Source organism: Mirounga leonina, unplaced genomic scaffold (assembly GCF_011800145.1).
Source record: "Mirounga leonina isolate KUSES-001 unplaced genomic scaffold, KU_Mleo_1.0 Mir_173, whole genome shotgun sequence".
NCBI classification, from domain to species: Eukaryota; Metazoa; Chordata; class Mammalia; order Carnivora; family Phocidae; genus Mirounga; species Mirounga leonina.
The window spans coordinates 32,083,780-32,206,034 of NW_023270447.1; the positions used below are offsets into that span (position 1 = coordinate 32,083,780).

At 36.3% G+C, this 122,255-nt stretch overlaps 4 protein-coding genes, 3 non-coding genes and 1 pseudogene across 8 annotated transcripts in view; 3 read left to right on the top strand and 5 right to left on the bottom strand.

The window, feature by feature from the left end:
- The window catches only part of ASB17 (ankyrin repeat and SOCS box containing 17), an 18,376-nt gene extending 13,645 nt beyond the window's left edge, over positions 1-4,731 (top strand). The window contains exons 2-3 of the mRNA XM_035018245.1: positions 2,848-3,127; positions 4,444-4,731. Of these exons, the coding sequence (XP_034874136.1) occupies positions 2,848-3,127; positions 4,444-4,650 (487 nt within the window). The 3' untranslated portion in view covers positions 4,651-4,731. The remainder of the gene's footprint in view (positions 1-2,847; positions 3,128-4,443) is intronic.
- A 5,937-nt stretch (positions 4,732-10,668) lies between these two features.
- Positions 10,669-103,054, bottom strand: MSH4 (mutS homolog 4). The gene is made up of 20 exons (XM_035018246.1): positions 102,122-103,054; positions 92,373-92,555; positions 88,793-88,953; positions 87,167-87,277; positions 85,302-85,417; positions 84,079-84,252; positions 79,591-79,763; positions 73,431-73,498; positions 49,173-49,247; positions 43,230-43,294; positions 42,409-42,578; positions 39,974-40,110; positions 38,887-38,990; positions 37,407-37,531; positions 35,337-35,537; positions 27,291-27,409; positions 25,821-25,949; positions 18,361-18,535; positions 16,907-16,995; positions 10,669-10,939 (listed from the first exon to the last, which is right to left on the bottom strand). The coding sequence occupies exons 1-20, from the start codon at positions 102,528-102,530 to the stop codon at positions 10,748-10,750; spliced, it is 2,976 nt and encodes a 991-aa protein (XP_034874137.1). The 5' UTR covers positions 102,531-103,054; the 3' UTR covers positions 10,669-10,747.
- Positions 19,484-19,935, top strand: LOC118020321 (reactive oxygen species modulator 1-like). The gene has a single exon (XM_035020232.1). It carries the CDS (start codon positions 19,543-19,545, stop codon positions 19,933-19,935), a length of 393 nt encoding a protein of 130 aa, XP_034876123.1. The 5' UTR covers positions 19,484-19,542.
- LOC118019256 lies at positions 20,961-24,504 on the top strand (annotated as a pseudogene).
- Positions 103,055-104,597: 1,543 nt separating the features above from the next.
- RABGGTB (Rab geranylgeranyltransferase subunit beta) lies at positions 104,598-113,096 on the bottom strand. Of its 2 annotated transcripts, XM_035018247.1 has the most exons (9): positions 113,013-113,096; positions 111,876-111,983; positions 110,532-110,729; positions 109,825-109,930; positions 108,946-108,998; positions 108,752-108,862; positions 107,689-107,814; positions 105,580-105,729; positions 104,598-105,195 (listed from the first exon to the last, which is right to left on the bottom strand). In XM_035018247.1, exons 1-9 carry the CDS (start codon positions 113,079-113,081, stop codon positions 105,055-105,057), a joined length of 1,062 nt encoding a protein of 353 aa, XP_034874138.1. In that variant the 5' UTR covers positions 113,082-113,096; the 3' UTR covers positions 104,598-105,054. The 2 variants fall into 2 exon arrangements, with proteins under 2 accessions (XP_034874138.1, XP_034874139.1); XM_035018248.1 differs by lacking the exons at positions 104,598-105,195; positions 105,580-105,729 and adding an exon at positions 106,634-107,583.
- LOC118020485 lies at positions 110,312-110,383 on the bottom strand. Its single transcript, XR_004681918.1, has one exon. It is a non-coding gene; the product is annotated as a small nucleolar RNA SNORD45 (small nucleolar RNA).
- LOC118020484 lies at positions 111,463-111,546 on the bottom strand. Its single transcript, XR_004681917.1, has one exon. It is a non-coding gene; the product is annotated as a small nucleolar RNA SNORD45 (small nucleolar RNA).
- LOC118020486 lies at positions 112,181-112,259 on the bottom strand. Its single transcript, XR_004681919.1, has one exon. It is a non-coding gene; the product is annotated as a small nucleolar RNA SNORD45 (small nucleolar RNA).
- Positions 113,097-122,255: the final 9,159 nt, after the last annotated feature.

Genomic DNA, 122,255 nt, shown 5'->3' on the forward strand with positions numbered 1-122,255 from the left:
AGTGACTGCCTTCGGCTCAGGTCATGATCCTGGAGTTCCTGGATCAAGTCCCGCATCAGGCTTCCTGCTCGGCAGGGAGTCTGCTTCCTCCTCTGACCCTATCCCCTCTCAGGTGTTCTCTCTCTCTCATTCTCTCTCTCAAATAAATAAATAAAATCTTAAAAAAAAAAATAAAGACATATCTGAAAAAAAAAGAACAACCAAGATTAATAAATTAGATTGCCTTTGAAAAATTTAAATGATTGCACTTCACTAACAGTCTTGTTAGGTCCAAAAACCACAAAATAAATTTAATTACATATATATATTTTTCTGGATAATAGTAAAAAAAATCAACAAATATTGAGGGTTTACTCTGAGCTAAGCATTATTCTAGGCATTTAGGGATATTAATAGCAGGTTAAACAGACAAAAATGTTGCCCTTGTGGAGCTTAAATTTTTTTTTTTTTTTGGAGCTTAAATTTTTATTGCACATTTTGCTCACCCATTTATTTTGAAGATGAGAAAATAAAGATTAGAGATGTTAAGTTGTCCAAAATGATATGGGCTTAATAAAGGAATGTACAAAGTGTCATGAGAAGAGAAAGGTCAGGTCATCAAAGAAGTCTTTACAAAAGAGTTTATTAGAGTCTTACATGATGAGCAAGACTTGCCAGAATGAAAAGGGAGGAGAAGGACATATACAAATCAAAGAACTGTGAAAAAGCTGGATGCAATGTGGTTTGGGAAAGTGAATACCTATAAGCAGGACAGGGAATGAAGAAGGAGAAGCAGTTTAGGAGTTCAATTTGGGATATACATTGGAAGTATGTATGAAAAAGATGAGATGTCTGGGGCAATACTGATTTGGAGATTATTCCAACAGAGAATGTATATATTTATATACAGAACTTAGAAGGATATATATAGTAACACTGGCAGAGTTACAACAGAAACTCAACTCCTTAATTTCTAAGATGCTAGTTTGCACTACACCACACTTTCTTTGTGTGTGTGTGTGTGTGTGTGTGTGAATCACAAAATCTTGGCATTTCAACACTCAATAAAGCTTTGGAGATAAACTAGTTGGTCTAGTGATTTTGAAACTGTTCTCTTTGGAGCTTCTGGTAAGGGAATCACTACAGGGAAAGTTTTTAGGACTTCTAAATACACTTCAACAGAGAACATATCTAATACAAAACATTCTTTTTATATGGGTAGTTCAGGTAAAACAATCCTCCACTGTTGCTTTATACTTGTAAATGAAACATTTACTTCTAATCTTTTTATTGATAAATACCTACTAATCCTTCAAATCTTAGCTCCAGGATAACCTAAAAACAATGGTTATTTCAGGTAGAGTTAAGTGCCTCTCCTCATTGCTTCTATAGTACACCAAACATGTTTCTATCATAGCAATTATCATTTTGTATTGTATTATTGAATTATTTGTCCATTTCCTTTACTAGACTATAATAAGCATCTTGATATAAAGGACTGTATCCTTCATCTCTCTGTATCTAGTACTCAGTACACTCAGGGAAAGCATGTGTTCAATTAATTAATTAATTAATGAGCAAATGAATATATAAATGCATAAAGACACTAAAACTCAAAGAGGCTGACTAACCCAACATCATAAACCTAGTTAGGAAAAACCAAACCTTGGATCTAGAACCCTTAAATCTCCATTGTTTATAGCATTATACTGTGTTGCCTCCCTCATTAATTAAATATATATAATCTTAAAATTCCTCTTTTTGAATAATGCTCTCCTTGCTCTGCACAGTTTTCCAAAACCAGTATTTATAGTTTGTATGCTGTTCTACAAAACATATTAGTATTTTATTAGACCAATCAAGAGAATTCCAGAGACAAAGGATCATGAATAAAATTTCCCTTTCTTTAGTCCTAAAAGCCATTTTTATTTGGCCAAATCAAGGTTTGATAATGTAAAATCCCCTGTGGTTGGTAATACCATGTCCTATCTACATATAGACACCAATTCATTAGCAAACACAAACATCTATTTCCATTGCAAGGACTACATAAAATTAGAAAAAAATATAATTTTCATTGCTTAAATATACAAACACCAATTCTAATTTTATTAAAATGAAAAAAAAATTAAGGTAGTTGAACTTACTCCTTTTTCATCTAATCTCCAAACTCAATTCATAACTGACAAGAAGAAAACAAACAAAAAGGTATCAAAATGGTCACATACTTTTATTCTATTAATAAAGTGAAATTTTTAAAAAGCCTTTTTACTTTTTGTTTTAAATTTTCCAGAGCTACCTCAGTTTTATAATACTGGTTCTGATAACAATAGGATTTCTCCAGTGAGAAATATAATTGCTATTACTAAAAGTAAACTTCCCATACATTTAAATCGTTTTTGGTTTGTTTCTACAAGTGCAAAATTTAAATGTGTAATAAGAATTTTCTTATTTTTTAACTTTCAGTTTGGTCTAGATTCATAGAATAGAAAACTCTTTTTAAGACATACATAAAGATAGGGGTGCCTGGGTGGTTCAGTTAATTAAGTGTCTGCCTTTGGCTCAGGTCATGATCCAGGGTCCTGGGATGGAGCCCCATGTCAGGCTCCCTGTTCGGCGGGAAGCCTGCTTCTCCCTCTCCCATTCCCCCTGCTTGTGTTTCTGCTCTCCTGTCTCTCTGTCAAATAAATAAATAAAATCTTTAAAAAAAAAAAAAAGACATACATAAAGATAAAGCTACATTAAAAGCCATTTAAGACATTTAATATTTAAGATAATACTATTATTTTCCCATTACTATTAAGACAAAGTGTTTACCACAATTCTTAATTCTGTATTCAGTGAAGCTTCTGTTTGTTTGATTCACAGAACTTTCACACCAGTATACTGTCCAAGCCCACTAAGTGGCATCACACCTCTACTCTATGTTGCTCAGACAAGACAATCTAATATCTTGAAAATACTCCTGCAATATGGAATCTTAGAAAGAGAAAAAAACCCCATCAACATTGTGATAACAATATTGCTCTACCCTTCAAGAGTGAGAATAATGGTTGATCATGAATTGGTAGACATCCAGGAAGATGCCAAAACATGTTTAGAGCTATGTTCCAGAGTGCTTTCTGCCATTTCAATCAGGGAAATAGAGGTAAGCAAAATATTGTTCTTTGGGTTTAGGCTTAAATATTGATCAATTTTAAGATAAAATTGTGAGAAAGAATGAATTTTATTTCTAATCTATGAATTATATCCAGTGAAAAATTAATAATTGAGTGTAGGCTTATAAATTAAAAATAGGTAAAATCTAAATTATCTAAATTAAAGAAAATTAGTCCTTTATTAGTCCTTTATTTCATGATTTTGTCTTCTAAATAAATCATTTTAAAAGTTATAGTTTATTTTAGTAGTTGCTAAGTAGATGTATGTTATTATTATAGTCTAATTACACAATAACCAGTGTTTAATAGGATTTCTAGGTCTTAAGGACACAATAAACTAAAAATTTAACAGAATTCTTCACAGTAGAATATTTAAAATGAGTTACATTTCTCCTCACAAATATAATCACATGCCAAGAAATAAAAATATAAAGGCTTAAAATATTTGTGCAATTGAAAATATCTATGCCTCAGTTCTATGAGCAGAGACTATTTCACATACCCTAGCAATGATCCCAAGCAATGAATTAAATGCTTGTGCTAAGTTGCTAAAGCATATACTAGATATTTTTTGAATAGCTGAGTATTGACTAAATAATAATATATATCATTTAAGCAAAAGTATCAAAAGTACCATATAGTCTACAGATTATAGGTTCTACTAGAGAAATATCTCAGCAATGTCTTTTATTCTTAAATCAACTTAACATTTAGCTTCTAGAATTAAATCTTTAAAAGGGGTACCCTAACTAAAACTTAAAAATTTATCTTTTCATATAGATGGGTCTCCTATCAAGATTTCTCATGGTTTAGCGTTTGAAATTTTATTCTACAATGTTTGCAATCACCTGGGGGAACTTTTAAGATTTATGTTGTCTGTGTCCAACCTCAGACGAATTAAATCAAAATTCCTGGAGTAAAACCTCAGCATTTGTATATTTTAAAATCCCCTGGATAATTCTGGTGTATAGCCAAGTTGACAATACTACTCTGGAAGGAGAAGCTGATAAAACATCAGTGTGTGATCTGTCTAAAATGAAAAACATATACAGATTCATAGTTGTAAGAAATAATGTTTTGTGTCCTTAGACATATTATTTAAACTTTATATATCATTGTGAGAATAGAAGGGGAATAAAAATACTAGCCTCGGGTAAAAAAAAAAAAAAAACTGTGTAAAAAGTACTATAAGGGTTATATAAATTTAAGACCTATTTTCTGAATTTAAATACAAAATAAAAATGCTAATAATTTGGACTAACCAGTGATTAATATTACAAAACTGAAATGTTTCCCCTTTCTTCAGACGCAGCTAAGTTTAGGAAGGCGTCCAATTATTTCTAATTGGCTCGACTACATTCCTTCAACAAGATACAAAGATCCATGTGAACTATTACATCTTTGCAGAATAACCATCAGGGCTCAACTACTGACCAACAATATGCTCCCAAATGGAATATTTTCACTTTTAATACCGGTTCGTCTACAGAACTACCTGAATTTAGAAAGTTAATACACATCTCTGTCCTGAGTTCTTTAAGGATACTCACCATTATATGGTTTCGAAGTTAATAAACTATTAACTTTATGCAAATTTTTATTGCATTGAACATTTCATTAGAAAATAAAATTTTAGGGGCGCCTGGGTGGCACAGTCAGTTAAGTGTCCAACTCTTGGTTTCAGCTCAGGTTGTGATCTCAAGGTCATGAGATTGAGCCCCACATCAGGCTCCATGCTCAGCGGGAGTCTGCTTGAGATTCTCTCTCCCTCTCCCTCTGGCCCTCCCACTCATGTTCTCTCTTTCTCTTAAATAAAAAAAAAAAGAAAATATAATTTCAATGACACCGTAAATGAATCAATTTTAAATCAATATATGACTCTGCCCATTACCTTTCTATACAATGGAACAAATTATATGATTTTTGTTATATTTTAGATTTACCCTTTTAATCTGCTCTTAAAAGTTTTGTGGGGGCGCCTGGGTGGCTCAGTTGGTTGAGTGACTGCCTTCGGCTCGGGTCATGATCTCAGGGTCCTGGGATCGAGCCCCACATCGGGCTCCCTGCTCGGCGGGAGGCCTGCTTCTCCCTCTCCCACTCCCCCTGCTTGTGTTCCCTCTCTCACTGTCTCTCTCTGTCAAATAAATAAAATCTTTAAAAAAAAAAAAAAGTTTTGTGTTAGAGCATTATTGTCACCTGTGGAAATTTTGGTCATATTAATGTTCTGAAGCTCCTATTATTTATATGTTCTAAGCTAGTTAAATATTATTTTATATTGTATATTCCTGTTAACAAGTATTTATTGAGTTCTTTTGCAAATAAAATATTGTGCTTGGTGTTAAGGAATAGTCAAGGAAATTAAGATGTGATCCCTTCCTTGAGAAGCCAAAGTCACAAATAATACAAGGTGAAGAATTAGTTGACTAAAGGGTGGGAGTCAGTAATAAGAGGACAGAAATGAATAATATTTGGAAATAATTAGCCCTCAAAAACAATATGGAGCTTTAGTGTTTTGGTGTGTGATACTTCTAAATACTAGATCAGTACTACTATTTAAATTGAGATATAATTGACATATAACATTATGTATTTTCTGGTGTATAACATGATTCAATATATGTATATATATCGCAAGATGATCACCACAATAAGTCTAATTAGCATCTATCATCATAGTTATAATTTTTTTTCTTGTGATGAGAACACTTAAAATCTCATTTCAGCCACTTTCAAATATGCAACACAGAATTATAACTATAGTCACCATGCTGTACATTATATCCCCAGAACTTATTTTATAACTGGAAATTTGTACCTGTTTATTGCCTTTACCCATTTCACCCACCCCCAAACTATATGGATTTTGATACAAAGAAAGCAAAGAATAGTTTTGATCCAATATAACATCAAAATGAAAATTAAATTTGTATATTTAGTTGCAAAGAAATTTATTATCTTAAAAAAATAAAATTTATTCTACTACAATTTTTTAGCTCTTTTCTTTTTGAGTATGTAGTGTACTAGACTTTTCTCCATATAACAAGGTGGTCAAACTGCTGTAATACACAGAAGAGAACTGGGAGACAATTTTCCACAGGTAATCACATTTCTGCCTGTCTTTTGAGCAGAGGCACCAACTGTTTATATATTTGACTACCTTTTTAAGGATGTTTGTATAATGAACAGCCTTGGAAGACAGAGATAGTGTACCCCTCTGAGCAGAGGCAGGTTTGTTCAGGGTCTAGTATAATAAAGGTAATGTCTTCCTCTGGAAAAAAAGGTCAAGCAGGTTTGCTAGAAGCTCATTATAATAAAAGGGTTTCCCTAGCTCGGGGTTCCTCAGCTATAGTATAAATCCACTGTGTACATATCTAACTGGACCACTCCATATCTTAGAGGATGGGGATACCTGAAACCAACACAAACATGAAGCTCATGCTGCATGATGTGCCATTAGCAATAAAGTCTTGTTTCTGACCCAAGAATCCTTTGTCTTCTGACAGCACACATGAAACTATGGTAAGCTAAACTGCTAGTTTGCAAGTAAGGTAAAAATCTCAGGCCCTTCACAATTTTTTTTTTTTAAATTGAGGTATAATTGACATACAACATTATATTAGTTTCAGGAATACAACATAGTTATTCAACATTTGTATATATTGCAAAATGATCACAGTAAGTCTGGTTAACATCCATCACCATACATAGTTCCACCGTCACAGTTCTTTTTTTTTTTATTATGTTATGTTAATCACCATACATCATTAGTTTTTGATGTAGTGTTCCATGATTCATTTTTTGCGTATAACACCCAGTGCTCCATTCAATACATGCCCTCTTTAATACCCATCACCAGGCTAACCCATTCCCCCAGCCCCCTCTCTCACTGATTTGAGGAATTCTTTTTTTTTTAAAGATTTTATTTATTTATTTGACAGTGATAGCGAGAGCAGGAACACAAGCAGGGGGAGTGGGAGAGGGAGAAGCAGGCTTCCTGCCGAGCAGGGAGCCCGATGTGGGACTCGATCCCAGGACCCTGGGATCATGACCTGAGCCGAAGGCAGACGCTTAACGACTGAGCCACCCAGGTGCCCTGATTTGAGGAATTCTTAATCTCAGGAAACAAACTGAGGGTTGTTGGAGTGGTGGGGGGTGGGAGAGATGGGGTGGCTGGGTGATAGACACTGGGGAGGGTATGTGCTATGGTGAGCGCTGTGAATTGTGTAAGACTGTTGAATCACAGACCTGTACCTCTGAAACAATACATCGTCACAGTTCTTGACAATGAAAATCTGTTTCTCACCTCAATACTATCTATTTTAGGATCCATTTTAGTAGATTATGGCACTTAGTAGCCTTTTTCACTGTCTACTTGCAATCTGGGGACTATCAAAATTTGGACAATTTATAGGAAAAGGGTATTCATTCTGGTCCTATAGTAAGATAAACAACTGTGTGATTTAAATTTCTAAATAGAATGGAAATAGCAAAGTAGCAATATAACTAGATCATTTGCTTTTCCTTTCCTTCCATTTTCATTCCTGTGAGGTACAAATGCATTATAGAATTGAATTTATATACTTAACTAAAGTATATTTAATTACAATTGAGCATATTTTAAGCTCATAAATAAGCATGCAGGAAGTTCATACTACACACAATTTATTAACATTTGAATATTTTTTAACACTAGCATATAAGATAGAGATATAATTTGTTTAAAAAAGTCAGAGTAGCTTTTGCTTGCTAAAAAGTTAGCAGAATAGCTTTAAAATTTAAAAATGCATTACTCACTACATACCTATTAGAATGGCTAAAATTTAAAAAAAAATCTGATAATACCAAATGCTAGAGAACATGTGGAACATTCTCATCCATGGCTGCTAGGAATGCAAAATGTAAGAACCACTTTAGAAAAGAGTTTGGCAAATTCTTATGAAGTTAAACACATACTTACAAGATGACAGATCCATTCCACTCCTATTTAGCCTAGGTAAATTAAAACTTAATACAAAAATCTATACAAGAATGTTTAAACAGCTTCATTCATAATCACCAAAAACTGGAAACCCAATTGTCTTTCAATGAGTGTATGGGTAAACTATGGTACATACAAACAATGAAATACTAGTCAGCAATAAAAGGACATAACAACATGGACAAATTCTACAAAGTAGTATGCTGAGTAAAAGAAACCAGTTTCAAAAGATTCCATGCTATATATTCCATTTGTTGGACATTATGGAAAAAACAAAACTATAGGGATGAAATGCTTGATTTCCAGTGATTGCTGGGTTAAAGTTAGGGGTCGGGGGAAGGATTTGACAACAAAGGGACAGTACTAAGGGAATGATGTGAAGGTGAAGGAACTGTTTGGTATTTGGTGAAGAAACTGATCGTCATAGTGGTTCCATGAATCCATAAATGTGCTAAATTCATAAAATTTTACATCAAAAAAGAGTTAATTTTACTGTATGCAAATTTTAAAACAAACAAATGCACTACTTCCTAAGCATGAGTATAAGCTGCCTTTTTCTTCGACTCCCACATACCTTAATCCTAGACTTAAAGAAGACTACTTTATGTGAGGAGAAAGGTGGAAGAGACTAAAAGAATGGCTTTGAGGTGGAAATTAAAGGAGTTTGCTACAACATTGTGAACATTTATCTTAAAAGGCTGGATTATGAGATAATGATCTATAATTTTAGAGAAAGGCAAAGCAAAAAGGTACTGAAGAGAAGAGCAAATAGACCTTAAAATTAAAGAATGAATTGTCTCACTAGTATTCACTTCTATTCTATAGTGCCACAACATAATAATTATATCTTCATTTAATTTGCTTTTTTGTATGTTTCAGCTACACACAAAACGATTGAAGAAAAAGTAATTTAATTTTAAGAAGATATAAATTTATTTTTATTTCAGTATTCTAAACCTAAAATAAAAGGGATTAATCAGTTGGCTACAGTTTCTGCATTGAAAGATCTAAATCATGAAAAATTTCTTAAAAGTCTGGTGGAATCTAATATTAGGATTAAACCTAGAGGGAAATTAATATATTTAAGGAAATGATATTCTGCATATTTAATACTTTGCACTTATCTCTGCTTGCCTGTTTTTTTTCCCACTGCATACTCCCCTTCTGCCTTTTATAGCTCCTTCCCTTTTCTTCCCAAACAATCTGCCATGCCCTTTACATCCTCAGTTCCTTTTAGAAATTTCCTGCAAACCTGAATTATCTAACTGCTCTTAGGAATGCCTACATAAATATAATTCATTTCAAAGACTGTGAATTAAAAAATGGCTAATGGTCAAATTCAAATATTGTGGTGCTCTCTTTCTAAAACATGACAATAGGGAATATAAGTAGTCTAATGGGATGTTTAACATGTATCAAACTAAAATATGAACACTAATTTACATTTACATTTCAAAAAGTATGTATGTCATTCAAATTATAACTTTTTCAATATATCTATTAAGAATTTAATACAGTAAAAAAGATTAGATTTTATAAAATATGCATACATTAACAAAAAATAGGGCCCTAACCAGTCTGTGAATATATTTTTTTGGCCAAATTACTATGAATTCTACAGTTTTTGAATGTATACCCTGAGTTCCAGATACTTAATTGTCCAAGAAAAGAATAACTTCCCATCTTAGGCCTTTGTGCTGAGATTATGTAAGAAGGAATTGTAGAAAAACGGTTTTGAGAAGACAACAGCCCTGCTCTTTACAGGTAATGACCAAATGATTGTCTTCCTTTTTTTTGTGTCCATTTATGAAACAAGAATGACCTCAGGTAAACTCTGAAATGATGGTGTAAGCCACATGCCTACGGAAAAGAGTTCTATAAAATGCTCCCTGAGGCAAATCAATCAGTATTACCTTTCTGCTGCTTTGGTTACTCACCTAAAAAAGATGGCCAAAAATGAAACTTGGAAAAGAGGTTGGTGAGTAGAAAATGGAATGCCTGGTATTTGGAAAACTGAAAGGGTAGGTGATGGCAACTCTCCTTCCAAAAACATTCTTTGCATTACAAAATATCTATTTATTTATTTTCACCCTTTAGAACTATATTCAATGTCAAAAATATACTTCAAAATTTCCAGTATCATTCTCACAAACTCCGTAAGTATCCAGTGTTGGAATTTGGGGGTACTAATTAAGCAATTGTTAAGCCATAGGGTCTTATTGCTTCAGAAGAGAGTGTAAAAGAACTCACATAAGTTTCCAGACTGGAAAAAAAAAAAGGCTTTTCTCCCCAAAATTAAGGTATTTACAATAACATCTTAAACCATAACTTGTAAGTATAAATACACTTAAGACTTAAAAACATGAATTTTCATAAATGAGAAAAAACTGTAATGTTATATTAACATTTTTCTAACATAAAAAACAGTCCTTTCAAGGGTTTTCATATGTTAAGTTATAACAAATATTTTCTTATAGACAATATATAGATGATAATTCTGAGGTTAGTATAATGCAATTTTCCATTAAGACATAAAATTTAGCAAATATTTTCTTTTGCTCTTAGGAAAAATGAATTCTAGTTTCCCCATATTAAGATACATTATTTTATTAGTACATGATGTGAATTGTTATTATTCTTTGGTCTTTCCTGAAACTTGTTCAGCCCTGGAAAAATCTGTTTCATACTTCTTTTTGAGATTACTTAAATACATTCGTAAACTGTCTGGATCCAATTTAGAGTTTCGAGCAGTTTGAACAAGCCTAGTAGCTAGACGGTACACAGCTCTCTGTCTTTCCATCTCAGGGGTACTCCTTTGGTTTTGCTGTTATTGAAAAAATATAGATAAAAATTAAAATACGATTACTATGAATTTGTTTTAAAATTCTGGCAATTTTCTCTTTCCTCTCATAGAAATACAGAACCCAAAGGTAACTAATTCCTTTGGATAAGTCAATTCCATTCAACTAGCAAAGAATGTACTAGAAAAAATAAAGAAATATGGATTTGAAAGAATAAAACTTTTCATGAGTATTTACTACTTTATGACAGATTCTTATATTCTTGAAAATCACTTTTGAATGAAAAAAAATCTGCTAAATAGGTAAAATTTCTCACTCAACATAATTGATCATTGCTATGCAGTATTCACTTTAAATGTCACCCAGAGTAGTACTCTGCTATCTCCTACTTTAATTCCCCAATAGATAAACTGGTAGACAGAATGGGTCAACAGTAAATTGCTTGTCTCTCAAGAGATTTCATATATAGAATCTGCTAGAGTCTAAGACATACATTGCTTGAGGAGTAAATTACATTTTGAAAATAAGTGCCATAAATAGCTACTTGAAATTATGCCAATTCTTAACAATCTATAGTTAGGATGCCCAAGAAACAATGTTTAAAACAGGAATTTTCTAATATTTTAGAAGGCCTTTAGATATTCAGTCTTTGAGTAGTATTTCAGGGATGGGAGTACAGCTGGAATATTCTTCATCTACCTCGTTTCCTGAGCTAGATAGAAGAATTAGCATTTTCAATCTTAACTGTTAATGTAAAGTCAGTGAGTTTCCCTTTACTAAGGGAAATAAAATCCCTCTCTTTCTCAATAGAAAGCAATTCAAGGTATTTTTCTTCTTTCACTGTAAGAAAAGTGAATCCAACTCCATGAGGTAAAATAAGATTATTATGTATTCACCCATCTATCTGATACATTGAATGATCAACTATCAGTTTATTATCTAAATAATAAATACTGAATATCTATTATCATCTATATTCCAGGCCCCAGACCTTGTGTTTATGTCTATGGGGGATACGAAAATGTCTACCTGACATGACAATGGAACTCAAGAGGCTCAATGAAAGAGACATATTATTATAGTGAAAGAAACATATTCATAAGCAACTGATTTAGGTAATTATGATAAGTCTCATGAGAGAGATTCAAAATTCAGAGGAAGGAGAACTCATTTCCAGCTCAGGTCAAGAAAAGCTTAAGTAGGATAGAATATTTGGAATGACTCTTGATAGAAGAACACAGAAGTAAAAGCATTCTGGATGGAGGAAACAGCTAGAGCAGATACATTAGAAATCCTGGTACACAGGTCAAAATGATGAAATGACTAGTAACTCAATGTGGCAAAAATGTAGGTTTTAGTTAAACTGAAAAATGTTATCTAAGGTTGGGGTAATAAACAAAGGGAGACCATAAGGCGGCAGTTAACAAACTTTAGTGTGTTTAAGAATCATCAGAAGACTGGTTAAAAATGTAAATTCCTAAGCCATAGGAAATCTTCAAAAATCTAGGATGGTCCCTGATATCACAGGTGATTCTAATGTAGGTAATTCTAAGACTATATTTTGAGAAATAATCATAGAAAATGTTTAACAGTAGGGTAAGGAGTTTCACTTTAATTTGGTAAGAAACAACCAAAAGTTTCTGAACAGGGAAACATGATAAAAGTTATGCTTAAGAGACAATCTGGTGAGCGCTGTGAATTGTGTAAGACTGTTGAATCACAGACCTGTACCTCTAAAACAAATAATATATGTTAAAAAAAAAAAAGAGAGAAGAAGATAGTAGGAAGGGAGAAATGAAGGGGGGGAAATCGGAGGGGGAGACGAACCATGAGAGACTATGGACTCTGAGAAACAAACTGAGGGTTCTAGAGGGGAAGGGGGTGGGGGGATGGGTTAACCTGGTGATGGGTATTAAAGAGGGCACGTACTGAATGGAGCACTGGGTGTTATACGCAAACAGTAAATCATGGAACACTACATCAAAAACTAATGATGTAATGTATGGTGATTAACATAACATAATAAAAAAAAAGTAAACAATACAAAAAAAAAAGAGACAATCTGGTAGAAGTATGTAGGATGGATTGAAAAAGAGAGAGAATCCACTGCATAGTCCTAATAAGAGGTGATTAAGAAGGATTCAAAGATTATTCTAATGGGTCACTGGGAAATTTGGGAGCAAAGAAATGAGAAGATTTTTCATATGATAAATTTAATTTTGGTCCTATTAAAGAGTGAAAATGTAAGTTGAGATTTCAAGAAGAAATATGGAGAAAAATATATAGATTCAAGGTCAAAAAGAAGTGAAAATGGAAGCTAAGGAAAGGATGAGCTCACCAAGAATATAGTTTTAAACACAGAAGGAAGGGCAAAATCTTAGGAAAACTTTCATTTAATAAGCAGAACGATAAAAAGCACTGGTGAAATACACAAAAATAAATTCAAAATGGATGAAACACCTAAATGTGAGACAGGAAACCATCAAAATCCTAGAGGAGAACACAGGCAGCAGTCTTTTTGACCTCGGCTGCAGCAACTTCTTGCTAGACATGTCTTCAAAGGCAAGGGAAACAAAGGCAAAAATGAGCTATTGGGACTTCATTAAGATAAAAAGCTTCTGCACAGCCAAGGAAACAATCAACAAAAGGCAGCCTACAGAATGGGAGAAGATATTTGCCAATGACATATCTGATAATGTCAATATCCAAAATCTATAAAGAACTTATTAAACTCAACAGCTAAAAAAACAAATAATCCAGTTAAGAAATGGGTAGAAGACATGAATAGACATTTCTCCAGAGAAGACATCCGGACGGCTAACAGACACATGAAAAGATGCTCAACATCACTCATCATCAGGGAAATACAAATCAAAACCACAATGAGATACCACCTCACACCAGTCAGAATGGCTAAAATTAACAACACAGGAAACAACAGATGTTGGCAAGGATGCAGAGAAAGGGGAATCCTCTTGCACTGTTGGTGGAAATGCAAACTGGTACAGCCACTCTAGAAAACAGTATGGAGGTTCCTCAAAAAGTTAAAAATAGAAATACCCTATGACCCAGCAATTACACTACTAGGTATTTACCCAAAGGATACAAAAATACAGATTCGAAGGGCTACATGCATTATCAACAATAGCCAACTATGGAAAGAGCCCGTATATCCATCAACAGATGAATGGATAAAGAAGAACTGGTATATATATACAATGGAATATTACTCAGCCAAGAATGAAATCTTGCCATTTGCAAGATGGATGGATGGATGGAGTTAGAGTGTATTATGCTAAAGCAAAATAAATCAGAGAAAGACAAATACCATATGATTTCACCCATATGTGGAATTAAAGAAACAAAACAAATGAATATATGGGAGGGAGGGGAAAAAAAGAGAAGGAAACAAACCGTAAGAGACGAGTCACAATAGAGTACAAACTGACAGTTGATTGAGGGAGGTGGGGGTGGTGGGCTAGATGGGTGATGGGTATTAGGAGGGTGCTTGTTATCATGAGCACTGGGTATTGTATCTAAGTGATGACTCACTGAATTCTACCCCTGAAACCAATATTAAACTACATAATTAACTAGAATTTAAATACAAATTTGAAAAGAAAAAAAAAGCACTGAAGAAAGAAAAAAAGGGGTATTCAGAGGTAGGAAAATGAAGACATCCAGGAGAGGACAATTTCATAGTAGCCAAGACAGGGAAGAATTATGAAAAGGGAAAGAAGGGTAGTATCAAATACCACGGAGAGACCAGGGAAGATGAGAAGTGAAAAAGAGGCCATAAGAGTTCATCATTAGTTGGTATTTTACAAAGAAAGTTTCAGTGGCATGATGACAAGATCTAGTTTGCAAGTGAAAAATGGAAGAAGTAAGTAGTTATTACTCTTAAGAAGTTGGCAGTAAAAAAAAAAAATATCTTTTGAGAAGTAAGGTAATAAAGAAGGATTTCTTAGGATAAACCTAAGCATATTCATAGGAAAAAGAAAAGCCAGTGAATAAACACTAAGGATGCAAAGAGAAGAATGGGAACAAGGGGTGCCTGGCTGGCTCAGTTGGTAGAGCATATGACTCTTGATCTCAGGGTTGTAAGCTCAAGCCCCATGTTCAGTACAGAAATTACTTTTGGGCGCCTGGGTGGCTCAGTTGGTTAAGCGACTGCCTTCGGCTCAGGTCATGATCCTGGAGTCCCTGGATTGAGTCTCGCATCGGGCTCCCTGCTCGGCGGGGAGTCTGCTTCTCCCTCTGACACTCTCCCCTCTCATGTGCTTGCTCTCTCTCATTCTCTCTCTCTCAAATAAATACATAAAATCTTAAAAAAAAAAAAAGAAGAAATTACTTTTAAAAAAATCTTTAAAAAAATGGAGCACCTGACCAGCTCAGTCAGTAGAACATGTGACTCTTGCTCTCAGGGTTGTGAGTTCGAGCCCCATGTTGGGTATATTATTTAAAAAATAAAATCTTTAAAAAAGAGAGAGAAAAAAAAGAGAGAGAAGAAAGGAAACTTATGAAGTTATATCTTAGTGGAGATGGAAAGAAGGAAGAAAAGTTAACCTCAAATAAGTTGAAAGGTAATCTCTTCCTCTGCGATAGAAAGGAAGAGAACTGGGTGAAAAACAGAAATCCCAAAATAGAGTTTTTAAGGAGAAAAAGTTCAAGGATTCATCATGATAACTTCAAGTCTCTCAAAAAATATAGGAAGTGAATTTTCTGTACAGTGAGGACATTGAGGGTTTAGGAAGAGTAGAAATGTTTTGAAAGAGTTAAAGAAACTATACAGATCAATAAAAGGGGAAAAAACTATCCAGTAAAATATTTGACTAAAGGTAGAATATATGAATTGACAGTAGATAAGATTAGCTTGTCTTGAATATATTTTGAGAATCATTATTAGGAAAGCCAAAGCCTAGAAGGCAACTGGAGAAGGCTTGCCATAATTGGAATTTGGCAAGATGAAGTCTGAGGAACTAGGTAATGAGAGAATCTTCAGAAGCACGACACTGCCAAAATTGTTGAAGAGATTCAAATGGAGGATTAGGCAAGTAAGGTCATATAGTCTGGAAACTCAAGAGACTGAAGGGATACAATAAAAATTAAAAGTAGGTTAAGAAAGAGGGAAAGACAAAGGAAACCACTACTACTGAAGAAAATTTCATAATGCACCTAGCTTAGTTTACTGAACACACTGCATTCTTAAAACATAAAGCAACCTGATATTATAAAAAAAAAAGATTTCCAAATTTTGAATCAACATGAGTTCAGAGATAAATCTACTGCTTCCTAGCAAAACACTTAACCTCTGCGAACCTCAGTTGTAAAAACATGAGTAAAAATAACAGCTTTATTATTAATCTTATATTAGAAAGACCTAACTACTTCATGAAGAGTCATGAGGCTTATATATGATAATGGATAAGAGTTTTAAAAACTATTTTAAAGGATATGAAAGTGTGGTGCATAGTAATTTTTATTTTTATTTATTTTTTAGAGAGAACAAGCATGAGTGGGGGTGGGGGGAGAGGGAGAGAGAGAATCTTAAACAGGCTCTATACCCAGCACAGAGCCCAACTCGGGGCTTGATCTCACGACCCTGAAATCACAACCTAAGCCAAAATCAAGAGTCAGACACTTAACTGACTGAGCCACCTAGGGAATATGTGATTTTTATTTGTAATGCTTACTTTATATAGACTTATTTTCTCATCATAAAGTTAGTGTAGCAATAAGTATTATAGGAACTGAACTGTTTAACCTTTGTCTACTATCTTATTAGTTGACTTGTTGGGAAAGGTTGAAATAGACCAAACCAAAAAAATTGTGAGAAGTAAAAAAAGATTTGCCTTATTTAGAATTAGGTTTTTATTTAAATGTTTAATTATTAATATTATTATATACTTAGATACACCATTATAAAAATGTACACTAAAAGTATTTTCTTGAATTGGAAAACCAATTCTTATTGCTAAGAAGTTTCTTACCAAAACTTGTCTGGTAATTTGAGTTGTGATTTCTTTGGCATCCAAGACAATTGATGGTGGGAGTGATGACACTTCTGCAGCTTTTAATCCTAAAATTAATACAATGGGGCTTAAATGTTGTTATAGCAAGTATTATGTTTATTTTAAGCAGTAATAATCTTTTCTTCACAGATTTAGACTTCTATTCTACAGGCATTTCTGAACAACTTAGCAATTCTCAAAATTAAGTTTTCCAAAGTTCTGGATGACAATTTACCGATTATATTTAATTAGTTGTCCAAGACATAAGACAAATTAGAATATCAATTACCTCTCAATACATCTGAGACAGTCAGGAAAACATGATAGGGAAAAGAAAAGGGGTAACTAGAAAACTTAATAATAACAATGAAATTCCAACTACAAATGCAGTTGGTTAATAGAAGGTCAAAGAATTATGAGCTTTGCAAGGGAGGAGAGATAACCCTAGTCACAGAGATAACCGTACAGCTGAATGTTCATTTGTCTAGTAGATCACCAAGAGAGGTATTTCTCACAAGATATAACTATAGATGACTATTCTTCATGCAAATTCAAAGTACTCTCTAGTATTCTCCCCTGAGCCTAATTTTATTGTATAAATGCCACATAGGCTTTCTACTGTGTGCTAATAGTTTATTGTATGTACTATTTTAGAGGCAATAGAAACAACACTAACACATTTATTGAGAAGTTACTAATTGCTAGGTACTATATTAAACAGTTCATATTTGATAATTCATTTAATCTTCATAAGCCCTACATATATGGAAAATTATCCCCATTTACTAGATGAAATTAAGGTTTATAAAAATTAAATATCTTATACAAATTAAGTTATGCAGTTGATTTCTCATTTCAAATAGCAAAACAAAGATGCTTTCCCCTCCTCAAAGGGTCACATTCATAGCTAAAATAATTTTAGAAACTTATATGTATAGATCAATTAAAAATTTTCTGAATTCATGAGATTTTATAATGTTACATAATGATTTAGATAGAAAATATCTAATCAAGTTTACAAGTATCATATGGTTTGATAATACATTCCCTTTTAAGACTTTAGATTATGAAGTTCCCTGCATCTGAAGAAAATAGATGTTACTGAAAAAGTGTGAAATATACAATTTTCAATTCATTTATAACTTGCAAATATAAGCTAAATTACATTTTTCTAAGAATAGAAACTAATACTTCTGGCACTTTCATGTGTTGTAATTCTACATAAGTACTGATTGATATAAGTTTAAATATAAGCTTAATATACATAAAATGTGAGCTTGACATAGAAAATACAGTCTTAGAGCATAAGCACTCAAAAGAATTCTTTGACAGGAAAAGCTGCTTAGATTGACAGCCAAGTAAAGGGAGAAGAATTATGAGAATATGTAGTGTTTCAATAGATATTATATAGATATAATTTCTATATGCAATACCATAATTTTTTTCTTCTGTGAGTCCCTTACAAATTTTGTAGGTATACAAGATTGCTTCTTTATTTCTTGAAGTGTTCTTTACATGCTGAACTTCAAAATGCATATTTTCTACATTAGGATACAGGACCTCTATATGACATAGTTCCAGGAAATGTGTAGCAAACAGTGTAAATGCCTAGAATATATAATAATGAATGTCAGTATTTTTAAAATGAACCAGAAAAAAATTTTAGTTTGATTTTCCAAGTAGCTTGGCAGAGGTGTAGGAATGAAACTAATAATGGTCAATTCATTTCAAAATGTTTTGCAAATTTATATTCAACAAAAGAAACATGTTTATTATGTTTACACATCACATGTACGTTACATTATAGGAAAGAGAACAAATTTAAAAATAAAATCCTAAAAAAATCTGAAGATATTCAAAAGATGAGGTTTACCAGAAATAAAGCTGTTAAATGAGGTAATCATTTATTAGAAAAGTAATCTACAAACAAAATCATAACATTTCCCTCAACTTTTAAAAAAATTTTACTTTAAAAGTAGCTTCCCTCCATATAACTATTTTTTGGAAAGTGGAATCAATGGTTTGTCTTAGGTATTCAAAATCGCAAAGGGTTTAGTTTTTAGATTTGCCTTGTGTTTGGGTTAGGTACTTAAAGGGAAGAAAGAAAAGATGGAGAATAATGCTTAGGACAATGATTCTCAAACTTTAGTAATCCCCTGGGGAGTTTGTTAAAGATGCAAATTCTTGGTACTTATACCCCCAAAATTCTAAATCAGTAGTTGTAATGTGGAATGCCAGAAAACTCCATTTTCCAAAAGTATTTTAGGTGATATTGATGCAGATGGTTCAAGTGACTTATGACCAGCATGTGGTTTCCAGTTGTGAGTTACTAAACTAGACAGAGATTTGAATAATTGTTTATGTTCTTAAGATATTACTAGGAAAAACTATAAATATGTGATTAATGGAAAAATAAAATGTTAAGACATTAAAAAGAAAATATTTGGGCTGGCAAATGGCATCAGCCATGTAAGGGGGATGGCAAGAGGTATAGGACAGAAAAATGAAAAAAACTCCACTACTTACTCAATAAATCAAAAGGGGTATAAAACCAAATTTATAAAGCAACAGAAAAATACTTAGAAGTCAAGTAAACTATTTAGAAGTTGAGGACCATGTTCATAATAACATTAATGTCCTCAAAATTTATGTATCAAACCAACCTATTACTCTTTACTACTAGAAATAGAATTGTTAGTATCTTTAAATCTAATCAGATTAGAGGTGAGATGGGGGCACCATGGCGCAGGGACTTGAATGCTGAGAGGATGCCAGTGGCTGTGGGGCCACACAGACAGTCCCAGCCAAGCTACTTCAACCACGTGAAGATGGGCTTCATGATGGGCTATGCAGTAGGCATGGCAGCTGGGATGTTCTTGGGTACTTTTTCCTGTCTCAGGATTGGAATGTGGGGTTGGGAGCTGATGGATGGCATCAGGAAAACCATGATGCAGAGTGGTGGCATCTTTAACATATTCGTGGCCATGAGGATGGGCATCCAACACTAGTCAGGGCCACAGCTGCCCACTACATCTACCCTTCCCATCAGTCCCCGCCCATTTACTATAATAAAACAAGTCTTTGAGTTAAATAATAAAAATAAAATAAAATAAATCTAATCAGATTAAAGAGTCAATTCCAGAAACCCCAGAACCGATTCAGAAAACTCATCCTTAAAATTCTGTTGCTCTAGAACCACTCTCAATACCAAAATCTGTAATAGTGAGGCTTCTCCAGGGAAATAGAATCGGGTGTGTGTATGTGTGTGTAGAGAAAGAGAGAGAGAGAGCTTGATTTATTATAAGGAATTGGCTCATATGATTATGGAGATTGAAGAATCCCCACATCTGCAATCAGCAAACTGGAGACCCAGGAGAGCTGATGCTGTAGTTCCAGTCTGAGTTTAAAGGCCTGAGAACCAGGAGAGCAAATGGTGTCATTCCAGTCCAAATGCTGGCAGGCTCAAGATCCAAAAAGAGCTGATGTTTCAATTCTAGTCCAAAGGCAGGAAAAATGATTCTAGGTTGAAAGCAGTCAGACAGGAAGTAACCCTCTCACTCCCAGGAGGGCAGCCTTTTTGTTCTATTCAGGTATTCAACTGGGCCCCACTCAAAACTGATTGGATGGGAGGAGCTGGAAGTCATGGAGGTAGAGCAGATGGGAGCCAGGGTGCCTGTGCACAGTGAGCACATTCCTGGTGTGCTCAGGCCCACTACAGTAAGAGCTGGAGGAGGTGCAGCATTGGCCACACCCTTCTGGCAGCCTGGCGGTGTGCTGGAAGGCATGCCCTGATGTGGGCTCTAGGACACCACTCCTGAGCCTCCACTGTGACTGCAGAAGCAGGTCAGCCTTACCAGACCCTAGTGAGCAACTAGAGAAGATGGGCACCTGACCCTGACCCCAAAGACGCACCCCTTGCCCTCCCTCTCCTTGGGGCTGTATTTACCCCCAGATTGTTCCAGGGGCCAGTTCCCTTACCTCCCAGGTCCCAGGCTGAAATTCCCAAATACATAGTATACTAACAGAGGATCCTATTACCACTAGTCTTTCTCCCTGAGTCCTATAATATGATCTGTAAACTCAGGTTTGAAGTCAGAGAAAACTGTGATATCAATGGCACTATAACTCAGAGGGGTGAAGTATGCTGGAAGACAATCACAGACTGTGTGACTGATACAGAATCAGCCCAGAATCTGGATTACGGGGGGAAGCATGAGGCTGCTGCGCCCTGTGTGTGAGGCTGTCCACTCACATTTGTTATCTCTGACCAAGGGGCAGTTTGAAATTCAATATACACCATGGCTGCAGTGGACAGCTTTTGCAGAGTTATTTCCTGAAATATCTGATGTTTTGGAAAGTCTTCAATCTCCTGCTATTTCTTTTAGCTTAATGAAACTGACAGCGTGTCTAGAACAGGCTTCGGGCAATATATTTTTACTGAATGGGAAGGAATGCCCCTTTTATTTTTTTTTTAAGAGAGAGAGGGCTTGCAACAGGGCATGTGGGGGAGGGGAGCAGGGGCAGAGGGAGAGGGAAAGAATCCCAAGCAGACTCTGCCCTGAGTTCAGAGTCCCATGCGGGGCTCTATCCCAGGACCTTAAGATCATGACCTGAGCCAAAATCAAGTCAGATGCTCAATGACCCAGGTACCCCAGGAAAGCCCCTTTCTTTTGAGATCTGCTTGCATCTAAGAAGCTTGCTAGTACATGGTAGACATACTAGAAGTCTTCACTGGATCTCCATGTGGACTCAGTCTACATAACATCTTATGGCATGGGTTTGTGTCCCCTCAAGAAATCCCTCCAAACTACTGTTCAGTGATGATACTGTTGACAGCAGGATTGGGTCAGCTGCTGAAGAGTTATTTGCAACAAACTAAATTTGCATTGGCATGCCGACCTTTCAGAGTTCTTACAAACCTTGAGGATTTGGCTCTTTTCCCTGCTGTTACTTCTGAGGTACTTACAGTATTAGAAGTAATGAAGAAATACACTGTTATATTAAAAGTCATGTTCCTATGCTGAGAAGTTGCATTAATCAAGTTCAAGTCACACAGGTTTGCCAACTGTGCCATGTTGTTATTGACACAGCTAGAGACAGGACTTAGGAGAGTTTTGCCATTAACAAATGTCCACAAAGACTTTTGACTGCTGAGTCAACAGCTCTTTATACCACCTGTGAGGAAATATTGGCAAAACACTTGAATGATGGTAAAAATCAATCAAATTCCTCTTTTCCTTGGAGAGCCTGCAATACAATTTCTTTGGGATTTCCTGAACCATCAGGAGAGTCCCCATATAAGAGATCATTTAAGCCATGGGGAAATCAGCTTATCTAAATTTCCAAAAGAAGCAACAAATCAGTAATTTGCATTTTCCATTGTACTTTTACTCAGATTCACTGATGAAGATCGGTTATCAATGCTTAAGGAAAAAGCAGTAATAAAATCACTGGTTGGTCTTGCAGAAGGCTACAGTGTTCCCTTCCATCCAGTTTCTCAACTTAAAAAAAACTTGCTGAGCTGTGAGAAGAGCATCATAAGTGTTTGGCCCCTCCTGCCTTTGCCTGAAGAAGCTGAGGAAGCAGCCAGATTAGAAGTAATTCTGAACAAATGCTTGCAGCTCTTTAAAATCATGTATGATGGGGTGCCTGGGTGGCTTAGTCATTAAGCATCTGCCTTCAGCTTGGGTCATGGTCCCACGGTCCTGGGATTGAGCCCCGTGTCAGGCTCCCTGCTCAGCGGGAGGCCTGCTTGTCCCTCTCCCACTCCCCCTGCTTGTGTTCCCTCTCTCACTGTCTCTCTCTGTCAAATAAATAAATAACATCTTTTAAAAAAAATCATGTATGAGCGGCATTACCACCTGCCTGAGAATCACTGTGTTGTTAGTGACTTGGGACAACCCTCCTGCTGAGAAGTGGCCCCAGGTAATCTGTGAACTCTGTGGCACCCCCATCCTAACTCTGTTCTGTCCCAGAACCATTCTGGAAGTGCTCATCATGCTTCGAAACATCAGCACACACTGCACCCGCATGTCCAGCCAGGTTGCTGCCTCCACGGAGTTGAGACGCTAGCAGTGGGTAGACAGAATGTTGTGTTCCAGGCAAAGGAAGTAGTATTAAGTTTCTGTCTCTTGTGCTTTACCCAATTTTATCACTGATTGTACTGGAATTGGTCAACATTCATGTGGTTCATGGAAAAAAATCTTATGAGTATCTAAAGTTCTTAAAGATGTTCTTGCAGTATGCAGAGAACCTGGTGGCTTACACCAGCCAACAGAAGAACAAATGGAACAAAACTATCAATCTTACATGGACAGCCATGTTGAAAATTTGACTTTTAGGAAGAAGAAACAAATGTTAATACATTTAGCCAAGAAGTCCACAAGTAAAGGAGTCTTATGAAAACAGTAAGTCAAGATGCTTTTGGCTACATCCAAAAACCTAGCCCGAATAGGCTTTACCAACATGGAAATTGAAAATCCAAAGGTAGGGTGGATTCCAAGGTCTGTTTGACCAAGGATCAAGTTCCATTTCTCTGTAGCCTTCTCATTTGCTGTTCCTGAGTTTGTGTGAACCTCAGGCTGGGTCCCCAAGTGGCCACAGCAGTTTGGTCCCTCCACGACGACATAGTGTCCAGAGGAAGGAGAACTTTTCACCTAGATGACACCCAGAAAGTTTTTGAAAACTGTCACTGTGGCCAGGACCCTCCTCCTGTACTCACTGACCAGCCTGGGTAGGCATACACTCCTGAGCCACCACTGGGGCACAGAGAGAGCTTGGATCAGTCTGGCCTCAACCCTGGAACTGAGAATAAGATTGGATGATCCAGATCCCATGGGACAGAGTTGAAGAGGAACAGCTCCTAGAAGGTATGGGCAGACATGGTGCCAGGCAGCAGGTTTGCTGGTCTGTGTGTAGCCAGGAAAGCAGGAGCCCTGGCACGTATCTGGGTATGGAGGGTTTTGTACAGGAGCAGGGAGAGCTAGAGGAGTGAGGGTCAGGGGTGCAGCTGCCCCAGTCCAGCTCGGAGAGCCAAAGTGTGTGATTCTCAAGAGCTCACTGGGCCACTGCAATTGTCTAGAACATCTGGGAAGGCCCTGACATCTGTCTCAGGTGGCAGCAACAAAGCCAGCAGCTCTCAGGAATCCCTCTGAGGCTGTCCTGGACCCCAGGTCTGTGTATGTGCTAGGCTGCACACAGTGAATTATGGCCCCTTCTCCACCTTCCAAACCTCCCTGGCAGGTTCTAGCCCACAGCCCTCCAAGGAAGGACATTCACCATGTGTGTTTCTGGCTTCTCTGCTGTCAGAGAACAGTGCCAAGGAGACCTCAAAGAGAAGGTGTGGTGCTGTGGGATGACAGACATTCTAGCACACTCCATCCATCCCTTTGCCAACTCAACACCCACCACCCCCTATTAAACTAAACTCTTGGGTAAAAACAGAGCACCAAGCTTCTGCCCCTGTGATGTAGCCTTCTCTCGTGCAAGTGTAGACCCCAATTCTCACATGTCATGTTTCTGCTCCTGGGACATGTTATTTTGCAGTGTCTCCCTTGGACTCTAATTTATATGATGATTTATAGGATTAACTACTCTTAACCCTTCTTATGTTGGAGCTGGAATGGAACAGAGGAAATAGAAGAACTGATATTTACCAAGCCCATGAAAACAAACAAACAAAAAAACTGATTGGATGGGACCCACCCCCACTAGGGAGGGCAATCTGCTTTACTTAGTCTACCAGTTCAAATACAAATCTCATTCAGAAACCCTTATAGATGCACCCAAAATACTGCTTGACCAAATGTCCAGTACTCTGTAGTCCAGTCAGGCTGACATACAAAATTAACCATCACAGACACTAATTAGCTTTTAATCCTAACAAGTAATATATATATATATATATATATATATATATATATCTTATTTTTATGAGAAATTCTGATCAACTGACATAGATTCAGTATTACAAAGACTAATGTTATCTCTTAACATTACTTTTATCACATACCTACCTCAAAAATAAGATTTTTCTTTCTTTATAGTAAATTATGGACTGTCATTTAAGGTAAAGGACATCATCTTAGGGATATTTCAAGGTACTTTAAATATGGAAAAATATTTTTAAGTTTTTTCATACCTGTATATATTCTGAGTGATCATCTAAAGAGATATTTTACAAATTAGCTTAATAATAGAGCAAAAATCATAGCCTGTTTTACTTGATTTGTGAAAACCTGTTTTCTTTAAAGGAATGAAATCTTAGTTGGGTAAGTAAAATAATTTTCCATAAAGTGACCTCAGATGCCTAGTTTTTCATTTCATGTTGTGACATCACAGTCAATGTTATTATCCATGGAGACAATTATTGAAATGCTTTCATGTTTTGCCTTTTAATTTGATTAAATTAAAGCCAAGTGACTAGTTTTGATATTTGTATTTCTTGATTTCCTTCTTTCCTTGTCTACATCATGACTATCATACTAGCTGTTCCTGTTTCTATCAGAAATGAACTAAGAAAAATATAAATGCTATGGTACACTTTTATTACCTAAAATTGTTTAAAGAGCTATTTGTAGGTGCCTGTAAAATCCAATCATGATAAATATACAAAGGATACATAAGGGGCACCTGGGTGGCTCAGTTAGTTGAGCATTGGACTTTTGGTTTCCACTAAGGTCATGATCTCACAGCTGTGAGATCAAGCCCCATATATCAGTTCTGTGCTCAGCGGGGCGTCTGCAGGAGATTTCTCTCTCCTTCCTCCCTTTCCCTCTGCCCCTCCTCCGCTCACGAGTGTGTGAGCTCTCTCTTGCCCTCTCTCTCTCAAATAAATAAATCTTTAAGAAAAAAAAGGACTCAATATTAATACACTTAAAAGAATAGAGAATACCTTTAAGCTCAGCAGATATTCACAAACAGCATAACAAATGCCAATACCTTCTTCTGTATTAGTACCTCTGCCAAGTTCATCAATTAGTATGAGTGATTTGTTATTAGCATTATGTAGAATGTAAGCTATCTGAAAAATATAATTTTAATATTATTTATTGTAACCAAACAGCTGTCACTACCATTTTAAAAAATGAGGAAAAATCCAGTCTCTTTATTAGTTCATCCGAAATGTATTTTTATAAAGTTATCCAGCTGAGTAGAAACTAACACATTGCTTTTCTTCTAAAAATTCTCATGACTAATAATTCCAGTAGAACAGCTGATATGTATATAAACAGACACATGCATATGTGTATGAGACAACAAACAGTAAATAACCATTATCTAAAATATTAATGTTTTAGAAACAGTGAAATAAAACTAAGCAATGAATTAAATGTTTAAATAATACAAAAAGATGGTCATTTTCTTCTCCACAAATGACTAATTAATTGTCATAAAATACTCAAAACTATTTCTCAAGTTTATTTTAACATCTCAATAGCCAGTAAAGATAGAAAAAAAATGAGGGAAAAGTATCCAAGTCCACTGATTCCTATTTAAACAAATAAATGTAAATCCATGCAACAAAGACCAAGACTTTAATTGACAGAAATTCTCCTTCCCCACTGAAGAGTATTAGCCTCTTTCCCAAAAATTATAATTACACCCACATTATGTACTGACACAATAGTAAATTTTATGGCCTTTTACCTTTCTATAGGACTAAGCTTCTTGAGAGCTGGGACCATTTAAAAATACACCTCGAGCACCTAGTACATTGCTATATTCTCCCATAGATACTCAATACATACTAAATAATTATGTAAAAGTCATATACAGTAGCACAGATAATAACTATTCTCCCCCATTTATAAAAAGTTATCCAAATCTACAGTGATCCATTAATTCCTACCTACTGAAGATACCTCAAGAGCTATACTGAATACCTTTAGCCCTTCAAGTCTATTTGGTATTTGCTCAGATCAGAAAAAGGTGATGACACGTACTTTGTTAGAGAAAGTGAAAATTCTAAAGGGGCACATGAGAGGATGATTTTTAAAAGCATTCTAACACAGTGATCTATTATTTTAAAATCAAACCTAATAAGAACAATAGATACAAAATGGTCCTGAACAGATCATTGTTTTCTGACAGTCTTTTATATATCCCATAAAAAACATGAAAGCATGTTTTTTGTTCAATAATACTAGCTTTTTATTTAAAACTGTATTTTTCAATAAAACCTTCTCTTCCATTTCCACATAAGACAGAAATTAGAAGCTGTCTTTGACTGCCCTCTGGCTCTTGTAGAGGAATATAAGCACATCTACATGTTTTAGAATAAGGATATTTTCGTACATAATAATTGACCACTAGTGGAAAAATTTAACATATGTTTAACATAAGGAAAGGTTAGTTTGGGTACCTCTTTCATTTCCTTCATGAATGTTGATGAATTTGTTTCAATATCATCGTCAGTACTGATTCTTGTAAATATCTGTTCAGCAATTCTAAAGGAAGAATATTCTGCTGGAACATATGATCCTGTAAAATATAAAGTAAACGTAAATTGAAATGCTTTTATAAAATATAAGTACTAATATTTTGCACTTTTCACCAACTCAGATTATTTATTAACCTAGCTAAGGATTATGTAGTGGAAAGATCACTGGATATACAGTTAGACAACATGGCCCCAGCTCTGTCACTTACCATATATCCTTGGGCAGCAATTAGACTCTCCCAGTCTCATCTTTCTCACATATAAATAGAAGACAGCATAAATTCAAGTACATTAGAAAGATTTATTATAAACTTCACAAAAATGTTAAATAATATAGTTATATAAAAAAATTCAAAATAGGAAAATTTGGAGTAAATGCTTATGAAGCTCAAGTTGATAAAGGTGTTACAGAAAAATGTATTAGGAAATATCTGTTATTAGAAATGTATAGAAATACCCAGAATTAGAATGAAAGCAAGACATTTAATTTTTTTTAAAGGTGAGTTTTCATACCTGAGACTTTTTCTGCCTGAGAAGTTATCATGCTAAATAATCTAAAATATTCACCTTTTGAAAGCAAATCAATCTGATTAATGCAACTACCTCTATACGGAATGGGACATAAAAGGCATTCTAAAATCATAAGAGGATAAAAATATACAAATAGTTGAATGGGAAAAGTATCAAGCATATAGAACAAAATGGTGAAATAAAGGGAGTCAAGAAACAAACTCCTGATTATTCCAGGATTTAAAACCAAGATAAGGATGAAGAATAGCATCAATCTCTAAGGAAAAAGGACTAGCAGGAAAAGAAGGCAAAAGTCAGGATAATACTAATAAAAATAAAAGTAACAATAATAACAATAGAGACAGAGAGACAAACCAAGAAACAGACTTTTAACTATAGAGAATAAACTGGTGGTTGCCAGAGGGGAGGTGGGTGAAGGGATGGGTAAAATCGGTTAAGGGGATTAAGACTACACTTATCATGATGAGCTCTGAGCAGTGTATAGAATTGTTGAATAACTATACTATACACCCGAAACTTATAGAGCACTGTATGTCATCTATACTGGAATTAAAACTGAAACAAAAATAAATAAATAAATAACAATAGTAATTATAGAGGAGGGGGAAAGATGGCGGAGGAGTAGGGGACCCTATTTCAACTGGTTCCCGGAATTGAGCTGGATATCTACCAGACCACGCTGAGCACCCACGAAACCAGCCTGAGATGTAAGAAGATCTGGATCTCTACAAACAGAATATCGCAGGCGGTTGGTTGTGAGGTACAAAGCGGAGAGCCATGATTCTGCGGGCAGATATCGGAGGATAAACAGCAGCGGGAGGGTGCCTGGACGTGGGGAACCTACACCGCCGGTGAGTGACAGCCTCGCGCATTGCGGATAGGCACAGACTCGCAGACCGGTAGTGTTGGGAAGGACTTTAGGGCAGCCCCCGGGGTGGAGGAGGAGACCGGCGGGGTCGCGCGCACGCGAACTGCAGTCGCCCAGACTGAAACCCGGAGCGACGGTAGCGCGCACGAGAACTGCAACCTCCGAGACAGAAACCCGGTACACCGGGGTCCCGCTGGTGAACTGCAACCTCTGGGGTGGAAACCCCAAGCAGCGGAGTCGCGCACACGCGAAATGCAGTCCCCAGGACAGGACCCTAAGCAGTGGAGTCGCGTGCAGGTCGCGAATTGGGAGCGGCTGGCGGTTTTAGAAGCACAAAGGGCAGAGACGAACCCCGACCTGGAGGCAGGACTGGGAGCGCTGCGGAGGGGCGCACAACCCAGGACGCTGCAGTTTATAGCAGCACAGACAGAAACGGAGACAGTGTGGCCTGGAGAGCTCACTGAAGAACAGACTGCAGTCTCTCTGCTCTGAGGCAGAGGGTTGGAAACGGTCTCTTCTGCTCTGACCCGCGGAAGAGACATGGAAAGCCACCAGGGAAAGGTGCCAGAGAACAAAAGCCCCAAAGACTGATTCCCACTGAGCCCATCCCCCGCCACAGGGGCGCAGGGCAACTCTGCCCAAACAGGGTTGCCTGAGTAACAGCGCGGCAGGCCCCGGAAGACAGGCTTGGAAAACAAGAGGCCAGCAACCCTAAGGTCCCAAGAAAACAGCTGCATCTTGCTTGGGTTCTGGTCAATAATTTCGACTCTATACATTCCCTCAAACACCCATCAACAGAATGACTAGGAGGAGGAGCCCCCAAAACAGAAAAGACTCAGAGATTATGACTTATGCTGCAGATTTACAAATGGATGCAGATATAACCAAGATGTCGGAGATGGAATTCAGGCTAGCAATTGTGAAGACAATAGCTAGAATGGAGAAATCAATTAATGGCAACATAGAGTCTCTAAGGGCAGAAATAAAAGGTGAACTGGCAGAACTTAAAAATGCTATCAATGAGATCCAATCCAATCTAGATAATCTAACAGCTAGGGTAACTGAGACAGAAGAGAGAATAAGCGATCTGGAAGACAGTATAATAGATAAAAAGGGAAAAGAGGAGGCCAGGGAAATCAATGACAACCTGAATAGGCCAATAACCAGTAACGAGATTGAAGCCAGGGAAAAACAACTCACAATCCATGAAAATAGAATCAGGGAAATAAGTGACACCATGAGGCATTCCAATGGAATCCTGGAGGGAGTAGAGAGAGAGAGAGGGCTAGAAGATGTATTTGAGCAAATCGTAGCTGAGAACTTCCCTAATCTGGGGAATGAAACAAACATTCGAGTCCTAGAGGCAGAGAGGACCCCTCCTGAAATCAAGGAAAACAGGCCAACACCCCGGCATGTAATAGTAAAACTTGCAAATCTTAGAACCAAGGAAACCATCTTAAGGGCAGTTAGGGGGAAGAGATTCCTTACTCGACCATTCTCTAACACTGTTCACAAAGATAAACTCAAAGTGGATGAAAGACCTGGAGATCACGACTACCACCAAGGAAATAGAAACAATTATTAGAAATTATTATCAACAACCATATGCCAATAAACTGAGCAATCTGGATGAAATGGAGGCCTTCCTGGAAACCTATAAGCTGCCAAGACTGAAACAGGAAGAAATTAACAACCTGAATAGGCCAATAACCAGTAACGAGATTGAAGCAGTGATCAAAAACCTCCCAAAACACAAGAGTCCAGGGCCTGATGGATTCCCTGGGGAATTCTACCAAACATTCAAAGAAGAAATTATACCTATTCTCCTGAAGCTGTTTCAAAAAATAGAAACAGAAGGAAAGCTTCCAGACTTATTCTATGAGGCCAGCATTTGCCTTAATCCCCAAACCAGGCAAAGACCCCATCAAAAAGGAGAATTTCAGACCGATATCCCTGATGAATATGGATTCCAAAATCCTCAACAAAATCCTAGCTAATAGGACCCAACAATACATTAAAAGGATCATCCACCACAACCAATTGGGATTTATCCCTGGGATGCAAGGGTGGTTCAACATTTGCAAATCAATCAGTGTGATAGAACACATTAATAAGAGGAGGGAGAAGAACCATATGGTCCTCTCAATTGATGCAGAAAAAGCATTTGACAAAATACAACATCCTTTCCTGATTAAAACTCTCCAGAGTATAGGGATAGAGGGAACATTCCTCAAGTTCATAAAATCCATCTATGAAAAACCCACAGCGAATATCATCCTCAATGGGGAAAAGCTCAGAGCCTTTCCCTTAAGATCAGGAACACGCCAAGGGTGCCCACTCTCACCACTGTTGTTCAACATAGTACTAGAAGTCCTAACAACAGCAATCAGACAACAAAAAGAAATAAAAGGTATTCAAATTGGCAAAGAAGAAGTCAAACTCTCTCTTTTCGCAGATGACATGATACTTTATGTGGAAAACCCAAAAGACTCCACCCCCAAGTTACTAGAACTCATCCAGCAATTCAGTAATGTGGCAGGATACAAAATCAATGCACAGAAATCAACTGCTTTCTTATACACTAACAATGCAACTGTAGAAAGAGAAATTAGAGAAACGATTGCATTTACAATAGCACCGAAAACCATAAGATACCTCGGAATAAACCTAACCAAAGAGGTAAAGGATCTATACTCTAGGAACTACAAAACACTCATGAAAGAAATTGAAGAAGACACAAAAAGATGGAAAAATATTCCATGCTCATGGATCGGAAGAATAAACATTGTTAAAATGTCTATGCTACCCAGAGCAGTCTATACCTTCAATACCATCCCGATCAAAATTCCAATGACATTTTTCAAAGTGCTGGAACAAACAATCCTAAAATTTGTATGGAATCAGAAAAGACCCTGAATCGCCAAGGAGATGTTGAAAAAGAAAAACAAAGCTGGGGGCATCACGTTGCCTGATCTCAAGCTATATTACAAAGCAGTGATCACCAAGACAGCATAGTACTGGCACAAAAACAGACATAGAGACCAATGGAACAGAATAGAGAACCCAGATATGGACCCTCAACTCTATGGTCAAATAATCTTCGACAAAGCAGGAAAAAACATGCAATGGAAAAAAGACAGTCTCTTCAATAAATGGTGCTGGGAAAATTGGACAGCCACATGCAGAAGAATGAAACTCGACCATTCTCTAACACCGTTCACAAAGATAAACTCAAAGTGGATGAAAGACCTCAATGTGAGACAGGAATCCACCAAAATCCTAGAGGAGAACATAGGCAGTAACCTCTTTGACATCGGCCACAGCTACTTCTTTCAAGATACATCTCCAAAAGCTAGTGAAACAAAAGCAAAAATGAACTTTTGGGACTTCATCAAGATAAAAAGCTTCTGCACAGCAAAGGAAACAGTCAACAAAACAAAGAGGCAACCTACAGAATGGGAGAAGATATTTGCAAATGACACTACAGATAAAGGGCTGGTATCCAAAATCTATAAAGAACTTCTCAAACTCAACACCCAAAAAACAAATAATCAAGTCAAAAAGTGGGCAGAAGAGATGAACAGACACTTCTCTGAAGAAGACATACAAATGGCTAACAGACACATGAAAAAATGTTCATCATCATTAGCCATCAGGGAAATCCAAATCAAAAGCACACTGAGATACCACCTTACACCAGTTAGAATGGCAAAAATGGACAGGGAAAGAAACAACAAATGTTGGAGAGGTTGTGGAGAAAGGGGAACCCTCTTACACTGTTGGTGGGAATGCAAGTTGGTACAGCCACTTTGGAAAACAGTGTGGAGGTTCCTCAAAAATTTAAAAATAGAGCTACCCTATGACCCAGCAATTGCACTACTGGGCATTTATCCCAAAGACACATGTAGTGAAAAGAAGGGCCATATGCACCCCAATGTTCACAGCAGCAATGTCCGCAATAGCCAAACAGTGGAAAGAGCCGAGATGCCCTTCAACAGATGAATGAATAAAGAAGATGTTGTCCATATATATAATGGAATATTACTCAGCCATCAGAAAGGATGAATACCCAACTTTCACATCAACATGGATTGAACTGGAGGAGATTATGCTAAGTGAAAGAAGTCAAGCAGAGAAAGTCAATTATCATATGGTTTCACTTATTTGTGGAACATAAGGAATAACATGGAGGACATTAAGAGAAGGAAGGGAAAAATGGGCGGGGGGAATTGGAGGGAGAGATGAACCATGAGAGACTATGGACCTGAGAAACAAACAGGGTTTTAGGGTGGGGGGGACTGGTTAGCCCGGTGATGGGTATTAAGGAGGGCACGTACTGCATGGAGCACTGGGTGTTATACGAAAACAATAGATCGTGGAACACTACATCAAAAACTAATGATGTATTGTATGGTGACTAACATAACAATAAAATTAAAAAAAAAAAAACAATAGTAATTATAATGATTGCACCTCAAAAGCAGATCTCTTAAATACAACTTTCTCACAGGATTTCTGAAAGGATTAAATGGGAAAATAAATGTGAAAGTACCAAGGAGAGGATATAGCATACATGGTATATGTTCATACTTTCTCCTTAGCCCATTTGTATTTACCTCCACCACAAGGGCTCTCCAACATCCTTAAGTCTAAAAATTACTACAGAAGCTCCCCACTGATACTTGCTTCTGGTCTGGCTCTCCTCTGACAATACATCAGCCAGAATGATCTATGTGAAAAGCAAATCCTTTCACATCACACATCATGTGATTCTCTTACTTAAATTTCAATAGCTCCCTACAGATTTCTGGATGAAGTTTAATCTCTTCAGTGAAGTACATAAGACCGTTCATGATCTGGCTCTTGCCCAGTCTCTGGCTTTATATCCTACACTCCTCACAGTACTGTTTGCTCTACAAAGGAATCTGGACTTCTTGTCCTTCCTTGGGCACATCATACTGGTTTTTGTTTTTTTGTTTTTTTGCTTTAGAATATGTTCTTACCTCTGCCTGGAAAGTCTCTTTCTTTCTCATACCTTTCCCTACATCCATAGTATTTTACATACATTATTCTCACTTAATCTTTACAACAATTCTTAGAATTAGGTACTATTAGAATTTTCATTTACAGATAAGAAAACCAAGGAAGTTAAGTGATTTGCCTTAGATCACAGAGCTAGTAACTAGACAAGCTAGGTCTAGCCTATGTTCTTAATTTCCATGCCTTTCAAATTTGACTGTTTCCTTTATGATCAAATTATATGAGATACTGTATATACTTTTAGGTATTTTAGAGGTTTAAAATAAGTGATGAAAAGTAGAATAATTTTCTTCAATATTTGAGGGGCTATCATCAAAAGAGATTAATATAAGATAAGAATTAGGACTAATGAGTAGAAGTTATAGAAAATCAGATTTCAAGTCAGTATAATGAATGCTCTAACAATTACAGATGTCCAATTGCATAGCCTGTTTTTTTTAAAGGACAGAGCTCCTCATAGCTATTCAAATAGAAATAAGATTATTATCACATATGAATCACTTTATAAAAGGAGGGAAATTAGCTAAGATAGTCCTTTTCATTCCAATACAACTATAAACCCAATAAAATATTTACTCTTCACTATTCACCTCTGATTTTCTTTCCCAGTAGTAAGGATAAATCTGTATTGTATCATCAATATTATTATTGCTGTATTCCCCTTACAATTTATTACATTAGGCCAGGGTTTCTCAACCACCACACTAACGTCTTGGGCTGGATAATCTTTCTTACATGTGTCAGGGGGAGGGAAGAATGTCTTGTGCATTGTAGGATGTTCAGCAACATCTCTGGACTCTACACTCCCTTCAGTTGTGACAACCAAAAATGTCTCCAGATATTGTCAAATTTGGGGGCCAGGAGTGCATTGGCGGAGGGACCAAAATCATCCCTGGTTGAGAACCACTGTATTAGGACAAATCATCTCATTTCTGATTCATAGAGTCCTCAAGGAAACCTAGTTGTCAGAGCTAAGTTGTGCCTCTACACTGAGAAATACATGACATTGTTGAGCCAATGACGGCCATTTATATGTGTATGTATGCACACATAATGTGTTACTGTATCAAGTGCTGTGTCCGAGTTACTGGTAACTCTTAAATTAAGTAAAAGATGTTTCTTTCCCCAATGTTATAATTTGGGAAAAATCTTACATGAGTTACTAAAGGCAGCAGCTTATCCTACTTACTTTACTTTTTCTCACAACAAAGTTTGTTTTTGAATCAGAAATAATATGATTCAGTTTAGTAATAATTGATACAACATTAATAGTTATAGTAAGGTAGTTTTTACTTCTGTTACATCGTACAAAATTTTTAGTACAATGCAATCCAAATTGGATGGAGCTTAATCAATACCAAATAGTAAAAGTTATGGTCTACATAATAGACACTATTATATTTTTAGGTAAGAAAACATACTCCAAATTCTTTTGGGTAAATTAGGCACCTGGATCTAAAATATTAGGCACAAAACATTTTAAATGGGGGCAGAAGAATCATTATGTATGAAATAAAGCCATAACTTACCAATCTGGGCCATAATCTGACAAAGAGCAATCTGTTTTAAATACGTGGATTTCCCACTCATATTAGGTCCAGTTATGATCAAAAAATTACTTCCTTCTGTAATATAGGTATTGTTGGCAATAGGTTTTTCCACAGATATTTTTTCAAGAATGGGATGCCATCCCTGTTTGATTGCTAAAGTATCAGTAAATTCTGGCCGAACTAAAAAAAAGAAAGAAAGAAAGGTTTTGTAAGATTAATATATTTATGTTTAATGGTCTGTGTGGTACATATGTGTGATTTTACTAGGGTCAATTTGGGACAAAGTATTAAGGTATTATTTTATCTTAAATCCCTACCAAAATCCCTCTAGATTGTAACTGATGCATTCTAATCACCATCACAACTTTTATTCACTTCCAGGGAACCCTAGGATTTAATTCTTTGTCATTGTCCTGAGCTCCAAAACAGTTTGTAACATTTTCAGATTTATACAGATTAAAAAGAGTCAACTAGCCATTGATAATACTTTTTTTTTTTTGAGATAAAGAAAAAGAGTGTGAGGTGGGGGGAGGGGGAGAGGGAGAGAGAATCTCAAGCAGACTCCCCACTGACTGTGGAGCCCAACATGGGGCTCAATCTCATGACCCTAAGATTATGGTCTGAGCCAAAATCAAGAGTTGGACGCTTAACAACTGAGCCACCCAGGCACCCCGATAATACTTTTAAAATAACAATTAATTACCAGTACTACAAATTGTACATCTACTTAATTCCCACCTTAAGCTTTATTTTAAATTTGGCATACTTAGCTTTTCAAGTGACATATGTATATAAAGTAGAACCAAATACAATTTTATGTCCAGGAACTTACAGAAATTTTGTCTAAAAAGAATACCCAGATGATAGACAAAACAGACACAAAATATATTGTTAATTTATAGAAACAAATAATGATCAGGTCTCTATGAATACCTTCCAAGGTAAAGGGAGGAAGACAGGGCATGGGACAAGTAAACACTAAACTCCTACATGCCTCCAGAGTAAACGCATTCAAAAGCATTCATTATAAAAGAGAGGTTGGTTAGAAAATAATTTTTAAACTACTTTCAAAGTATTTTTAACACCAAAAGTCATTATTTATAGGTTTGGAGTTTCAGGATGATCTCTCTCAAATTAAAATGGAGCAACATCAAATATCTTAATAGCTAAGAAAACTATTAAAATAGTTGATCCCTAAGGTATGGTTTTGACCCCAGAGGAGATCTAAAAGATTGAAAACTTTTGGCTTATAAAATACCAATTGAAAGAGTTAACGTTTCCATAAGAAATATAAAAATAAGAAAAAAAATCTTCATAAAATACTTATTTCGCATCAAAAAAATAAATTTACATAGTATTTGGGAAATTCTAGTGATTTTAACTAGAAATTTCAATGTTATTAATGATATTAAGTCCACAATTATTCAAACTTAATTATCACATACTAGTTCCATAAATTTGTGTATGAGAGTGTGGTTATTACTGATAAGTTAGATAAGAAATTTCAAGGGATTAATCTGAAGTATTCACTTCACTTAATATTAGAAAATTACTTAATATTTATATTCAAGACCTTGGGTTACAAAAGACTTGTGATACAAAAATATATGATATAATCCCTGATTTTGAAGTGTTTATACCTAAGGAGCTAGTTTAGAAAATGTTCACTTTGGAGATTTCATTTCTCTCATCTGTTTCTGTCACACTGTTTCGAATGAGTCTTCAGATTTGAACTCTATCAATTTGGATCATTGTCTTTTCCACCAAGGAGGAAGCTTTTCAGTCTTTCCTATTTGGGGAATCTTTAAAGTTTCTTGGCAGTATTTTCTTTCTCATTTGTCAATTTCTCAGTAAACAATTTTCTGACTTTTAAAACAAATTTTAAGAGTAATTTTACTTTTTCTATTTTAAGTCTTAGTCTAAGACCATAGGCAAGAGACCATATTTCAGGTAAAAAAATATAAAACATTCATAATTGTTATATAAAATTGCTTGGATGGAAGACAAATTTCAGTATGCAACATATTTATTCCAAAGAAAGTAACTTACCATAGTCAGAAAGAGTGCAGGCATGAGCAAATGACAGGAGCATATCCAGCATTGAGACAGTGTCAGATAGTTTATATAAGCAATGAATATGTTCATAAATCTCACTAAGCAGTTTGCACACTATCCTGAAAGCACATGTTTGGAAGTCAGGTAATGCTTTTAAAGAGGGACATACAATATAATTGTAAAATAATATCAAATTCATTGCCTAAGGTAAAATAACATTCACAGTTCAGTTGTATTCTACAGGTAAAGTCTATTGTTCTTTTGCCTCATTTTAAAGATTAGGAAATTGAAGTTCTTTGAGTTCAAGGAACTTGTAGCAAGAACGCATCTTCTGGTATGTTAACACCATGTTTTTGAAATGATTGTTGTTATTAAATACTAATAAAATTAATTTTCATTAATAAAATTATTTTTATAGGTCAAACAAGACCTCACTATGCTTCAATAGATCCCATCTGCTAATAATTTTGTGTTTTTTGCAAATGTTAAATTCAACACAAAAGTTAGTATGTTCTTTCTTTCACACACACACCTTAACAACATAATTATTGAAGCTTTTTACATAGCAGAGGTATTACACTGTGACATAATAAAAAAGGTTTTCCTTGGAGCACCTGGCTGGCTCAGTTGGTAGAACATGTGACTCTTGGTCTCTGGGTTGTGAGTTCATGCCCCACATTGGGTATAGAGATTACTTAAAAATAAAATCTTAAGGGGTGCCTGGGTGGCTCAGCTGGTTAAGCACCTGACTCTTGATCCTAGCTCAAGGTCTTGGTTTTTTCCCTTATGAGGAGAAATATGTTCCCCAAACCTATTATATCTCATAATCTCTGTGGTCTATGCCCTGAAATTGTTTTGAAAGTCCAACATTTGTCTTTATCATCTTAGCTCATCGATTATGAATGATTTTTTTTTTTTTGCCGGGCCCCCCTCACCCCGCCCGTGAATGATCTATTTCTTATTTCCAGCTGTACTGCTACTGTTTCATGACCAGCAAAAGACTTGCATTATTGTAATGATATGCTCATATATATATATGTGATATGACATACACATATCACATACACACATAATGATATATGAGCATATCATTACAATAAATATATGCCATGAGAAGTTGAGGGCTTACATACCATAAGAAAAGAATAAACTGAATGAAGCCCAAGATGTGCCAAATTCTACATCATGGTGGAATGCATACTACAGAAGTATCAGGTATAATGATGTTTTTTTGTTTTTGTTTCTGTTTTTGTTTTTGTAATTAGATTTGCCCTGAATCTTCTGTGAGGCTGAGCAATTCCAATCACAATGACAGACTTTAAAAGTTTTCATTGTTCTTCCATGAAATGTTCTTTCTTTGCTAACATTCATAATTTTATAATTTTCTGCAATCAGACAAAAAGCCAGTTAATGAAATTTATTATAATGCTTCAAATTGAACCAATTTAATATTCAAAATTTCAAACGTGCTTACATATAAGTCATGTGATAGATTTCTCTCAAAGATTCTTGACATCTTTCATTCATTTTAATTAAGTCTGCTGATGTAAAGGTGTACGAACTTTTCACTTTAGATATCTGTTAGGAAATTAAACAAAATTAACAAAATGTCAAGATGGGTGTATACTCCTATAAAATCAAACATAAAGATTTTAAACAGCATAGATATTTAGGTTAATTAATTTTGGAGATAAAGCATCACAAATAAAGTCTCAAATAATGTCTGCAAAAAAGAAAAGATCACTTCTAAAATTAAAGCACTTAAAGTTAACCTACAGTATTCTGGCACAACTATTTTGAACAGGTCTTAAAATAGCTCTGTAGAAATGTCAGACAGTACATCTTATTACCCAGTAATATGCATGACAGATATCAGTAATTTCTGACCCATCTTAGCCCTTGTCCCATATCTGAACCTCACTCAATTTCTAATCCCATTACTGTGTCTCAACCGATTCTTTTCTTTTTCCATCCCCCATCACCTCGGATTACAGTGTGTATTTAAAAACCCTAAAAGTTAAATGTGTTTTTTTGTTGTTGTTGAAAGCTACCCACTGAAAGCAGAGAAAGCAAAATTAGATTGGGTTAGACTTTCCCAAACTGGTATATCATGGAAATGTTAATATGTATTTAGGAAAAAACATTTCCCTGGTCCAAGGTTTGGCAACATTGGATTTTAAAAAGTTAACAGATTTCTTTATTTCAGGATTTTTAAACCTTTAATAGGCAAATGTACATAGAGAACTACCTAAAACAGGAGATGGTACAGTATTTTCCAAATTCCTTGGATCAAAAATACCTTTTGGACTTTTTTTTTTCATTTCCTTTTTTTTTTTTTTTACACATACCAAGCTTCCAGAACAATGGGATGCACTGTTTGGCGTTTCTCCAAAATTCTACCTCACTCTTAGATTATTATAACTGTTAGGTAGGTTGACAGGAGTAGGAAAGCAATATACAGAACATTCAGAAATTTGGCATGTAAAATTCAAGGAATGTCTGAAAAAATGTAAAATGTAATTCAGAAATAATAATTTCTGAACCAGAACTCTAAAATGAACCTTAATAAATTCTGAAGGAAGTTGATTATTGGGTAAGGCTGTACAATCAGTAGTCATCTGGATGAAAAATCCTCGAGCAGAGCTAAAACTTGTCCTTAAAGGAAGACTGTATTTTTCTGCGAGCTGCGATATCATTCCTAGCGACCAGAAATAAGAAAAACAAAAATAATTTTAATGAGAAAATTACTCTTTCTGTTTAAAAAAAAATCACAGTTTTTTTGTTGTTGTTATTTTATATATAAATAGGAAGGTCTTTCTACTCTTTTAAACTGTAAAGATTTTTAATGTCTAACACATATGATGGTCAAGTATCCTTTTAAGAAAAGAACTGGTAGGGGCATCTGGGTGGCTCAGTCTTTAAGCTTCTGCCTTGGGCTCAGGTCATGATCCCAGGGTCCTGGGATCAAGCCCTGCTGGAATCAATCCCCGCTGGAATCAAGCCCTGCATCAGATTAGGTTCCCTGCTCCGCAGGAAGCCTGCTTCTCCTTCTCCCACTCCCCCTGCTTGTGTTCCCTCTCTTGCTGTGTCTATCTCTGTCAAATAGATAAATAAAATCTTTAAAAAAAAAAAATTGGTAGTACAAGGATAGTCACTTTGATAGGTAGTTTGAAAGTTAAAAAAACTGTAAAAATTAAACTAAATTAAGACTATTTTATGCTCTATTAGAATATTAGTTTTCCTTTGTTATTCATTCAACTTTTTTGAAATCATAAAAATTATTATAATCATTAGTTCAGAATAAGAAATTCTCTCTACAAGACATATATTTTGCAAAACAAAATATTCCAAAAAGAAAATGGGCATACAACAAATACCTAAAAAATTCAAATTTTCCTATCAACTTCAAACTTACCACAGAGTTCTAAATTTTTATTTTTAACTTGATGATCATTAATGCTTTGAACATTACTTGTGAAAATTAACATCTTTATTCCTCAAAATAGTTCCTCCCAACAATTTTCCTGCTTCTCAGTGATACCACCACTCTCAGACTAGAAATTTCAATTAGCACCAATAGCTACGTTTCCCTTTACCATGGCCATAACTACTCTATTATTAACTCATCATTTCTTCCTTCAACCTTTGCTTTCTCTCTTCTCATATACATTGCTATCACTCAAATGCTTTAACTTGTAATAGTTTAAAATGGTTTCCTTGTCTCCATTGCTCTACTCAAATTCATTCAACCAATGTTCTTGATCAATTTCACTCCACACAGAAAAATATCTCAGTGCCTCTGCATTCTCTTAGGGAAAAAAAATCCAAACTCCCAGCCTTCAAAGACTAAATTCTGGTCCCTAGTCTACATTTCCAATCTTACCTCTTACAAGTTCTGTCAGGGAATGCCCTATTCTACCCTAACCAATTTCCTTCCTCACCCACTGAGGTTTCCTTAGCCTTTGTGCTTCAGTTTGTACCACTGCCAGTATGTGGAATTCCTTTCTAGGCTATTCTATCTACTAAAAACATCCCCATCCTCTATGCTTCCACACCCAGTCACTCTCTGACCCCTATAACCTGCTATATTTTTCATCATATATCTTATACCCATGTGATATTATATGATCTATGTGATCGATATATACATCTATCTACCTCTCTATACCTATAAACACACACACACGCATTTCTTTTTTGTCTGTCTTCCCTACTATAACATAAGCTCCATGAGGACAGGGACTTTGTCTTGTTCACATATATATATTACCCAAAACAGTGTCTATATTTACAAGAAACTCCATAAATTTGTTAAATCAATTACTGTACTTGCTCAAATGCTACCTCCTCTAGACAAACATATTTCTTCCTCTGAAATCACTTAGTACTGATACCTGCATTTTTCATCTAATTTATATACAATATTATATAAAGGTAAACAAACATCTCCGAATCTTCAGGTAACTCTAAGTTTGAAGAAACTCTATATTTAAGTTGGGAGAAAAAAATAGACACATTATAACATTTAGAGATACTTATTTTTAAAATCATATTTTAATATATTTTTATTATGTTAATTACCATACATTATTACATCATTAGTTTTTGATATTTAATCTATTTTAAATGACAGTATGTGTTAACCTTATCTCTTTTGGTAACAAAAATTTAATTAAAAATATGTATGGCTAGTTATCACCAGCAGAAAAGCACATGTTCTAAAAAGGTTTAATTTGGGGGCACCTGGGTGGCTCAGTCATTAAGCGTCTGCCTTCGGCTCAGGCCTCGATCCCAGGGTCCTAGGATCGAGCCCCACATCGGGCTCCCTGCTCAGTGGGAAGCCTGCTTCTCCTCTCCCTCTCCCCCTGTTTGTGTTCCCTCTCTCACTGTGTCTCTCTCTGTCAAATAAATAAATAAAATCTTTTAATAAATAAACAAATAAAAAGTTTTAATTTAAAACAAAAAACAGAAAAATACACTGAAGTAATTAAATTACCCGCTATGTCATCTACAATCTCTGTATATGTTCTTCTAGCTATGTCAAGAAATTCATTTATGTTGGATCTCACTGCATAGCACTTCTGAGTCCTCATGTTCAGGCATCCTTTCATGTATCTTGCATCATCATTAATTATGGTTTTAATCTTTTCAAGTATGATTCCAAACCTAAAAAAGAACATTATAGGCAATAAGTCAACAATTATTTTAATTTGTAATCTGAGTCACAGTCTGGTAACACCTATTTTCATAACCTTCTGTTTTATTCTGTTCTGTATTTTATTTGTAATTCTGTTTTATTATTAACCTCAATTTGTGGCTTACAAAAGATGTGAATCCTGAATCAATAAACTAACAGTTCTTAAGCATCACAAGTCTTCTTGGTTAAAAATCAAGGTGCCATTGCTAAAAACAATATTAAAATTAAACTGTATTTAGATCTCTTATTCAATATTTATACCTACTATTTTTTGGTTACTTTAGGCCCTTTATGATTCACAAAAGAGAAATATGTACTTTTATATTTGCAAGTCTTTCCATAGGGAATGGCTAAAAAAAGAAATATTAAAATTGTGTATGATTTCAATTTTTAATACTATTCTAATTGCCTATTAACACAAAAACTCAATGTGCTGTTACCCTATTTATGGGTATTTGTAAGATGTATAATTAGGACTTTGATGAATAGTTTAAACGTTGTTAACCAGAGTTCAAGTAATTGTTCTATTGATTACTGTTAAGAGTACTTAAAATCATTTATGATCAGGAAGAAAGGAATAATTAGCAGGGTTATTTTATTCACAGTTGAGTGACAAAGACCTCTTATCTTCCAATGAACCACAGTAAGCTCTTAATAAAGGTGTGCTACAGTTCCTCAAAGCAATCTGTTAAAAAATAAAATAAAGTTAGTTAAAAATAATAAATTATAACACTATTCAAATATAGCATTTTACATTTGTTTAATACTTTACAGTTTACCAAGGGTTTTCTTGCTTCATCTTCTCATTTGTATACTCATAAAAGATATTTTAGGTATATAGGTGAGGACAGATGGTACCTTTCCCATTTTCCAGATAAAGAGCACCTGGCTAATAAAGGACATCCACTGCTTTACTATTATGACTTTAATTTTTCTTGTCTCTCAAATAATTGTTAGCATTCAACTACTTATTAGAGGTAGGTACTTAAATAGCTATCATTGTACATTTAGAGTACTCTACATATAATTCCAAAATTTGGGTTTTAAATATGCATTAAACTAAGAAAGTGCTTTGCATATTTATAAATAGAGCAATTTCTCCATTCTTATATGCAAAAATAGAGGTTTAATTTTGCTTAATGGAAACTATGAGTGGTCACTATTTCAATAAATAGAAACAAGAGGAAAACACAGTTTACCTAACTTTTTTTAACTTAAACTTTTTTCATTTATTTAAAATCAATTAATTAATATACAGTGTATTATTAGTTTCAGAGGCAGAGTTTAGTGATTCATCAGTAGCATATAACACCCAGTGCTCATTACATCAAGTGCCCTCCTTAATGCCTATCACCCAATTATTCCTTCCCCCCAACACACCTCCCCTCCAGTAACCCTTGGTTTGTTTCCTATAGTTAAGAGTCTCTTATGGTTTGCTTCACTCTCCTTTTTCATCTTATTCTATTTTTCCTTCCCTTCCTCTATGTTCATCTGTTTTGTTTCTTAAATTCCACATATGAGTGAAATTATATGATATTTGTCCTTCTCTGACTGACTTATTTCACTTAGTGTAATACCCTCTAATTCCACCCACATGGTTGCAAATGGCAAGATTTCATTCTTTTTGATGGCTGAGTAATATTCCTGTGTGTGTGTGTGTGCGTGTGTGAGTGTATTTGTGTGTGTGTGTGTGTGTGTGTGTACACACCACCTCTTCTTTATCCATTTATCTGTCAATGGACATCTGAGCTCTTTCCATAGTTTGGCTATTGTGGACATTGCTGCTATAAACATCAGGTGCATGGGTCCCTTTGAATCACTAAGTTTGTATTCTTTGGAAAAATACCTAGTGATACAATTGCTGGGTCATAGGGTAGCTCTATTTTTAACATCTTGAGGAACCTCCATATTGTTTTCCAGAGTGGCTGTACCAGCTTGCATTCCCACCAACAGTGTAAGAGAATTCCCCTTTCTCTGCATTCTCGCCAACATCTGTCGTCTCTTGGCTTGTTAATTTTAGCCATTCTGACTGGTGTGAGGTGGTATCTTATTGAGGTTTTGATTTGTATTTCCCTGATGCCAAGTGATGTGGAACATTTTTTCATGTGTCTATTGACCATTTGTATGTCTTCTTTGGAGATGTCTGTTCATGTCTTCTGCCTATTTCTTGACTGGATTATTTGGGTTTTGGGTGTTGAATTTGACAAGTTCTTTATAGATCTTGGATACAAGCGCTTTATCTGATATGTCATTTGCAAATATCTTCTCCCATTTTGAAGGCTGTCTTTTGGTTCTGTTGACTGTTTCCTTTGCTGTGCAAAAGCTTTTTACCTTGATGAAGTCCTAATAGTTCATTTTTGCCTTTGTTTTCCTTGCCTTTGGAGACGTGTCTAGCAAGAAGTTGCTGCAGCCGAGGTCAAAGAGACTGCTGCCTGTGTTCTCCTCTAGGATTCTGATGGATTCCTGTCTCACACGTAGGTGTTTCATCCATTTTGAGTTTATTTTTGTGTATGGTGTATGAAAATGGCCCAGTTTCATTCTTTTGCATGTGGCTGTCTAATTTTCCCAACACCATTTGTTGAAGAGACTGTCTTTTTTCCATTGGACATTCTTTCCTGCTTTGTCGAAGATTAGTTGACCATAGAGTAGAGGGGCCCATTTCTAGGTTTTCCATTCTGTTCCATTGATCTATGTGTCTGTTTTTGTGCCAGTTCCATACTGTCTTGATCACTATGTGATCAAGCTTTGTAATACAGCTTGAAGTCTAGAAATGTAGTGCTACTAGCTTTGGTTTTCTTTTTCAACATTCCTTTGGCTATTTGGGGCCTTTTTGGTTCCATACAAATTTTAGGATTATTTGTTCCAGCTCTGTGAAAAATGTTTGATAGTATTTTGATAGGGATTGTACTGAATGTGTAGTTTACTTTGGGTAGCACAGATGTTTTAACAATATTTGTTCTCCAATCCATGAGCCAGGGAATGTTTTTCCATTTCTTTGTGTCTTCTTCAGTTTCTTCCATAAATGTTCTATAGTTTTCAGAGTACAGATCTTTGGTTAGGTTTATTCCTAGGTATCTTACGGTTTTTGGTGCAGTTGTAAATGGGGTCAGTTCCTTGATTTCTCTTTCTTCTGCTTCATTGTTAGTGTATAGAAATGCAACTAACTTTTGTGCATTGATTTTATATCCTGTGACTTTGCTGAATTCCTATATGAGTCCTAGTAATTTTTGGGTGGAGTCTTCTGGGTTTTCAACATAGAGTATCATGTCATCTGCAAAGAGTAAAAGTTTGACTTCTTCTTTGACAATTTGGATGCCTTTTACTTCTTTTTGTTGTCTTAGCTGAGGCTAGGACTTCCAGTACCATGTTGAACAACAGTAATGAGAGTGGACATCCCTGTCATGTTGCTGACCTTAGGGGAAAAGCTTTCAGTTTTTCCCCATTGAGAATGATATTCATTCACTGTGGGTTTTCATATATACGGTTAACCTGACTTTTACGTGCTATTTTAGTTTGCTATGAGGCAATGGCAATAATATTTTTTTCTTATGAATAGAAAATACTTAAATACTAATAAAACTATAAATTCATAAAAGCATAAAGAAAAACAATTAAATTGCTTATAATTCTACCACCCTTCCAAATAAATTATCTAAATATTACGGTATATTTCCTGTCACTTCCTCAAATCAAAAAAATTTTTTTATCATCGCATATTCCTTTTCTCCCCTACTTAATACTACATCACAAGCATTAGAAACTTTTAATAGTATAAATTTTTAAATCGTCATAATATTTTACCCTCTAGAAAACAAATAGTCCTTCCCCTTATTATAGGTCTATACTACTTAGAATTTCTCACTAATATAAATAACGCTGCAATGACATAACTGGGCATAAATCTTGGTAGTATTTCTTAAGACTTCTTTTGGACAGATTTCTAGTAACATAACACCATCAAAAGATAGATGTTGTAAAACTTCCCTGTGAAGTATGTGCAATTTGTACTCCTACCAGCGGCCTCTGAGGTCTGTCTCACTGTTCTCTCATTAGCAGTAAGTTGTGTCCGTTAAGGGGAAAAAAATAAAAACAAAAAAACTTTGCTTCTTTTATATATAAAAAAATGACTTTAATTTGTATTTCTTTGACTAGTAGTAAGGCTGAATATTTTTGGTATTATTTATTAACTTCTTTGATTTCCATTTTGGGGGCATTTTCCATATTTCTACTGGTATTCCAATAGTGTCTTATGAAATTACATGAGTTTTATGACAGAAATTAATATTTAATCTGTCAAATGCTATAAATTTTCCCAATTTTCTTTGGCCTTTACTTTGCCTCTGACATATCAAAGTTTGAAATTTGTGTCTTATCAAATCTATCGATTTTGGGGGATGATTTATTATACCTTTTTCATTCTAAGAAGATGACATTTTTTACATCTTTTGCCAAATTGCTTTCATTATATATATTTATTAGAATGAACTCTATAACAAAATTCTTCTAGATTTTTCATTACCTTTTTTTTAAGGTTTTTTATTTATTTATTTGACAGAGAAGGCAAGAGAGCACAAGCAGGGGGAACAGTAGAGGGAGAGGGAGAAATAGGTTCCCGGCCAATCAGGGAGCCCAATGTGGGACTTGATCCCAGGACCCTGAGGTCATGACCTGAGCCGAAGGTAGATGCTTAACCATCTGAGCCACCCAAGTGCCCCTACTTTTTCTTTTAAAAAAGGAGTTCTTCCTTGTCACCTTAAGTTTTTTTTTTTTTTTTGAAGTGAACATAACCTCAAGATTTTATTGTCTTCATAATATTAACAAAATATGAAGCTTAGAACTGGATCACTTGACCTTTCTCTTCTTATCTCCTCCCAGTTCAAAATGCTTGCATCTCTTAATAGCCAGAATTCTCTTAGATCTAAGAGAATACAGCTTGAAGTCTAGAAATGTAGTGCTACCAGCTTTGGTTTTCTTTTTCAACATTCCCTTGGCTATTTGGGGTCTTTGTGTTTCCATACAAATTTTAGGATTGTTTATTCTAGCTCTGTGAAAAATGTTGATAGTATTTTGATAGGGATGGCATTAAATGTGTAGATTGCTCTGGGTAGTATAGTCATTATAAAATATTTATTCTTCCAATCCATGAGCATGGAATGTTCTTCCATTTCTTTGTGTCTTCCTCAATTTCCTTCATAGGTATTCTGTAGTTTTTAGAGTACAGATCCTTTACCTCTTTCAAACTTAAGGTGACAAGGAACTCCTTTTTTAAAAGAAAAAGTAGGGGCGCCTGCCCTGTCAAATAAATAAATAAAAATCTTTAAAAAAAAAGTAATGAAAAACGAGGGTTTTAGGAATGTTCACCCTGTTTGTGAGAGCACTATCAGCATGGAAAAAGCTGTCACCTAAGTTTTAAAAAATGTTTTGCACAGGGGTTCCTGGCTGGCTCAGTCAGCAGAGCATGGGACTCTTGATCTCAGGGTTGTGAGCTGGAGCCCCATGTTGGGAGTAGAGATTACTTAAATAAATAAATGTTTTTTAAAAAGTTTTGCACAGTAAAGTATTTAAAAATATATTAGAAAATCACATCAGAGATATTTCAGGTAAGAGTCATCAATGAGTATTTAAATCATTGAGTGAAAGTTTAATGAGGAACAGAATATTTACATAGTCTCAAAGTATCTCTCCACAGATTACTTAATAACTTTACAGTGAAGAAACTGATCAAAGTTAATACCACCAGAATGGGGAATGACATAATGTGCCTCCTGATGTGATGTACTGAAAAAGATACAACATTGCTCATAGAGTATTACTGCTAAATAAGCGGAATTTAATCATGAGAAAATAACCACACAAGCTGAGGAATATTCTATAAAACAACAGACCCTCTTCACAATGTTAATATCATGAAAGACAAAGAAAGGATGAGAAACCTTAAGTTGAAAAGTGGTATAAAGAAACATGACATTAGGGACACTAGGGTGGCTCAGTTAAGCATCTGCCTTCTGCTCAGATCATGATCCCAGAGTCCTGGGATTGGGCTTCTGGCTCAGCAGGGAGTCTGCTTCTCCCTCTCCCTCTGCCCCTCCCTCTGCTCATGCTCTCTCTCGCTCACTCTCTCTCTCAAATAAATAAAATCTTTAAAAAAAAATGACATTAAATACAATGCATAATCCTGGACTGGACCCTGTATCAAGAAAAAAAAAAGTCCATAAAAGATATTAGTAAAACAATCAGAAAATTTTGAGTATGGACTACACATAATAGTATTGGATCAATGTTAAATATCCTCAATTTTTAAATTATATTGTGGTTATATAAGAGAACAGCTTTGTTCTTAGGCTATACACACATTAGTATTTAGGTATTACAATTTTCAAATAGTTTAGTAAGAGTAATAATAAGGATATAACACGTAGTGTGTGCTGTGTGTATCCAGAGAATTTGGGAATTCATTATACTATTCCTGTAACTTTATCTAAATTTGATATTTTTTGAAACAAAAAGTTTTTAAAAAATTGATGCTAGACATGTTTTGTACAATATACACCCATATAAATTACCTTTAAAGGATCCACAAGTTCCAAGGTATGCTTTAGGTATATTAAATTTGTTATCTTTGATTCAGCTGCATTAACCTGTTAAAATAAAGACCCAAATGTGGACACCATAAATATACAAGAATGGATTTTCTCTTGAAATTCTACACTTAACCATATCCATACACTTTTATTTATCAACCTACCCAGCATAGACAATAGTTACAACTACTGACCCGTCATAATAAGCCTAGTGCACTAGTTTCCTGAAAGTCTGACAATGAGAAGAGTTCACCTCATTGTGTCCAACTTTCATTTCTACTTCAGCCGCTCGGGTCCAGCTTAACCTACAGTAGTGATAGGAGATACAGTTCAATCCTGAGCAGTACTAACAGATTAACATTTACTGAAAGAGGCACAAAGGGTATTTGTGAAAGATGATATTTGAAAAGCTGAATCCGAACCTCGCAGATAGTTACAGAACAACACAAATTGCCCTCATTGGTTCCTGTTTGTGCGAGTAAAACAATTTTCATAATTCCAGTTGTCCAAATTAATTATAGTTTTTCAAAATAAAGCAACGTCAACATTCAAAATTTTATAAACTTTTTAAAATTAAATTATACTATCTCTAGAACCAAACAGTGGTATTAACCCTTCAGAAATGAAGAATGTTTTGTGAATGGACAAATTTACCAATATTGACAAAGAGTTCTAGGATATTACATTATGATATAATGTACTTGATATAGTGCTCTTTCTTTTGGAAGTCGCCTGACCTATATCCCTATTGCACAATACCTGGACTGTTTGGTGACTACATGAGCCAATTTAGAGAAATACTAAAATGAATGTTGTTGGCCCCAAAACAAGTTACTGCAGGCTCTCTCACAATGGATCTCTGAAACTGGAAGATTAAAAATAAATAATATTCACCAAACAGAAGACAACTATCATCCCTATTACCAAAGGAGAATTTCTTACAAAAATATCAATTTACCCTTGAAGAAGAAGAAGGTAGAAGGACTAACTCTAATGAATATTAGCCTATATAATAAAGTTAGAGTAAGTAAGAAACTGTAGCATCAGCACAAGGACAGACAGAGCAACCAATGGAACAGAATAAGGAGTCTAGAAACAGACTCAAACATATGATTTAACCCAAACATTTCATTTATGACAAAGGTTGACTATAGAGTAATGGGGAAAGGACAGTTTTTTTTCTATAAATGGTGCCAATAAGATTATGGATCTGTATGAAAAAAAGGAAATGTGGCCCCTTCCTCACACCACATACAAATATCAATTCCATATGGATTATAGGTCTAAATACAAGAAGTAAAACAATAAAATATCTGGAATATTACAAAGAAAAGTATCTTCACTACCCTGTTCTAACCAACTTTTATAAATTTGATAATTAATGATCTGACATACATTAATCATAGGGCCAAACTAATGGCCAAAGTTGTTTATATTTCTCCCATGGTCTGGCTTTTGTGGGTGAACAGATTATCATATTACAAACCCTGCAACCACAAACTCTTAGTATCTGTGTTTTACTTCCTACTCAGTAGGGGACATTCCCACCTAATAACTACCCACTACAGTAGTAACAAAGGCTTCTGTGATGTTTTCTCCTCACTCCTTCTGGCTCCTGACCATGTGACCCTATGTGGCATGATCTCTCCTCTCAGAAATTTTAAGTAATACAAATCTTTTGATGGCCTTACCCCCTCCATGTCATCACTTAGTCATCTCCATAAATTAAAATCCCATGGGTACAATCAAGACATTGGGGTAGGTAAAGACTTCCTATGCAGGATACAACAACCACTATAAAGGAAAAAACATAAACTAAGCTACATTTAAATTAAGAACTTCTAATAAGGCAGAAAAAGACAATGAGGATCTCACTTATATATAGAATCTAAAAACAAAAAATCAAGCTCATAGATACAGAGAACAGAATGGGAGCTGCCAGAAGCAGGGACTAGGGGGTGGGTAAAATGGAAGAAGGAGGTCAAACCTCCAGTTATAAAATAAGTAAGTCATAAGGATGTAACGGACAGCATGGTGACTACAGTTAATAACACTGTATTGCATATTTGAAAGTTGCTGAGAATAGATCTTAAAAGTCTTCATCACTAGGGAAAAAAAATTAAGTGTGTATGAGGATGGATGTTAACTAGACTTATTGTGGTGATCATTTTGCAATACATACAAATACCAAATCATAAAAAAAAATAACTTCTATTCATCAAAAGGCACCACTGACCTAGGATAGGTTCTCCAAAAGCCAACTCTGAGAAATTAGAATTTGAGACAAATAATTTATTTGAAAAGTAATTCAAATAATTTATTTGAAAAGGCAAGAGAATAGGAAAGGGCAGCAATACAGGATACACTGATGATCAGGGTATCGCTGCTTGGTACCGTGGCTCATTCCTGCTGGAGACCTCTGAGATAGTGTAGAGTAAGCTTCAGAAGCTGTCTCCAGAGGTAAGGAAAATGGTGTATTTATTAACCTGGTTAAGACCTATTGCTGGGCAGTCACTTCCTGATTACCCTCCAGTTTCTCATGTGGTTAGATAAAGTCCTCAGGCAGAAAGTTTCAGCTGCTTGCAGTAAGAAGACTTCCCTGTACAAAAGTGAATGGCAAGGGATGCGGGTGGCACAGCAACAGCATCTACTCCACAATACTGAGTAAGAAAGCCACCCAAAGTGGGAAAAGATAGAATAAAGAGGCCAGGAAAAGAATTATTCAGCCCGAATGTCAATCATGTCTAGGTTGAGAAATTCTGCTTTGGAGGAGCTGTCTTGCTATAAGTATATAGGTACTCACTTACCCTCTTCTATCACTGGTGATTTCCTCCCTATTTATTCCTTCTCTGTATCCCTCTCTCCAATCTCTCTATACCTTGCCAGCTTTGAAGAAATAAACTGCCACGAATCCTACAGTTGCAAGAAACTAAATGTTGCCAACACCATGAGTGGGGAGGCAGATCCTTCCCTAGTTGAGTACTCCACATGAGTATTCAGCCCTGGATAACATTTACCTGGACTTTGGGAGACCCAAAGCAGAGAATCAAGCTAGAATGTTCACAGACCCCTGACTCACAGGAACTGTGAGACAATAAATATGTGCAGTTTTAAGCTGCTATGGTCATGGTAATTTGTTATGCAGCAATAGACAACTAATACGGAATCTCTTTGCCACTTGCTTCTTCAAAGCAATTTGGGAGATAATTCTCTACTGGCCTTTTGCATTTTTGCACATCTTCTGGGCAGAGGCACTGAATGCCTTTGTTCTGGATAGTCTTTTCAAAGATGTTACTATAGTGAATAGCCTTGAAAAATATGGGGTCCCCTAGAACAAAGTGTGAGTATGCTTACAGTCTTAGAAGATTAAGATGGTATCTCCCTCCAGAACAGCAGGCAAACATACTTATTGTCCAATATAAAAGATTCAAGTTCCCTAAGCTCTGCAATTCTCTCCTGCAACACACTGCATGTGCAGGTTTCACCTGGTCCTCTCCACAACACCCTGTGGAGTTTGGGGAATCAGTCTAAGAAAATGCTAATACTCTAGCTACTGCTTGTTCTAAACACTAAAGTCCTGTCTCTCTGACCCAGGAGTCTTGTGTCTTCTATTAGTATGTACGAAATTGGCAGGCTAATTTGTTAGCTTGCAAGTAGGGTAGAATATAAAATCCCTTAGAGTTTCTGCAATACTATGCTGTAATTGCTTATTTTTTTTTTACCCAAATTCCTTATTTCTTACTATATCCTTACCACTTTTTACAATGATTAGTAAAATAACTTGGTAAATGAATTAAAGAAATAGCCATGTACTAGATACTCTCTATGGCAGTCTGGAAATCAATGGGAAAAAAATTAAAAGTTATTCAAAATAAAGCAAAGAGGGGCACCTGGGTGGCTCAGTCATTTGAGTGACCGACTCTTGGTTTTGGGTTAGGTCACGATCTCATGAGTCATGAGACTGAGCCCCACAGTGAGCTCCATGCTCAGCGGGTAGTCATCTGCTTGAAGATTCTCTCCCTCTACCCCTCCCCACTTGCACATGTGCTCTCTCTCTCCCTCTCTCTAAATAAATAAATCTTTAAAAAAAACAAATCAAAGAAATTTGGGTAAAAGCTTAGAAAAACTTTCTTTTTTTGTTCTTTTTTGTTTTGTTTTAAAAGGGTTTAAATAATCTTTTTTTTTTTTTAATTAAGTGAGCTCTGTACCCAATGTGGGGCTTGAACTCATAACTCTGAGATCAAGAGTGGTATGCTCTGACTGCACAAGCCAGATGCCCCAGAAAAACCTGTTTAATAAAATTTTCAAATGTTGGGGGATGTATTTTGAATGTTTGTAATAGAAAACGTAAGTATTCTTAATGCAACATATTAAAAGTAAGGTTATAAATATTATACAGAAAGAAAGATTAATCAAAATAAGAAATTCAAGTTTTATTCTCAGAGAAAATTTATGATCTAGAAAACACCATTTTCTAAAATCAATATTTTTTTTAAAGATTTTTATTTATTTATCAGAGAGAGACACAGCAAGAGAGGGAACACAAGCAGGGGGAGTGGGAGAGGGAGAAGCAGGCTTCCTGCAGAGCAGGGAGCCCGATGCGGGGCTCGATCCCAGGACCCTGGGATCATGACCTGAGCTGAAGGCAGATGCTTAACGACTAAGCCACCCAGGTGCCCCTAAAATCAATATTCTTAAGAAGAAAGTATAAGAACTCATCTTAGGCAAACAATTCCATACTAGAAATTTTCAGAGAAAATTTAGTTCATTTAGGAGGTTGAGATAACCATATAATTCAGCCAACAGAACATTTAGTTCATTCACAAGTTTAGGCAAATCATGCAATTTAACCAGCACAAGTCTGAACTAATTTAGTAAATACTGTGTTTAATTAGAGATATATATTTATATCAAATGAGGAAAGAGCCTAATTTAAAGTGTAACTCCAGATGGTTAAGAAAAGAGCAACTAAGAAACAGTACAGGGAATTCTGAAATTCATGAATCATGTATGAAGCCAATATATTGCTTAGGGTTCCTCAAAAGTTAGTAAATCTGAAAAGTATTTTAAAAGCCTCCACAAAAGACAGATGTGGTAACTAGGAAAGTATTTACAACTATGACTAGTCCCTCTAAAACTAAAAAGGATGAGAAGTTAATAGACTATCAGCTATGGATCAGTTATGACTGATCCTTAAAAACCTTATGGAACTAGCTATAGATCGCCTTTTCTGGACAGGAAAAAGGATTCCAGATTCTCAGCTTATAGAATTACCTTAACTGGCCCAGATGACTTTTCTAAAGTCTGAGAGTCAAAGTGATTACAGAAGCTGGCTAATCACAGATATTTCTGAGAGAGCTAATTGGCCAAACTGATGTTTCCTTCTCAATATAGCCAGAAAGTCTAATGCAAAAAGCATGTATGTTACTAATTCTTGTAGCTAATGACACTAAATTATGAAGCTGTATAACTATATAATACTAAACATTACACGAGTTGACAACAGAGACTGCTCTCAGGTGTAATCTCATGATTCTTTCTATAATAAAAGTGAAACAAAGTCTTAACATACTGTTAAGGGTTGAACTGTATCCCCACCAAAAATATTTGTTGAAGTCTAAACACTCAGTACTTAAAAATGTGATCTTATTTGCAAATAGGGTCATTGAAGAGGTAATTAGTTAAGATGATATCATACTGTAGTAGGGTAGACTCCTAATTCAATATGACTGGTGTCATGTAAAGATAGCCATGTGAAGACAGAGACACACAGGGAGACTGCATGTTATGCACCAGGAAGCCAAGGAACACTAAAGACTGCCAACAAACCACCAAAAGCTAGGAAGAGGCAAAAAGGATTCCCCTACGGGTTTCAGAGGAAACATGGCCCTATCAGTATCTTGATTTCAGACTTCTAGCATCCAGAACTGTGAGACAATATACTTATCTTGTTTTAAGCCACACAGTGTATAGTATTTAGTTTCAGAAGCAATAGGGAACTATTACACATACTAATTATCAATATACAGTGGCAATGTCCTATTCCTATACTGTACTGCATTTTTCTGTGTAAAACATGTCATTCATAAGCAAAACTATTCCTCAAGTTATTTAAGATATTTTTCATTTGAAAATATCATTCAAGGAGTGACGGGGTGGCTCAGTCATTAAGCGTCCGCCTTTGGCTCAGGTCATGATCCCAGGGTCCTGGGATCGAGTCCCACATCGGGCTCCCTCCTCAGCAGGAAGCCTGCTCTCCCTCTCCCACTCCCACTGCTTGTGTTCCTGCTCTCGCTATCTCTGTCTCTGTCAAATTTAAATAAATAAATAAATAAATAAATAATAAATACCTTACAATTTTATATGTTAATTATTCCTTAATAAAGCTGAAATAAAAAGAAAAGAACTTTACAGTAGTATGCTGCCTTTCTCCCTTCCTTCTCATTGGGCTCTTGTTGTCATACATTTTACTTCTACAAATATCCCGTAGTTCATTATTTTTTAAAATATAACAGCTTTATTAAGATAAAATTCACAAAGCATATACTTCACCAGTTTAAAGTTTAAAATTCAATCATTTTTAGTATGTTCACAGAGTTGTGTCACAATTTCTACAGTCAATTTTAGAACATCTTCATCACCCTAAAAAACAACACTGGATCCATTAGCAGTTGCTTCACATTCCTCTCAAACTTCTTCCCTGCCCAGTTCTTGGCTTTTACTAATCTATCTCTCCCTATAGATTTGTTCATTCTGGACATTTCATATAAATGGAATCCTACAATATGTAGTCTTTGTGACTGGCTATTTAATTTAGCCTAACATTTTTAGGTTAATTCACATTGTAATATATATTAATACTTGATTATTTTTATTGACAAATAATATTCCATTGTATAGATACAGCACATTGCATTTATCTATTCATCAGTTGAACATTTGAGTTCTACTTTTGATTATCATGAATACATTGTTATGAATATTTATGTACAAGCTTCTGTTTGGATGTAAGTTTTCATTTATTGTGGGTATATACATAGGAGTGGAATTGCTGGGTCATATGATAACTCTATGTTTAATTGTTTGAACAACTGCCAGACTGTTTTCTAAAATGACTGTATCATTTTGCATTCCCACCCACCAAGCAGTCTATGAGGTTTCTGATGTCTCCACATCCTGTCCACACTAGTTATTATCTGACTTTTTGATTCTAGGCATCCTAGTGGGTGTAAAGTAATATCTCTCATTTTTTATTTTCATTTCCATAATAATTAATGATGTTGAGCCTCTTTTTGTGTGCTTGTTGGCCATTTGTATATGTTCCTTGGAGAATTGTTTATTCATATTCTTTTCCAATTTTTTAAAAGATTTTATTATTTACTTATTTGCATATTTATTTTAGAGAGAGAGAGTGCAGGGAGGGGCAGAGGGAGAAGGAGAGAATCTCAAACAGGCTCTGTGTCGAGTCTGGAGCCTGATGTGGGCCTCGATTTCACGACCCTGAGATCATGACCCGAGCTGAGATCATGACCCGAGCCAAAATCAAGAGTTGGACGCTCAACCGGCTGAGCCACGCAGACACCATACCTTTTCCAAATTTTAATTGGGTTGTCTTTTTAGTATTGAGTTGTAAGAGTTCTTTATATATTCTAGATACAAGTCCCTTATTTTGGGATATATGATTTGCAAATGTTTTCTGTCATTCTTTAGTTTTGTTTTTTTTTTTTACTTTCTTGATGATATCCTTTGACATTTTGTGTTAATTTCCTGGCAGAAGGATGAATATTCAGCTCTCTTTCTTCTCTTCTCCCATAAACATGGACATTTCCTTACCTCTCATCACCCAGTAGGGTTACAACATAATTTTAGTTAGATCAAAATTATTATGATTATTCATGCTACACAGAGTTGAGCTTGCACAACTTTTTGTTTTTTCCCCAGTGTGTTTTTCTATTTGTATGGTTTACTGTGTGCTTTCACTAATTCAGGCATAGATATTTCCACCAATTATCTAAATATCCTCTCAGTATATTTAAAATATGCTCTCAGTATATTTATTCACTGCAGATAATGAAATTCAACCTCTTGAAGATGTTTCCCCCATAAGTTTCTGACCTGTTCCAATCTGGATTGGTTGCCCCTCTTTGTTTAGTATACAGCTGTGACTCCAGGTTTCTCTTCAGCATTTTTCCTTGTCTCTCTTATGTTGGATCTCTTATTTTTTCTGTCCCTAGTCATCTTCTGTTTTGGCTTACTCTTTTCTTTTTGTGGAGCACATTTTCTAATAACTTTCTGAGAAAGAGTAAGACTGTATTTCTGAAATGTTTTATTAGTCTCTCATAATTGATGGATAGCTTAGCTGAAAGGAAAGAATTTTCCTTCAGAATTTGGGAGGCACTTCTCCACTGTCTTGTAGCTTGTAATGTTCCTGTTGAGAAGCTGAAACCATTGAGATTTCCTGAATTTTAGATATGACTGACTTTTCCCGCCCCTCCATTCTCTGGAAGCATGTAAGATCTTTTGGTTTCAACCTTTTAAAAAAGTGAAAATAAAAATTAAATGAAATCTCAAACCTTCAGAACATTTGCAAGTATATTACAAAGAACTTATTTTTTTTTTAAAAGATTTTATTTATTTATTTGACAGAGAGAGACAGCGAGAGAGGGAACATGAGCAGGGGTAGTGGGAGAGGGAGAATCAGGTTCAAACCCAGGACCCTGGCCTAAGCCAAAGGCAGATGCTTAATGAGTGAGCCACCCAGGTGCCCCTATATATTTTTTAATTTTAAGAGTAAGTTACCAACATGATGCTCTATCACTCCCCAAAATTAGGATTTCTTACAAACAAGGATATTCTTCTATTCAACCACAATAAACCTTCAAAGTGAGGAAATTAACAATGATAATACCATTTAATCCTCAGATCCCATTCAAGTTTAGCCAGTTGTGCCAATAACCCTTTATAGAAAAATGATTCAGTTGAGAATCAAGCATTACCTTTAGTTTTTGTATGTATTTAGTCTTCAGTCATGACCTTGACATTTGAAAAGTACAGGTCTGTGTTATTTTCTTTCAGTATGGATTTATCTGATGTTTTTCCTCATCATTATATTCTGGTAATGTATCTTTGGTAGGAATATCACAGAAATGAGGCAGTGTTCTTATTACATCTTATCAGCTGGCTCATGATTTTGATTTGTCCCATTATGATGATGTTAACTTTGTGCACTTGATTAAAGTGGGGTTCTCTAGGCTTCTCTACTATAAAATTACTATTTTCCTTATGTAATTAATAAGTATTCTCCGGGGATGTGATTTGAGAGCATGTAAATATACTATTTCTTATCAAATTTTCATTTTATTTAATCTCTATGGACTCCTGGTTTCATATTTTTTTAAACATTATTTATTTATTTATTTGACAGAGAGAGAGAGAGCACAAGTAGGCAGAGCAGCAGGCAGAAGCAGAGGGAGAGGGAGAAGCAGGTTAGCTGCCTTTTCATTTTGTTGATCATTCCTTTGCTGTGAAAAAGATTTTTAGTTTGTTTATTTTTGCTTTTGCTGCCAATAGTGTATGGTTCTTATACCATATGTGAATATTATTTGAAGGTGTACTGAATTCAGCTGTAAGTCCTAAAACAACCACTAAAATATCAAAATAATGAATTCTATCTAATAATTCTATCTAATAAATCAACAAAGGATAGAAGGCAGAAAAAGAAGGCAGAAAAAAAGGAAAAAGGGAACAGATAAGTAGAAAAAGAATATGATAGCAGATTTAATCAAAACATACCAATAATCTCACTGAGTGTAAATGAAATAAACACCCCAATTAAAAATAAGGTATTTTCTGATTGTATACAAAGAACAAGATCCAAATATATGTTGTCTATAAGAAACCCACTTTAAATATAAAGACACAAAGAAGTTAAAAGAATGGTAAAAGCTATATCGTGCCAACTCATGAAAAGAAAGCTGGAGTGGATATATTAATATTAAACACAGATTTCAGAGCAAAATAATATTACTAGGAAAAAAGGGCCATTTTATAATGATAAAGCTGAAGACATAGCAATCTTAAATGTTTATGTACCTAATAACAGAGCTCCAAAAATTTTATTTAAATTCAATTAGCCAACATATAGTAGTACATCACTAATTTCAAATGTAGAGTTCAATAATTCATCAGTTGTGTATAACACCCAGTGCTCATCACATCACCTGCCTTCTTAATGCCCATCACACAATTACCCCATACCCCTACCCAACTCCCCTCCAGCAACCTTTAGTTTGTTTCCTAGAGTTAAGAGTCTCTCATGATTTTTCTTCCTCTCTGATGACTTCCCATTCAGTCTTCCTTCCATTCCACTATGATCCTCTGTGCTGTTTGTTATATTCCACATATGAGTGATGTATAACCATATGATAATTGTCTTTCTCTGGCTTTTTTCACTCAGCATAATACCCTCCAGTTCCATCCATGTCGATGTAAATGGTAAGTATTCATCCTTTCTGATGGTTGAGTAATGCTCCATTGTGTATATACACCACATCTCCTTTTCCATTCATCTGTCGATGGACATCTGGTCTCCTTCCATAGTTTGACTATTGTGGACATTGCTGCTATGAACACTGGGGGTCCATGTGCCCTTCAGATTCTATATTTGTATCTTTGGGGTAAATACCTAGTAGTGCAATTGCTGGGTCATAGGGTAGCTCTATTTTTAACATCTTGAGGAACCTCCATACTGTTTTCCAGAGTGACCCTTGCCAACACTTGTTTTTCCTGACTTGTTGATTTTAGCCATTCTGACTGGTGTGAGGTGGTTTCTCACTGTGGTTTTGATTTATATTTCCCTGATCCTGAGGGATGTTGAGCATTTTTTCATGTGTCTGTTGGCCATTTGGATGTCTTCTTTGGAGAAATGTCTGTTCATGTCTTCTGCCCATTTCTTGATTGGATCATTTGTTTTTTTGGTGTTGAGTTTAATATATTCTTTATAGATCTTAGACCTTAACCCTTTATCAGATATGTCATTTGCAAATATCTTCTCCCATTCTGTAGGTTGTCTTTTAGTTTTGTTGACTGCTTACTTTGCTTTTTATCTTGACTAAATCCCAAAACTACATTTTTGCCTTTGTTTCCCTTGCCTCAGGAAATATAACTAGTAAGACGTTGCTATGGTCAAGGTCAAAGAGGTTGCTGCCTGTGTTCTCCTCTAGGATTTTGATGGATTCCTGTCTCACATTTAGGTCTTTCATTCATTTTGAGTTTATCTTTGTGTATGGTGTAAGAAGGTGGCCCAGTTTCATTCTTTTGCATGTGGCTGTCTAATTTTCCCAACACCATTTGTTGAAGAGACTGTCCTTTTTCCATTGGATATTCTTTCCTGCTTTGCTGAAGCTTGGTTGACCATAGAGTTCAGAGTCCACTTCTGGGTTCTCTGTTCTGTTCCACTGATCTATGTGTCTGTTTGTGTGCCAGTTCCATACCATTTTGACCACTACAGCTTTGTAATATAGCTTGAAGTCCAGAATTGTGATGCCACCAGCTTTGGTTTTCTTTTTCAACATTCCTTTTGCTATTTGGGGTCTTTGTGTTTCCATACAAATTTTAGGATTGTCTGTTCTAGCTCTGTGAAAAATGTTGATAGTATTTTGACAGGGATGGCATTAAATGTGTAGATTGCTCTGGGTAGTATAGTTATTATAAAATATTTATTCTTCCAATCCACGAGCATGGAATGTTATTCCATTTCTTTGTGTCTTCCTCAATTTCCTTCATAGGTATTCTGTAGTTTTTAGAGTACAGATCCTTTACCTCTTTCGTTAGGTTTATTCCAAAGCTCTTAGTTTTCCCCCATTGAGGATGATATTAGCTGTGGGTTTTTTGTATATGGCCTTTATTATGTTTAGGTATGTTCCCTCTATTCCTACTTTGTTGAGAGTTTTTATCATGAATGGATGTTATTCTTTCTTTCTTTCTTTATTTTTAAAATTTTATTATGTTATGTTAGTCACCATACAATACACCATTAGCTTTTGATGTGGTGATCGACGATCCATTGTTTTCGTATAACACCCAGTGCTCCATGCAGTACGTGCCCTCCTTAATACCCATCACCAGGTTAACCCATCCCCCCACCCTCTCCCCTCTAAAACCCTCAGTTTGTTTCTCAGAGTCCATAGTCTCTTATGGTTCATCTCTCCCTCCGATTTCCCCCCTTCATTTTTCCCTTCCTTCTCCTAATGTCCTTCATGCTATTCCTTATGTTCCACCAATAAGTGAAACCATATGATAATTGACTTTCTCTCCTTGACTTATTTCACTTAGCATAATCTCCTCTAGTCTCATTAATGTTGATGTAAAAGTTGGGTATTCATCCTTTCTTTTTTTTTTTTTTTTAAGATTTTATTTATTTATTGACAGAGAGAGACAGCGAGAGAGGGAACACAAGCAGGGGGAGTGGGAGAGGGAGAAGCAGGCTCCTGGCTGAGCAGGGAGCCCGATGCGGGACTCGATCCCAGGACCCTGGGATCATGACCTGAGCCGAAGGCAGATGCTTAACCGACTGAGCCACCCAGGCGCCCAGGTATTCATCCTTTCTGATGGCTGAGTAATATTCCATTGTATATATGGACCACATCTTCTTTATCCATTCATCTGTTGAAGGGCATCTCGGCTCTTTCCAGTTTGGCTATTGTGGATATTGCTGCTGTGAACATTGGGGTGCATATGGCCCTTCTTTTCACTACATCTGTGTCTTTGGGGTAAATACCCAGGAGTGCAATTGCTAGGTCATAGGGTAGCTCTATTTTTAAATTTTTGAGGAACCTCCACACTGTTTTCCAAAGTGGCTGTACCAACTTGCATTCCCACCAACAGTGTAAGAGGATTCCCCTTTCTCCACAACCTCTCCAACATTTGTTGTTTCTTTCCCTGTCCATTTTTGCCATTCTATCTGGTGTAAGGTGGTATCTCAATGTGGTTTTGATTTGAATTTCCCTGATGGCTAATGATGATGAACATTTTTTCATGTGTCTGTTAGCCTATTAGTTTTCTCTATGAAAAACCCACAGCGAATATCATCCTCAATGGGGAAAAGCTCAGAGCCTTTCCCTTAAGATCAGGAACACGACAAGGATGCACACTCTCGCCACTATTGTTCAACATAGTACTACAAGTCCTAGCAACAGCAATCAGACAACAAAAAGAAATAAAAGGTATTCAAATTGGCAAAGAAGAAGTCAAACTCTCTTTTCGCAGATGACATGATACTTTATGTGGAAAACCCAAAAGACTCCACCCCCAAATTACTAGAACTCATGTAGCAATTCAGTAATGTGGCAGGATACAAAATCAATGCACAGAAATCAGTTGCTTTCTTATACACTAACAACGCAACTGTAGAAAGAGAAATTAGAGAAATGATTCCATTTACAATAGCACCAAAAACCATAAGATACCTCGGAATAAACCTAACCAAAGAGGTAAAGGATCTATACTATAGGAACTACAGAACACGCATGAAAGAAATTGAAGAAGACACAAAAAGATAGAAAAATATTCCATGGTCATGGACCGGAAGAATAAACATTGTTAAAATGTCTATGCTACCCAGAGCAATCTGTACCTTCAATGCCATCCTGATCAAAATTCCAATGACATTTTTCAAAGTGCTGGAACAAACAATCCTAAAATTTGTATGGAATCAGAAAAGACCCTGAATCGCCAAGGAAATGTTGAAAAAGAAAAAGAAAGCTGGGGGGGATCACGTTGCCTGATTTCAAGTTGTATTACAAAGCTGTGATCAACAAGACAGCATGGTACTGGCACAAAAACAGACATATAGACCAATGGAACAGAATAGAGAACCCAGATATGGACCCTTAACTCTATGGTCAAATAATCTTCGACAAAGGAGGAAAAACCATGCAATGGAAAAAAGACAGTCTCTTCAATAAATGTTGCTGGGAAAATTGGACAGCCACATGCAGAAGAATGAAACTCGACCATTCTCTAACACCATGAATGGATGTTATTCTTTGTCAGATGTTTTTTCTGAATCAATTGAGAGGATCATATGGTTCTTATCCTTTATTAATGTGGTGTATCATGTTGATTGATTTGCAAATATTGAACCACCCTTGAAAGCCAGGAGTAAATCCCACTTGATAGTGGTCAGTGATTCTTTTAACATACTGTTGGATTCAATTTGGTAGTATTTTATTGAGGATTTTTGCATCTGTGTTCATCAGGCATATTGGCCTATAGTTCTCTTTTTTAGTGGAGTCTTTGTCTGGTTTTGGAATCAAGGTAATACTGGCCTCATAAAATGAGTTTGGAAGTTCTCCTTCCATTTCTATTTTTTGGCATTGTTTGATAAGAATAGGTATTAACTCTTCTTTAAATGTTTGATAGAATTCCTCTGTAAAGCCATCTGGCCCTAGACTTTTGCTTGTTGGGAGATTTTTGATTACGGATTCAATTTCTTTGCTGGTTATCAGTCTGTTGAAGTTTTCTATTTCTTCCTGTTTCAGTTTTGGTAGTTTATACGTTTCTAGGAATTTATCCATTTCTTCCAGATTGTCCAACTTGTTGGCATATAATTTTTCATAATATTATAATTTCTGTGGTGTTGGTTGTGATCTCTCCTCACTCATTTGTGATTTTATTTATTTGGGTCATTTCTCTTTTCTTTTTAATAAGTCTGGCTAAGTATTTATCAATTTTATTAATTCATTCAAAGAACTAGCTCTTAGCTTTGTTGATCTGTTCTATTTTTTTCTATATCATTTATTTCTGCTCTAATATTTATTATTTCCTTTCTTCTGTTGGCTTTAGGCTTCATTTGTTGTTCTTTGTCAACCTCCTTTAGGTGTAAAGTTAGGTTGTTTATTTGGGATTTTGCTTGCTTCTTGAAGTACGCCTGTATTGCTATATACTTCCATCATATGACCACTTTTGCTGCATCCCAAAGGTTTTGTGTTTTCCTTTTTATTTGTTTCCATGTATTTTTTTATTTTTTCTTTAATTTCCTGGTTGACCCATTCATTCTTTAGTAGGATGTTCTTTAACCTCCATGTTATTTGTGGTCTTTCCAAATATTTTCTTGTGGTTGACTTCAAGGTTCATAGTATTTTGGTCAGAAAACATGCACTGTATGGTCTCTGTCTTTTTGTACTTGTTGAGGCCTGATTTGTGACCTAGTGTGTGATCTCTTCTGGAGAATGTCCCATGTGTGCTTGAAAAGAATGTGTGTTCTGCTGTTTTAGGATGAAACATTCTAAATATATTTGTTAAGTTCATCTGGTCCAGTGTGTCATTCAAAGCCACTGTTTCCTTGATTTTTTTTGCTTAAATGATCTGTCCATTGATGTAAGTGGGGTGTGAAAGTCCCCTACTATTATTGTATATTATCAATAAGTTCCTTTATGTTTGTTATTAATGGTTTTGTATATTTGGATGCTCCCAAGTTGAGGGCATAAATGTTTACAACTGTTAGATATTCTTTTTGGATAGACCCCTTTGTTATGATATAGTGTCCTTCTTCATCTCTTGTTACAGTCTTTGGCTTAAAATCTAGTTTGATATAAGTATGGCTACTCTGGCTTTTTTTTGACATCCATTTGTGTGATAAATGTTTCTCCATCCCCTCATTTTCAATATGCAGATGTTTTTAGATCTAAAATGAGTCTCTTGTAGGCAACATATAGATGGATTTTGTTTTTTTATCCATTCTGACACACTATGTCTTCTGATTAGAGCATTTAGTCCATTTGCATTCAGAGTAATTACTGACAGATATGTATTTAGTGCCATTTTATTATTTGTTTTGTTGTTTCTGGAAATTTTCTCTGTTCTTTTCTAGTCTTTGTTGTTTTTGGCCTTTCCTTCCCACTCAGAGTCCCCTTTAAGCTGGTCTAGTGGTAACAAACTCCTTCAGTTTTTATTTTTCTGGGAAACTGTCTATCCTTCTATTCTGAATGATAGCCTTGTGAGACAGAGTATTCTTGGCTGCATATTTTTCCCAATGAGCACATTGAATATATCATGTCACTCCCTTCTTGCCTGCCAGGTTTCCGTGGAAGACATGTTGATAACCTTATTGGTCCTCCCTTGTAAGTTAGGGACTTCTTTTCTTATGTCTTGTTGCTTTTAGGATTTTTTCTTTATTAGTATATTTTGCAAATTTAACTACAATGTGTCTTGGTGTTGACCTGCTTTTGTCAATTCTGATGGGAGTCTCTGTGCCTCGTGGATTTGGATGTCTGCTTCCTTCCCCAGGTTAGGGAAGTTTTCAGCTATAATTTCTTCAAATAAACCTTCTGCTCCGTTTCCTCTCTCTTTTTCTTCTGGGACTCCTATGATATGAATGTTATTACGTTTGATGGAGTCACTGAGTTTCCTACATCTACTTTCATGATCAAAATTTTTTTCTCTTGGGTGCCTGGGTGGCTCAGTCGTTAAGCGTCTGCCTTCAGCTCAGGTCATGATCCCAGGGTCCTGGGATCGAGTCCCACATCGGGCTCCCTGCTCAGCGGGAAGCCTGCTTCTCCCTCTCCCACTCCCCCTGCTTGTGTTCCTGCTCTCGCTGTCTCTCTCTCTGTCAAATAAATAAAATCTTTAAAAAAAAAAAAAGAAAAAAAAATTTTTTTCTCTTTTGTTCAGCTTCATTACTTTCCATAATTCTATGTCATATTCTATTTCCACTAGAACTGAAGCTTTGCAGAACTCTTGTAGTCAGGAGAAATGGTGTGTGTGGAGGTTTGAGATGGTCTTCTGGGGGAGGGTTGTTAGGCACACTTGCCTGAGAAAAGCAGTCCCAGCAGAGCGCACAGGGGTAGGACCTGAGGTAAGCAGGTTAGGCAGCCATTGTTGGTGCTGTGCTATTTACTGAAGTTGGTTTATGCTGAGGGGTTGGTGGTGGGAAATGGTGCCAATCTGCTCCTTTGTCCCTGGAGAGAGGAGTCCATGCTTACTGCTTTCAGAGGAGCGAGTAATTTCCCCTTGTGTGTCACAGGTATTTTTTAGATCACTGATTTCACACTGACGGTCTTTGGGTCACGTGCCTGCGTGGAGCAGCACAGCACACCTTGAGCTCTACCCTAGCCAGGACTGCTGAATTTTAAAATTCCAAACTTCAGGTACCTGGTGTGACAGAGATCTTCTCTTTTCCTGTGGGAAAAGGGTCTCACTGCACTGGGACTGACCCTGAAGGGCAGTTGCGCCAGAGTGCAGAAGTGTGGATTTTGGAGTAAAGCACAGCAAAGAGCCAGTGTCCAGGTTAGCCACCCTCAGCAGGTGTCTCTACACCTATGCTTAAGGGTGGGAGAGGAAAATGGTGCCTGCTGGTTCTTTTGTCCCCAGAGAAGCAATGCTGCCTCTCACAGACGCTCTCCAAAAAGTACAAGCAATCTCTCCCCAGGCCCCTTAGGCACTCCTCAGATTATGCAGTTTGTCCCTGGGTTGTTTGCATGCCTCTTCTCCAGGAGTAGGACAGCTTCCTCGGGTCTCTATCCCACCCAAAACTGGGAACCTCTAAAACTCCAGTCTTTGAGCCCTGCTAGGTGCAAAAACTCATGAAATTCAGCCCCTTTTGCTTTCCCAGCCAATGGCTTTGGGGAAGTGTTCTCTTTGTGTTTATCCCTGTGTACTCCACTGTCTCTTAACTTTTTGTGACAAGGGCTCCCTTCCCTCCACAGCACCTGCGACCTTTTTCTCTCCCAAACAATGGTTCCGTACTTCCTACCTTCCTCTAAGGAGCTTCTTCTCTCCATCCAGTTGTGCAGTATGTTCTATCAGTCGTCAGATTGATTTCTTGAGTATTCAGAATGATTTGATAGATATGTAGCTGTTTTTGAAGGACAAGGAAAGCAGAGGGTCCTCCGACTACACTGCCATTTTAATTCATTATCCCTTCTCTTTGAAGTTCTAACAGTTTTTATCCAAAGTGTTTTGGACTCACCAAGATACTAGCCAATAGGATCCAAAGTACATTAAAAGGATTATTCAACATGACCAAGTGGGATTTATTTCTGGGATGCAAGGGTGGTTTGATATCCCCAAATCAATCAAATCAATCAACATTAATAAAAGAAAGGACAAGAACCATATGATCTTCTCGATAGATGCAGAAAAAGCATTTAACGAAATACAGCATCTCTTCTTTTTTTTTTTTTTTCCTTAAAGATTTTATTTATTTATTTGACAGAGAGAGACACAGCGAGAGAGGGAACACAAGCAGGGGGAGTGGGAGAGGGAGAAGCAGGCTCCCCGCAGAGCAGGGAGCCCGATGCGGGACTCGATCCCAGGACCCTGGGATCATGACCTGAGCTGAAGGCAGTCGCTTAACCAACTGAGCCACCTAGGCGCCCCACAGCATCCCGTCTTGATTAAAACTCTCCACAGTGTAGGGATGGAGAGAGAACATACCTCAATGTCATAAAAGCATGAAAATCCCACAGTGAATATCATTCTCAATGGGGAGAGCTTTTCCGCTAAGATCAGGAACATGACAGAGATGTCCTCTCTCACCTCTGTTGTTCAACACAGTACTAGAAGTCCTAGCCTCAGCAATCAGACAAGCAGAATAAAAAAAAGGCATCAAATTGGCAAAGAAGAAGTCAAACTCTCACTCTTCACAGACAACATGATTCTCTATCTTGTAGAAAACCCAAAGACCCAAAAGACTCCACCCAAAAATTATTAGAACTCGTATAAGAATTCAGCAAAGTCACAGGATATAAAATCAATGCACAGAAGTTAGCTGCATTTCTATACACTAACAATGAAGCAGAAGAAAGAGAAATCAAGGAACTGATCCCATTAACAACTGCACCAAAAACCATAAGATACGTAGGAATAAACCTAACCAAAAGGTAAAGGATTGTACTCTGAAAACTATAAAACACTGATGAAAGACACACAGAATTGGAAAAACATTCCCTGGCTCATAGATTGGAAGAATAAAAATTGTTAAAATGTCTATACTACCCAAAGCAATCTACACATTTAATGCAATCCCTATCAAAATACTATCAACATTTTTCACAGAGCTAGAACAAACAATCCTAAAATTTGTATGGAAACACAAAGACCCCAAATAGCAAAAGGAATGTTGAAAAAGAAAACCAAAGCTGGTGGCATCACAATTCTGGACTTCAAGCTATATTACAAAGCTGTAGTGGTCAAAATGGTATGGAACTGGCACACAAACAGACACATAGATCAGTGGAACAGAACAGAGAACCCAGAAGTGGACTCTGAACTCTATGGTCAACCAAGCTTCAGCAAAGCAGGAAAGAATATCCAATGGAAAAAGGACAGTCTCTTCAACAAATGGTGTTGGGAAAATTAGACAGCCACATGCAAAAGAATGAAACTGGGCCACCTTCTTACACCATACACAAAGATAAACTCAAAATGAATGAAAGACCTAAATGTGAGACAGGAATCCATCAAAATCCTAGAGGAGAACACAGGCAGCAATCTCTTTGACCTCGGCCATAGCAACGTCTTGCTAGATATATCTCCTGAAGCAAGGGAAACAAAAGCAGAAATAAACTACTGGAACTTCATCAAGATAAGAAGGTTCTGCACAGCAAAAGAAACAATCAACAAAACTAAAAGACAACCTACAGAATGGGAGAAGATATTTGCAAATGACATATCAGATAAAGGGCTAGTATCCAAAATCTATAAAGAACTTGTCAAACTCAACACCCAAAGAACAAATGATCCAATCAAGAAATGGGCAGAAGACATGAACAGACATATCTGCAAAGAAGACATCCAAATGGCCAACAGACACATGAAAAAGTGCTCAACATCACTCAGCATCAGGGAAATCCAAATCAAAACCTCAATGAGATACCATCTCACACCAGTCAGAATGGCTAAAATTAACAAGTCAGGAAACGACAGATGTTGGTGGGGATGTGGAGAAAGGGGAACCCTCCTACACTGTTGGTGAGAATGCAAGGTGGTGCAGCCACTCTGGAAAACAGTATGGAGGTTCCTCAAAAAGTTGAACATAGAGCTACCATACGATCCAGCAATTGCATTACTGGGTGTTTACCCCAAAGATACAAATGTAGGGATCTGAAGGGGTATGTGCACCCCGATGTTTATAGCAGCAATGTCCACAATAGCCAAACTGTGGAAAGAGCCAAGATGTCCATCGACAGATGAATGGATAAAGAAGATGTGGTATATACATACAATGGAATATTATGCAGCCATCAAAAGGAATGAAATCTTGCCATTTGCAATGAGGTGGATGGAACTGGTGGATATGATGCTAAGCGAAATAAATCAGAGAAAGACATGTATCATATGACCTCACTGATATGGGGAATTCTTAATCTCAGGAAACAAACTGAGGATTGCTGGAGTGGTGGGGGGTGGGAGGGATGGGATGGCTGGGTGATAGACATTGGGGAATGTGCTATGGTGAGCGCTGTGAATTGTGTAAGATTGTTGAATCACAGACCTGTACCTCTGAAACAAATAATACATTATATGTTAAAAAAAAAAAAAGAAGAAGAAAATAGCAGGAGGGGAAGAATGAACGGGGGAAATCGGAGGGGGAGACGAACCATGAGAGACTATGGACTCTGAAAAACAAACTGAGGGTTCTAGAGGGGAGCAAGGTGGGGGGATAGGTTAGCCTGGTGATGGGTATTAAAGAGGGCATGTTCTGCATGGAGCACTGGGTGTTATATGCAAACAATGAATCATGGAACACTACATCAAAAACTAATGATGTAATGTATGGTGATTAACATAACAATAAAAAAAAAGAGTTGGTATGTATATGTGTATATAAACAAACACACAGTAGAATATTACTCAGCCATAAAGAAAGAATGAAATCTTGCTATTGACAACAACATGGTTGGAGCTAGAGTGTATTATGCTAAGTGAAATAGTCAGAGAAAGACAAATACCGTATGACTTCACTCTTATGTGAAATTTAAGAAACAAAACAGATGAACACAGAGAGGAAAAAAAAGGCAAACCATAAAACAGACTCTTAACTATAGAGAAAATACTGAGAGTTACTGGAGGGGAGGTAGGCAGGGGGATGAGTTAAATGGGTGGTGGGTATTAAGGAAGGCACTTGTGATAAGCACTAGGTATTGTATGTAAGTGATGAATCATTAAATTCAACACCTGAAACTAATACTACACTGTATGTTAACTAACTAGAATTTAAATAAAAACTTGAAAAAGAAAAAAAAATGATTGAGGGAGGAGGAAAATGATTTTGAACTTTATGTATGCAAATGATTTTGAACTTACATATGCAAATTAGTATACACAGAGTGTCCACTATTAAAAAGAGAACTTCTAAGAGAAATAGACAAATCCACAATTATAGTTGGAGTTGTCAGCATCCCTCTCTCAATAACTGATAGAATAAATAGACAAAAAAAAACAATAAATATATAGAAGACTTGAAGAGGGGCACCTGGATGGCTCAGTCGGTTAAATGTCTGACTCTTGATTTTGGCTCAAGTCATGATCTCAGGGTTGTCATATTGAGCCCCACAACCGGCTCTGCGCTCAGCAGGAAATCTGCTTGAGATTCTCTCTCCCTCTCCCTCTGCCCCTCCCCTCATTTATACTCTCTTGCGCTCTCTCTCTCTCTCTAAAATAAATAAAACGGGGCTCCTGGGTGGTTCAGTTGGTTAAGTGACCAACTCTTGATTTCAGCTCAGGTCATGATCTTGGGGTCATGGGACTGAGCTCCTCATTGGGCTCTGTGCTCAGTAGGGAGTCTGCTTCTCTCCCTCTTCCCCAACTCATGCACTCTCTCCCTGCTCCCCTCTCTAAACTAAATAAATAAATCTTTAAAAATAAATAAATAAATAAATAAATCTTAAAAGAAATAAAAAAACTTGAAGAATATTATCAGTCAACTTGAACTAACTGATATTCATGGAAAATTCCATGCAACAACAGTAAAATATACATTGTTTTCAAGTATACATGGAACATTTCCAAGACAGATCATATTCTGGGCCATAAAAACAAGAGTCAATAAAGCTCAAAGGATCCGTATCAGACAACATATGTCCTTGACCACAATGGAATTAAATTAGAGATCTGTAATAGAAAGATACCTGGAAAATTCCCAAATACTGGAAATTAAATAACACACTTCTAAATAACCCATGTCAAAGAAGAAATTAAAAATGAAATTAGAAGATATTTTTAACTTTTTTGAATGACAAACACAACATATCAAAAATTGTGAAATATAGGGGTGCCTGGGTGGCTCAGTCAGTTAAGCATCTCCCTTCGGCTCAAGTCATGATCCCAGGGTCCTGGGATGGAGCCCCACATTGGGCTCCCTGCTCAGTGGGGAGTCTGCTTCTGCCTTTCCCTATTTGTGCTCTCTGTCTCTCTCTTTCACTTGCTCACTCTCTCTCAAATAAATTAGTTTTTAAAAATTGTGTAATATAGCTAAAGCATTACTCAGAGGGAAATTTATAGCACTAAATGACTATATTAGAAAAGAAAAAAAGGTCTCAAATCGATCATCTCAGCTTCTACCTTCAGAATCCTGAGAAAGAAGAGCAAACTAAGCACAGAGTAAGCAGAGGAAAGAAAAAGAGAGAGAGAGAGAGAGAGAAGCAAACCAGAAAACAGACTCTTAACTGTAGAGACCTGAGGATTACTAGAGGGGAGGTTGGTGGGTAATGGGTTAAATGGGTAATGGGGATTAAGGAGTACACTTGTGATGAGCACTGGGTGTTGTACAGAAGTGTTGAATCATTATATTGCACACCTGAAACTAATATTACACTGTATATTACCTAACTGGAATTGAAATAAAAACTTGGAAGAAAACAAGCAAACAAACAAACAAATATTTGCTCAAAAAAAAAAAAAAAGACTGATAAAAGAAATCCACAAAATGGAGAACAAGAAAAGAAGACGAAATCAATTAAATCAAAAATTGGTTTCTTGAAAACACCAAGAAAATTGATAACCTCTAGCCAGAATGACTAAGAAAAAAAAAGAGAGAATATTAAATTACCAACATCAAGAATAAGAATATATCACTGCAAGTTTTACAAATATAAAAAGGATAATAAGGAGTTTATTAGGAACAATGTAATGCCAATAAATTCAACAAGTTGGGTGAAATGACAAATTCTTTGAAAGACACAATCTACGAAAGCTCATTCAATGAGAAAGAGGTAATCTGAATAGCACCATATCTGTTTAATAAGGTGGATTTACAGTCGAAAACCTCCCTAGAAAGAAAATCCCACGTTCTAATAGCTTCATTTGTGAATTCTACCAAACATTTAAGGGATAAATAAAACCAGTTCTACACAAACTGTTCTAGAAAGTTAAAGAGGAGGAATACTTTCAAACTCATGTTACGAATGTAATTAATTTTGTTCCAGACATCAGTTGTTTTTGGCTAATTCCCACTTGTATATATTGAATTATTACAAGGTATTTCAATTATTTAAGAAAACTTCTAGTTCTGTGCCTATCCAACAGCCAAAGCTTTTCCATCCGTCGGATGATGTTTTTATTATAAATGAACCTAAAGAGTGTTATCTCTACAATAAAGAAAGAGTTCTGAAGCATAGATTTCAATGGATTTGCAAAGTAATCAAATTTTAAATCAAACTCTACTGATGTACAAAACTCTTTTCCTTTTTAAGCATATGAGCAAAAATATGTGTGTATTTCATTAAAGTAAATATTTTTCAATTCACCTTAAAGAGAAGAATAAAAACCATCTATCACTTTTTTTTACAGGATGTGCCTATAAGCACTAAGTATTTAATTTTGAAAAATATCCAAAGACACTGTTTCATCTTAAAGTTTAAGCAGATTTGAAGGCTAATCAAACTTTACATAATGTTCACTTTTAAGAAGCACCCATAATCTTTGGATCTAAGATAATTTTTATCTAGTTATTTATTAAGCAAAAATTATAATCTAAGTTTTAAAAAGATTATAAACTTTTTAAGTAAATATTTGATTAATGAAAATATGCCAATTCCTCAATTAAGAAACTTTTAATTTTTACTATAACATATAATAGGAAATTGGGAAAAAATGTTTCCTTTAAAAGGCATAAAAATGTTCCAGGTATTAATAATGAAGTACTTTTCCAAAATATTTTTATATTTTCTAATTGTTATATCACATTAAGACAAATTATATCATATAAAGTATAATAACATATAATATATACATACATACCGTGTCTTGCTTTGGAATTTGGACTAAAACAGAAAGAAGCTGCTCTGTATCAAGAAATCTTGATATAACTGAAACAAACAAAAAACATGTGCATTTAAACTTTGTGTTACAGTTCAAAATATAAACTATGTAAAGTATTATTCTCAAATAATAAAATAGAACAGTTCTACCTACAAACATTACTTGTTTTAATCGTCTTTATCTATCTTACATGTGTCAGGAATAAAACAATAAATTTTAATGGTCTTTTCTTAATTTTATTAGTTATATTCTGTCTTCAAAATCTGACACTGTTGATCACCCTTTCCTTCTAAAAACTTACTTCTCTGGCTTTTAGATGTTATTATAATTTTCTTCCCACCTTTTTGATCTGTAACTTTTCTTCCTGATACTTAAGATTAGTTTAAAAATCCAGTTCAACCACTAACCATGTAGCCTACCAGAATTTACCTATTTTCTCTGAACTTTGGTTGTTTTCATTTTTTAAATGTGGATAGTAACATCTACCTCCTAGGATTGTTGTGAGGAGTAAGGGAGATAATATATGTAAAGTACCTTGCACACACTAGAGCTCAAAACTGTTCTTTTGTTCTTCTCAACTCATTTTCCAGCTTAAAGTTTTCTACAAAAATAAATTCATAGATAATTGTAATCTATGCCTTTTAAATATCTCCAGTTTTTTTTTAATTTTGCCATTTAACAGACCTTTTAAGGATGAACTCCATTTCCTCGTACTTAAAATACAGTAAACTATAGTAACTGTTTCTTAATAACTCATGACTATTATCATCACTGAAACATGTGACCTCAAAGCTTTTGTGTAGACTTACTGATACTTTCACAAAATGGATCCAACCTGCTACACTGTTAAAAAAAAAAAACCAAAAAGATAAAAATTTTATGTCACTTTCTTCCTGTTCAAACTGCCAAGTATCTTGTGGTATTTTTCAGTTTGCCTACCTCTACAACTCTGTCCCTTTCTAATTTGCTGCTTCTATAGTAATTAGCTATATTAAAGCTATGTTGAAAAATCACAGTAAATAGACTGTAATATAAATTATACTGTTCAATAAGACATAATACTATTGTGACATTTTACATGTGATTCCACTAACCAGACTCTCCTAATCCCTCATATAGATTGGCCTCTTTCTTTTTTGGTCTCTTCTTCTTCCCTTACCTAAGCCTATCATAACAACCAGAATAATGTTTCTAAAATAAGGGTTTGATCATATTACTCTCCTGATTTAAAATCATCAGCTCCCTATTATTTGCAGGATAAAATCCCAAATTTCTTACCATTATATAAAAGCCCTTCACAAGCTAGCCCCAATCCTCATTTCCTGCCATTCCTCAAGGCTTCAAATCATAAGTAACTACTGGCCATGCCTTAAATACAGCAAGCTCTTTCATATCAACATTAAATAAAACTGCAGAAGCTTATGTTAACTCTATCTTCCCCAACTTCCCAGAAAAACAAGTGTTCCCTAGAAAATAATGACTGCTCAAGATCACAGCCAATGGCACTCATATCAGATATTTATCCCAGCAACTACAACCAAAAAAAGTGTTGTCGCCCTATGTGCATCAGCATACCTTGCAGAGGCATGTTCCCTTTGTCTCAAATATCATTTCTAGGGTTCTCCTGTTGTCAAAATCCTACCCATTTCCTTAATATAGAACTGAAATATTATCAGGGCACCCAGCTGGCTCAGTCGGCAAAGCATGCGACTCTTGATCTTGGGGTCATTAGTTCAAGCCCCACACTGAGTGCAGAGATTACATAAATAATAAATAAATGTACAAAAAAAAAAAGAACTGAAATATTATCTGTGGATCCTGTGCTAATTATAAAACCAGGAAGGTAAGTCATATAAGGAGTCTGCTTCTCCCTTTCCCTCTGCCTGTTGCTCTCCCTGCTTGTGCTCTGTCAAATAAATAAATAAAATCTTTTTTAAAAATTAAAAAAAAAAAGAATGACTTCCAGGTATCTGGCTCAGTAGAGGTTGGATGTAGAGCTCTTCACTGAAATCAGGAAGACTGACTTAGAAGGAAGATAGCACAGTTTGGGAACACTGAATTTGAAATGGTTGAGGAACATCTAAAAAAGTGCTCAGTAGGCAATAAGATAGATGGGGCTGAAGGTCTGTAGAGATATCTGGGTATGAGATGTAGATTAGGAAGTCATGAATATGTGAGTGATAATTATAAAAGCAGGAAGGTAAGTCATATAAGAATATACAGGGTAAAAAGACAACCTAGGACATATCTTTGAAGAGGCTTAGCATTTAGGGACTGAGCAAAGGAATAGAAACCTTAAAGAAGACTCAGAAGTCTTTTCCTTTTCCATGTGAAAGAAAGGACTCTGAAGTTTTTACTGTTACCTGGTCAATGACAGAGCTTTCTGAGGACATTCCAAGATTGTATACAGTCCTGAGGTCTATTTGGAAATCCATATAGATAACATTTCAAGGGAGATAACCAGTTGGTTCTGACTGGATATTCATGTAAACTTTTTTTTATTATGTTAAATTAGCCAACATATAATACATCATTATTTTTTTTAATGTAGTGTTCAACGATTCATTAGTTGCATATAACACCCAGTGCTCATCTTATCGCGTGCCCTCCTTAATACCCATCACCTGGCTACCCCATCCCCCCAACCCCCCCCCCCTTCTGTCACCCTCAGTTTGTTTCCTGGAGTCCAGAGTCTCTCATGGTTTGTCTCCCTCTCTGATTTCTTCCCATTCAGTTTTCCCTCCCTTCACCTATGGTCCTCTGTGCTATTCCTTATGTTCCACAAATAAGTGAACCAATATGATAATTGACTTTCTCTGCTTGACTTATTTCACTTAGCGTAATACCCTCCAGTTCCACCCATGTCCATGCAAATGGTAGGTATTCATCCTTTCTGATGGCTGAGTAATATTCCATTGTATATATGGACCACATCTTCTTTATCCATTCGTCTGTTGAAGGACATCTCGGCTCCTTCCACAGTTTGGTTATTGCGGACATTGCTGCTATGAACATTGGGGTGAATGTGCCCCTTCTTTTCACTACATCTGTATCTTTGGGGTAAATACCTAGTAGTGCAATTGTGGGTTGTAGGGTACCTCTATTTTTAACATCTTTAGGAACCACCATACTGTTTTCCAGAGTGGCTGTATCAGCTTGCATTCCCATCAAGAGTGTAAAAGAGTTCCCCTTTCTCCACATCCTCGCCAACATTTGTTGTTTCCTGTCATGTAAACTTTTTAAAGAAATGAGTTTCCTCCCCCTCTCATGCTCTCTGTCTCCCATTTCTCTCTCTCAGATAAATAAATAAAAAATCTTTAAAAAAAAAAAAAAAAAAAGAATGTGCTTCCAGGGGTATCTGGGTGGCTCAGTCACTTAAGCGTCCAACTCCTGATCTCAGCTCAGGTCTTGATCTCAGGGTTGTAAGTTCAAGCCCCACACTGGGCTCCACAGGATGTGGAGCCTACTTAAGGAAAAAAAAAGGTGTTTCCAAATTTAAGAAACAAAACAGATGAACATATGGGAGGGGGGAAAAAAGAGAGAGGGAAACCAACCATAAGAGATTCTTTTAAAGATTTTATTTGAGAGAGAGCACAAGCAGGAAGGGGCGGGGAGCAGCAGAGGGAGAAGCAGCAGATTCCCCAGTGATGAGCACGGAGCCTGATGCAGGGCTCCATCCCAGGACCCTGAAATCATTACCTGAGCTGAGGCAGACACCTAACCGACTGAGCCACCCAGGCACCGGATTTTTTTTTTTTAGAGAGGGAGAAGCAGGCTCCCCACTGAGCAGGTAGCCTGATATGGGACTCAATCCCAGGACCCTGGGATCATGACCTGAGCTGAAGGCAGATGCTTAACTGACTGAGCCACCCAGGCGCCCCACCCAAGAGATTCTTAACCATAGAGAAAAACTGACGGTTGATGGAGGGAGGTAGGTGGGGGGATGGGCTAGATGGTGATGGGTATTAAAGAGGGCACTTGTGATGAGCACTGGGTATTGTATGTAAGTGATGAATCACTGAACTCTACTCCTGAAACTAATATTGCACTATATGTTAACTAAAATTTAAATAATTTTTTTAAAAATATGCTTCCAAGAGAAAACAGGAAAAGAGAGAAGGATGGGGAAGGGAAAAAGACAAACAAAAGTATAATTTCAGGCAAAGTCCTATAGAAGGTAACTTCAACTGATCCTACAGAAGAATCCTGGACTTTAAGTTATATTCAGGGTTTTCACCAAACCAATATAAAAAGGGCAGGGTTTTATCTTATTGTGGTTTTGATTTGTATTTCCCTGATGCCAAGAGATGTGGAGCATTTTTTCATGTGTCTATTGGCCATTTGGATGTCTTCTTTGGAAAAATGTCTGTTCATGTCTTCTGCCCATTTCTTGACTGGATTTTTTGGTTTGGGGGTGTTAAGTTTGATAAGTTCTTTAAGGATTTTGGATACTAGCCCTTTATCTGATAAGTCATTTGCAAATATCTTCTCCCATTTGTAGGTTGCCTTTTAGTTTTGTTGACTGTTTTCTTTGCTGTGCAAAAGCTTTTTATCCTGATGAAGTCCCAATAGTTTTTTGTTTTCATTTCCCTTGCCTTCAGAGACATGTCTAGTAAGAAGTTACTGTGGTCGAGGTCAAAGAAGTTGCTGCCTGTGTTCTCCTCTAGGATTTTGATGGATTCCTGTCTCACATTTAGATCTTTCATCCATTTTGAGTGGGTGATGGGCATTAAGGAGGGCACTTGATGTAATGTAATACCCCAGTGGGATATTATATGCAACCAATGAATCACTAAATTCTACCCATGAAACTAATAATACAATATATGTTAACTAAATTGAATTTTAATAAAAATTTTTCAGAAAGAGCAGCATTTTCATATTCCCACTTCATTCAGTGATTTAAGGGCTGCAAGGCACTTTTGGCACACTTCTTGAGAGCAAAATGCTCTAACAGTCTGGGGCCAGGATTCCAATGAGATTCCACAGGTGGGCTAGTAGAAGCAAAAGCCACACAGAGCAAGAAAAGGGGCACACAGAAAGGTAAAATAGACCCAAGAGGATCTTGACAAAGAACCAATAACATTTGCTACAGTAACCTTGACTAGAGGAATCTCACACAGTGAGCACAGAAACAAGACTGCAGCAGACTGAAATGTTGTGAAGAGAAGATAGTGACTACAGAAAATCTGTCTTTCAACCAGTTTACGTATGAATTGGGAGAAGAGAGAAATAAGGTGGTAGCTGGAGAAGGTAAAGTCCAGCAAGATTTTTTTTTTTTTTTTTTTACAAAGATGGGAAAGACAGGAGGAAGAGAGAAAGGTATTAAAGATACAGGAGACACATGAGTACAAAGACAGTATCCAGAACATAGGTGGAGCAGTTAGCTACAGGCAAGAGAAGGGCAACTGCATATTTAGTAGCAGAAAGTTTAAAAAGATGACAACTGTTGGAGTTTGACTAACATTACATAATTAAATAACTTCATATTCTAGGCACTTATGTATAACATGGAAGGCCAGGTATAGGTCGGCCAAAAAGATGTTGCTGTGAACAAGAAAAGGATTACAATTAAAAATGTCCTCTTTGTGGGGCACCTGGCTGGCTTAGTCGGGGAGCATGCAACTCTTGAGCTCAGGGCTGTGAGTCTGAACCCCATGTTGGGTGTAGAGATTACTAAAAAATAAACTTAAAAAAAATAATTTCTTTGTAGCTTGCTCAATGCCTCCTAGATTTTCATGTACCAGAACACCATGTGGAATGGTTGGGAGTAGGGGTATGAAAGACAGATCAAACTGCTAGGAACCAGGAACTGGCCTCGGAGTAGTACGTATCTACTGTCCTTCCTATAGATTTAAGAAGAGAACTATATTGCCATGCGAGTGAACAAATAGCCAGATGCCAAAGGCAATTCTCTTACCTTATGTTATGGGGGTTGAATTGTGTCCCCAAAAAGATATTTTGAAGTCCTAAACCCTGGTATCTGAATGTGATCTTATTTGGAAATTAGATCTTTGCAGATGTAAGTTAAGATAATGTTATTAGGATGAGACTTAATCCAATATGACTAGTATTCTTATAAAAAGACAATGTATTTTTTAATAATTTGTATTCATAAAATTAGGTGATATTCATTTACCTGACTGAAGTCCAAAAAAGAGCTCCTCATCTTGAAGTAGTTCTTGAACACAATCTAATCTCATGTTAATGGTTTCAATATCAACTAGAGGTTCTAATATATTAGAACGAAGTCTTCTACTTCCTCCAGGAGTCTTAGTATAATTTAGAACACCAAAGAGTGTGTGATTATTCCTTTGAAAATACAAATTAGGAAAATTTCATTAAGTATACAAGGAAAAATCAAAAAAAGTTACCATTTAACTTCCTAAATAATCCTATAATCTACAGTAGTGATTCTCAAACTTTAATGTGCATACAAATCACACAGGGAATTCTAAGTCTGAGATGAGTAAGTCTGAGATGAGGCCTGAGAATATATATTTCAAATAAGATCCCAAGTACGCTATCAATGAACAAGGCTTTAATTAACAGTATCTTCTTGCATTTAGTTAATGACTTTTTTCATAGGTCAGCTGGAATATTCAGACTAATATAAAATGTTCTACTCCATGGCATTCCATCAATAATAGCAAGATAACAGTAATATATCTTTTATAGGGGAAAAGAGCTTTTACATTTAAAAAAGTGACTAATCACTTTGTTCTAATTTAAGAAGTTAAGAGAATTACAAATAAAAGAGAAAGAAAATAATTTCAGGTACAGAAAGTGTTAAACAGAACAGGACTGCATAGAGAATGACCAGGAGGGTTGCTTTAGTTAAGTTGGTTGAGAGAGACCTATATATGCATTTGGTAGTTGAATTCAAAAGGTATCCATGCAAAGATGATGATGGGATGCAGATGATGGTGACAATGATGGTGAGCATAGGTAACATATATTGAACACTAAGTATGTGCCAGGCAATATTCTAAGCACTTTACATATATTAACTTATTTAATTCTAATAACCAGTGTGAAGTAGATGCTAGATTTAACCACATTTTACAAGGGAAGGAACTGAAGTGCAAAGAAATTAACTTACTTGTCTAAGATTTCCTAATAATTAAATAACAAGAAAAGAGTTATCAGTTAAAAAGGGCCAAGCAGAACAGTAATTTAAGCCCAGGAAGTCTTTTTGGATCTAGAACCAGAAAGAAGATCAAGTGTGATGGAACTCTGCAAGTGAAAGAAAATGGAGGGAGATGAAGAAGCTGACAGAGACCAGGACATAGAAGTCCTTGTAGGCCATGGTAAAGAGTCCGGACTCTATTCTAAATGTAATGGGAGCCACTGGAAGATTTTCAGCAGCAGAGTTCCAACATCTGATTTCTAGTTTAAAAGGATCACAGTCTGCCCACTAGATCAAGAATAGACTAAATGTAGGAGGGTAAAAAGAAGGCAGAGAAACAAGGTAGGGGTAATTATAGTAGTCCAGGCTAAAATGATGTTGGTAATGGTTAGGACTGTAGCCTTGGAAATGGTAAGATGTGATCCAGAATTGGTATGTATTCTAAAGGTTGAGTCAAGGGGATTTACTAGTGGACTGAATCCGGGTTAAGAGAGGGTAGAAAACAAGAATGACTCTTAATTTAGTCATTGGACTAGCAGATTTTTGGTATATCAATTTTTTTTAAGTAAACTTTACCCCCAATGTAGGGCTTGAAGTCACAACCTTGAGACCAAATATGCTCTACCAACTGAGCCAGCCAGGTGCCCTGGTATATCAATTTAAACAAATTTTTAGAGAACTACTCAAATCAAGTCCTGGTCAGGGGTGGGAGTAGAGTCATCCCAGGCATTTACTTTTTGAGAACTGGGCTTCTACAGGAACCAAGGAAGTGAGCAGCATACCCAAACCTGCCATTTGCTATAGAAATCAAAGAGTGAAACTGCTCTGAACAGGTGACAAGTCTACAGAAGTGTTAGAGCTATTCAGATAGTTCAGCAGGTAGAATATCCATCTTTTAACCTGAAATTCTTTGCTTCAAGTCTATGAAAAGGCTTCTCAATTTCTCCTTTTCAACTATAATATGAACTCTTAGAGGTCAAATATCCTATCATGTAATATATAGCTGGAACTCAAGCAATGTTTGACAATGATAATGATAAATAATGATGAACTATTAAATGTGACAAAGTATAAACACTTTGTAGTAATTATCAGCCTTGGTTATTGACTCTCTCTGTTACTCTATGTTATTATAACATAGAAAGTAAATGACAGAGTAATTTTTCCAAATAATATTATTTTAATCCTTTTTAAGTAGCAAGAAGAAAAAAATTCCTTATTGACTAAATTGAAAAGGAATAATAGCTACAATTAACTATAAATTCTTTAAGGTTGTAATTTTAGACCATCATTAGCCAATGGAACTGCAAAGGAACTGAGCCTACTATACTGATGGATAACTAAAAGTGTTACATACAGTACTACTCTTACTAAAAGTAGTATCAACAGTACCTAGATAGATTTAAACTGCTCTTGATGATTAGAGTATAAGTAATTAACAAAATTAGACAGCCTATGTTTCTAAGTTTGCAACAGCAAATAATGTCTGGCAATTTCACATAATGGAAAGTGAAGCCAAAATAAGAATATACAAAGTAATAGAGATATTTAAACAACTATGGCTCTAAATTTGCACTGAGCACCTTAAGGTTTCAATTGTCTAAAGTACTCTTTATTCCCTTCAATACTCTTAATACTAAAAATCATAACCATTTTAAGTTTATCCCTTTCATTGATGTCTAATGTTATATTTAATTACCAAAAGCTGATTATTTAACTACTCCAAGCTTACTTACTCCGAACTTGCACTTTACCAATCAGTAATATTAAATAGCTTTAGTTTCCTTGCACATACCATATTGTTATAATGAAAATCATGCTTTCGAGACTTACTGTCTTACCACCTTTTCTACTTCATCTAGATTACTTATATTTATGTTTATATTTCAAAACTTACCTCAGGTATTATCTCCTCTAGAAAGCCTTTCCTAACTACTTCCCTTTTACCCTTAACCCAAGCCCAATTAACTCTCTCTCTGCTATGATCCCATCATTTTTATGCAAATTTTATCACCATACTTAGTACATATTAATAATACTATGTGTTTCCACCTCTACACTGTAATTCCTCATTAATTCTTTGTACCAAACCAACCCCGTATTAATGCATTTCTGCCTCACCATCACCATGTTGATTATATTATTTTCTATTAATGTGTTAATTCTAGTTGAAGTACCCTACTATGAAATCTATAAACACTGTGTGTCTGTCTGTGCCTCTCCCTATCTCTCTCTCTCTCTCTCATGCTCACCATTCATATTCCTGGTACTCTAACTAAAGTTAATAATAAGCCAGTAAAACCAGCAATCTAGTCATACACCACAGACCAAGTTGATTCAACTATTTTTACCTTCTCAAATAATTATATAGCCCCTTAAATTTCCTGTACTTGATGCTTTTAATAAAGCTGGTCATTCCAATTTTGTGGTAGTCTGGATACAATTTCTTTTTATTGTGGTAAAACACACATAACATAAATTTTACCATTTTAAACATTTTAAGTACATAATTCAGTGTTGTTAGATACATCCACAATATTGTACAACTGTCATTACCCATTTCCAGAACTTTTTCATCATCCCAAGCAGAAACTCTGAATCCACCAAACAGTAACTACCTACTCCCTACTGTTCCAAGTCCCTGATAATTTTTGTCTACTTTCTGTCTCTATGAATTTGCCTAGTCTAGGTATCTAAGTGGAATTATAAAATATTTTTCCTTTTGTGTTTGGCTTATTGCACTTAGTACAATGTCTTCAAGGTTCATACATCTTGTGGCATATATCAGAATTTCACTCATAAGGTTGAATGGTATTCCATTGTACATTATGTATATACCTTATTTTGTTTATCTAGTCAGTCACTCACTGATGGACATTAGGTTTATTTTCACCTTTTGGCTACTGTGAATAATGCTGCTGTGAACACTTGTCTGCAAGTATCTCTTTGAGTCTCTGCTTTCAATTCTTCTCGGTATGCGCACTTAGAAGTAGAATGCTGAATCATATGGTAATTCTATGTTTAACTTTCTTTGAGGAATCACCATACTGTTTCCAAAAATGACTGTATCATTTTATATTCTCATGATAAATGTACCAGGGTTCCAATTTCTCCACATCTTTGCCAACACTTATTTTCTACTTACTTGATAATAACCATCTTAATGAGTGTGAAGTAGTAACTGTGGGTTTTGATTTGCATTTCCATAATGACTGTGCTTATTGGCCATTTGGATATCTTCTTTGGAGAAATGTCCATTCAAGTCCTTTGCCTAGTTTTGAAATGGGTTGTTTTTTGTTGTTTCATACAAATACTTTTTTAAAATTCGACTTTCGTGAAACATCTGAGCAGTTCAGCAACAATGGTACAATGATTGAAGGTATGTTTATTCAATATTTCTATATCAATTTACAGAAATGTAAAATAACTATTCATAGAAAAATAGGACATAATAAAATACACATATATTTTGTAAGAAAAAAATTTAGATGATCTTACCTACAGTCTTGATTATTAATTAGTAATTCAAGGTTTTGGGCTGATGATGAATCTATCATGGCTGTCTGTTCACTACCCTGGAAACAAATCTTCAGCGATTTTGGTGCATAAACTGAATTTTGAATAAATTCTACATATTTTAATAAAGCTGCAACAGCTGCAAGGCAGTAATACCTGAAAGGTGACCAATGACACTTCACTGTAAATCTTTAGAATAAAACAAAGTATTGCTATAAAACATTTATTTCACCCTATTATTAGGAAAATTATAAATATTTGCATAGCACTGCTTAAATTCAAAGGGAAAAGCACACCCAGTGCTCTTTATTTTTTTTTCAGTGCTCTTTACTTTTGAAAACTAACAAAATAACCTCTAAAACATAAAAGTTGATAGACAATTTTCTGAAGTCTGACACTTAACAACTCCAATAAATCACAGGCTGGAAGACAATATTCAGTGGTAACTTGTGTCAATGTACCATACTAAGAATTCAAATAATGTTGAAAAGGTCTGACAGAGTTAGAAGGTTCCTATGTATAGAAAAGTATGTTATGATCTTGGTGAGCTTAGTTACTGTGATTAACTGAATACACAACTAGTCCAACCCAGCTCAAAGAAAGTATCTATTTACTATGTTCTAAAAAATACCCTTTCTAGGGTGCCTGGGTGGCTCAGTCTGTTAAGCATCTGCCTTCGGCTCAGGTCATGATCTCGGGGTCCTGGGATAGAGCCCCACGTTGGGCTCCCTGCTCAGGAGGAAGTCTGCTTCTCCCTCTCCCTCTGCCTGCAGCTGCCCCTACTTGTGTTCTCTCTCTATCAAATAAATAAAATCTTTTAAAAAAAATCCTTTTTAAAAATATCATTCCCTGTCCTAACTGAATCTCTTAGGAGTACATGTATGAAATAACAGGACTACAGCTCGGTGTCTCACATTTCTAGGTTACTGTAGCTACTTGAGCAATTCACTCCAAAGTAAAGTGAGCAGCAACCATAATGGCAACAGATTATGACCAATTTGGAAAAATTCTGTATAAATTAAGTTAGCAAAATATGCCTTGTATATAAATTTTAGTTAACTATTTTACTATTTCAATAATTATGGAGTATGTATTGTAAGTCAGGCACTTTTCTAGGGATACAGCAGAAAACAAAATGAACAAAAGACCTTGCCCTCATGGAACTCACACTACAGACTTAACATTTTCCTTAAGTCATAACTTACTTGGACTGAACCTCCATTAGGACAGTGCTGAATTCTGTTATGCATAACTGTTCAATGTACTCTAGTCCTTTTGTTTCATTGAAGTATTTCCTTTGGATAGTAGTAAAATTAACATTCTGAAAAGAAGTTTTAATTTCAAAATAAAGTTTCATGCAGTTGCCCCAAAACTGCTTAGGTGGCTTCAATGTCATATAAAGTTTATTTTTTATTATTTATTATTTTCCAGAGTTAAATAAGATATTTTCTTAATGATTTACAAAAAAAGAATGATTATCTATTTTACTAAGTGAATCACAGCAGTTTATAGCTCTTATTAGACCATATTCACATGACATTTAACTGAATGTGGTAGGTACAATAATAAAAAATAAACATGAGAGCCTCTGCCTTCTATTAACTTTATTCTACAGCAACATCACCACCCAGGTTTTACATTTGGTGTTACATATTCTATACCATAATTGAGATAGAGTAGATCCTTATAATGTATTAGCTGCAGAGGAAAAAAATATCAATTCCAGCTACCAAATCTATGAGATGTTATATACATAAGGTGAATTTATTTAGAAGAAAAGGAGATAATGAAACTTTTTTAAAGGAGTAGGAAAAAAAGCATGAAGTTGTAGAGTAAAAGGTTTACCTCCTCTGAATAAAAACAATATGTAAGAAAGATAATATAATAACAATGGACTATGAAAGAGCTGTAAGACAGGGAAAAAAAAAATTCATGAGGAGATAGGGAATTTGTTATGCACCAAGACTGTTTTAAATTATCTCAGTTAATCATCACAATAACTCCACGATGTAAGTCTTGTTTTAACTACAATTTTCTTACAAGTAAAATTCTAAAAAGTCAAGTAGTTTTTCTAACATCATACATTTGATACGTGCCAGAACTGAGACTTGAATTTAGACTTCTCTGGCTACAAAGTCCTTCCACTTCATAGTGCTTCTCTTCTAATGAAGGTTTTTTTTATGATAAGTGTGGTAATAATGACAATAATAATAATACTGGTTTTTCCCCTCTGCTTATAATACTTTTACCCCAATAGTTCTATGGCTCTGTCTCTCACTTCCTTTAGGGCTTTGCCCAAAAGTAACCTTAAATCAATGAGGTCATTTCTCTAATTATGTTATATAAAATACCAATTCTCTAAGAGGTAGATTATTGTCCCTATTTTACTGATGAAAAAAATTTAAGTAACTTAACTTGTACAAGATCATGTAGAGTCAAGATCTGAAACAAGCACAGTCTGACTCCTCTATTCTTAAGCACTATGCCATACTGCCCTACATCTCAAGTGTAGTGAATATATGCTGTTTTTGCCTTTGAAGGACTCATCTATTTTACATTCCATGTGGGTTTGGTAACTGTCAGTTACAGAGCCCTGTATCCCCACAGAAAGCAAATGACCAGGGATTAATCAATCATAGTGCTTCTACCCTGAGAAACTGTAATTAGTCTAATATGTGGGAGTATGAACAAAGCAGGACCCATTAGGGTCCTTCCCTGGAATTTATATATGGACACTGGAAGAAAGAATATATTTTTTCTCTGAATTCGATAAGCTGAGATCACATCAATCTGTAGCCATCATAATTATCTTAAACCTCACAGAAGTAACCTACAATTAAAAAAAAAAGATGGTGTTTAAGGTAGATCAAGGGTGCCAAATCAAGTAAGTGGATGCCCTGTCATTTTCATTTTATGTATTAACTGTCCATTAGTTTAGGACTTGTATTTAGTGAGTACTTTAGGGTAAATATAAAGTTTTTCAAATTATTGTTCTCCAGAATGCTATTATAGAATGGATTTTAAATAAGGTAAGACTTGAATGTTACTATTGAGAATAAAAATCACTCACCTTGAAATTTTCTGTGATCAGAGTAAACAACTTAGTTGAATTCCCCACAACACAAGCAGTATTTGACATTATTATTTCCAAAGGTGATAAAATTTTGAGTTTAGTAATCACCTAAAATAATTTGAATAAATAATTTCTTAAATGTAAGCTTAGGATTCTCTAAAACCAAACAAGTGGCATATTTTTCTGAGAGATAAGTACTTAAAATTAATTCACAGATACGTCAGTTAAGGTATATTTCTAAAAGTGATATATTACACATATATGCTATATGAATATAAATATATCATATATATAAAATATAATAAACATAGGTTATATTTTACTTCACAATAATTTGTAACAGCTCTAAGCTCAAAAATTAATTTGAACTTATCAGATATATATTCCTAATATAAGATGTTTTAAAATTAATTCTTCTATTTGGTATTCTATCCATCTCCATAAAAAACATAAACACATTCAAAAGTATAACTATGGTGATTCAATCATTATGACCACACTGGTACAGCTTAGAAGTTGAACAGTATAGAAACAAAGATGAGAAACATATGTTTTACAACTTATTCTTTTCACAATATAGGTGCATTTCTTAGAACTATCCCAGACACAGAAATTCTTTTTTTTTTTTTTAAAGATTTTATTTATTTATTTGAGAGAGAGAGAGAGAGAGCGCGAATATGAGTGAGGGAGAGGGGCAGAAGGAGAAGGAGAAGCAGACTTCCCGCTGAGCGGGAGTTTGATGTGGGGCTTCATCCCAGGGTCCTGGGATCATGACCTGAGCCAAAAGCAGATGTTAAACAACTGAGCCACCCAGCGCCCCCAGACACAGAAATTCTTAATCAATTTGCCAAACATTTGTTTTTAAAAAAAGCTTTTTCCTATGTTTTTTTAAATTGCATAAAAATGTGAAATACCCAGAGATAATGTTACATGCAGTACTAGTATCATGTAGGTTGTTAGCTATGTTAAAACAATTAATTATTAGGTAGGAAAAGGAAATCTATGTACTGAGAAACCATAAAGAGGAATTAGGAAAAGGAAAAAAAAAAAACAATAAAATGCTAAAAATAACATAGCATATATATATTTAATAACAGAAATTGGGTCAACTAACTTTTTAGAATATAGAGATTAAAAGCAGATTACTTCTACCTGGTAAATGACAGAAATTTCCATGACAATAGGCCAGTGGCCCAAATTAATGATAAGTGATAGGAAGTGAAGGCAAGAAGAGGCTAAATTATGACTGACCTAAAAGACCAGTTTCCCTGAACTCTGGAAAAAGAATTCAAATACTGTTCAGTGAAACAACTTTGGCAATAGCATTATTAATATATAATCTTTGGAATGAGTCCAAGAACTATTAATTTGAAGAGGTTAATTTTAGAAATTAACAGTAATTTGAAATGTTCATATAACAGCAAAGCACATTATTTTTAGGACAAAATACATTAAAAAAATTAAAATCAGATGTAAAACAGTTTTAATTCAGAGTAGCCTACATTAGAACAATTGTGAATAAACTTTATTCCATGAAAAAGTAAACTAATTAGGAAAGTAGTGACTTGAAAATCTACATAGTGCTCACTAGGTCAACCATTTTCTAACAGTATAAATACTTACCTTCGCATATGTTGTATTGTCTGCAAACTGAGATAATATAATTTGTGGGCTTTTTAAATCAATACTTGCCATTCCTATTTCACCTCTGGCAAGTCCTCTACCTTCTACAACAGCTACAATAACTGATGGGGAGTGTGTTGAAACTGCAGATGACGATGTAGCTGTTAAATTTTTTAAAAAAGAAAATGTATAAAAATTAATAATAGTATGTTCTCATTCTTTCCTTTTTTTTATTATGTTCAGTTAGCCAACATATAGTAGTACATCGTTAGTTTTTGATGTAATGTTCAACGATTCATTAGTTGCATATAATATCCAGTGCTCATCACCACACATGCCCTCCTTAATACCCATCACACTGTTACCCTAACTCCCCAACCCCTCCCCTGCACACCCCTCAGTTTGTTTCCCGGAGTCCAGAGTCTCTCATGGTTTGTCTCCCTCTCTGATTTCTTCCCAGTTTTCCCTCCCTCCCCCGTGTCCTCCACGCTTGTTCTCATTCTTTCTAATAAGATCTCAAAGCACCAAGTTTAGGACATGGCTCTTAATATCCAGGGAAATAACTTTTTTTTCCTCATTAAAAAACAACTTTTAATATCCTGACCAAATAAAAATGTTAATTCTCAAAGTATTTTGCCAAAACTTAACTTCAAAATTAGAAATAATTTATACATTCCCCCATTTTGCATTTCATTGGAATGGAGTTATGAAGGAACACTGAATTTGGGATGAGAAAACCTAGATTATTTATCCTACTCTATCGTTTAAAAGCTATATGAATTTGAGCAAATTACTTCATAATAAATAATCAAAAATCACAAAATGTAGTAACTGCCCTGCCTAACTCAAGAGCTGGTATGAATGGATCAAATGGGATTATATATATGAATGCATTTTATAAAGAATAAAATATTATAAATCAATGAAAATGATTTATAGTTGCTACCAATCTTGATCTCTCAAAGATTTCTGCTTTTGTATACACAATCTTTTTCCTTTCTAATTTCTTCCATTGCTTTTCTGCTATGAAACTCCTCTTTCACTGTGAGATATTTGATATGCATTACTATTTTATTCTAATTTTTTTAGCTGTTTTGTTCACTTTGATCTTTTGTTGAGCAGAACTTTGAGCAGTACCTTTGGTTATCTACCATGTCTGGAATGAGGTAGTACTATACCAGAAGTACAGATTTAGACTCATTCATAAGCAGTTGGTAATGGTCTAGCTGGATAGGGACTTGGAAGAAATAGAACTAGAAGATAATAAAAAGGAAAGCTTGGGGAAAGTATGCAGATGAACCTCTTTGAATGGGCATAAACTTCGAAAATATTTATGTCTCATGTGAATGCCCACTAAAGGGCAACTACTATAGAGGGGACTCTTAATAATCAGGTAGACAAAATGCTACACTCTGCAGATGTCAACTAGCCTCTTTTCCCAGCCACCCCAGTGCTTCTTTAGTAGAGCTATGAACAAAGCAGCCATGGTGGCAAGGATATGCATGGGCTCAACATCATGAACTTCCTCTTACCAAGGCTAACCTGGCCAACCACACTGTGAGTACCTAATCTGATCAACATTAAATGCCCCATATAGCACCACTTCCCAGGGGGACAGTGGACCAATCCTTGCCTGGCAAACCTGCAGCCTCTGCCATTTAGTAGGTTCAACTTGACTTTCTCCAAGGAGATCTATACCCCAGACTTGGAGATGAGCCCTGAAAAGAGCGTGCTTCCAAATAGGACCTCTTGGGCCTCCCCTCAGTTCTAGAGTACCTTACAGAGTTTTCTTATATCCTACAGTGACTTTGTTATCATAGTTTAATAATTCTTTATGTTAAATCTCCCTTGTTTAAATCATTATATGGTTCTATCTTCAAATTAGATCCAGACTGCTATAGTCTCTGCCTTCATGGAATTTATAGAGCAGCAGAGAAAAAGACAATTAAATACCAATATTATTAGTAAAATGCAAAGTGAAATGGGAGCACGTAGTAGAGAGAATCAGCCTAGACTTATAGGATTACAGAAAGCTTTCTGTAAGATGTAACATTTAAGCTTAGACTTGAGAAATAAATAAGAGTTGACTGTATGAAGAGGGGAAGAAAGTGTTCCTAAGCATAGGAAATACCATGTACAAAGGCCTGAGGGTAAAAGTTTGGAAGTCAAAAATTTTTTAAATATATATCATATAAACAGTAACCTACAGAAAAGGAATTGTTGTATTAATAGCAGACAAAATATACGTTAAAGCAAAAAGTATATTTAGAAATGAAGAGTCATTTCCTATTACAACATAACAATGCTAAATTTTTAGGCTCTTACTAAAATAGCTTCAAAATATGCAAAACAAAAAATTAACAGAACTACTAGAGAAATAGACAAGTCCACAATCATAATGGGAGTTTTTAATATACCTCTACAAAGAAGTCTTTAGTGATACAGACTTAAACAACACAATTAAAGAAAGGACCTAATGGGCACCTGGTTGGCTCAGTGGATAGAGCATGTGACTCTTAATCTCAGGGTCATGAGTTTAAGCCCCACAACCAGTGTAGTTTATTAAAAAAGAAAGAAAGAAAGGAAAAGACCTAATAAACACATATAAAACACAACTGTAAAGATAAAAAGAAAAAACAAGTGCAGCAGAACATTTACTAAAAATGTATAAAATTAAGAACTTCTGTTCATCAAAGAACATCATAAAAAAAGGAGGAAGACAAGCCATAACCTAGAGAAGATATACACAATATATGTATTCATCAAAAGAATATATACTCTGAATATATATTCAGAATATATAAAGAATTTCTACAAATCTAGAAAAATAAATCTAAAGAAAAATAGGTAAAACACATGAACAGTCATTTCACAAAAAAATGAAAACTATATGGTCAAAAAGCACACAAAAGGTAATCAACTTCATTAATAACCAGGAAAATACAAATTCAGACTACAATTAGTATCTTACAACTGCTAGACTGGTAAATATTAAGAAGTCTGACAATACCAACTGTTGGAGAGGATGCAGATCAACAAGAACTCTCACATGTTGCTAGTAATAGTGTACACTGGTAGAAGCATTTAGAAAACAATTTGTTATTATCTTATAAATGTATACATTCACATGTCCTGTATCCAAGAAATTCTACTGCATGTACCTTAGAGAACACTTACAGATGAAGAACTATTTCATTCATTTTCTCCTCAAGAAAAACTAGATTTAGATAAAAACTAAAATTTAAGTATGGAAAAAAAAACCCTGCACAATAATACTATCAGGATCAACTGCTAGATTTAAGTAAATATTATGTATAAAAGGGAGAGTTTTCTCTTTTACTTTTTTGTCAGAATAGTTAAAATAACACAAACCTGCATTTATTAACAAATAGTATCAGAAACTACGTAGCATTAACTTAACCTCAAATTATGGATATGGGTAAACTGAAGTATTTTTCTTTCAGTCATCTGTGTCAGTTACAAATAACGTCAAATGAGCTTAACCACCCTAATTTATAATTTACAAACCTTAATAGTTTCAAAGTCATCTAGGTAAACATTCCACTCATTTTCATTTTACCTGAATATCCCATTTGTGGTGTCCAACTTTTATAACCTGATCTCTGGGGATTTCCAGTAGGCAATGGAGTTTTCAGTATTTGAGGATAATTACTATCTTGTGCAGAAGCCGAGCTTGTACCAAAAGTAAAATTTGATGCAAATGGGTTTTCTGCATTAGATCTTTTGTTTCCAAAGTATGAACCTAAATTCAAAAAACTAAATATCAGTTCTTAAAGATTCAGAATTATGCAATGATATTTTAATCACTATAATTTATATCATGTTCACTTTCTATAAAACTTTATCTGATGACTTTTAAAAATACAGCAAATTATGACAACTTTAATGGCATTACTGATAAATAATCTTATACTAAAATATAAGGAAAAGTACTTGCTAATATGCTTCTATAAGTGGAGATTACTCTTGGTAAAAATCATAAACTACCTTCTAATCTTCAAATATATATGTTTTCTTTATATAACAATTACAAAACCTCTTTTCCTCTTTTGATTTAACTTCATTGAAACTCCTTCCTTCCAGGCAAATAGTATAAAAAGAGTTTTAGACTCACTTGGATTCATTTCCCTGTTCAGGCACTTTCCTATTGATACATTACCTACTAAACAGAATTGCCATAAAATTAGAAAGAATATACATGAACAGCCTACCTTAGGGTCCTGGCACATAAAACTTCTTAAAAATATATTGGGAATCTGTGATTCAACTGTCTTACACAATTCACAGTGCTCACCATAGCACACACCCTCCCCAGTTTCTATCATCCACAGACCTGTACCTCTGAAACAAATAATACATTACATGTTAAAAAAAAAAAAAAAAAGAAGAAGATAGCAGGAGGGGAAGAATGAAGGGGGGAAATCAGAGGGGGAGACAAACCATGAGAGACTATGGACTCTGAGAAACAAACTGAGGGTTCTAGAGGGGGGTGGGGGGATGGGTTAGCCTGGTGATGGGTATTAAAGAGGGCACATTCTGCATGGCGCACTGGGTGTTATACGAAAACAATGAATCATGGAACACTACATCAAAAACTAATGATGTAATGTATGCTGATTAACATAACATACTAAAAATATATACATATAGGGGCTCTTTTCTCCTATTCCCCTTCACTTCCATGACAACTCTGATTCTCCTTAAACCAGTAGTTTACTTTGCCAGATTCTTTTTCCTCTGTCTGCCTCTTAACTTTTGGCTTCCCAGGGTTCCACACTTTTTTACCTTCTCTCACAAATTAGCATTATCCATCTTTTCTGGGCATCTCATCTATTATATTGGTCTCTATTATATCTATTTCTAGTTATCTATAGCCCTCAACCTTCATGTAGTGCCCTAACTGCTCTTAAAATGTAAAGCACAGTTTGGCAGACATTTTTAATAAAGTGTCAGATGGTAAATATTTTAGGCTTTGTGGGCAATACTGTCTGTAGTAATTACTCAACTCAGACAATATATTGGGAAAGCAGCCACAGACAACAGTAAATGAATGAGCATGGCTATGTTTCAATAAAACTTTACTTCCAGAGGGGGCAGGAAAAGATGGCAGAGGAGTAGGGGACCCTATTTCAACCGGTACCCTGAATTGAGCTGGATATCTACCAGAGCACTCTGAACACCCACAAAATCAGCCTGAGGTGTAAGAAGATAGATCTGGATCTCTACAAACACAATATCATAGGCAGTTGGTTTCAAGGTATGAAGTGGGGAGCCCTGATTCCGCGGGCAGATATCGGAAAATAAACGGAAGGGGGAGGGAGCCAACGGGATCCTGCACCGCAGGTTCGTGAAAGCCTCCCACACTGGGGACGGGGCACAGACTCGCAGACCAGCTGCAGTGGGAAAAGGACATTAGGGCAGCCCCCTGGACTGAAACCCAGAGCGGCAGGGCACACATGTGAACTAGGGGCACTGGCAGTTTTAGAAGCACAAAGGGCAGAGACTGTCCCAACCTGGAGGCAAGGACTGGGAGTGCTGCTGAGGGGCACACAACCCAGGACGCTGCAGTTTTTAGCACCACAGACAGAAATGGAGATAGTGTGGCCTGGAGAGGTCACTGAAGAACAGACTGCGAACTCTCTGTTCTGGGGCAGAGGGTTGGAAACGGTCTCTTCTGCTCTACTTTTGGAAGAGACGCAGAAAGCTGCCAGGGAAAGCCGCCAGAGAACAAAAGCCCCCCAAAAACCGGTTTTCACTGAGCCCATCCCCCCCCACAGGGGGCAGGGCAACTCTGTCCAAACAGGGTTGCCTGAGTAACAGTGCAGCAGGCCCCTCCCCCAGAAGACAGGCTGGGAAAACAAGAGGCCAGCAACCCTAAGGTCCCTAGAAAACAGGTGCATCTTGCTTGATTGTGGTCAATAATTTGGACTCTATACATTCCCACAACCACCCATCAACAGAATGACCAGGAGGAGGAACCCCCAAAATAGGAAAGACTCAGAGACTGTGACTTCTGCCACAGATTTACAAATGGATACAGATATAACAAAGATGTCGGAAACGGACTTCAAAGTAACAGTTATGAAGATGGTAGGTAGAATGGAGAAATCGATTAATGGCAACATACAGTCTCTAAGGGCAGAAATGAAAGCTGAGCTGGCAGAACTTAAAAATGCTATCAATGAGATCCAATCTAATCTAGATAATCTAACAGCTAGGGTAAACGAGGCAGAAGAACTAATTAGTGATCTAGAAGACAAATTGATAGAAAAGAAAGAAAAAGAGGAGGCCTGGGAGAAACAACTTAAAATCCAAGATAACAGAATTAGAGAAATAAGTGACACCATGAAACATCCCAGAATTATTGGGATCCCTGAGGGAGTGCAGAGAAAGAGATAGGACTAGAAGATATATTTGAGCAAATCATAGCTGAGAACTTCCCTAATCTGGGGAATGAAACAAACATTCGTGTCCTAGAGGCAGAGAGGACCCCCTCCCAAGATCAAGGAAAGCAGACCAACACCCCGTAATGTAATAGTAAAACTTGCATATCTGAGAATCAAGGAAACCATCTTAAGGGCAGTTAGGAGGAAGAGATTCCTTACGTACAGAGGGAGGAATATCAGAATAAGTCAGACCTATCCACAGAGACCTACCAAGCCAGAAAGGCCTGGCAAGACATATTCAGGGTACTAAATGAGAAGAACATGCAGCCAGAATACTTTATCCAAGAAGGCTGTCATTTAAAATGGATGGAGAGATGCAGAGCTTCCAAAACTGCAGAAACTGAAAGAATATGTGACCACTAAGCCAGCCCTGCAAGAATTATTAAAGGGGGTTCTCTAAAAGGAGAAAGACCCCAAGAGTGATGTAGAACAGAAATTTACTGAGACAATCTATAGAAACAAGGACTTCACAGGCAACATGATGACAATAAATTCATTATCTTTCAATAATCACTCTCAACATGAACAGCCTAAGTGGTCCCATAAAATAGCACAGGGTTGCAGACTGGATAAAAAGACAGGACCCACCCATATGCTGTCTACAAGAGACTCATTTTGAACCTAAAGATACATCCAGACTGAAAGTGAAGGGATGGAGATCCATCTTCCATGCCAGTGGACCTCAAAAGAAAGCTGGGGTAGCAATTCTTTTATCAGACAAATTAGATTTTAAGCTAAAGACTGTAGTTGGAGACACAGAAGGACACTATATCATTCTTAAAGGGTCTATCCAACAAGAAGAGCTAACAATTGTAAATATCTATGCCCCCAACATGGGAGCAGTCATCTACATAAGCGAACTGTCAACCAAAATAAAGAGTCATATTGATAATAATATGTTAATTATAGAAGACCTCAATACTCCACTCTCAGCAATAGACAGATCACCTAAGCAGAAAATCAACAAAGAAACAAGAGCTTTGAATGACACACTGGACCAGATGGACCTCATAGAAGACAGTCTGTAATAGGAATCGGGAGCATAGATATATACAGAACATTCCACCCTAAAACAACAGAATACTCATTCTTCTCAAGTGCATATAGACGACATATTGGATCACAAATCAGGTTTCAACCAATACTAAAAGACTGAGATCATTCCCTGCATATTCTCAGACCAAAATGCTTTAAAACTGGACCTCAATCACAAGAAAAAATTTGGCAGAAATTCAAACACTTAGAAGCTAAAGACCACTCTGCTCAAGAATGTTTGGGTCAACCAGGATCAAAGAAGCACTTACAATTCATGGAAACCAATGAGAACAAAAACATATCCATCCAAAACCTATGGGATACTGCAAAGGCGGTCCGAAGGGGGAAATACATAGCCATTCAAGCCTCACTCAAAAAAATAGAAAAATCCCAAATTCACCAACTAACTCTACACCTTAAAGAACTGGAGAAAAAGCAACAAACAATGTCTAAGCCATGCATTAGAAGAGATATAATTAAGATTACAGCAGAGATCAATGAATTAGAAACCAGAAACACAGTAGATCAGATCAACGAAACTAGAAGCTGGTTCTTTGAAAGAATTAATAAGATCGATAAACCACTGGCCAGACTTATCCAAAAGAAAAGAGAAAGGACCCAAATTAATAAAATTATGAATGAAAGGGGAGAGATCACGACCAACACCAAGGAAATAGAAACAATTATTAGAAATTATTATCAACAACCATATGCCAATAAATTAAGCAACCTGGAAGAAATGGATTCCTTCCTGGAAACCTATAAACTCCCAAGACTGAAACAAGAAGAAATTGACCACCTGAATAGGCCAATAACCAGTAAAGAGACTGAAACAGTGATCAAAAACCTCCCAAAACACAAGAGTCCAGGGCCTGATGGATTCCCTGGGGAATTCTACCAAACACTCAAAGAAATAATACCTATTCTCCTGAAGCTGTTTCAAAAAATAGAAACAGAAGGAAAGCTTCCAGACTCATTCTATGAGACAAGCATTACCTTGATCCCCAAACCAGGCAAAGACCTCATCAAAAAGGAGAATTTCAGACCGATATCCCTGATGAATATGGATTCCAAAATCCTCAACAAAATCCCAGCTAATAGGATCCAACAGCACGTTAAAAGGATCACCCACCACAACCAAGTGGGATTGATCCTCGGGATCCAAGGGTGGTTCAACATTCGCAAATCAATCAATGTGACAAAACACATTAATAAGAGGAGAGAGAAGAACCATATGGTCCTCTCAATTGATGCAGAAAAGGCATTTGACAAAATACAGCATCCTTTCCTGATTAAAACTCTTCAGAGTACAGGGATAGAGGGAACATTCCTCAAGTTCATAAAATCCATCTATGAAAAACCCACAGCGAATATCATCCTCAATGGGGAAAAGTTGAGAGCCTTTCCCTTAAGATGAGGAACACAACAAGGATGCCCACTCTCGCCACTATTGTTCAACACAGTACTAGAAGTCCTAGCAACAGCAATCAGACAACAAAAAGAAATAAAAGGTATTCAAATTGGCAAAGAAGTCAAACTCTCTCTCTTTGCAGATGACATGATACTTTATATGGAAAATCCAAGACTCCACCCCCAAATTACTAGAACTCATACAGCAATTCAGTAATGTGGCAAGATACAAAATCAATGCACAGAAATCAGTTGCTTTCTTATACAATAACAATGCAATTGGAGAAAGAGAAATTAGAGAATCTATTCCATTTATAATAGCACCAAAAACCATAAGATACCTCGGAATAAACCTAACCAAAGAGGTAAAGGATCTATACTCTAGGAACTACAGACCACTCATGAAAGAAATTGAAGAAGACACAAAAAGATGGAAAAATATTCCATGCTCATGGATCAGAAGAATAAACATTGTTAAAATGTCTATGCTACCCAGAGCAATCTATACCTTCAACGCCATGCCAATCAAAATTCCAATGACATTTTTCAAAGTGCTAGAACAAACAATCCTAAAATTTGTATAGAATCAGAAAAGACCCCAAATTGCTAAGGAAATGTTGAAAAAGAAAAACAAAGCTGGGGGCATCACGCTGCCTGATTTCAAGCTATGTTACAAAGCCGTGATCACCAAGACAGCATGGTATTGGCACAAAAACGGACATATAGACCAATGGAACAGAACAGAGAGCCCAGATATGGACCCTCAACTTTATGGTCAAATAATCTTCGACAAGGAGGAAAAAATATGCAATGGAAAAAAGACAGTCTCTTCAATAAATGGTGCTGGGAAAATTGGACAGTTATATACAAAAGAATGAAACTCGACCATTCTCTAACACCATACACAAAGATAAACTCAAAATGGATGAAAGATCTCAATATGAGACAGGAATCCATCAAAATCCTAGAGGAGAACATAGGCAGTAACCTCTTCGACATCAGACACTGCAACTTCTTTCAAGATACATCCCCAAAGGCAAGTGAAACAAAAGCAAAAATGAACTTTTGGGACTTCATCAAGATAAAAAGCTTCTGCACAGCAAAGGAAACAATCAACAAAATAAAGAGGCAACCCACAGAATGGGAGAAGATATTTGCAAATAACACTATAGACAAAGGGCTGATATCCAAGATACAAAGAACTTCTCAAACTCAACACCCCAAAAACAAATAATCAAGTCAAAAAATGGGCAGAAGACATGAACAGACCCTTTTCAAAAGTAGACATAGAAATGACTAACAGACACATGAAAAAATGTTCATCATCATTAGCCATCAGGGAAATTCAAATCAAAACCACATGGAGATACCACCTTACACCAGTTAGAATGGCAAAAATTGACAAGGCAAGAAACAACGAATATTGGAGAGGTTGTGGAAAAAGAGGAACCCTCTTACACTGTTGGTGGGAATGCAAGTTGGTACAGCCACTTTGGAAAACAGTGTGGAGGTTCCTCAAAAAATTAAAAATAGAGCTACCCTACGATTGAGCAATTGCACTACTGGGTTATTTACCCCCAAAGACACAGATGTAGTGAAAAGAAGGGCCATACGCACCCCAACGTTCATAGCAGCAATATCTGCAATAGCCAAACTGTGGAAAGAGCCGAGATGCCCTTCAACAGATGAATGGATAAAGAAGATGTGGTCCATATTTACAATGGAATATTACTCAGCCATCAGAAAGGATGATTACCCAACTTTTACATCAACATGGATGGGCCTGGAGGAGATTATGCTAAGTGAAATAAGTCGAGCAGAGAAAGTCAATTATCATATGATTTCATTTATTTGTGGAACATAAGGAATAGCTGGGTTAGCCCAGTGGTGGGTATTAAGGAGGGCATGTATTGCATGGAGCTCTGGATGTTATACGCAAACAATGAATCATGGAACACTACATCAAAAACTGTACGGTGACTAACATAACATAATAATATTAAGTTAAATTAAAAAAAAAAAAAAAAAGAACGACTTTACTTCCAGACACTGAAACCTGAATTTCACATAATTTTCACATGTCACAAAATACTCTTCTTTTACTTTTCAACCCTTTAAAAATGCAAGAACCATTCTTAGGTCTATACCTGCATTGTTCAATATAGTAGCTACTGACTGCATTTGACAATTTAAATAAAAATTAACTAAAATTAAAAATTCTGTTCGCCATACAAGGCACATTTTAAATGCTCAAAAGCCACATTTGGCTATTGGCTACCATTTTAGACAGCACAGATATGAAATATTTCTATCATCACAGAAAGTTCTATCAGTGTGGCTCTATGTCCCTAAATCTACCTTTGAGATGTAAACTTTTAGATATCTTTCCAGAACTTTTAAATGTTCACAAATATACTCATTATCTTTCCCTCAAAACTTATTTATAACCAGTTTTGGCCAACTATAACATCTTGTACCTTGTCACTTGAGTCATAAACTCAGGAATCATTCGTAATTCCCCTTTCATCAATCCTAACACCCAATCATTTAAGTCTAGTAAAAAAAAATTTTTTAATACCACTAAAATTTCTGTCCGTCTTTACTCCTATTAGCTCATTTTAAGCCCATATCTTCTTCAGGCCTTCTGCAAGTCTCTTAATTGTTCTCCTTGCTTCTAGTATTATGCCTCTCTAATCCATTCTTCACAACATCACCAGTGATCTTTCTGACAAAGAAATTTCACCATTTATCTCCTTTCTCACAATTCCTCAGTGTCTCCCCATACCCACCATAGGATAAAATCAGACTTCTTTACACAGGTACCGGTAGGAATTGGATGACACATTCAAACTAGGATACTTTGAGAAGTTTGATAAGGAAATTTTTGCAAAAGTGTGAATGCAGCATAAGGATATCATCGTACAGAAGTGTATAGAACCCATGTGCTGTACTACATAGACTTATAGGAACTAAGGAAGGGAGTGGTTACCAGGAATAGAGACAGAGAGGCCTGTTTCTTGTCCTCAGGTTACTTTTAGACTCTAAGCTCCTTCTGGAAACTTATTCACTTATCTTAGTTGCCGTCCAATTTCCTTGACATCTATTTTGCTGTTTCTTCTTTATCTTCTCCCCTCTGGCCTCAAATACACTGGTAACTTTCAAATCTGAATCTCTCCTAAGTTTCTCTTCTTAATCCAAGATCCATATATTCAATTGCCTCAGTGTGACCATATGGATATCCTAGAGGTTCTTCACATTTAACATGTCCATACAGAACACATTTTCCTTCTAAAGGTTGCTTCTCCTACAAAACCCACTTTATCAGGAAATAGTACTACCATTTATCCAGTCACAAAAGCCAGAGTTTGATGCAATAATTCACACATAAAATAATGAGAGCCTATAATGGCACAAAGAGCAGAAAAGAACTATTTAAAAGATAAACATAGGACTTACTAACTGTTTGGATGTTGTGAGGAAACTACTGAAGTCTTACGGGTTTAAGATTTAGACAATCCAGTGATTGAGTTAAGTAAAAGAAACAGCTCAAGGAACTGTAGAGAGATGAATTCAATTAATAATATAGTGAGTCTGAGGTGTCCATTGGTCTCCCACTAGAAACTTCAGAAGACAGTCTGTAATAGGAATCTGGAGCATAGGGGAGACCTGAGCAGTGATAATCATAACCAAGAAGCGGCCTAGAAAAAAAACCCCCAAAACTCTTAAGAACAAACCATAATTTGGGAACTGATAACGGTGAGCAAAGCAGTTCTCTGAAAGACAGGAGAAAAACGGGTGAGCAGAATTAGGGAAACCAAATTAAGAGTTCAAGAGAAGACTAGTCAAGAACATTAAACACAGGGGAACTGAAAAGTGACCACTGGATTTGGCATTTGTTACCTTACCATTATGCTGCAATGGTGTGTGAAAAAAGTGATAGTTTTTCCATGAAGGGAGAGTTGTCCAAATATAAAAGGGTTGAACTCAAATTGAAAGACATACATTTTTAAATACTTAAACATATTATTCAACTGAATTAGATGAAATGCTAAATTTAATCTATTTCCATCCCATCTTAGTTCAGGAGCCAAGAGGAGCCACTCCTATCACCAAACTGCTGCACAAATTCTGCCATTTGCCATACGCTTTTGGGAGGGCAGAAAAGGGAGGGCATTACACCGGATGTTACTGCAGCCTTCCTCAGAACTGGGCCATTATCATCGCGGCCTCGTACAATTTGAAGAGTCCAGTCTCTGACTCACTCAGACCCATCAAATTCCTAGAGCACCCCCTTCTCACCCTCTCAGCCCCATCACAACTCAAACTTCTCCGAGGTAACCACCCGCCACCACTCCCCGAAACCGCCGGGAGCTGCGGACCTCTAGCTGACCGCGGAATCCACCCACCCACTCCTTGCCTTGGGCTGGACCGGCGCGAGGCGGGTGGCGAGGGAGACTCGTGCTGCTGCTCCGGTCGCCGGCGGCTCCAGATGTGCCAGAAGGCGTGGACGCAGAGGCCTGCGCTGAAGGGCGGCTCTCGGGAGTCTCCTGGAGTCCGAAATTATAGCGAGGACCCTGAGACCGAGCCTCTCCCAATGAGGGGGAAGCCGCAGGGACGGAAGGCGAGACTGGTAAGACCTCAGGCCTCAGCATCCTCACAAATCTTCCCAGGCAGAAATCTGAGATTGCTGAGCGCGCCTTCACCCACCTGAAGTACAGAAGCGTCGCGGAAAAAGGCCCGAGCACAGCGCGCAGACGCACTGAGCCCCAGTGCGCAGGCGTAGTGAGCCCCAGCGCGCAGGCGTAGTGAGCCCCAGCTTCCCCCATCCACGCCTGGAGCCCTACTTCCACCGGTGACCAGTCCCTTCACCCGCCACTGGATTTGGCTTTGAGCTTAATCTGAGGTACAGCTCTCTTCAATCTGCAGGGATCAGCTGAACGGAATTCTTCAGAGCCTATCAATGACCATCCAATTTGGTAGCCCCACTATTCTCACAGCACTGTATTTTACTAAAGGTGTTTGGTGCTTTTGAACCACACCCCCACATACACTGAGCTTTTTAAATTTACGAACTGTCCACCACTAGACACCGAACGCCTATGATGGTGTGAACAAATGTGTTCAGCCCACCTACCTGCTCTTATGGAGAAACAGAGAAAGGAGCCATTGACCCCCTACAGCTTAAATATCCACAAGGCTGTTGTAATTATCACAATATTCACCCAATAAGCACATGACTGCATGCACAGTACCCTAAGATCCAGGTCAAGATGGATGAGATCGGGGCACGTGGGTGGCTCAGTCGTTAAGCATCTGCCCTCAGCTCAGGTCACGATCCCAGGGTCCTGGGATCTAGCCCCGCATCAGGCTCCCTCCTCTGCGGGAAGCCTGCTTCTCCCTCTCCCACTCCCCCTGCTTGTGTTCCCTCTGTCGCTGTGTCTCTGCCAAATAAATAAAATCTTAAAAAAAAAAAAAAATGGATGAGATCGCTCTTGGACAGTTCCCAATTTATTGTACTGTAGGTACAAATCAGTTTTTTTAAAGATTTTTTTGACAGAGAGAGAGACACAGCGACAGAGGGAACACAAGCAGGGGGAGTGGGAGAGGGAGCAGACTTCCCGCCAAGCAAGGAGCCGGATCCCAGGCTCAATCCCAGCTGAAGGAAGACGCTTAACGACTGAGCCACCTAAACGCCCCTGTAGGTACAAATTAGTTAAGAACAGACTATACAAATCCAAGCTCTAGCTTTGCAACAAATGATCTCCATGAAATTGTTCTGTGCATATTTTCTTGAATATAGAAATAGTACCAACTTCAGAGACACTAGGATTGAGAAAATACTTTGGGATGCCTGGGTGGCTCGGTCGTTAAGCGTCTTAAGCGTCTGCCTTCCGCTCAGGTCATGATCCCAGGGTTCTGGGATCAAACCCCACATCGGGCTCCCTGCTCGAGAAGCCTGCTTCTCCTCCCCCACTCCCCCTGCATGTGTTCCCTCTCTGGCTAGGTCTCTATAAAATAAATAATTAAAAAAAACTTTGGATACTGCTATTGGAAGATATTCAAACATTACTGAACATAACAGACTTGTGGAATCACTATGTTGTACACCTGAAACTAACGCAACACTGTCAACCATACTTCAATAAAACAAAAAACTGAATTCATACAACTGCTAAATTACCTCTTAAGTCAGGTGTCTTAACAGCATAGTTCACCCAGATGCAATGACTGGAATCCTCAAAATTCCTTCAAATACTTCCAGTGATAAAATTTACATAAGATTATATTCCACCCAGTTCCAAACTTCCAGAAAAATAGTGGCAATTCAGCCCAAACTCTTTAGTGAACTGTCAAAATAATGGTAAACATTTCAAGAATCTCATGTAAGCACTTTTTCATCTAGATGTTACAATTGACATTGGTGAATGATGTATAAGTGAACCACCACTATTCATTCTTGAGAAAACTCTACCCCAACTATGGGGCTTGAACTGACCAACCTAAGTCAAGAGTGGCATGCTCTACCAACTGAGCCAGCGAAGAGCCCCACTAATCATTCTTAAAACAACTACTAGAGTATTGCCAAAATGCTTGAGAAAATTTCAACTTCCATTTCAAGAGAAATGTTCACTGAAATACTTTCATCAAGAATGTAAAAATCTCAGAATACTTGTGCTCATTTTTGTCTTTTGAAAAACATTTTCAAAAACATTGTGGAAACTATCAACTTCTATTTCCTTAAAGGCCAACAATTCCTTAGGTACACCGCTGGCATTCGAACATAAAAATGTTTAAAAAATAAGAATGTAGTCCAGAATGCAGTCCTATTCTAAGATGGAAATGCGCCATTTATCTAAATTACTGCGATCAATTCAGAGTAACCATAAACTTATGAAACAGTCCCAAATTTCAAGAGCCATTTATTTGGGTGCATCTTTTAATTCATATATGGATGGGTTTATCAATTATCAGTTAACATTCTCACTGATATAGATGAATTTACATTAGTCATTATATAATATGAAAGAAGCAGATGGGAAAAACAAGTAGAACACAAGACTTCTTTAATTCAATAGTTCTTTAAGTTTGCTTTTAAGGAAACATACAAATAAATACAATGAAGCAGAAACAAAATACTGTACTCAGAATAACAGCATTGCAGAAGGAAATCTAAAGCTGAAGATAAAGATTTTTATTTTACATTATGTATAATTACATAATTTATTAAAATTAATACAATTCATATATAAAATAGTAACACAGTGGTCATTTTTAAGTTTGCTCGGCACATTACAGAAATGCTAAGATGGCACAACTATACTAAGCAATGTCTCATGTCTCCATCAATGTCTAGCCCACTAGTTCAGGCTGAACATTAACTCTCCGAAGTACTTCTTCAGGCATGCAAAAAACAGGACTAACAGGTTTAATCTGTTCTTCTCCCAAAAGCGACAATCCAGCAATTCCAAATAAAGTATGAAAAGGATCTACCTATTTAAAAAATAAGAATTTATAGAGTATTACAAAAATGAAAACTTCTAAAACCCTACTTCTGAACAAGTTATATTGGGTTCCATTGTATTTTCTTTACTTGAATAAATGCTTAGTTTTCTAAAAGAAAAATGATGGCTTCAAATTGTGTTTTTTTTTTTTAAATATAAGACCTTTTACCATACAGTATTTTTTTGACAAGTGATGAGAAATTTCTGTAAACTTGTTTTATATCCTTCATATATTCTCAAATAAAAATTACCAGAAAAGTATCCTGCTTTAAAAGCAACACTTTAAATATCATCCATTTCTAAGTCTGGAAATGCAGTAAAAGTAACTCAAAGCAATGTAACTATTGCATGGACATGTCAGAAATATACTTGCCATATCTCCTGGTCGGTCTGCAAATCCTCCTGTTTCTTCATCTTGACATGCTAAAATGAAACTTCGAAGTTTCTCTCTATCAATCCAATGAAGCCTTCCAATTATCTTTAGGGAAGCCAACACCCACCATGAATAGCATACATCTGGTAACTAGGAGGGAAAAAACCACAAGCAGTTGCCACAATTTTATCCTCTAGTCCAAACATGGGGTGGTGGGGATTAAGGGATATACTGACATGCAGTTAGAGATGCTAAAATCCATAAATACAATTACTTAGAATTAAAGATCATCACTGGCATAAAGACCAAACATTTCAATCCAGACACCTATGCTAAATGTTTCAGAGTTTAGGTACGCAGTGACAACTATCCCTGTACCTTTATTTTATCCGCAGTGAATGCCCCTTATCCAAGAAGCTGGTGGTTAACGCTCATGAAATCCATGGTGATATGTTCTATTTCCCTAGGTAGAGCATTTTCAACAAATGCTGTCCAGGTAGACATATACTTACTTAAAAACCTAAAGCCTGGCTCCTCAAAACATGGTCACTTGGGTTTAAAGAATGCAGAATATCTCACCTCGATGCCAGAATCATTTCTACAAAATCGGGTGATTCATAGGCACATAAAATACTGTCCTATACTGTTAAGTGCAGATTCCTGGCAATCCCAACCCTGACCCATTTTCTAACTGTTGAAAGTTGCGCAGGTTTTTCATTGGATTGTAACTAGCTAGAAACCACCTGTGGGTATTTCCCAACCCAACTTGTTCATAAATATTGAGCAAGCAAAGCTAAAACAAAAATACAATGATCCAGACAAAGGAACCACCATGCCCTATCACAATACTGTCAGGGATCCAGCAAGCTACAGCCCTTGAGTCAAACCTAGACTACAACCAAAGAATTTTTTTATATGTGTGAATCGTTTTTATTTTTTTTTAAAGATTTTATTTACTTATTTGACAGAGAGGGACACAGCAAGAGGGAACACAGCAGGGGGAATGGGAGAGGGAGAAGCAGGCCTCCCACGGAGCAGGGAGCCCCATGCGCGGATCATGACCCGAGCCGAAGGCAGACGCTTAACGATTGAGCCACCCAGGCGCCCTGTAAATCGTTTTTTAAAATACGCAGTCTAAAAATAAAAAAACCACCCCCCCCCCCAAAAAAAAAACAGGAAAACAAAATACATAGTCTTGTGATAGGAAAATGATATGAAATTCAAATGTAACCACTGTTACTTTACTGAAACACAGCCATGCCCACTGGTTTCTTATGGTCTATGGCACCATCTGCTCTTTAGGGTAGTAATGTACTTGCCAACAAGACTGTATATCCTACAGAACTGAAAACATTTACTACCTGGCCCTTACAGACCCAATTTAATGTATGAGAGCTAAAGCGAACTGTGGACGTGCAAAGGAAAATTTGATTCCCTTTTCTCCAAATCAAAATGTCAAAAACTGGGTCTTCTTAAAAAATTTAGTAAGGTTTTTAAATAAAAATTTTGTAACATAATTTTTAAAAATCACTGATTTGGTAAATTGTCCTTTCACACCCATAAGTAGACATGGAGATTTCTGTACAAGATACATGTATTCATTTAACAGTACTCTTTGGGTCCCAGATATAAAGAAAGCTTTTAATACAGGACTGATTTTCTCTGGTATAGATCTAGAATTAAAAGTTTAAAGAAACAACTTCATTTCAATGCCTGAAAAATACAAGACCTTCAGGATAGGGAAAAAGACACTTTAAGAATACATACTGTATCTGAATACAAATATATTTCAAAGCAATCTGACATTTTTTTGTTTTCCTTCAGATAACTCCAGAATCCACTTCAGGATAGGGAAAACCAGAAGACAGCTTTGTCATAAAAAGATCATCAGAAGGTAGCATACACATCTTTTCCTCAAGAGTCTTTCAAATGGATACCATAACTAATAAGTAGCTCCACTCCAGTTGTTTTACTTTTGCCAAGAGCATTTTTTAGGAAGTACAACTGAAAAATTGCAATGCGGGGAGGGGTAAAAGCACATTATCAATTTACAAGAAGCTATAGTGGCTATAAAGCTATTAGAACACAGTATATCTTATGAAACAATACCTTCTCTGGCCTTCCATTGAGTCCACCTGATGGTAACTGTCGTTCACAAAGCCACCAACCGAGTAAATCAGAATTTACTTGATGCAACTGGCTAGTAATAGCCAGAAATCCTGTGCAACAATAGATCTAAAATTACAGACATAAAGTACATGTGTATAATAATTTTTCAACAGTAATGTAGTGATAAAAACTACTCAAAATGCCATTTTATGTCTAAAAACTAATTTTCTATTGACAAGTCAGAATTGCAAACACATAAGTATCACATAGCCATCTGAACAAATCCAAACATACTAATTCTAGGATACAATTCTGCAATGAAATACTGTCAACATTTCCTCATGGCTAAAAGCAAAAATTTTTTTTACAAGATTTTATTTTTAGAATACCCAACATGGGGTTCAAACTTACAACCCCAAGATCAAGAATCTTTTTTTCTTTTTTAAAGATTTTATTTATTTATTTGACAGAGAGAGATAGCGAGAGCAGGAACACAAGCAGGGGGAGTGGGAGAGGGAGAAGCAGGCCTGCTGCCAAGCAGGGAGCCCGATGTAGAACTCAATCCCAGGACCCTGGGATCATGACCTGAGCCGAAGGCAGATGCTTAACCACTGAGCCACCCAGGCTCCCCCAAGATCAAGAATCTTATGCTCTACCAACAGAGCCAGCCAGGTGGCTCTAAAAGCAAATTTTATTGGACAACTATTGACAGATACAATGTAAATACTAAATACTATTTAAAAATACAATTTGCCTCTCTGGCACAAGGAAATAGGTGTTCAGGATAGGAATAAGGGAAAAATAAAAATGTATCTTTCATGATAACGAACCTACTTATGTTTGCCCAGGCCAGGGGGTTCCACCAACAGGGAATGTATATAAAACTACTGTAAAAATGCCTTTCTTTATCTGTATTTAAGCAATTCCTATGTAAGATCCCACATTACATTTAAATTAACTTCAGTCATACATAACAGACACTGAAACTGCAATTACTCTATTTTCCCAGTTTATCACTTATCCCTTCAAAACTGACATATTTTAATCTGCATTAATAAATTACCTGCCCAGCATGGGATTCAGAACCTGGCCTGCAACCAAATCCACCATCAAAGTTCATACACGATAAAACAAATTCAATTGCCTTTTCCACATTAATAGCATCTAGCTTCCCCTACAAACAGAAAAAAATAAGCCTATTGAATTCCAGAATAATCACGGGCACTTAATTATTCCAATACAATATTCAAAACTTACCAACAGGGCCAAGGTTGCCACCGCACAAAAAGAGAATCTTGTATCAATTTCTCCTAAAAGAAAAAGGAAATCAAATCAAAACTAAGTGTTACCCGAGACATCTGATCCTAATATATAATACCAGTTAACTAAAAGCAAACAGTACAACTGCCATGTTTAAATTTCCATGAGTTCAAGCTTAACATTTACTTTTAAATCACAAGGAAAGCTGAATCTGAGGTAAAATCACTTCTAAGGAATCCAAGAACTAGAAAGTTTTGATACAGCAAATTATCTTAAGTTGCTTAGAGCACCCCGAAAGGTAACACAGAACCAAAATGACTATTCAATTTCTAATAATGACAATAAACTTACCCTACTATATAAAAGTAGATTTTCACATCCCATGAGGCAGCTGGTCTCTCCGGCCTGCACTGTATTCAGCCCTAAAGCAGAGATTATCTACATTTATCAAGTATAGTACTATTCCCTCCCTCCACTCAAATATCCAGTAAGTTTGTAAAGTTTTTTGAATATTTCTCCCTCTCAAGTAGTTCATATAAAAAAAAAAAAAAAACTTTACAAAGCCACCAAATATTGGGGGAAAAAATTTCACCTACCTCAAATTTTAGACTGGCCCCCTCTGTTCCAGTTCTCCTGTATGCTGATATAACTAGCACAGTGCATGCTGGAACTTCCAGCAGACCATTTAACTTCAGTAAGACCAGCTGCTTCGTGGGACCTGAAAAGATGAAAACCTTAAAAATCTCCTTTAATTATTAACAAAGCCTCCAATTCATTGTATTTAAAAACTTTCAACAAACCTTATCACTACAATAAACACCAAAACAGAGTTTTTAATATTGGTATTTTGGATAGCATGGATTAGACTGACATTACCCCAAATATCTCCAGCAAACGAACCATCCTCTTTCTGTAGACTCTGAACATATTCCACAACTTTATTTACATCAATAACATTAACACTATCATACAGAGTAAGAATCTGTAACAAAAACAAAACAAATTAAATACTTCAACACTGCTAAGTTTGTTGTAATGATGTTCTTCCTCAACTACCTTTTAAACTGTCAAGCAAGCATGTCCTTTTGCCTATGCATATTGTGGCCTTTTCGCAAACACGCAGACTATCTTCTACTATGCCACAAGCATTATCAACAAACCCAAACCAGTAACAGAATTTATTTCCTCCATGTAAACTGTAGCTTAGTATTTCAAAACTTTTAAATATACTAACTTACATATACAGAAGTAGACTTTAAAGCCACAATTGCACATCTTCACTATTATCAAAATTAAAACACTTAACTCTACCTGGTGATTTTCAAATTATTTATATATACTGAAAATAAACATTTTATCATTCAAGGTCTCAGTGTAATTTTACAGTTTACATCAACTTTGGATTCAGCTAATACATGCCATCACATCATTGACCTTGTAGAATACAGGCTTCATTTAGAAAGACTGGGGAAACTTTTTTGACAGACACCAGTTTTATCATGTTCCTAATACCCAGTGTAATTTCTCCATTCTCAGCTAAGAGAACACACTACCAAGACTGTTAAATTTTAGTAAGTATTTACCTGGACAGCACTTAGAGTGTACAAAAGATGAGGGTCATGTCCGATACTAGCACTTATTCCACCACACTCGTGTTGACATGATTTAATAAATGTCAGAATTTCTTCTCTATTCATCCGATGTAGTTGTCCCATGAGATCCATTACAGTCAGACCCCAATAGATACCACTCATTCTCAAATACTCAGACATACAGTATTCCTAAAATACACAATTATTTTAATGTGCCAGTCTGAATTGATGCAGGGTTATTAAAGTGATAGAACACATAAAAACTAACTAGCCACACTTACTGTTTAATTCAATTGATTCTAACAAAGGTATTTATTTTAAATTTGTGGCTATCAAATCTGGGGGTGGGGAAAGGGTAAGTATCTGAGATGCACAGGATAAACTTACCTGCGACTAATACAAATAGGACTTTAATCTCTCCTAAGAGCCAACCAGAAGAGTAAGTCAAAAATATACCAACTTTTTTCAAGTTTGGGGACAGAGTATTTCTTTCAGAGTACCTACATCATATTTATCAGACATCCACTCTATTAATATATGGACTATGTACAAAGCCTATCTACTACCTATTAGTAAATGGTACAATGACCTGAAAACCAAAATGGCCAAGGCATGCAAAAATTAAGATAAAATAGCCAACAGTAGCTAATCAGAGACCTAAAAACTGGTAGAGACTAGATCAGAAATAAATTTTTGCTAGTCACCAATGCATTACGTTAAGGTTCTGAATCAGGTGAGTAGTCTTAGGGAATTTAACAAGTCACAAATTAATCAATACTAGAGATTTCCCAAGATGGTAAATTAATTAAGTTGTTTGGACACTACAGGGAAAAATATTTACTTTCAGTTTCATTACTTTTTTCTAAGATTGTCCCAGAGAGGAAAACTACTCAAGGTTTGAAACTTAAGGTAAAACTCTTTCAAGGTCTCAGCGTAATTCTAGAGCTAAAGTGTTGTTACACATCAGCCATATATTCAGGTAATACATGCCAACACATCACTGACCTTGAAAGTAATACCTCAAGTACAAAAATACAAATCTCTTCTGTACCTCAAACCTCTTAAAAATCTGGGCAGATGGGGAATCTATTTTGTCTGTCAAAGCCTCTGAGAACCACGGTTAATTCTGGTTGACCCTCAACCTCACTCAGTAAAAGGTACACTCACTGCACTTCATGGAGAGAACTTCAGTCCCTGGCATGGAGGAGTTATCATTTTTAAGAAACATGGACAAAAAAATAACATGGGCCACAAATATTGACCTACTTACTGTTTATGCATATTAGTCTCATTTGTTCAAAATAAAACAAACTTTCAACATGAAATCATACATACATAATCATCTTTCTTTGAGCCATAGGACGCGATATAATCTGCATGCTTCTCTAACAATAGCGTATCAGGCGCATCTGACTTGATAATAACATCCTTCTGCGGTGTGCCCTTTCAAAATAATAAAGCAGTGACTTCGTAACTGTTCATTTTCTAATGTTTGACCACAGTGTATATATTCAGTATACATCTGAACTTTTCACTTTGATTCCATCTTGCCACACAGAAACTTTCTACATAAAAATTGCCAAGTATCTGACCAGAAAGAACTTAAGCACTAACGCCCTTGTAAAGATTCGGGTATTTTTCAGGTCTCAGAGTAATTCTAGAGCTAAAGTAGTAATAATCAGCTTCAGATTCAGAATACATGCCAGCTCATCATTGACCCAAAAAATTATTACCCTCATCTGTTGTTGCTTATCATTCACTTAAAGTAAAATAAACACCACAGAAAATCCAACCTTACCAATTCAAAACTTAGTTTACATGCAGCAGAAAGTTGAAGCATTAAAATTAGAACACTTATATATAAAATATAGCTAGCCCATAATTTGCAGTTAAGATCTTTAATGAAATCTTATTAATCCTGTTATTCAATTTATCAGTAAGCTCCTTTAGCCTCATCTTCTCCAGCTTTAATCTTGATTTCTTCATTTGCAACAAGCCCTCAGGAAATGATGCTGCTCTAGTTGCCCGCATTTATTGTAAACTCAGTGTAAGTAGGTCATGACGATTACCGAAAAGAATTTAGTGAATTTCCATCAGATCCCACTTAAAATTCACTGCATCTTCAAAGACCATACTTTATAGATTTTGAGCCATAAAATACAGAAAATAAAAAGGAACCACTGACTGGCCCGGCTTTTTTGAGGAATTAAGAAATCGGGCCGTTGAATCCTGAGGCCCGCGTCTTCGGAAGAAGCCTGGATAAAATCAGAAGCCGTACGTGGGCCGGCGAAGTCTGCAGAAAACGCTGAGTAATACTTCACCCTCTCTGAGCCCTAAAGAAACCGTCCAAGGCCAGTGTCTTAACCCAACCGTTCTCCAATACTTGCTAAAAAATTAGGGCGACTGAGCGGCTCAGTATTACTCCACCCAGACGCCACCCGGGCAGCCACTGCTGAGGACAACCTCACTCACCATGTCTGAGACCGAAAAGAGAACTTTGGTTCGTTCCTGGGTGGATTTGAGCGGCCCGCGCCTGCGCATAAGCTCCCCCCAGGTCCCTTCCGAGCACCGGCATAGCTGACCACACTCCCGCCTGTAGCAAGGAGCGGTGGCTTGACTGCCCTAGGACCCCGCCGACTGCTGATAGGTGTCCTCGCTGCCTGACCCGAATTCTCTGGCGCCCATTTTCTCGTCCTGTAGTGACCTTGGTGTGTCTAAAAGTTTTAAGGAATATTTAAGTATCTGAATTACTTTTAATTTGAACTCTGGAGTTCTTGGGGCACCTGGGTGTTTCAGTCGTTCAGTGTCTGCCTTCGGCTCAGGTCATGATCCCAGGGTCCTGGGATCGAGCCCCGCATCGGGCTCCCTGCTCTGCGGGAAGCCTGCTTCTCCCTCTCCTGCTCCCGGTGCTTATGTTCCCTCTCTCGCTGTGTCTCTCTTTGTCAAATAAATAAATAACATCTTTAAAAAAAAATGAACTCTAGTTCTGAAGTGGATGGTAATTAGAATTCTTGCACGTAGGAAGTGTGCAATAAATGTTTTTTGAGTGAATGTTAATAAAATACTCATATTTCCCTCCTGTTTGCCTTCTTGGTTCCGGATGTGACTCTCTCACTCCCTTAACTTCTTCAGCAAATGCTACTAGCTGGAAGTTCTGTAAATTATTTTTGGAAAAGAAACATCCATGTTCTTTTCACAAGCTTTCCATTAAATTCAGATTTGTTATTACAGCTATTTTCATTTGTGCTTCCTTAGGTCTTTCATACTCAAGTTTCTGAGCAGCCATTAGAAAATATTGGCACCCCATACCCTTACAATTTATTACATTCAGTAACGATTTGGAGAAGGGTTCCTGACACAGTGACATATATGGGCTATCAATAATCAAGAGTGTTGAATCTGCTATGATGATAAATTTCTTTTTTTTCTCCCTGTAATTGATATTCCCATTTATATTTTGAGGCTACTTTATTAAATGCATGTAAGTTTAGCATCTATTTCTGGTGAGTTGATCCTTTTACCATTAAGTGATGACTGTCTCTAGCCCTAATACTTTTTGTCTTAAAAAAAAGTCTGCCCTAAACACCTGGGTGACTCAGTGGGTTAAGTCTCTGACTTTGGCTCAGGTCAGGATCTCAGGGTCCTGGGATCAAGCCCTGCCTTGAGCCCCATGTCAGGCTCTATGCTGAGCTAAATTAAGCTTGGAGTCTGCTTGTCCCTCTCCGTCTGCCCTCCTTCTGCTTGTGCGCTCTCTCTCTCTCTTTCAAAATCTTCAAAAACAAAACAAAACTCTGCAGTAAATATTAATGTAATTTCCCCAGCTTTGTTTTGCCTCTAAGTCAGGTAGGAGAGGGATGTGGTAGAGGGAGGAAAAACAAGGGAGAGAGGGAGTGGTGAGACTTCCTAGGGAAAGCAATCCTCAAAGTAATAATACAAGTATCAGATCCAAAAAGTACCATTCAGATTGAGTCAGTACTGCTGAAAGAATGAAAAATAAGCCTCACTTCCTACTTTATAAATTCATTCAACAAACATGTATTGGTGTCTAGAATGTGCCAAATATTCTTCTAGGTTCTAGGGGTATAATGGTGAGCAAAATGGAAATCTGTATAGGAAGCATATATTCTAGCAATTCTTATAATTATATTCAGCAATTCTATTTCTAGGTATTTATTCTACAAATACAGTCCTTTGAGTATGAAGTGACTTCTGTGCACGAATATTCATACTAGCAGTCTTTATAATAACAAAATATTACAAATATCTTCATTACCATCAAAAGGTTAAATAAACTGGGGGTGCCTGGGTGGCTCAGTCATTGAGCATCTGCCTTCAGCTCAGGTCATGGTCCCAGGGTCCTGGGATCGAGCCCTGCATCAGGCTCCCTGCTCCGCGGGAAGCCTGCTTCTCCCTCTTCTACTCCCCCTGCTTGTGTTCTCTCTCTCACTGTGTCTCTCTCTGTCAAATAAATAAATAAAATCTTAAAAAAAAAAAAAAAAGAATTGTAAAATATCATGTACTTAAAAAAAAGGTTAAATAAATATAATGTATTCATTAAACTATACTGTATTCATTATTCATTATGCATCACTGTATTCACTATGCAGCTGTTAAAGAGAATGAGGACGCTCTGCATACATTGCTATGGAAAGATCTCCAAAATATATTAATTAAAAGCAAAAACAGAAAGTGCCAAGCTGTGTATAGTGTGCTACTATTTGTGTGGAAAACAAAGGAGAAAAATATATGGATATATTTGCAAATGCACAGAATTACTAAAAGCATTTCCCTACAGGAGGAGGCTGGCTGGGGACAGGATTAAAGGAAGGCTTATTTTTCACTGAATGCCCTGGTACTTTTGAAATTTGGTATATTTTACCTCTTCAAAAAATAAAAATATCCCCCCACCAAAGAAAAGTAGCTACAAAAACAAGCGAACCAAAAAAACCAATATTGAATAAAAAGTTCATCTCGGTGCACCTAGGTGGCTCAGTTGATTGGGCATCTGGCTCCTGGTTTCAGCTCAGGTCATGATCTCAGGGTCCTGGATCAAGCCTGGTGTTGGGCTCTGTGCTTAGTGGGGAGTCCGCTTGAGGATTATCTCCCTCTCTCTCTGTCCCTCCCCCAACTCAAGCTCACCCTCTGTCTCTCTCTCCCTCTGCCCTTCCCTCCCTTCCCCTCATGCTCTCTCTCTCTTTCTCTAAAATAAATATTAAAAAGAAAAAAAACAAGTTCATCTCTGCCTCTAGACCTGTGCTGTGTAATATAGCTAAATGGAACACTTGAGATATGGCCAATCTGAATTGAGATGTGTTGTAAAATATAAAACACACACCCTATTTCAAAGACTTAGGAAAAATAAACTAAAATATCTCATTAACAGTTTAAAAAGTATTGATTGTTGAAATAATATTTAGGCATATTAGGATAAATAAAACTATATTCTCAACATTAATTTCATCCATTGCTTTTTATTCCCCCCTCTTTTTTCTTTTTTAAAGTAATCTCTACACCTAATGTGGGGCTCAAACTCACAACCCTGAGATCAAGAGTGTCATGCTTTACCAACTGAGCCGGCTAGGTGCCCCTCTTTTTACTTTTTTAAGTGTGACTCTTAGAAAATTTATAATTACATAAGAGATCATACTATATTTCTACTGGACAATGCTGCTGTAGCCACTGAGCTTTATGGGAGCTGTAGCTGTGTCTGCTTTGTTCACCATTACATATTATGTAAATGAAAAAAGTTTTCTTTACCTACAATTTTATTCAAAGCCCATATTGTGACTATGAACATAGTTTCATTAGCATTCAGCTAATGGAATAGCATTTCCAGGACAAACAATACCATATTTTACCTAAGATGTCATTGATTATAAGATACATCCCAATTGAAAAGATAACAGATGTGGGGAAAAACCAGCCAATGGCTAGTAACATAAACTTTATCTAGATTTTTGAGATGTTAAATATGAAAAAATGTGCATTTTGGAATCAATGAAATATAGTAACTGAGTCATTCTGAAATATTAAATGTAGAAGCAGAATATTATATGCTCCATGCCCCATATCCCACTTGTAGAAGTATATTACTTTCTATATATTGTATGACATTTCTGATATCTCTACTCTTCCATTTATTCCATTCAAGCAAATGAAATCTTGTCTACAGTTTTAGAGTTGCATGCCTTCCTAACTAAGTAGTATCAAAAGGAATTGGATAGGAAAGATGCAGGTATAGAAGGAGTAGAATTCTGAAGCCATTTATTTTTTAAGATTTTATTTATTTATTTGAGAGGGGGGGAGTTGCGGAGAGGGACAAGCAGACTTCATGCTGAGCTGGGAGCCAGCTCTGGGCTCAATCTCACAACCCTGAGATCATGACCTGAACCGAAATCAAGAGTCGGATGCTTCTTTTAGGTGCAAAACAGTATATTTATTTGCAACAAGAGTTGATATTTGTCTAGAATACATTATAATTTACTCTGTTTTGTAGTGAATTGCCATTTCCTTGTTCACTTGTGTTTTTCTCTTGGTAATAGGGTCTACAACGTGGTATATATATGCTATTATTAAAGTCTACTGAGACAGCTCAGTTATATATGTGGTTTATATTTTTGTGATATGTGATTTTATGCACTACTACTTAGCTATTACAATCTAATAAAAATATGGCCAATTAATTTTCTTTCTTAAAGCTCTGTACATTAAAATATGTCTGTTCTTTAAAAAAAAAAAAAGAGTCAGATGTTTAACTGACTGAGTCACCCAGGTGCCCCTGAAACCATTTAGAAGAAACTTTTCAGATAAAGTTGGAGATGAAAAACATTTACTAATATAAAATCCTGAGGTGGGGGAATGAGCTAAATGGGTGATGGGTAGTGAGAAGGCACTTGTTGTGATAAACACTGGGTGTTGTATGTAAGTGATGGATCACTAAATTCTACACCTGAAACTAATATTACACTGTATGTTCACTAACTACAATTTAAATAAAAACATGAAACTAAAAATAAAAAATATATATAAAATCCTGTTAATTATGAACTGTAAAAAAGACCTTGAAGTTCAGCTGTTTAAAACAATAATTGAGACTTCTAGATTTTAAGGTTTAAATTGGTTTTATTTACTTATTTTTATTTTTTTAAATTTTATTTATTTATTTGACAGAGAAAGAGAGAGAGGGAGAGAGGGAGAGAGCACCAGCAGGCAGAGCGAGAGGGAGAAGCAGGTTCCCCGCGGAGCAGGGAGCCCGACGTGGGGCTCAATTTCAGGACCCTGGGATCATGACCTGAGCCGAAGGCAGACACTTAACTGACTGAGCCACCCAGGCACCCCTTAAATTAGTTTTAATGTCATATTGGTTCCCTCCCAGATTAATGACTTAAAATGTTTCACATGTGTTTATTTTATATCTATATGCATCATGATTTTACCATTCTGAAAATTATAACTTGTCAGTTTTAGGAGTCATCTACTTAGATATCCAAGTAGATCATCAGATACAGCCAAGTAAAGTGCCTTGCTTGAGCACAGCACATCAAGATCTACTTAAGCTGAGGCACAGCTTTTCTTGGCACTCAGAGTGATTCTCATGTGGCAATAAGGACCTTTTGACACTATTTGTATAGTTTTGCCCTCCTTACTGATTTTGTGTTTTGTTTTCATTTTTACGTCAGACATGGCCCATAAGTTAATCTTCACTGGTGGCAATGATTGGGACTGTGTTTTTATGGTCCATTTGGTGATCTCTGTCAATGAGAGAAATTTATTCTCTCCTAGGTGAGTGATGACAGGGAATCTGGTTTGTTCATCCTTGTCTGTATATGAGAGAGCTCTAACTAGTTAAGAATTTAATACCTGTTGGGAAGAGGAGCAGCTCTTTGGGATCTGGATTGGCAAATTTACTTTTGGCCTGTGGCTAAAGTTGTTTTAGATCCGAAAGTTTTAAGTGCTCAGTGTGTCTACGTGTCTCTAATTGAGGAAGGCCTTTGCTTCTCATTGTACACCTATGAAATGCTTTCCTACTTCTGAAAAGTATAAATTAACAGATTAGATCGTGCCTCATATTAAAGAACTCTGTTCTGATTGGTTTATAAATAAGCACTCATATAAATGGAATAATCCCCAAATTACCAGAAAATTTAAAAAATTAACTTCTTTTTTTTTAAAGATTTAATCTTATTTATTTGTTGTAAAGATTTATTTATTTTAGAGAGAGAGAGAGTGTGAGCAGAGGGAGAGGGACAAACACACTTCCATGATGAGCATGGAGCCTGATGTGGGGCTCAATCCCAGGACCCTGAGATCATGACCTGAGCCAAAATCAAGAGTCGGCCCCTTAATATCTGCCTGAGTGGCTCAGTTGGTGATAAATAAAATAAAGATTTTGATTTTTATTAAAATGATATAAAAATGATATTAAAGTGATATAAAATAAAATTTTTATTTTTATTAAAAATTTTTCTTATTTTTTTATTAAGTAATCTCTATACCCAATGCGGGGCTCAAACTCACGATCCCAAGATCAAGAGTCACATGTTCTACTGACTGAGCCAGTCAGGTGCCCCTAAAAATTAACTTCTTTTTTTTTTTTTTTTAAATTAACTTCTAATACTACGAATGAGCTAGAATTTTTTTTTTTATAGATTTTATTTATTTATTCATGAGAGACAGAGAGCGAGAGGCAGAGGGAGAAGCAGGCTCCCAAGGAGCAGGGAGCCCGATGCGGGACTCGATCCCAGGACCGTGGGATCATGACCTGAGCCGAAGGCAGACGCTCAACCATCTGAGCCACCCAGGCGCCCGAGCTAGAATTTTTTTAAAGATTTTATTTATTTACTTGAGAGAGAGAGAGAGAGCATGAGTCGGGGGGAGGGGTAGAAGGAGAGGGAGAAGCAGACCCTGGGACCGTGACCTGAGCTGAAGGCAGATGCTTAACTGACTGAGCCACCCAGGTGCCCCTGAGCTAGACTTTAAAGGAAAAAAAAAATCATCCTTATACAAACTGCTAGCCAGAAACATTTTTAAAAATTCAAGTTTACACGACTAAGATGAATCTTTGGGCAGATCAGAGAGGTTTAGCAATTTGGGTTGATGAAAAAACCAGCTATGTGTTGTTTTCTTTGCTTATCAGTGTTAAGTATAATACAAATATAGTACCATATGTATAAGTTTAGTTTAAATTTTTTTTTTAACATGTAAACAGTTTTTTCAAATTTTTATTTATTAAGTAATCTCTACCCATAATGTGGGGCTTGAACTCACGACCTCAAGATCAAGAGTCACATGCTCCACCAACTGAGCCAGCCAGGCACCCCAGTACAGTTTATTTTTTAATGAAGACACAAATTAGTCTGAATTTCCTAAACTTTTTATATTGGTTTATTGGTCAAATTGGCTAACCTAACTTCTACATATATTTTAAGATTTTTAAAATTATAAATTTTGCTTCCACTAAATTGAATCATAATTCTAACAAACATTTTTTTCCAACAATAAGTATGTTTTCAATTATGTCAGATTAAATATAATTTCCAAGAACTTTAGGAAATTTAATTAGTTTGAGTTAATTAATCATGGCAAGCCTAGATTGTTTCTTGGATAGAATATTAAAACCTTGATTACTGAGCATAATTTTAAGTTTATATACTTTTGGTTCTTATTTCAATATGCTATGGAATAAGTGGTATCTTTGAGTCAAGTTAATAAATGGTTCTTTTTGCCACTTTAAGTATAAGAGGATATGTATAGCTGTATAAAATTGTGTTAATATTCATGATCTTTGGGATGCCTGGGTGACTCAGTCAGTTAAACATCTGTCTGTAGCTCAGGTCATGATCCTGGGATCTTGGGATTGAGCCCAACATCAGGCTCCCTGCTCAGCGGGGAGCCTGCTTCTCCCTCTCCCTCTGTCGCTCCCCCCTGCTTATGCTCTCTCTCTCTGTCAAATAAATAATAAAATCTTTAAAAAAATATTCATGATCTTTAATGGTCTGCTAAAATGTTTATATGTGACAAACAGTTCTCAGGGACCTGCCTCCCAGCTTCATCTAGGAGTTAGTTTGTTTAGGACGTTGGTTTCTTTGATGAAGTCATAGTTATAAGGACGATTGTATAACTATAATAGGAGCAATATGACAGATAAATACAACTACGTATTTTTATTTTTCAAGAAAAAAGAGTAGTTTCTTCCAAATTATCAGTTTATTCTAGAATATGAAAAGGCATAGTGAAAGACAAAATTTCAGGAAAGTGAATTTTATTTGTCTTGGTGTGTAATACCAGAATCTGAAAAGACACTGGACTGTGCTACAATTTTGGCAAAGTTCAGTCAGTTTTAAGGGGCTTGCTTCCCTGGCTTACTCATCAATCCCTAATGTAAAAGGTTCATCTTTAACTTCTGCTTAGACAGCAGAGATTTTTGTCTTACCAGAATAAATTTTCTATGCTCTAAATGTTGATTTTATCATATCTTTAATTATTAAAAAGAAACAAGGAACAAACATTCCTCATTTGAGAAACATCTTAAGTTTCTTATAATCATGTTACAGTACATTCTTCTGTATTTACTTTTATTTATTGTCCCTTTAATTAGATAGATAACCAAGCATTCTTTCTCAGGCACCTATAATCCTATCTTAATCAAATGATCAAATCATCTCTGACATCTCTTTCAATTTTGCCTTCCCAAGGTCAAATTTTGAATGTAGAAAAATAAAAATTTCAGGATCTATTTTACACCTAAATTTTTTTTTTAAGATTTTATATATTTATTTGACAAAGACACAGGGAGAGAGGGAACACAAGGAGGGGTAGTGGAAGAGGGAGAAGCAGGCTTCCCGCAGAGCGGGGAGCTTGATGTGGGACTCGATCCCAGGACTCTGGGATCATGATCTGAGCCGAAGGCAGACGCTGAATGACTGAGCCACCCAGGCGCCCCTACACCTAAATTTATCTTTGAAATTTCCTAGGGGAGGGAGGGCCAGGGTGGGGAAAACGTTCTTTCACTTTATAGAAAGAAAGATATTAGGGGCACCTGGGTGGCTCCGTTGGTTAAGCGTCTGCCTCCGGCTCAGGTCATGATCTCAGGGTCCTAGGATCGAGCCCTGCATCAGGCTCCTTGCTCAGTGGGGAGCCTGCTTCTCCCTCTCCCTCTGCCGCTACCCACTGCTTGTGCTCTCTCTCTCTCTGTCAAATAAATAAATAAAATCTTTTAAAAAATAAAAAGATTAGAAATAATTAAGTTTACTTTATGTGCTCCATATTCCTTAATTATCAACACTATTGTATGAGCTTCAAAGGAAAGCTGGTAAATAAATCAGATCAACTCAGCCTTCTTTAGCTTAAATTTGTATAGTTAAAATGTTATTTAATATAAACATGGCCAAAGCTGCGTACTATATGAAAAGGACCTGAAGATTTGCCAGTGTTGTTTCCCTCAGGGGAAATAACAGTTATATTCTTGTGAAAGAGTTATGTACTGTGCTTTCATAGAGATTTTTTTTTACTTCCATTCTATTATTGGACATAATAATTACCTATAACCTTCAGTCTTAGCCATTGCAATGGAGTGAATGTTTCTGTCCCCCCCAAATTTATATGTTGAAATCCTAGTCCCCGATGTGATGGTATTAGGAAGTGAGGGTTTGGGGAGGTAATTAAGTCATATAAAAGTGGAGCCCTTATGGATGGGATTAGTGCCCTGTAAAAAGG

Bases quoted from the DNA above. Each gene is read 5' to 3' on its own strand.
- LOC118020321 (XM_035020232.1), top strand. From the start codon at position 19,543: ATGTTCATAATAACATTAATGTCCTCAAAATTTATGTATCAAACCAAC.
- MSH4 (XM_035018246.1), bottom strand. From the start codon at position 102,530: ATGGGGGAAGCTGGGGCTCACTACGCCTGCGCGCTGGGGCTCACTACG. The intron at 37,532-38,886 runs GTAAGCACGTTT...ATGTGCTTTCAG, and splicing joins ATCTATCACATGACTTATAT to GATAGTGTGCAAACTGCTTA. The intron at 10,940-16,906 runs GTAAGAAACTTC...TTTCAATAACAG, and splicing joins AAATTACCAGACAAGTTTTG to CAAAACCAAAGGAGTACCCC.
- RABGGTB (XM_035018247.1), bottom strand. From the start codon at position 113,081: ATGCGCAGGCGCGGGCCGCTCAAATCCACCCAGGAACGAACCAAAGTT. The intron at 108,999-109,824 runs GTAATGTCAGTC...TTTTTCTTTTAG, and splicing joins GTTTGCTGGAGATATTTGGG to GAGAAATTGATACAAGATTC. The intron at 105,730-107,688 runs GTATTGTTTCAT...TTTCCCTCCTAG, and splicing joins TCAATGGAAGGCCAGAGAAG to TTACCAGATGTATGCTATTC.